At 43.9% G+C, this 144,179-nt stretch overlaps 1 protein-coding gene across 1 annotated transcript; it reads right to left on the reverse strand.

Moving 5' to 3' along the window:
- Positions 1–915: 915 nt before the first annotated feature.
- Positions 916–90,462, reverse strand: Ccdc3 (coiled-coil domain containing 3). Its single transcript, XM_041630805.1, has 3 exons — positions 89,967–90,462; positions 86,679–86,850; positions 916–3,273 (listed from the first exon to the last, which is right to left on the reverse strand). Exons 1-3 carry the CDS (start codon positions 90,338–90,340, stop codon positions 3,001–3,003), a joined length of 819 nt encoding a protein of 272 aa, XP_041486739.1. The 5' UTR covers positions 90,341–90,462; the 3' UTR covers positions 916–3,000.
- Between the last annotated feature and the right edge of the window lie 53,717 nt (positions 90,463–144,179).

The raw sequence follows: 144,179 nt of genomic DNA on the forward strand, positions 1-144,179 counted from the left end.
GAAGCTATGAGGGCTTGGTTAACCACCTGCACAGCTGTGCCCCTTGAGCCATTTATTTCTTGAAACCTTAGATACCTGTTGGAGAACAGGAATTGAGCTTTCTACTTTATAAAATTATGAAGACTATTAAATAAAATAATCTGTAAGAAAGAGTCTAATACATGCTGGGGTGCTTTAGTGTTTCTAGGGGAGAAATGTGTTTCTAGGGGTTGGGCTCTTGCTACACAGCCCCAATCTGGCCTCAAACTTAGGATTCTCCTGCTTCTGCCTCCCAACTGTAGGATTACAGGTGTGTGCCACCAGCGCAGTTAGGGTGCTTGATTTTTAGCAAAAAAAAAAAAAAAAAAAACCCTCATAGACTATGAATTGTTGTTGATTCTGCCATTTGATTGAAAGTCGATGTGATTTGAGTTTGTAATCTTTCTCTTCAAAGTTAGATAAGTCTTGTGCTCCAGATGCCAGGATTTCAATAACTTCTACCAGGTGGGGTCATACCGTGCAATATAGCCCAATGTTTCAAACAGTTTTCAAAAGGAGCAAACAGTACAGAAGATACAATGCCCTGAATGGGAATCCTCCAAAGACATTGACTCTCGGCACACTGTGGAGCTATGGAAGTCTCATTTCTACACTTGCTGACCTCCACACCTTGCCAGTGGGACATTCCTGGGGACTGTCGTTTAAAGATTCAAGAGTCTACCTGCTTCTTACTTAGTTTGTGATTTTGGAAAAGACGATTCATCTTCTGGTACCTTGAAGGGAAAGGAGACAGTAGCCTGCATTTCACGGAAGGTTCCAGAACAGACTGGAGAAAGGGTGTCATGTTCTGAGTTATGCTTGGAGCCATCCTTTTATGGAACATTAAACATTACACTCATATGAGTAACAGGTGGTGAGGGCTCTGGCAAGATGACAAGGTAGAAGATTATGGGACCTGAGGAAGTTTCCTTTAGCAAGACTTCGGTACATGTCTGAAGACATTGATTAATGATACCTCCTGTCCCAGGTGAGCGGCAGAGCAGGAGCACAGGTGTGCTGAGAGATGGGAACCCAAGGGGAGAGATACTCAGGTCACATCCATCAGGGGATGGCAGGCGCGCAGGCTTGTCCCAGGGTCACTCCCAGATGTCTCCCCCAAAGGCTCTAAATTATTTTTCCAGGCCGAAGCTGGAAATCCCAAAACCTCCCTGATTCAAAGACACGCTCATTGTCTCACTGCTGTTGCAACCACTGCGCATGTTTATTGGGAAAGCAGAACATAGCGCATCTTGGCTTCCACAGTTCACCGAGTCCTGGCTCTGTCATCTCTAAGCTTGCCATTCTCTTGGGAGGCAACAGAACCTCTTTATTTAAATGTCCCCAGGGAGAATTAACGAGAAGGCACACCTATGTAGCAAATTAGGAACAGTGCTGTTAAAGGGGCTGAGGGTGGAGGAAGATTGGTCCCAGAATAGAAGTTCCCATCATGCCCAGTCTAGCCAAGGGCACAATACTCATACAATACAAGGTACTTCTCACAGAAGTGCCTAGACTTCTGAAAAACACAAGGGTAGCAGTGTGACAGAATGGCCATTTTATCAGCCTTGTGAGACTGGAGTGGGCTTTGGGTGGTAGACACTAGAGAGACAAAGGATTCTCTCTATTGGTAGGACAACATGGGAGGACATTTGGTCTGGAGGGCCATCAGCAGGAGAGAAGAAGCAGCAGCCACTCAGCTGACTTCTGAATAGCACAGCTGAGACACGATCCGTCTTAAGTGGAAAGGGCAGTGAGCAAGCTCTTATTGAACTGCCTTGCAGCTCTTTCCAAAGAGAATGCTTTGTTAAAGAGTTGATTACAAGAAAGTGCACTGTTACACAAATATTTCTATCAGGGTGTGCACAGACCTTTTGAGGGGAACCTGGAGGAGACTATGTGTGTGTTTCTGGGATAGGGGTTTGGAGGTTGTGTAGAAGCTTGGGTTGGTATACCTAGACAACACCCTTTGGGATCCTGGGTGGGAAGACGGCCCTCACTGAATCCTACCAGGCAGGGAGATGCATTTGCAGAGCAGACAGTATCGGTGTGTTGGGGTAATTGACCTTGAACTCAAAGGCACGACAGGCTGAGAAAACCAAGTTAAGACTCTACAGTGTCAGAGCTAAATTCCAATTTGGGAACAAGAGTTGAAAACATCCTTACATGTCCATCAAAAGAGGCCTGGTTCAGACATACAGTAGGGCCGAGTGTTCAGCTCAATGCTAGAGACTTGTCTAACTCCCAGCGTCATGAAACATAGCGTGTCCACAAAAGCAATTACTCTTTAGACTAAAGCAGCCTGTGGGTATCATGTCAGCCCTGGAGGGCTGGGGTTGGAAAACTGATATAAGTTACCTTTACCAATTACCAGCCGCTCAGTTCCCTATTCAGTTCCCTTGCTTGTGATAAACTCATTAAGCCTTAACATGCGTCAGCTGTGAGGGAAATTCTGAATGGAGTTGGGGTCTCTGCACATTTGCATGTGGGCACCCTGCTTCTAAAACTGTGAACAAAAGCAGCAGGCCATTCTGGAAGGCTCTGTAAAACGGTGTCTCTTCAGAATGCAGGCTTGTGCCAGCTCTGATTGCCGAGACTCACACTGACTCTCTTCTGAAATAAAAAGAGTCCCGTGATATCTTCGTGTATGTTCTCTTCTAGAATGGTCTCTCCACAGTGAAGAGACACTCTTGAGACTGAGGGCCAGACTCAAGATGGCCCAGAATTGGGAGATCCTATTGCTTTAAGGTATTGTGCAGCACCAGGACAGAAAAAGGGCATGCCATACAATAAGGTCTGAAGCCGAGTGGCCAGTGAAGCCCAGCACCCAATGGGAAAGAAAGTAAGACTTGTCGTTTTACCCAGTTAGACTCTACCAAATGCCTAATGAGTATCTCCTATATTGTTTGAAATAAGTGCGTGTACGGAACCCACATTTATTCCCTCAGGGGAGAGGCAAGGCAGGCCTGCATCCTCCTGCACAGGCTACCCGTGCAGGTAGGGGGCGCGCGGGGGCTCCCGGCCCAGGGCATTGAGGTGCTGCTGGGCACCTGCGCTCCCCAGCTTCTCATTGAGTTTTTGATTGACCAGCTCCAGGTGGCGACTGTTCTTCCGCGCCTGCCTCAGAGACCTCTTGACCTTCTTCACCCGCTCACGAAGCTGTCTGTTGCGCTTCTCCAGGGTGGCCACCTTCTGCTGCAGCTTCTTGACGTGGTCCTCTTCCTCAAACAGGGCCTTTTGCACCGAGGAGCACATGAGCTGGGGGCAGAAACAGCGCAGAGGGAGAGGCAGATGAGTCTCTGAAGCGACAGCATGGGCAATGGCCTTCACCATGACCGTCTCCCTCCACCCAGGAGTCCCACCTGACCTCAAATACAAACAGAACCCCCACTTTCCTCTTTCTTATAAGATTTTTGCATTTAAAATATAGTCTAAGTATTTGTCACTGGCGGCAGGAAGGAATGAACTTCCTGTAACTCAGTAGGCCTATGCAAGGATATGAGGTAGTTCACAGGGGAGGAGCCATGATTGTTTCTTGAGCAAATGAACAGGTGCTTAACCTTGCTGGAACAGGTGCAGACAGTTTTACCTGCTGTCATTCAGAAACCGATAGAGTGCAGCAATGGGCTATACCTGCTGTATTGGGTACTCTGCACAATCCAGGGGTGGTCATACGCAAACACTGCGGCTCTGCGCAACTACTGTGCCACCTTACTTTATACAGAAGGAACTTCGGCATCTGCAGATTTGGGTATCTAAGGAAGGATCTCAGGACCAGTGTCCTTCACATGCTGTGTTCATCTAGCCCCAGCCACCTGCACTGGAGTACATCAGTACAGTTAAATGCAGTTTTAAGGCCAGCTGCCCTGGTTTCTCACCTTGCCTTTTCGGCTTCTAAATGCCCTCCCATCGGGCAAGCTTCTTGAACTCAGTGTAGTGGACTCTGCATTGCTCCACACTGGCTTTCGGACCGCAAGGTCTGTCCCCAGCTTCTCAGAGTGTTACAAGAGGACAGTCCTCCGTGGTCTTTGCTGGAACCTGCCCTGGTTTACCCCCCCTTTGCTGGGGCATTTGTAGTTAATAATGAGGCGTGACACAGGATTAAGAAATCCAGGGCCCCTCATCTTCTCTTGGAACATCTTTGAAGGAACATCTTAGCTTCACAGCGTCCCGTGAGCTAGACTAGGGCCCCAGGGAAGTTGGAATTACAGTTAGTTTCACCTTTCGCCTGGTCCTCTGTTCCCTGTTTCCCTCCTTCTCCCTGGGTATGCCTCTAATGCCAAGAGCATCCTCTAAAAATCGTGTCTCCTCTCCTCTCAAGCCACCCCCCCTTTCAGGAAGCCTGACCGGCCACATACAGTTTCCTCATGTGTAGCATAAGATTAACCACAGGGTGGGGGAAATTTAATAAGTTTTATCCAGACAGTTCTTAGACTCGTGCCTAGCACACAGTAAAAGTTCACTGTCAGTCAGTAGTCTATGGTCAGACCCACCTAGGCATCTCCACTTTGTGCACCGCAGGCCCGATCACAAACATGCTGGCTCCCGGTTCTTCCTCCAACACATTTTTCTCCTTTTCATCTCAAAGTCTGTGCCATGGTTTCTCTTCTGCTAGAGTGCCATTCTCCCTCAGCTCTCTCTGCACTTTTTTTTTCTTTTTCTTTTATTTTTTATTTATTTTTATTTATTTATTTATTTTGATTTTCGAGACAGGGTTTCTCCATAGCTTTTTGGTTCTTGTCCTGGAACTAGCTCTTCTAGACCAGGCTGGCCTTGAACTCACAGAGATTCGCCTGCCTCTGCCTCCCAAGTGCTGTGATTAAAGGCGTGCACCACCACCGCCCGGCTTGCACTTTTTTTTAAAGACAAATCTCGTGTAATGCAAGCTGACTTCAGACTTACACTGTAGCCCAGGCTAGCCTTGAGTTCCTAATCTGCTGCCTCAGTGCCTGAGTGCTGGGATGCTAAGCCCTTGCCACCACGCCCAGCTGTCTGACAACCTCACAAGCCTTCTGTGGGTTCACTTTCATGTTGCTACCTACACCATACTCTCCTGCAGTTATTCATACATGGGATAATGAGTTCAGTGCTCTTAGCAGATCCCAATACTTCAAGACCTAACTCAACACTGGCCTTTGGTATACTTGTTGCCTGGCCATTTTGGACATATATAAAAAAAGTAATTGAACCAGTGTTTCAAAATTGCTTGTCATTTAATAGTTTTTGGGCTCCTGAAATGTCATGGCTGCAGGGAGACCACATATGCAATACTGCCCTCTCCTGGACAAAATGAGAATGAGACAACACCCCCCTTCCCCCCCCCCCCCCCCCCCCCCGCGCACACGCGCGCACGCACACACACACACACACACACACATACATGCAAACACACTCAAAGGACAAAGTGGGTAGAGGACCCTCCTTGAGGAACTCATTATTTCTATCATGCATGTGTGAGTAAGTAAGATCTATGTATTTTAAAATTCCATATAGTAGCTAGAATAAGCACTTTCAATTCACTTTTTTTATAGCATGATCTAGGTATGTGTTATGGAAGATTCTTCTAGAACAGAATAAAAGAAGATAAAAAACATATACGAGAGAGAGAGAGAGAGAGAGAGCGCCAAGTCTTTCCGTTTAAATGGAATTCATTACTATGTACTTGACTATCATATCAAAAAGGAGTTGAAGGGATCAGGAGCATGAGCAACTGCCATGGACAAAGCTTTCCTAGATCACTAACATTCCTAGTCCACATCCCTGCCCAGAGGACAATAAACCCCTATTCTGAAGAATCCAAGGCAGGAAGAGTTACAACTGTAGCAAAAGAACACAGCCAGCTACAACGGCCTTGACAATGACCTGAAGAAGCCAAGATGAGACCAAGAGGCACCAAGATGTGTCAGGGGTTAGTGGTGTATCATGGCGATAGAGATAGCAAGGTTAAATGTGTTCGTTAGTGAGTGCATCACTGTGGTCCTCATGGCTTCTCCTTCCTCTGATAGGATCTAAGAAAGACAGCAAGGGACTCAAAGAACTTGTCCAGTGTCGCCGGTAGCAAAGCCATAATCCAAGACTACTATCACGCAGGTCTTTCCTCCTCGGTTAATATGCCAGGTGCATGGACACAATGCCATGAAATAATGGTATTATTTCATACATATAAAACCTAAAGTGGGCCTTCTGGATTCTGGCCATCAGCCCCCTACACACACACACACACACACACACACACACACACACACACAGAGAGAGAGAGACAGAGACAGAGACAGAGAGATTCTCCTCCCCCCCCTTAAAAAGTGAGAACCCCTAGAGGAGAGCTATGCTTTTCAGATACATGTTTCTTTAAGAAAATCCTGTTTGGGCAATGCTTTCCAAATGAAATCAATCTCTTAAAATTTGCTGGGGGCGGGGAAAAAAAAAGCCAAGCTACTCCATTTGTTCATTTAGCTTTGAGGTATTTTTCAGAAACCTGAGCTGCAGAGGAAAAATGCCAGGCTGGGCTGCAGCAGGTCCTGCACGTTCTCTTTGAAGAAATGAAAAGAAGGATCTTGGGGAAGAGGCCCGAAGCCAAAGATTCCCTAGCTCTTCCTTGTAGAACCCCTGCACTTCCCCCAGGCTAACCTGGGGAAACGACTCTGGCTTGGTGCCAAGCACCTCCACTTTGCCTGCAGCCAAGTTATATCTGGAAGTTTGTGGTGGAGGGGATCCCTGCTTCGGGGCAAATAGGCAAACTGCCAGGAGGTGGAGACTTCTTTCTTATGTTTATCAACTAGGCTTATCTTTTAAGATGTCATTTTCTAAAGCTAAAGAAGTAACAGAATGATTGTAGATCAGCTTTTGAAAAGATAAATAAGGGGACCGAGCCTGGGCAGATGGTTCAGCTGGCATAACTCAAACATGAAGACCTGCTTCAGTTCCCCAAGTAAAAACCTCACGGCAGACGTGCACACTTGTCACGGGAGAGCTAGACACAGGATTATCCCTGAGTCTTGTTAGCCACCTAGCCTAGTCTACTAGGCAAGCCCCGGGTCCCATAAGACTCAAAAGTGTGTGGGGCCAGCCAGATGACTCAGCAGATAAAGGCACCTGCCACCAAAAACCTGGCAACCTAAGTTTAATCTCCAGGACCCACATGGTGGAAGCAGAGAAGCGACTCCTGCAAACTGTACTCTGAACTCTCCATGTGTACTATGGGGTGAATACTGTATTTATACATTCATTATACAAATGTAAGAAATACATAACATATAGTAAGATGAAGAATAACTGAGGAAGGTACCTAATGTTGACCTCTGACCTCCACACACATGTGCACATGCCTCCCTCACACAAGCATGTATACATATATAGTCACACAAAGAAATAAAACAAGTGGAAAATTTAAATTATCCGTGATTGCATCCACTGCGGACGTTTTACTTTATGCATTTCTAGGGTTGGGTTTATGGGTATAGGTAGGTGCATAAAGATTTTAAACAATATTTGAATCATGTTGCCACTAGACTGGCTATTCTAATTTTTACCCTGAAATTTTATCATGAATATCATTCAGATGTTGGTCTGGATACGGTTTTCACTGAGTACCTCAATAGAAACCAGCGTAGGAAGCACTGCGAGGTCCCCAGTAACTACTCAAGGACCCTTTCTTCTTATAACCCCAGACTGAGGAGAGGGATAGCGGGATTGCTGCTGATAATCCTTGAGGCCATTTGGGTCACCCACCTCCACTGACAGGACAAACACAAGAGTATCCCTTTCTGTACCTTGGTTGGGTATCTTCCTATCTGATTGCCTCTCCCCCCAGGAAGCTTGGGTTCTGTGAGAAGGTTTCACTGTCGAGAGGTTAAGGAAGGGTATCCATGATACGGTTTAGAATCACCCATCGTTTCCAAACTTGTTCAGCTCAATTATACGCTTTCTTCTTCCCTCCCCTTTCCTCTCTTCCCCATCCTCCCCACTTTCTTTCTTCTCTCTTTCCCCCCCTCCTTCCCCCTCACCTCTTCATGTTTTCTCCCCAGAAAAAAAAAATTGCCATTCTGTATCTGAGCAGTGTGAGGGGTAGAAATTTTTCTGGGTTACTTGGCAGCACGCTGGTAAGCTTTGTGTCTGGCCAACCAAAAACAGTGTATTTGAGCATCACTATTTCATACTTGTGGGCATAACGAATGTGTCCTGCAAGTTCTTTTCTTCACAGCTGCTTTCAATTTAAACAACCACCTACAAGGACAAGACAACATGTACTTTCTGAAGTATAAAAAAACAAAAGAACTATCCACAAGTAACAAGACAAATAGCTTGCCTTTTTAACACCTCATTCATGTTCTTGGGATTTAAAATGAGAAGGAAGTGGAGGAGGATTAAAAAAAAATGGAGAGTAGTGGTAATCTAGCTATGACCTATCACAAAATCTGGCCCCACATCAATAAAGATTTATTGGAACACAGCTACAATTGTATGTTTGCATTTTATCAGTGGCATTTACTATGCTATAATGACAGAGTTGAGTAGTTGTCACAAAGACCTTATGATCCACAGGCTTAAGATGTTTACTATCTGGTTCTTCTTAAGGCTGGGCAACAGGGGACATCTGAAACCTGACCTCAGGAGGGACCCGAGACAGATGTAGGTGAAAATGTGATAGTTAACCACTGGATGGGGTAGGAGGGAAGGTGGTCTACAGCCAAGGCATGGGGGAAGGGCAAAGAACAGATGACCATCTGAATCAGAGCCTGCCAAGGACCTTGTATGCCCACACCTCATCTCTCACTCATTTTCATACTGCCTGAACACCGATGCAAGGTATCCGCAGTCTTTGTCAAAAGGATCACTTCATTCCATCCCAGCGGGTTGTGGTCAATTTTTAAAGTCCAGATGGAAAAGTAAACTTTATACAACTTGTAACTGTAGAAGGTCTAGAAACAGTGGACAGTAGAGGCCAGGATTGCTTCACCATGTGTGGTTCAGGGGCTCAGCTGCCTGTGCCCAAATACCCACAGGTTCTTTTTGGCTCTTCTGTAATTCAACTGGAAATTTAGCCTTGCTGTCAGATGTGTGTGGAGGCAGGCAGGGAAGTCACATTAACCCAAAGTGATCCCCAAGCTGTGTGAAACCAACAGCTACTGGGGAAACACCCAAACCTCGGAAGTGACAAGCAGAGCAGTTCTTATGAGGACTCTCTGGAGGGACAGCTTGAGATGCCAATGACAGCCCTTGACTTGGCAGTGGGTCCTTTGCTCCACCCAAAGTCTGTGTTAGGAGCCCAACAGAAGCAAAAGCAGATGCCCCAGACAAGCGGTGGCTGGAAGGTGAGGTACGTGGGGAAGAGGAAGGTGGCTAGGGGGTTAAATCGAAGGCCATAGGAAAGAGTTGCCATGTGAGTTCTCTCCCATTGGACAGAACTGATTAGAGTCCCAGGCTCCCCACTTGGCCTATGTGAGCTCATCCCAGGCCCCTTCCCCATTATGCTTAGCTAAGGAAGAGGCCATCAAGCATCCCTGATGAAAGGGAATTTATTTCACAGTGAGGCAAAACTGGAAGATTAGGGTAGCTAATATATCAAGTATTTGAGCTATGGCAGAGAGTAAACAGTACACTAAGCCTTTTTTATTCGTGCATAGTTGACCCTCACTGATTGAAAGCTCTGCTCAGCCACAGTAGGGTCTCTCAAACAAGCAGAACTTTGCACAGTATTTCTTACGCTTAGAAAAATCTCTCCTGACCCTCTCTCTCATCTTTGCACAATTGGTAATATTCTTTGTGTTCCCCAAGTCTTCTTTCAGAGTCACCCCCTTCATGAGGCCTTGCTGGTTCCTCCAGGCAGAGCCCACGTGTGTGCATTGTACCATTCTCTTCTGGTGCATCTGACTGTCCTAGGCTTTGAACCCTTGAGTATAAGATATTTGTATTCAGTACCTAGAATGCAGAGTACTTAATGACCAACGGAAGGAAAAGCTGCAAGTAGAAACAGAAATAAGTTCAAAGGTTTGAACATGAGCAACTAAGAAAATGATCTTTTGAGTGTCAAATGGATCTACCAACATCCCTGTGAGTCCCTGATTTCCAAGAATAAGTTCAGTTTTGACCACTTATTCTGATTATATCAGAATGGGCTTTTAGGAGTTCTGAAATTAGCGAATTTTCTTTTTCTGGTCCCTCCCTGTCTTACTTGACTGGATTATTTTGTACATCCTCATGTCAAATCCTACAGAAGCGGAGCATGTTGCAAATGAGAAAAGTGTTTCAGGGGGAGATGCCGAACTGCCTAAGACTCAATGTACCAGTTAGCTTCAGCCCGCAACTTGACATAACACAGGGTCTTCTGAAGGAGCCTTCCACTGCGGAACTAGCCAGATCATATTGTTCCCATGCCTTCCTCTTTGATACGATAGTTATTCACCATCTCTAGCTTTGTTCTATGACGAGAGTCAGCAACTTTCTACACATTCCCAGGGAGATGCACTATTTTCTCTCGGCTGTGATGTGAAGAGGACTGGTAAGTGTTGGGTCGTTGGATGCTGCTTCTGACCCCAGCTGCTTTTCTAGACCCAGCAGTAGAAGGAAGTGCTGAAATTACAGATTCTTGGGAAAGAAGGCCACTCAGCTCTTTCCACTGTGAGCGGAGAGGACGCTCCCACCTGAACTGAGAAAGGGGGTGTTTTACATTTTTAGTGGCTTTCCAGGAACTCACCCAAAAAAATTCAGCGTCACGGTAGATGGGACATGAATCTAGCTGCAGGAAGCCATTTGGATGATGGCCTTGAGTATCGGTAGTCTTCTCAGTGAAGTTTCAGAAAGACATCTTCCAGCTCTTACTGCCTCCTGAAATATCATAATCCTCCCTTAGCCAGTCATGTCAGCTAATCCTCTTCCCTTACAGAGGGTGCTCTACGCTACAGACTGGCTGATGCAGTGGACCCTTGAGAGGGAAAGTGTCATCCACGGACCTGGAGTCTCAGGTTGATCTGGTGTGTGTGTGTGCACGCATGTGTGTGTGTGTGCGTGTGTATGTGTGTGTGTGCATATGTGCATGCACGTAAAGCCTCTATAACACCTCATATTGTATGGGCGGAAGGGTCTGACGTAGCTTCTTCAAAACCACCAGATAACCTTGCTGCTATTGGAGTAAGATGGGCTTTCTTCATTCCTGCCCTGGTCCTTGGTGTACTGGCCCTGGATGACTAGGCTGCACTGAGCCACCAGTGCACTCTTTAAACTTTACATCCTGGACCACTGCTGGTGCCTAAAATGATGCTCATGCTCTGATGACCTCAAGACAGACACTCCTGATGCCAGGGTGTAACAGCAAGGCTAGGGAGGAAGTCAGGCTAAACTGCAGACCAAGTGTCTACGGCACCAGCTCCCCTGAGGAGCAGAATCACGGCTCCTGCTCCATTCCACTGACGCCATTCACCCACCCCACCTTTGATCTGACGCCAGTAGCTAGCATTCAGCCTCCAGCTCTTCCACTGAGTGAGGCAGCGGACTCTGCTTCTCCTCCCGTGGCTCCTGCATTTGCCTGGCATCCTCATGGCTGGCTGGAAACCCCAGAGCTCCTGCCACCCACCGTACTGGGGCATGTGATGGGAATGTATGAGCTGAGAGCCTGCTCGTGTTTACTTCTCAGAGAACAGTGACTTTGTCCACATGGCTACATCCAGGGCCAGACTCAGCTGAGATTGTTTATCTGGGAGAATTTATCAAATTTAGACACAAGTTTTTATGCTCCTGAATTAAGACAGGTGGCCCTGGACCTGAAAGGGGTGAAGACCTATGTATGCCTCCTTAGGTTGGAAAGAGCAGGCAGTGAGAATTGTAAAACTTTGCTTCAAATGTGGCTTGGATACTTGCTGACTTCCTGAGAGTTCTTCCTTTCCCCTTTCTTACCCCCACCTTCTCCTCCCCACTCCTTGTCCCTCTCCTTCCCTCCCTTCCTACTCCTTCTCCTACCTCTCTGTAGCATAGCATGCATTTGTGGCTATTTCCCCGTGTGCGGGCATATAGACAGCAGAGGTCAATATTGCTCTCCACCTTACATTTGAGACAGGCTCTCTCAGTGAACTGAAGTTCAGTGACTCAGCTGGGCTAGCTTCCAGCAAGTCTCAGAGATCCTCCTGTCTTCAGCCCCCCTGAATTCAGAGTGTGCACCAACACGCCAGGTTCTTAGAGCGCTAGGGTTCAAGCTTGGGTCCTTGTGCCTACATGACAATCAGTTTACCAATGGAGTTATTACCCAACCTTCCCCTGCCTTTCTTAAATCTGAGACTGTCTGGGGTGGGGGGAACAGAGCATCATGGGGAAGCCTTGGAGGTCACTTACACGTTGACGTGGCTGTGGTACCACATTGCCAGCCAGATTCAGTCAATAATTTTATGTCCCAGAATGAAATCTCAGTTGATAGTTTATTTGGTAAAAATGTGATTGGAAAAGTTACAAATAACGGATGACTCAGAGACAGCGATAAATACCGTTGCCAGTTCAGGGCTGTCTTTCCTGGCATGTGCTGAAGGCAATCTTTGAAAACTGGAAAGCTTTAATAACAGGGCAAAATTTCCATGTGGAAACCACTGGCTTAAGGGACTTTACCCAGTGCCCAGCTTTGGCCAGATTCTTTGACGTGTAAAAAGTGGATACTGTCTGTCAGAGAAAAGTGAAAATGTAAATAAGTTTTAAAACGCCTTTGTTAACCTTCTTCATATAAAATGCCAAGTTATTCCCTGTCCATCTTTAACAGCCACTGCTGTACCTTCCTTGCTGAGTAAAACGATCAGTTATCAAAGTATTGGAAATTGCTGGAAAACACGAGATGTAAGTGATTACACTATTCAGAGACAAGTCTCATTTCTTTTGATGTGTTTTTATATTTTAAACCTGGTTATAAATCAATTAGTATTGGTTGTTTTTTTTTTTTTTTTTGATTTTTCGAGACAAGGTTTCTATGTGGTTTTGGAGCCTGTCCTGGAACTAGCTCTTGTAGACCAGGCTGATCTCGAACTCACAGAGATCCGCCTGCCTCTGCCTCCCGAGTGCTGGGATTAAAGGCGTGTGCCACCACCGCCCGGCTCGGTTGTTTATTTTTTTTAAATGGTGTAGGGGTATAGCTCAATCATAAATGACTTGCCCAGCGTATGTAAGGCCTTGAGTTTGATCCCCAACATGCCAAAATTATGAATTTTTATTACCAAATAAGATCCTAAATATTTATGAATATTTGAAATATGTATATATTATATAATGGCTAAATTAAGTTATTAACATGCATGATCTCACATAATTTTAGTAATGACATTGGTACCAATTTTTTTCTTTAAAGATTTCTTCTGGTCGTTTTTATCTATGCATACTTGTGTGGGTATGTGGCCATGAGCCCAGGTGTCCATGAAGGCTATCAGTGTCAGAAGGACCTGGAGCTAGAGTCATGGGTGGTTGAGAACCTCCCAATGTGGATGCTGAGAACCAAACTTGGGTCCTCTGGAAGGGCAGTAGCCGCTCTCACTTAACTTCCAGCCCCACTTACAGCAAGTTTCAAACACATAATATACATTTGATATAGTATATATTTATAACTTACATAATAGGTATGGTATATTGATTAGGCATAACAATAGTGGTCATTAGGCCATTGAACTTTTATTCTTCCTATGTAACTGAAATTTTGTAGCCTTCAAGCAAATATCCCACCTTTCTCACCCTTGGCCTTTGGCACACACCATTTTAGTCTCTGCTTCCTTTATTTTATTATTTTATTTTATTTTATTTAGTTCAGGGTCTCTCCACAAAAGCCCTGGCTGTCCTGAGACTTACCATGTAGACCAGGCTCACTTTGAACTCACAGAGATTCACCCACTTCTGCCCCCCCCCCCGTGTGCTAAAATTAAAGACATGTGCCACCACGCCCAGTGCTATCGTTCTTTTTAGATTTTTGCATGTAAGTACGGTCACAGGCCTGTTTTATCTCACTTTACATACAGTCCTTCGACACTCAGCTCGACTTCATAGCTTGCTGATTGTAACTAATGTAGCAATGAGGATGGAGCACAGATTCTCACTAATACATTTATTCCATGCCCTTCACACTCACACCGTTTCACTTCAGATACACAGAAGTGAGCAGTAGTGAGATTACTGGAACCTATAATAGTTTTATTCCTGCCCCCCACTCTGGACCTTCCACACACTTTTCTACAACCTCAGTATTAATTTATAGCTAATTCTCGCTAAGGGCTCCTTTCCCCCGCCACTGTAGTACTTAATCTTCATTGTCAACTTGCCTTTAGAATTCTTTCGGAGAGTGACTTTGTCTGTGAAGGCATATCCAGGGAATATTAACTGTGAAAGGAAGACCCACACCACACACACACACACACACACACACACACACACACACACACACACTGAATAAGAACAGCACCGTCCCATGGGATGGAGGACCAGCCTAAAACACTGGAGCAAGCCAGATGAGTGATAGCATTCCCAGTTGTCTGATTCCTGATCCATCCCGACGTGAGCAAGTAGGCTTTCCCTCCTGCTCTCCCTAACCACCATGGCTCCCCACCACGGTGGATTGCACCCCAAACTATGAGCCAAAGTAAACTCTTTCACCCCTAACTTGCTTCCTGTTGGGTATTTGGTCATAATAATGAGAAAGTAACTAATAAACATATCCTTCTCCTTTTTTAAAAAATTATAGCCATTCTAAGAGGTGCAAGGTAATACGATCACAGTGGCTTTAATGAGCATTTCTCTAATGACTAGCGATGAGGAGAATTTTTTTTTTTTTTGAGAATGAGAGAGGTGCCTCAGCTCTTACCAACCTCTCCCTCATTCTCTCGGGATGGAATTTCCGTTCCTGTGGAAACAATTACTGGAATGTTGCTAAGGATTGCCTTGAATGTGCAGGTCATCTCAGGTAGTGGGAACATTTGAACAGCGTTCTCTCTTCTACTGCATGAACCTGTACCATCTTTAATTTCTTTTTTCAATGTTGTAAATAGAAGCGCTCTTTTACCTCTTTGGTAAATTTATTCCTCAGAATTTTATTATTTCTTGTAGCTCTTGTAAATGGGATTATTTTCTGTTTATTTTCAGGAAAGTTGGTGTATACTCTCCAATTTCACTGGATTTACCTATTAGTTCAAATAGACTTTTTTTGGTGTCTCCAGGCTTTGTATATCTAAAATATGGTCACAAACACAGACAATTTAACGTCTTCCTTTCCAGTGACTTTTATTTCTTCCGTTGCCTGACGGTTCTAGCTCTGACTTCAGTTCTATGCTGAATAGAAGTGGTGAGAATGACTTTTGTTCATCTTTATTGGTCTTGAAGGAAAAGCTTTGACCACTTCACCAATGAGTATTTGATGTTAGCTGTGGGTATGTTACACACACACACACACACACAGAGAGAGAGAGAGAGAGAGAGAGAGAGAGAGAGAGAGATGCGCACGCACACATGCATATGTGCACACACACATAATTTGTATGTAATGTGTTATAGCATCCAAAATAGTAGGTTTCCTTATATTATTTTCATACATACTTGTTTGGGATGACCCTTCTCTCTCCCACATGGTACATATATATGAAAATTGGAAGTCATGATCCTTATATATGAAAGAGAAGAGAGAATATGCTGTGTTTGTCTTTCTGAACCTGTGTTAACTGAATATATTTTCTAGTTTCATCCATTTTTCTGCATATTGCAGAGTTTTATTTTTCTTTATGTCCATTATCCATCTGTTGACGGACACCTAGGCTGATTCCATTGCCTTGCTGTAGTATGTGTCCTTTTTTGTGTTGGGATATGTTCTTTCTTTGTCTGATTTATCAAAAATTTTTATCATGAAAAGATACTAGATCTTGTCAACTTCTTTTCTGTACCAACTGAGATGACCACATGAGTTTTGCCGTTCCCTCTGTGAATGAGTTATGTCTCGTTTATAGGTTTGTATACGCTAAACCATGCTTGTGTCTCTGTGATAAATCACACTTGACCATGGTCAGTTTCTTCCTGAACATTTGCATATTCAAGAGCATTCAAGTTTGATTCTACATACTTATAATAGGTTAGAAATTACTCCTGGTCCATACCATTGTGGCCAGAAACAAATACTAAATATTATTTCAGTCTTCCAGAATAGTTCAATGTTTTGCCTAGCTTATTGGTCCTGCAGAATGTGCCATGAGTACTTACTGCTCTTAGGTAGAATGTTATATATATATATATATATTTCTGTTAGATCCCTTTGATCTCAAATGAAGTTAAAGTCTATTTCCCTATTGACTTTTGATGGAGGAAGGTCATTGGCTAATAAAGGAACTGCCTTGGCCCATTTTATTGGTTAGAAGATAGGTGGGAGGAGAAAACAGAACAGGATACTGGGAGGAAGAGGAAGTGAGCTCAGAGACTCAAAAGCTCTCCTCTAGGGAACAGACGCCTGAGAGAGACGCCATGCCCTGCTCCCGGGATGAAGCTCCGACCCAGGATGGACATAGGCTAGAATCTTCCCGGTAAGACCGATTCTCACAGATTATTAGAGATGGGTTGATAGGGATGTGAGAATTAGCCTGTAAGTGCTAGAGCTAAAGGGCCAAGCAGTGCTTAAAAGAATACAGTGTCTGTGTAATTATTTTGGGGCATAAGCTAGCCGAGCAGGCGGCCGGGGTGCTGGGGACGCAGCCCCACCGCCCCTATTTACTACAGACTTTCTGTGGTTGGTGGTGGTGGTGCTGGTAGGGGGGTTCCTAATTTACAGAATGGTTTGCTAGAGTTTGCTGAGATGCCTTAAAATGTGGAATTCTTTGTCAGGTAGTTCATATGTCCCCATCTCTTTAGAATCCATTAACTTGAGTTTTCTATTGTTCTTTTGTATTTTCATGCTTCCTGGTCTGTCTTGATTCTTGTAATCATTTATGGTATCTACACAATTATGGGAGTGGAGCATACTCCTGTCTTTGAATACTATTTTTGTCTGGCAAAGCCTTTCATCACTAGCCAGTCCAGAAATTCTAGGAAAGCTGATCATGTCTAGATCTACTAGGGTGACTCTGTTAATTAAATTAAGCCCTTTAGAGACAATCTGAAGCCTAAGTCCATATGACCTAAACTGCCCCTGTGGTAGCAGTAAGTCTAGGTCTGCCGAGGCCAGTGTGATACTGAGATAGAGGTCTAGTGTGCTGGACATAGCTGCAACCCAAGTACATAGAGGTGGACCTGTGTCCTATAACCATGGCAACTGTCATGGATCCTGAATCTTCATGGATAGACTTAGGGCTTCCATCCATAGGAATCAATCCGTGGAGCCTGCTGAAGTGTCTGGTACTTGAATCTGGGAAGTAGGCTTAGACTGTGGGATACTGCATCCACACCCATGGTTGACTTGCTACCTACAGCCTAAGTCCTTAAGGGATGGCCTAGCAAATTTGTTTGTTTGATTTGAGACTGGGTTTCTCTATATAAGCCAGTGTAACTCTGGCTGGCTTGGAACTCTTTGTAGAGCAGACTGGCTTTGAACTCAGAGATCCACCTGCCTCTGCCTTCCAAGTGCTAAGATCTAAGGCACCACCAAGCCTGGTGTGAAATTATATTTTGTACATGAGGAGTTGTTCAAATTGACGTTTTTATATGGGAGACAAATGCTAGTAAGTCATATTGTTCTATCTTATTTTTAAACTATTCACCTCTCTGACTCTCTTTCTCTGTGTGTGTGTGGGGGGGGTACCTATCATATGTCCGTCTTTATTTCTGTGTGTGGGGGGGTACCTATCATATGTTTGTCTCTGTGGGGGGTACCTATCATATGTTTGTCTTTCTTTCTATGGGTGTGGGGGGGTACCTATCATATGTCTTTCTTTCTGCGTGTGTGTGGGGGGGACCTATCACATGTCTGTCTCTCTTTCTGTGCGTGTATGGGGGGATACCTATCATATGTCTGTCTCTCTGTGTGGTGGGGGGTACCTATCATATGTCTGTCTCTCTTTCTGTGCGTGTGTGGGGGGATACCTATCATATGTCTGTCTCTCTGTGTGGTGGGGGGTACCTATCATATGTCTGTCTCTCTGTGTGTGAGGGGTACCTATCATATGTCTGTCTCTGTGTGTGGGGGGGTACCTATCATATGTCTGTCTCTCTTTCTGTGCGTGTGTGGGGGGATACCTATCATATGTCTGTCTCTCTGTGTGTGAGGGGTACCTATCATATGTCTGTCTCTCTGTGTGTAGGGGGGTACCTATCATATGTCTGTCTCTGTGTGTGTGGGGGGGGTACCTATCATATGTCTGTCTCTCTGTGTGTGGGGGGGTACCTATCACATGTCTGTCTCTCTTTCTGTGTGTGGGGGGGGAGGTACCTATCATATGTCTGTCTCTCTGTGTGGTGGGGGGTACCTATCATATGTCTGTCTCTCTGTGTTGAGGGGGTACCTATCACATGTCTGGCATTTGTCCTTGCCTCACACACTTTTTGAGGCAGAGTCTCTCCTATTTGTTTCAGCATTGTGCATTCCAGGCTACCTGGCCCATGAGTTTTTATGTTACTTCTAAGAACCCAAACTCAGATAATCAAGATTGGTGGCAATCACATTGTACACACCAAGCCCTCTCTCTCTCTCTCTCTCTCTCTCTCTCTCTCTCTCTCTATACACACACACACACACACACACACACACACACACACACACAGTGGTGTCTTATTTTGGGAGTGGTAACGCTGTTTTTTGAAGCTTGTGTGTGAACACATTATAACCCAATAGTTTGCATAGCCAAATGGCTACAATTATTTTATTTAAGATTAAGATTTCTTAATTTCCTTAACCATATTATCTACATTAGATTTGCAAGTTGTTTCTGCGTTCTTTATTGCTTTAAGTAGTATTAAGAAATTTAACCTACTACTTTTTTTCTTTATGACAATTATTTCTTTAAAAATGATATTTGAGGTTAGATGTGGTGGTGCACGCCTTTAATCCCAGCACTTGGGAGGCAGAGGCAGGCGGATCTCTGTGAGTTCCAGGCCAGTCTGGACTGCGTAATAAGATCCTGTCTCCAAAAATCCAAAAGTTGGTGAACCAATTAAAAAATAAAATTAGTATTTAAAGTGAAATTACTAGAAAGGAAGCACATTTTTCAAGTTTTGCCTTATGTTACCCAAGTATTTACAGCAAATGTCATTTTCATAACAGGTTTGAGTGGTATGTATTTATTTATCTAACTTGTGTACTGTTTATCCGGGTCCAGGATATGACATGAGTATGTAAGTAAACAGCAAACCAGTTATTTGCTTTTATTTTCTTCATTGCCTCCTTCTTTAGGATTTTCTCTTTAGTGTTCCTACTAAGACCTGGAGGGACCTACTTTGTCCCGTGTAACTGTGGGGTCATCTGCCAACACCATGTGGCTTTTATTAGTTATATAATATAACATATGATAGGAATTTCTGAAAGTTTTTTGGCCAAAAAAATACCTTAAATACAGAAGGATTCTATAAAGATCTTAAAATATAATATGAAAGTTATATGGTTCCACACATAATTTGAATGTATGAAAAACCACAGACTAATATTTGACTAGTACAAAGTTCTGATTGAAAATTTAGTTCAAAATATATGCACTCTCCACTCAGTCCCCCTGATCTCAATGTTGTCCTCCACATACTCTTGCCTCAGTCTCCCCCTTATCACCAGTTAGGGACTACAGGCATGACATTGTATGTTTCGTTGGGGTTTTACTCTTCTCATTATCTTATAGAAAATATGCACAGATGTTTATAGAAGCAATAATCAAAGACAATCCCTGCAAATTGGAAAAGGGAAAACTTTAATTCTCATCAATATGGGGACAGATAAATCATATGCATCAGTCTGCATGATACCTTGTGTAATTTAAGAGAGGAGGGAGAAAATAGCTCCAATGTGTCTTGCCAAGTGAAAAAAAAAAGCCCTTACCAACCTTCAGAATCATTCATGTAATATGCCATTCATAAAAATAAAATACACACATAGCTATATGGGGTGAGTGGGTGTTAGTGTCCGAAGAGGTATAGTAAGTTCTTTCATTTCAACACAACCATCTCAGTAGAGATCAGGACTTCGGGAGGAACTACTAAGAAGGAAGGGTCTTATGACTTAGTCTTGGAGCTAACAATACTGCGGTTTTACCTGTAAAGCTTACATGTTATTATACATGGTATGCTCATGCCAGCTTCACTAGCGTAAGTAGAAATGAGTGTATTTTCAGAGTTGTGGTCTTGTGAGGGGTACTATCCCTTGGGCTACACTTCTGTTGTATTCACCCAGATGCCTTAGAGCCTCTTGGTCCCTTTGTCCCTCTTGGTCACTCCTGCCTTGTGCCAGGGCGCTAGCATGAGGCAGCATTCAGAGGGACAAGTGCTATAACTAAGTCCTCACTGGCAGGGATAACAAACTTCGCAGTTGTCATCTTTGTTAGAAAAGCTATGCTCAAGTAAGAAAGGAGGCTTGGCCAGGAGTGGACAGCGGCTGGGTGTCTGGTCACGAATGAGGTCTAGGCTTCTAACCACAGGTCACAAATTCTAGCCAGCAGGTTAGGATGGGTCCAGAAAGGTATGTCTTATCAAGTGATAGGAGAGCATTTGATAAGCAGGATGAGACTTTGGATGTATTAATAGTATTGAGAACTGGCGAGATGAATCGGTGCTTAAGAGTGCATACGGCTCTCGCGAAGGATCCAAGTACAATTCCTAGCACCGCATTGGATGGCACACACTACCTGTAACACCAGCTCCAGGGTTTCTGACAACCTCTTCTGGACTCTTTAGAAACTTGTGTAAGCGTGCGCACACACGCACGTACACACACACACAAATTATCTTTAAAAACAACTAAACAAAAAACTGTATTAAACTGGGGCGGGAAGCTCCCCAGACTTGAGCTTTCTCTTCACAGCCTTTTAATGCCAGAGATGTAATTTAATAAACATCAACTATGCCCCACTGTATAAGGAGTTTGGGCAATAATTTTTATTAAATTTTGTCATCCAACCCTTATCGCAATTTGGGCCACACTTCCTCATTTTATAGGTTAGACAGATAAACTCTGAGAGCTTCTGTACATACAGAGTCTGTGATGGGAGATAGACCTCAGACTTGCAATCAGTCCATCTATCATAAAAGGTTGTGCCCTCATGCTCGTAAACTCCACAGTAAGCTGAGACTACTCAGGATAAGAAAAATAAGGAGATCTCATTTATAAACCAGAGGCTGGGAGGAGGGGCAGTCCTAGTGACCTCAGCGCTCCCTGGCTCTCAGCAGTGCACACAAACATTCTCCTTGGGAACCAACTCCCCTTCCAACTACTCTCCAGAAAAACACTCGCAAACTACACATTGCGGTCTTGGCCGGGGACATAGCGGCTTCACTCTCCCAACATCAAAACTGAAAACCACCCTTCCAGATGACTGACTTCCCCTCTGTTTGTATAATCCCACTTGCAAGCAGTCTGGGCATTCAATTTTAAATGAATTAAGGAGGCAACTTAAGTGTGGAAGGGTGTCAGTCAGGGCTTTTAAAAACTCAGAGTTAATGAACATCAAATTCCACTGCAGTCTGACTCAGGGTGACCTTTTGACTCGAAAATGTGTATGTCCTCTGAGCTGGAGCTGCCTCTGGTGTTGTGTTTCTGCCCCCAAGTTTGCCTGAGCAGGACAGAAGGGTCAGCTCCAGCCTTACATTCCTCTGAACTTGAACCAGGAAGCCTTGCCCACAGCCAGGCTCCACTGCCTAATGGGAAAGCCTGCGTTTACGTTTTTGTTGTTACTGTTGTGTTGATTTTTATCATGAGAAAGCATTCCTAACTGAAAGCTTATCTTCTTAAGCTACAGTGTTACATACACACACCCTGTTTGTACAGGCGACCTCTGGCACACTCTTCATCGTGCAAACCTTCACTGGTTTTGTGTAGTGAAGTAAGCAGGCCAGAGAGAGTGGGCTGCCTAAGCCATGCTTCCGTGTGCAATGCACGGCATTCAGGACGCTCATGCTGTCTCACGGCAGAGTTGCCGTCCACCTCCCAGACTTCAGCTTCCACTCTCCGGCTAGTCTCACGTCACACTAAGGACGCCTGGCACCTGCTCAACTTCTCCTTCCTTACAAGCTGACGTTTCCTTCCAGACTCGCTTTCTTACAGAAGTGCCAGGCTGTCTACTGGAATTCAATGTGGCCTCTGCCCATGGAGCAAGCACAGGCTCCCAAGTTGCTGCAGTTTTCCCAGGCTTCAGGCCTCCTTTGAGACTTGGGTGAGGTCTTCCTCCTCAGCAGGATCATGAGCTACCTACCCACACTGGCCAACAAGCCCCCTCCTACCTTTGGTTTCTTAGTGTCAGGATCCCATGCTGGGGCTAGAACTCACTTTGTACCCTTCCTAGCAGCCGCGTGTCCTTGGGCAGCTGACTTCCTAAAGCCTACTCTGTTTGCCACAGAACGGAGTCCCCAATAATCGTCACTGTGATTGTGAGAGCCAAACAAGTTGTGGGCTGCAGAGATGACTCAGTTGATAGAGCATTTGCCTCACCAGCATTCTGAATTAAGATCCCCAGAACCCAGGCAAAAAGCCAAGCAAGTTAGCACACAAGGGAGAGGGATATCTGGGGTTCACAGGCCAGTTAGCGAAGTTCAGAGGCGGAAGGCACCAGAGAACCCATACTGGACACTGTTTTGGGACCTCCACATTTACCCACACCCACATGTATACACAAATGAACATATACACACACATATGCACACACACATAGACACACAATGGTTTGCAAATCCCATTGCTCGGCATTCTGAAAGCTGTCCTGACCGGAGGCCCTCCCCGCCAGCACCTCTCTTTCTCGGTTTCTTTTCTCTCCAATGCCCTCTTCACCCTTCCCCAGCCCCTGTAAGCATTGCCTTTGGTGGGAAACGGGAATGTTTAAGTTATCCCACGATGCGGTACAAAGTTGGAGCCAGGCTCACTGCTGTCTGAATCCTAATGAGCTTCAGTGTCTCCCCTCTTCCCTGCGGCTGGCTCTGGCATAAAGTGCTGACTTCGCTGTCATGTCTCGCAGTTTGGAATGTGCAGGAGATGCTTCCCCAGATGCCAATTTACAGGATGGAAAGGCAGCCTGGGGCCTTCAGGACTTGGGAAAATAGTCTCTTATTCCAAGATTTGCCAAGTAATTGTAATTCAGTTTACAAACGTACAACAGCATCCTTTCCCTTCCCTCTCCACTTGAGTGAGATTTTTAAGAGAGAGAGAGAGAGAGAGAGAGAGAGAGAGAATCTCTTGATGAACTTGAAGACTAAATCCCTTACTTTTTGATGGGGACTCGGGTCATCTGCACACTCTGAAAGTCTTACAACACAGGAAAGCAACTGGGTAGACAAAACCAAACTGGGATAATCTTCCCTAGATGCCCCATGAGTTTACCATAAGGAAGTGTAATTTTCTAGAAGGGAAAAGTGTCTCCATGTGTTCCCTGCTTGGGGAACACAGGCCAGGGCCCTCACATGTTGCTGTGTCTGTCAGACGCCTTCAAAGGGAACTGACGATGTTCCTCACTTTGCTCTGTCTCTTCTGTGTCGTCACTTTGACCCAAGCGCCTAAATCACAGTCAGACCAAACTATCATCACATTCAAGCCTGTGTCTGCATCTTTATTCGGAGGTATCTTCTCAGCATATCTTCCTCACTACCATGAACCAAATGGTCCCCTCTCTAAGGCCAGTGTGATGCTACCTTCACATAGCCATTCCTTGGTCCCTTGATGACATATAACACACTGCCTCTAGCTTCCCCCACCACTACTCCACTCCATGGTTCATAGACCCTCCATTCTTGAATCTGTCCAACAGGGGGAAAATGAAAACCAACTGTGTTATATTTTGCTCTAGGCAGCATATGGGTTCCCTTTGGGATATGCACTGTAGTCCGTGGCATCTTGTTTCAGCCTCCATGCACACGAACAGTTCCATGGAGCAGCAGCTGTGTGTGATGGCCATCATTAGCACCTTCCCTCGGCATCTGAAACTTTCTGGATACTCAATGAACTTAGTTTGTGCTTTACAAGCCAGAGCTGCTATTCCAACCATACAGTCTTCAGATGGACATCACTGCCCCTGCTCTATCTCTACAAAAGTTGACGAAGCTACTTCAATTCAACAATCCTCCAGCTCCCTGCTCATTGCAGGGGATGTACTTGGCAATATATACCAGGAGAAAAAGAATTAGTGAACCACCAGGGTTGAACATTTATACACTCATTTTTATGCACTGAAAGACACACTTTTGATGCTTAGAATCACAATGTCCTTCATTTCTGCCTTAAACCCTGGTATCATTAGTATAAACTATATATATATGTCCAACCTTCTAGGTGAAGCCCTGAGATTTTAAAGCTTTGAGTTTCCTGGAAAGTTGTAAAGAAGGTAAAGAATGGGACCCTTCGCATTTCCGAGTCTGTTCTTACCCTGCCATATGGCATGGTTTAAGACCCACAGGGCACCGTGCTGGTATGTATGCCATTTCCCACTTTTGAGCAGCAATGAACTTGCTATATTCTTCTGTTATGTTTTGGGAAAGGCTATGCCCATGGGTTGAAGGAAAAATCCTAGAAAGCTCTGACGTGAAAACTCATTGCCAAAACAGAATTTATAACTGTGTTGCCAGGGCAACCAATCTGTCACATTTCACTTAGCCTAAGAATATCAAAGCCCTGGTGATTCTGAGAATAGCCCAAGTGGAGCAACCAGGTGCAGACTCTACAAGGGGCCTAGGTCCACACCCATTTGTCAGCTCCTGATCCACTGCCTGTCTGTGGATCTCTCCAAACCCCAGCTTCTCCTTTTGAATGTTGTTCTAAGAACATGGGCTTTCATACTCCAGCACCCGCACCACAGCTCCGCTTGGGCAAGAGCATGTATGCAGTGCTGCAGAATATGTGGGCATCTGGAGAATGGTGCAGGCTTTGAGAGACTAATGTAAGAGGAGTCTCTCTCTCACTGGACTTTTTCAGTGGTACTGGTACTGCTTCCACAGTGAGCAGTCCTTGGGTCATAACGGTGAAGCTAGTCGAAAGTTCTAGAAATATCTTTGAGCTGAGGAGAGGGACCACAGTCGCTATTCCTGAGTAAACATGACTTTGCAGGGCAGGGGGATTCTGAGTGAAGTACAAGGTACCAGAAGAATCTAGGGGAGACAGATATTTTAAAGAGGGATGGGAAACAAAGAACGTTAAAAAAACATCTAGTCAGCCACTCTCTGCTTTGCTTGTATTTACCAATGCCGGTCAAAAGCCATAATGAAGGGCCAGGGAGTAGCTCAGATGGAAAGTGCATGTCGTACGAGCATGCGGGCCTGAGTTTGGAGCCTTAACACTCCTGTAAAAAGCTAGGCATGGCAGCACAATTGCTTGTAATCCCAGCACTGGGGAGGTGGAGACCAGAGGATCTCTGGGGCTCAATGACCAGCCAGAGAAGCTGGCCTGGGGAGCTTCAGGCTCCAGCGGAAGACAGTGGCTCAAACACTAAGGTTAATCACTGGCCTCCACATACATGTGAACCCACATGCTTGCACAGATGCGCAGCCACACAAAAATGAAAGCAAACATAATGAAGATCTAATTTTCGCTCTTTATAGTCCGTGGCCCATTATTATGAACAATTTCAAACTCATTCAACACTGTGGGAATTAGCATGATGAACAAAACAGTTATCACACCCAAACAATACCTAGCTTGTGAAGAGGGTATTTTAAGATATTTAGAAGCAGAGACTTCACAAGATTCTATTGTTCATAGCAGATCTGAGATTTTCTCGGTCCTGTTTTCTACTTTGACCAAGAAAATTAGTCTCATGTTTATTATTTGCTTAGTGTGTGTGTGTGTGTGTGTGTGTGTGTGTGTAAATGAGTGTGTGCCCATGGTGCACATGTGGAGATTAGAAGACAACGTCCATTGCTTCCAGAATTGGTTCTGTCTTTAGACCACACGGGCCCCAGGAATCACACTCCGTACCCTTAGCCGCTGAGCTTCTTGCTGGCCCAAGTAACTCTTTACAAAAGTCTTGCAAGCGAGTAAAATGAACTTCTATAGTCACTGCTATTGTCTTCAGGAGCTCTCAGCAGTTTGCCTTCCTTGCTTTGTCTAACAACTGGCTTATTTTTTTTTTGCTATGGTATTTCCAAGGAAAGCCCAGCTTTCATCTGTAAATACTGGCTTATTTTTTTTTTGCTATGGTATTTCCAAGGAAAGCCCAGCTTTCATCTGTAAATACTTTACTATACATCTCTAGGTAATACATTTTTAAGACATAACCACCAGACTGCTATCACATTCAAATTAACAATCACTCAATATTAGCTAACACCCAAACAGTTGTTCCACAGATATTCTAATGCAGTTACATTTTGGTATCCCTGGCTCTGAACCAGTCCCCTATAGATGCTTGTGTCTACAGATATTCAAATCCCTTGTGTAAAATATTGGAGTATTTGCCTCTAATCTATATAAATCTTCGTGTGTCCACTCAGCCATCTCTACACCATTTACAATACGATGGTACGATGGAAGTGTTATGTGTTGTGATATAAATAGTGGTGATGTTATGGTTCCTTAATGCTGTAGGTTTTGTACTCGTGACAGCTGTGGCTGAGGACTTGGAAGGTTAGTCAGAGGGCAGGACACAGAATCATAAATATCACCCAAAGAGTCTGCCCATGTTCAGTCCAGCCTCGGTATTGTGAGTATTTCTGGCCTGTGCGGGGTGAATGCACAGGTGGTAACCCTGTCATCGTGCCATGGGTCCTACACATGGTTTATTGGCATCACGACTGATGCCAGGCCATGGCTTGCACTCACACCTCAGCACCTGAGTCTCCTTTTTCCTTTTTTAAAAATGCAACTGATTGCCAGGTAGTGGTGGCACATGCCTTTAATCTTAGCACTGCGAAGCAGAGGCAGGTGGATCTATGTGAGTTCAGGGGCAGCCTGCTGTACAGAGCAAGTTCTAGGACAGGCTCCAGAGCTACACAGATAAACCCTGTCTCAAAATAAAAGAAAAAAATGTGACTGACTACTTAAGAGAAGCTGGGTCTTTCATGCTACAAGACGGCAGAATAGGCTTATTGTTGACTCAGAAAGGATTTCCCCACACATGATTATAACCTGCACACAAGTAAAGAACAATAACTTGGAAGCTTAGGAATGAATTCCCCTAAAACACACTCTTTATTTCAAAAACACTCCAGAAGGATTCAAAATCACTTTGAAGGGATTGCATCTCACTTTCTAATAAATACATGGAACCTGTTCGGGCCAACTTGAACCGAATGGAACCCATGGGGCCTGTTAGAATCATCTGGAGCAGAAACTTCTTTTTTTTAATTTCAAGTGAAATTCAATCTACATGTCAAAAGCACTAATAGGATATGTAGGTTTTATCCATCCCAGACTGCAGGGCCCCATCCACAAAGCAAACTACAATGAAGAGGGACTTCAGAGCTCCTCTCTAGGTACCCAAGAGATGATCATTGCCAAGTCATAAGCAACTCACCTAAGTGTCTTTTGGAGGCAAGTTAGGGCATATGGGAGATGCCAAGAAATGCAGGTGTGTGTGTGTGCACAGGACTTCAGTGTGCTCAGACCCAGTCAAGTGGACGGCACAGCAGCATAGTCCAAACAAAGCTGAACGTAGACATGCTGCGGGCTTTGAGAAGGTACACATGACATCTGTGGCTGGGACGTGGATGCCTAGTCACATGGTATCACAGGGAAGAACTCTTGATAACAAACACAAACTCTGATCTCTCAGAGAGCTCAGAAAGCCAGCTATGGAAAGAAAAATGCTCACAGGGGCCCAGGCACAGGAGAGATTGCCATAAAGAACATGAGACACAGAGAAGCAAACAGGAAGTCCTTTTTCTATTAAGTCCTTCCAAAGCCTTGTTCTGAACTGTAGTTCTCGATGTCTTGATGTGTGCATCAGTGCATTCCTAGTCTGTTCTCTGTTGCTGTGATAAACACCACTCCTGAGAGCAGGTTGGGGTGGCTTACAGGTTACAGTCCAACACAGAGGGAAGTCAGGGTAGGAAACCAGAGCTAGGAACTGAAGCAGAGACTAGGGAGGGATTATGCTTATTGACTTGTTCTCAAGTTAATGTTCAGCCCAGGCCCATCTTCCTAGGGATGGTACATCCAAAGTAGCTTTGTCATCCATCACCTATGAAGAAAATGTCCCACAGACATGCACCCAGGCCAGCCTGATGTTCTTCTTCCAAGGTGTTCAAGTTGACAACCAAGATTAGACATGACATGAACTGAAGAAATGAACACAAACCAACTCATTGCTGGAGAGCCATCATGCCCCTTGGCAGAGCGGAGCTCGGCTATAAAAGTCACGACATCAGTAAGCTCCTTTCTATGACTCTGTGGAGATGACTATTTAATACCAGCATCTAAGTTGTCACATTCACCCAAGGTGACTAATGCATCAGCCTGACTGTGAGACCTTGCATGATAGGGTTTTGCAGAGGCCTCTGTTGAAGTAAGATATGAAGAGCCCAGGTCTTCTGCTCTCACTACAATCCCTCAGCAACTGTGACATGTTGGAGTGAGTCATTCTCGGTTGGCAAGAGGATCTTGCTCCATGAAAGACACACATACTCTTCCAGAATCCACAGTGTTGGGACAAGCAGATTTCCATCCCATGACCACTGCTGCGAAAGGGGTACTTGTGACCCCGGGGAGTAGAGCTCTGCCAGTCCCTGGAGGTGAAGATCAAAGCCCATTGGGACCATATGGCAGAAAGACAATACTGAAGGACAATGACAGATTTGGCTTTCTGCTGAATTTCACTTTTAATCCTGACATGTTAATGCCTGTATTCTGACAACCTGCCTCTGACTTTTCCTTGAGGTCAAAATGACCTTAAAGAGCCAAAGGCTGCTATCTCTGGGAGGCTGTGGGGTTTCTGCAACCCTCCTGGTGAAGCCCAAGTCCTGATGTTGACAAATGACAATGCTCACACAGACACCAGCTGGAGAACTGGGGAACAGAGTCCATTCCCTCTGCCATAGGTTTTCTGTTACTCTCAGGCACATGTTATCGATCCCCAGAGCGACCACCTTCACTCCCTAGAGCCAGTTTTTACGCCTTCTCTAGTGGTCCATAGGGTCCAAGTGGACTTAAGGTTGAGTCCATTTAAAATAACCCAACACTATTGGATCCTGAGAGATCCTGAACTTCTTGGTCATGCTTCTCATATTTAAATGTATGCAGCGATGCCAGTCTAATAGAATAAGGAGAATATTATATATAGAAATGTAAAGGTCAGGCCTTTGAAAATTGCAAAAGCCATGAAAGCAAAATAAGGGGCTGGTGCTATGGCTCTGCTGTGAAGAATACTTGCTGCTGTGACAAAGACCCAGGTGCGGTTCTCTGGACCCACATGGAGCTCACAACTACCAGCAACTACACCTACAGGGGATCTGACACACTCTGCCTTCTTCAGGCACACGCACGCGCACACACACACACGCACGCACACACCAACAGAAGATACATTCACAGACTCATACATACACCCATATATAAAATAAATTAGAAATGAGGAAATTGAAGGGGCTACAAGGAGACACCGTATTCTTGGGGGGAGGGGAGCACAAGAACAGAGAAAGGGGTTTCTAGTTTGAAGTAGACAGTGGAGAAAATGGAATCGGGGTCCCAGATTCCATTCCAGGTATCCCAGACCAAGTCTCATGCTCTCTAAGTAGCTGAAGATGATCTTGAACTTGTGATGCTCCTGCCTCTATCGCTCCAGTTTTTCGATATTGGGCATTCTATCACAATGCCCAGGACTAGGAATGGAACCCTGGGCTTCAACATACTACACAAGCGCTCGACCAACTGAGCTACATTCCCAACTCTGGAATTCCTGTGACCATCAGATGAATGAGCAGTTCACAAGCAGAATGTGGGCAATGACATTAATAGTTACCTTGCAGAGTGAAATGACAGTTCTCGAACAAATATAATAGGAGATAATTTCAGATTTTCCCAGTTTCCTAGTGCGGCAGAAGTAGAATATGACATCAGTCAGTCCTTACACTACACTCAGTTGCAGCCAATCCATTTTTACCACGTACATCTCTAATCATTTCAGAAAGGAGCTCAGGGCAAGAAATTATAAGGTTTCTCCGTGGAACAATGTAACACTCTTCAGTTTCTTTTCTGTTTGGTGGTAAGAAGTCATCGGCTTCCAATGGATCCGAGATCTCACAAGTCTCTCACACGACCTTTAACAGGTGAAGACATCTGACAGGACTGAGTCCAGTCACACAGTGTATCTAGGGAACACGCTGCCTAATTTCTGTTGAGGAACATTGTGAACTCTAGGAAACGCTCTTCCCTGATGACTGGCCTGGGAGTTCTCTGTCTGTTAACGCTCCTCTGCACTAGTAGTGGAGGTTTGCATTTGGGGATGGGATGGTGTGTTCAAGTGTGCAGCAGAAACCTCTGTTGTGCATTTGACAACTGCGGTGGCAGAGGGTGCTGCTGCTCCACTCACACTGTGTGCAAGAACAATGACTCTCAGTTGGTGGATTCTGTTCCCCAGCGGACATTTGACAGCGCCCAGAGATTACTCGTCATGTCTTGGGGATGATGTTCCTGCCATCGGAGGGTCGAGATCTCAGGTGCTGTTTACCTTCGCAAGTACCAGGCAGCCTCCCACGATAAACAATCTTTCATCCTGAGATTTTACTAGTTTTACTTTTCTTTTGAGCCAGAGTCACATGTTCGCCAGGCTAGTCTGGACTTTGCTTTGCAGCCAAGGCTGGCCTTGAATTCTGAATCCTCCTGCCTCCCCCCTTGCAATAGTGGGATTACAGTATCCACTACCACAGTGGGCTCATCTTTCTTGAGATATCAATAGCTCTAAGGGTGATAAACCCATTCTGAAACCACAGCTAGAGATCAAAACAAGGCTGAGAGAGGCATTGAGGATGATGCGTGCCTCAGTAACAGGCCTTGTGTAAGATGTGTCTGACTTAGGTTACTCATGGAAATGAGCAGAGATTGATTCAAAGCTCTGTTAAGTACACCACCTGGAGGGAGGATGATCTGCCCATCATTGCAGAAATAAAGAATCACATTGGCTTCTAGCTAACACAATGTACGAAAGCCACAGTGGAATGCGACTCAATCCCCGCCTAGCTTCATTGCCTCCTTAATAGATTCTGGAGGCTGAAAAACTCTATTGTCAAGATTTCCCTGCAGTGGATATATTGAAAAGGTTAGATTTAAAAGGCAAACAGTCTGGTGCAGATAAGCCAGCTGTTGCTCCTCCATGCAGCCGTGTTTGGCCTCCCAGCAGATGCTTTTTGACAAAGGTACTGGTTCCTTGAGTAGAACATGTCTGCAGCATTCAGAGAGTCCCTCTAGCAGTTTTATAAGAGTAAACTTCTCTATTTTCAACTCTTTTCTGCCTAAAATTCCTAGAATAACTTACCATTTCTTATAACAGACGGTGATAGACTCAACCAGGAGAGCCATAAATCCACAGTCTAAGAGTTAGATTGCACACAAGTGTTTTCTCTATGCAAAAGTCCTCATTCTGGATTTCTTACCACCTAAGGGATTTGTGGACAGTTTCCAGAGGCTATCTTATTGAGCTACTCTAGTTTTGAAAATATCAGTAAACTTTATTTTCTAGAGCTGATGTGGGAGGGTCTTCTTTTTGTCTTGATTTCATTGGCTAATAAAGAAACTACCTTGGCCCATTTGATAGGCCAGCCCTTAGGTGGGCAGAGTAGACAGAACAGAATGCTGGGAAGAAGGGAAGTGAGCCAGACACTATAGTGCTCCTCTCCAGGTCAGACGCCATGGATCCAGCCACCAGGTCAGACATGCTGAATCTTTCCCGGTAAGCCACCACCTTGTGGTGCTACATACATTAGTAGAAATGGGTTCATCAAGATATGAGAGTGAGCCAAGAAGAGGCTAGAACTAAAGGGCTAGGCAGTGTTTAAATTAATACAATTTGTGTGTTGTTATTTTGGGTGTAAAGCTAGCCGTGTGGGAGCCAGGCGGGATGAAAAACAGGCCTGCTCGCCCCTCCTTCTACATAGAGCAGCTTTGGGTTCATAGCAAAACTGAACAGAAGAAGTAAAGACAATTCTCTTATACGCCCTGTCTACACATACGCACACAGTCCCCTGTCATAGGTGTCCACTGGCACATCCTCACCCAACATCTGTAGCTCGTGTTTGGGCTCACTCTTGGTTTTGTATGTTGTGTGTCTTGGTAGATGTATAGGGATGGCTACCTACCATTGAGGATCATGTTGCCTGTTCATACGGACCTGAAAATCCTCCACCCTCCTGTTCATTCCTCCTCCCTTCTAATCCTGGAAACTAACAGCCTTTGGTCTTTTCTATAATGTCAAATAGGATGGCTCAGGTTTTAACAGTTATGAATTCACTACATCTACCTAAATGTTTCTTTTGCATGTATATAAGTTCTCAGCTTATTAGATAAGAAGGAGCATGTTGCCAGATCACCCGGCAAGAGTATGTTTATTTTTATAATTAAACAGCTGCCAAAGCAGTTGTATCATTCTGCATTCCCACTGACAGTGATTTTGATACCTTCACAGCTATCTATGGCAATGATCATCTTTGTATGGGTTTATTTGTCTCTAGTATGTTTCCTTGGTAAGTTTTATTTTCAGATTTTCTGTTTACTTTTAAATCATGTCATTTTCTTATTAATGTTTTGATGGTTGTATCTTCTAGATAATTCTTTTTTTCAGATATGTGGGTCACAAGTATTTCCTCCCAGTTCGTGGCTCACCTTGGTTTCCTGACATCTTTTGCAAGTAACTTATTTTCATTTTAAAGAAGCCCAGCTTATCTACTGTTCCTTTCACAAATCACATATCTGAGTATCTTTTATCTCCCTCTCTATTGCAGCAGCTAATCCTTTACTATTTTAAGGTATATTATGGTACAAAATAATGGGTTTCATTTTAGCTCAATACTGTGCCCTTTTATTTTGTCTCTGTGATGCCACCATGTTGGTCCTGTTTTCCCTCCCTTCAGTTTTTGTCTTATCTTTTAAAGGGTAGATTCCACAGATGAGATTAAACATGCTACTTGTGGTTATGAGCCTGACTTAATTCATTTAATGTGATGATCTGCTATTACATCCATGTTCCTGAAAAACGACGCAGTTACTGATGATAGATACACATACCATATATAATTCCAAAACGTAGCTGCTGTGGGAAACTGCTACAATAGATATGAATGTACAGCTGCTGAATGCTGCTTGAGTTCCTTCAGATGTACAGAATGGCATGGCTGCACCAGTTTACACTTCTCCTAGCAGTAAAGGTTCTTCCCTGTCACACAGTACTCCCACATGCTTGGGAGCACTTGCTGTTCTCTTGACTTCTTGGTGGGCATCATTTATTCTGACTGGGATAAGATGCAATTTTGATTTATAATTTATGTATTTGATGGCTAAGGACACTGAACATTTTCATACATTTATTGGCCGTATGTATTCTTTTAAATACTTGCCTGATTCCGTTACCTATTTATTGGATTATTTGGGGGCTGTGTGGCTTGTCTAGGAATGGCCCACATAGGCTCATATGTTTGAATGTTTGGTTATTAGGGAGCGGTGCTACTTGACAGGATTAGGAGGTGTGGCTTTGTTGGAGGAGGTGTGTCACTGGGGGTGGGCGTTGGGGTTTCAGAAGCCCAAGTCAGGCCCAGTCTCCTCTCCTCTTCTCTTCTCTCTCTCTCTCTCTCTCTCTCTCTCTCTCTCTCTCTCTCTCCAAATCCAAATTTGGAACTCTCAGTTACCTCTCCAGCACCATGTCTGCCTGCCATGATGACAATGGACTAAACCTCAGAACTGTAAGTCAGCCCTAATTAAATGCTTTCCTTTGTAAGAGTTGTCATGGTCATGGTGTCTCTTTACAGCAATAGAACCCCTAAGACACGAGAACTGGCGTTAAAGACATCCACCACCAGGTAAGGTCCTATGTGTTCCTTCCATTCTTTGTCCTATTTTGTCTTCTCTTCCATACTTCTGTGAGCTTAATCTGAGCATATCATATGATTTCATTGTCTTGTCTAACATATCAATTTTAAGTTTACAAGTGTGAGGACATCAGAACAAAATAATGCTCAGCCCCATCTCCTGTATTATTGCCATTATTAATTTCACTGTACATAACATATGTGTATGTGTGCAGGTCCTTAACTGAGCACAATAAGAACAGGATCAATGCTTTTATTCTACCTCCATTTACTAATTCTCTGATATGTGTCCTTTTTCCATCAAAATACAAGTTTCTTCCCTATGTATTCTGAGAAAGTCCATTTTTCCTTCATTTTGAAGGCTAATTCCACAAGGCAGAAAATTCTTACTTGGTTGTTTCTTTAATCTCCTAAACATTTCACCCCACCATCTTCTTCCTTGCTCCCATGTTGATAAGGATGTTCTTTTGTGAGGAGAGAGAAAGTCTGGCTAGCTTTAAGATACGCTATATGATTTTCTAAAATTTGGATATAATATGCCCAGGTGTTTTGGCATTCATCCGATCTGATGCTGCCCACACTTCCTGTGTCCATGGGTTGGTGGTTAGCTTAGGAAATTCTCTGTGGTAATTGCTCCAAATATTTCTCTGTACTCCTTCTGGTGTCCCCTTATTTATGATATACATTTTATAGTAGCTCATGAGGGCTGTGCTCCTCTATAACCTCCTGTCTCTTTGCTCCTTTCTTTGCATTGGAAGCATCTATTGTCTTCTTTTCTTACTTATGACCAGTCTTCCAATGAATCCATAAAAGGCATCCTGCATTTAGTGATCTTCATCTCTTTTGCTTTGAGACAGGTTTCATCGTCTGCCTCTACCCGAGCTGGAGCTCACAGCGCTCCCAGTTCATCCCGGGAACACTTCACCTACTTGATCCTACAGTTCATTTCAGACTCTTCAATGTTTCTACCCCCCTGTTTACACTCTCCATCTATCCTTATGTATCATCTGATTTTCCACTGAAGCATATTAATTATGGTTATTGAAAATTCCTGTCCTAAAGTCAACGTTCCTGCCATATCAGATTTCCATTGTGAAGCGTGTTTATCTTTTTCACTTCTACTATGTGAGGAAGGTTTTGCTGAAAAGCTGGCATAAGTAAAGAAAATGTGGCACTACCCAGGCCTTAGTAATGATGACAGCGGGTCAGGCAACACTTTATGAGAAGCAGTATTGGGCCTCCGTCTTTTAGAGAGCTTGGACCTTCACACATACTTCTTAGTGTCCCCTTCCCCGTAGATGAACCAGGACAGCTGGAGTGAGATGGAATTGGGTATTTTATGCAGAATATATGGAATATTATAGTCCAGACCAGTGGACCTTTCTTTTCTCCTAGGTTGGTTAGGCTCTGGTTACATAGATTTTCCTCACTGAAGACATCTGGCCCCTTTCAAAATGTTGCCTTTTCAGCTTGAGAGATGACTGAATGGTTGAGTTCTCACTGCTCTCCCAGAGGACCCAGGTTTGGTTCCAAGCATCCATGTTGAGAGGCTCATAACTGCCTGTAACTCCAAGTCCAGGGGACCAGACACCCTCTTCTGGCCTCAACATCCACCCACACAAATGTGGTGAACACACACACTTTACAGAAAAACAAAACAAGAGGGAACATATTCAATATACCTGTAAGAACATAGGATGATACCTTTTTTTTTTAACTCTCTGCATCAGAAATGCAAGGATCTTTATCTCAATATTCACTATGGGGACCTAATGGCAAACTCACAAAATCACTAGTGGAAAAAGTGCCCTGGAATTTTTGTCTCTCAGACTTTTGTGTTCTGAATCCATGGTATCTTTACCAGCAGAGTGCTGTCATTCTGATCCTAGTGCTGGCTTCTGTGGACATCTGTGCTCCAGTGAGCTATCTCTTTCTCCAACTGTGGATGCAAGAATTTGGCCTGTGACCTTCTCTGGTGGATCTTAGAAGAGTTCTTGAATTTAAGGCCTTTCCCCCTCAGTCCTTTATTTGTTATTTGATTAAAATTGTAACCTCTATGTAAAGATGAATTGTAACTAAGTGTGGGTTACATCCCTATTAATCTCTTAAGTTAAAGATGAGTTTAATGTATTTTGTAGACACATAAGAACGCTCACACAGTCTTAGGAGGCATTTTCTCAATTGTAATTCACTTTTCTCAGGTGACTTGAGATTCTGTCAAGTTGACATAAAACTAGCCAGCATGTAATCTATAATTCTGAGAAGGGGTCCATAGTTTCACCAGACTCTGAAAGAGCTCCAATGGAAAGAAAATGTTAAAAATCCAATGTGATAGGGATAGAGCATGATACCCACTTGATAGGGAGCCACTATGCTAAGAGAGAATTTTCCTCATCCAAATGGAAGACAACCTTTGTACCCTTGGATTGGGTCCTTTTCTGATATCCTTGCAACTTTGCCTCCAGGGTCCCATTAAGCTGTAGCATCAACAGTTCCTCATCCGTGGTCATTATTCACATGTTTGCTTCCTCTGCTGCCTATCCTTTTTCTTTCCTCCCATGCAAATGTTCTTGTACATTTTTATATTTTTACCCAGTCTCCCCAAATTCCTGGAACTCTGCGGTACACAAAGTGAGTCTCCGAACATCTTCAAACTTGTGTGGAGCATGCTCCTTCCATCTACCTCTTTGAGATATGCCTGGCTCTTTTCCAAGAACAAAACATTTCAGCCCATTGGGATTCAGGGCTGGGGGGAAGAGTTAGCAGTGTCCTCCGACAACAGCGTTTTTACTCAATTCCTCCTCCACCCACATAAGCCTGAGCTTTGGGACCTGGTCCATCTGCCTGCAGGACAAGCTGTAACTCTTCATTCTGTCACATACTGGCCTTCTGATTAGCAGCCCACACTTTTCAATGTGTGGCCCCACATTTTTCTCCCAAGCCTTTTCATCCTGCTGACCCTGACATAGCAACCATATGAATGGTGTACCCAAAGATCTCGTCTCCAGTGTCCTTCATCCACATCTTGCGTTAGGTCCTTTCTTCAGATAATACCAGTACTGTTTAAGATGGAATACTGCAGGCAATTAAACATTTTATCCATTCTGCCCATGGCCTTCTAGAGAAAGTGTGGTTTAGAATGAAGGTCTGGGGTTTTGATGCCAGAACACTTAGGTACAAAAATCCAAGCGCTGTCATGAATTAGCTAGAAAATCATGGATAGGTTTACTTGGTTGTTCTATGCCCCTAAATTTTAAGTCTCAACATTATCCTAAGAGTTATAGTTGAGCTGATATGTGCAAAGCATTCAGCATAGCGTCTGATCATAAAGCATTCGGTACTCCAGTGCCATCTTTCCAGATCCCTTATCCATCACTTTCGTTGCTGCATTAACCTTCGGATGATTCTAGTCTCCTGATAGTTTTTCTCTAGAAGTTTCTGTGTGTTCATGTCTTCACTTCCTTTTGTGTTCAGTCAAATTGTCTTTTATTGTGTTTGTTTGGAGAGTGAGTCAATGACATGATTTTAACTACTCTATCTTCTTGCCTTCTTGTCCTGCCAATACACCGGGCCACACCTAGCTGGAGATCTATCATCGGTCCTACCACTCAGGTGTCCATGGTTGACACTATACACTCCTTCTTCTGATGGTACCTCTGTCCAGCCATCCCTTTGCTTATCACAAGTCAATTCTTCCCATTCTTCACAACGGTGCTGTCTGTTCTTTAACACACACACACACACACCCATTACCATCTTTCTTCAGTCTTGCAAGATGACCTTGATACTGATATTATACAAAACTAACGAGGTTCCCAAGGACAAACTTCCAACTCCACTCCCTCTTCCTTGAACATATCTACAGCCAGTACCCTGCACTCGGATGGAAAAGAAGTCCCTCTTTTGAGTTAGGTAAATCCTTGCTCCTGTGCTTTAACTTAAATCCAACTTGAAGCTACATGAAACGGAAGCCCTATGTTTCACCACAGGTATTGTATTTAATATTTGTAGAGATGGTCGGGTTGACTTCGCCTAGATGTCAGCTGACCTGTATGAATAAAGTAGATACTCTGAGAAGGTCCTCCCATGAGAGGACCAAAGAGAAAAACGGCACAGTGGTCCTGATGAAGTCATCATAACATCTTAAAGGGTGGTGAAATCAAAGCCTCGTCAATCCTATTAGGAAAAAACAAACCACCCAAGCCTGCTGACGTACATCTTAATCCCAGCTCTAGAGTGGCTGAAGCAGGATACCTGCTGTGAGTTCAAAGCCAGTCTCAGATACACAGCGAGATCCCGATTTGTTTAAATCCTTTTTATAACCAAGTACCTACTAGAAATAATAATTTTTTGACTGGTTCTAAAAAATTTCCTAGACAAAAAATTGTTAAGTATTTATTCATCAGAGGGTTAGAGGACTTTAAAGGAGGCACAGCTGCCCAGATGGATGGATGGAATGCCCACTGCAGGGCCTTCACCATTTCTAATTTGACTCCTGTGCTGATAGTGGACCTGAATGCCTGAGACAGGCTGATTTTCCTGGCAAAGCACAGACAACTGATAGTGGAGATTTTAGAAAAGAAAATGGCTCTAAGTACCTCAGACTATTTCAGTTATGGAGTCCTACCCCTCCGCTCCTCACCCCTGCCAGCAATTCTCAGAAAGAAAAGGTATCTAGCAAAAGGATAGTTGAAATGGGTCTTTTTCCTCTATGCCTAGTTTGCCTTTCTTCCTGGGAATGTGGCGTTATTACTGGAAAATGCAATGCAGAGATGGCTATAATAGAAGGATCTGGAAGAATGTCAGTTTCATGACCCTGTGGGATCTAAGTAAAGATCACACAGTGGAAGAGCTTAGCTGTGGCACCAGTGAAATCCTAGGGATGGAAGAGCTGTCTACAGAAGCTGCCTTGGGGGTTCCGATGGCTCCCTAGTCAAAGGGAGATGAGGGTGGGTTTTATTAGAAAGTTGGATGCAGCATCTCATGCATCTGAACCCAAGACCTCAACTGTGAACTAGCTGCGTGACTGTCTAGTCTCAGTCTCAAAGAGCCTTGCCTTCGAGTGCAGCGAGATTCATTTCCTGTATTTGTTAGAAGGAATACGCTAAATAAGAAATAAAATAAAAGTGAGCTGTTTTCTCCTCTCCCTCACCTTCTGCCTATAAAGAGAAGTAGCAGGCTCTCTTGCTGAAGTAATTGGCCATAGTAATTACTAGGTCTTTAATTGCTTAAGGAAACTGAGCCCTCACTATTAAAGATCTAAGTTTTTCTATAACTAGAGTGTATTTATCTATGAACTCAGATTAAGTATTGTCTTACAGTGACCTCTGACCCTAAATTAATCAAACACCTAAAAGCATTCAGCATTTTGACAACCTCCCAAAATCAAACTCTAAATTAAAACCTTTTCACCTCATTGTTAGCTTGAGTTTCCCAATGGGCCTCTATAACCCTTAAATGATTATGTTCTCCCTTTTTCTAAGTGCACATGCCTATAATCTTAGCACTTGGGAGGTGGTAGCAGGAGAATCAGGAGTACAAGTTTATTCTTGGCTAAACAATGTTAGAGGCTAGGCTAGGGTACATCAGACTTTGTCTCCAAAAGCAAAATAAGGATGTTAAATTAATTAATCTTATCAAACATTAATAGTCAGTTTAGTGAACTTAATCATATGAGCCTGTTATTCATGTCCTCTGTTAACTGCATAAAATTTCTTGAATAACGCTAACACTCATGGTTTAGTTATTGTCTTATTAGAGTTTCAATTGCTGTGATAAAACACTACGACCAAAAGCAACTTACAGCCTACAGCTTGTAGTCTTATTATCTAGGGCAGCCAAGGCAGGAACTGCTGCACGGCAGCGGAATGATGCTTACCAGCTTGCTCAGCCTGCTTTTTTCTAATACCCAGGACCACCAGCCCAGGGGTAGCACTGCCAGTGGTGAGACAGACCCCCTACATCCATCAGGAAAATGTACCACAGCTTTGCCCGTAAGCCAATATGGTGGAGACATTTTCTCAGTTGAGGTCCCTTTTTCCAAATGGCCCTAGCTTGTGTCAAGTTGACATAAAACTAGCCAGTACAGTTATTATTTTTAAAATGTTGTTGTGCAAACAGTGAAATTTCCATTTCATTTGCATTATAATGGTTTTTCCAATCAACACAATTTTAAGCACCGTCTGTTACTCCAGCGCTTTTCTGACAGATACTGCACGCGACCATACAGCACATGTGTGATGTTCACAGGACGGGCTATTAAAAATGTGAGCTACTGAGAACCGGAAGACCAGACCGCTGGAGTGTTTCCAGAACTCTACTGAAAATTACCCGTACAACAAATGACTCAGAGCGTGCTATCCTAAGCCAGCTGATGATAAACCCACTCTATAACCAACCCCGTGCGTCTTATGGAGAGCAGCAAATTGACGCTTACCGTGGCATAAGTGCAGTGTTGAGCGTAGATGAAGCATAAAAGGCCACCAACTGATGACCACCAGCCTTTTCATGACATCAGACCTGGAGGTCAGGTCTCTAAGAAACCAGGGAAACATGGCCCTCCTACCAGAGTTCAAAGGGGCCCATACCAAATTCTTCTCAGCACCTACACTAATGCTTCAGGAAAACTCCAAATCGTGGGTGGGCCTCATTTCTCAAGGAAGCCCTGTCCAGATTCTCAGAAGTGTGCCTCCATTGGAGGCCTGAAGGTTAAGCTGAGCAGCAGGGAGATTCCCCGGGAGCAGGGAGGGAATCACTATTCCATGTCACCAAGATCATGACTTTTCTCACCTGAAACACTTGGTCTGCTCCCTTTTCATTGCACTGTATTTTTTGCTTATGTGTGGCACAGTTAAGATTGATAGTTAGCATTCAGTTGGGTTTCCTTAGAAGTTATGTTAAACCTAAATCTTAACCATGGGTCATGAGCACTGATGTTGCCACATAACTGACTGGGAAGCGTGAAAACTTTGGCAGGAGGCTTCTGAGAGCACAGTGAATCCCTGGGGGCTACTGGCCCATGTCACATTGTTGGACTTTGCTGCTGCCAGGCACATGTGACACTGTGCATGCTGTCATCACGGCATGAATGAACACCGCTAAAACACCTCGGCTCAGATTTGGAACTACTGTACAGTTTTAGGCACAATTAAACTTAGTATTTTTAATGTGCAAATTTTTCTATTCTTGTACTAGCATAAGGGTTTGATTCTGGGAAATAAAGACGTATGTTTTCCTGCAGACATTCCTTAGTATGTAAGGATCAAAGTAGTTTATCTGTAGTTTATATTATTTTTAGGATGTTTAAGTTTAAAAACTGCTACTTGGGTTTCACAAACAAAAACTGTTCACTGAAATCTGGCTCGAAATTAGGAAAAAATTCCCAGTGGTTTCTGAAATGGCCCCAAACATATTTCTGCAATTTTGTACTATACATTTTATATAAAGTGCTATTCTCGGCATTGAAGGTTGTAAAATCAAAAGATTGATCAACCCTGAAAATTATTGAAGATCTGTACATCCGGCAAGTACAACTGTCTTATTAGTATAAAAGTAGCTTTCATTTCTATCAAATGGTGAAATCTACATGCATGCCAAAGAGTTGGCAGTTGGTGCGTTATTTGTTTTGAGACAGGATCTCATTATATAGTTCTGGCTTGCCCTGAATTACTGGGATTAAATAATTGTTTTAAAAGAAATTTCTCTCTGGGTTTAAGAAGATGTTTTTGCCCATTTTTATATACCTATATACCCAGGGTCATAATAAGGAAATGCAAAAAGTCCTGCCACCAACAATGCCAGTGTGGTTCAAATCCCTCACCTGGCTCTCTTTACAGTCAGTCTTTCGATTTATAGACCAATTCTTTGCTTAAATATAACAGTAGCCAAACCTATCCTGAAGACTTTACAGTTAAATTGTGCTCCAAACAGATGAAGAAAACAACAGAAAAAGTAATTCAGCATCTGTAGACAAATTCATTCTCTTCAGTTTCTGCTATCAGTAGCCCCCGGCCACACAATAACTTGAAGAGTGAACACTGGGTAGATAGATACTAGTTTGGGCTGCCTTACTGGTGATTCCTAATGTCCCAAAGGAATTGTTTGCAGAGCCCATCTAGGACATACTTTTATCTATGCAAGATTTATCAGCCAACCATATGGATAAATGAGGGGGAAGAAGGTCAATATGGATGAAGGCTTTAATGTTATTAACCCTCCTAACAGCCCTTGGAGTAACCCCCTGCTGTGCCATCTCTTCTCACGTGTCTCCAGTGTTTGTACACAAGCACTCACTGGGCACCAAATGTTGCTAGAAAACACAAGAGAAGACTATCAGGTCATTCAGCTGACTTTGTATCATAGCTTTTAGAGTCTGTACTGAAATCAAACAAGTCCATTAGGATGGGGATAGAGAAGCCTTAATGGCCAAGATCTCAGTCAATCTCTCCAGACAGAGAAACATACCAAAAGACTTTTACAAGGCACTTAGGTAACAAACTATAGACTTTGGAAGTGTAAAAACTTAGTGACAAATAGGTTAGTTTTAGCCAATTACAGCCAGTCAACCAGTCACATGATGTCCAAATAAGCCAACTACCTAACAGCAGCCAATCGGGTGACTTCTCTACTTTGCTTCCTGTTCTGTTAAAGCTCACTGCTAACGTTACTGGTTGGAGGGTTGTCAACCTCCTCTGGTCCTGAGTGCTGCCCTAATCATGAGTCATTCCTTGCTCAGATCAACTTGTTTAATTTGTGTACAGTTTTTTTTTTAATAAGTGTTATACATCACCATGACCTCAAGACTCAAACTCCCTCTGTTACAGTAGAAGGATAAGGTTTTCCCTCTTCCATTCTGTCAGCCTTTTCCCCTCAGCATACGCACTGCTTGGACTGGATCAACTTACTTCATCTTATATTACCACAAAGCTCCACTTTCCAGTAGTCCATGTATTGCCATTACCCCACCACCACGTTCACCCCCTACCCTTCCTAATCCATTAGGATAAAGGATGTAAGGAAAAGAATATAAGCCACACAAAGAAAACAGATGGCACAGAAAGCTCAACAGGAACTCAAAGATAGAGACCATGTCTCTTACGTTGATTCGCCTCTGACTTCCACTTACAAAGCTTAAATTTTTATCAACCAGAAATTCTGCCTCTTGTCCACATTTCCAAAAGAAAAACAAGTCCTGTCTCCCATCTAGTTTCTGGTGTGCCTGCTGTAAAGTTAAAGACACGCCACTCTCCAGGTGTTGGGAAGGACTGTTTAGCTTGTGAAAGGGATTTGTCAAGTGTTTGGTAAACAGAATTTAGAATCGTCTCCAATATACAGACTGTATGATGCTCTTCCTCAAGTTTATGCTTGAGCTGGCAATGTTAGTTATCACCAGCTTGGACCTCTACAACAAACATTCTATGAACATCTGCCACTGGATGCTAGAAATTCATAGGGTGCTATGTCTGACTTCAGTATCCTACTCAGTAACATAGCACATCACTAGCCTTATCACCTATGGTATCCTATGTTCTGAAATAGCCATATATAATGTCCTGTATCCTACTCTATAACGTAGCACATCATTTAGCCTTATCACCTATGTATCTTATATTCTTAAATAAACTATATATAATGTCCATGTGAACAGCAGCCCCAATTTGTGATTCATCTTGTTATGAGAATGGCAAAGAACTCAGAACATGACTGAGCAGATTATTAAGACTCAAGTTTATGGAAAATAATTAATTACCTCTTGTAAGAAGAGTTAGGAGGAAAGTGCGGCTTGCATATATATAATATTGTTTTTGTGTTTTTTCAAACAGGATCTTGCAGTATAGAAAAGTCTGACCTTGAATCCAAAATTCTCCTGCCTCAGTTATCTGAGCCTGGACTACAGTCAGGTACCTCATGCCACCAAACCTAGCAATAATGCCTACATCTATAGGGTCTGTTCTACAGTCCAGGCATGCACTAGGACAGCTTCCTGACAGTACTGTAGTGAGCCTGCTATGATTGCTGCTGCGGTCACTACCTCCATTCACTAGATAAGGAAACACAGTATTAGAAGACAGACTTCAGCTGTTCCAGCTACAATTGGCAAATCTAGCATAGGAACCCATTTATTCTGGCTTCAGGGCCCAACTTTTGGTTACTACGCTATGCTAGTACTCTGGACTTGAGATAGACCAGGGCCTTACAAGCATGAGAGATTCCACAGAACAGATGTGCCCCATAGAGAAAAAGGCAATATATATGCATCACAGGGAGGGGCTATGCTCAATTCCAAAACACTTCTACTCTCAAGACTTCTAGAACAATGTGTCTTTACCACCATTGTAACATTGTCAGGTAGGATTTTGTCCTTCTTGGACCCTGAGTCTGATGCCTTAAGTTCCTGGAACACTGATCAACCAATGACCATGTGAGGCCCAAAAGGAGTGAAAATGTAAGCTCTTGCTCCTTCTGATTCTGACAGTGCTGGGGATTGAACCTAGGGCATCATGCATGTGAGGCAAGTGCTCTACCACCTTAAGTCTCTGCTCTGAAGTTATAGGGATATCTGGGGAGCATCTAACTGTGAATGGATCTTAGCTTCCAAGGAGTACAGCTGAGCTAAATAACTAAAAAGGCTAAATGCTTGCTCTTATGGGAAATGTTTAGCATGTAAATGGACCTTAGCTAAATAACTAAAAAGCCTAACACTGCTGCCTGTGATTCCGGAATGAGCTCTCCTGTTTCTCAGGGCAGTCTTAAGAGAGCATCCAGCACATGGCTGCCTAGAATAAAGACCTGCCTTGGATCAGGTGATCATGGATGTTATGGCCAGGGGATATAAAGAAGTGTCATGGACAACTTCTGCAAAGTGCTTCCTAAAAGGAAAGTGCAGGCTGGGGACATGGCCTGGGGAAGCATGAGGCCCTGGATTCAACACCAGCAAGGTAAGATGAGAACAAATAAAAGTGAGAAAAGACCAAAAACCATACTAGCATGTATGGGTCTCTTTGAGCATTCTGTCATCCAAAAATGAACTACCGCAAGAGTCTAGGGGGCAACCAGCTGGAGTGTGTGCTCAGAAGGAAGGCAGTTGGGTTCGTCCCGGTGTTCCCTTTTCAGTGTCTAGAATATTGCCTGTCAGAAAGTGGGTCCTCATAAAGTTTAAATAAATAACTGTGTAAAGAAATGAACCAGAAAAATCCTCACTTCAAAAAATAATTATTTCTTGAATTATTTAACAAAAAAGAATATATATTCTGGGAAATGCATTGTCAGACAATCTCATTGTGGTGTCAACATTATAGAGAAGGCTTACTCAAGGTTAGAGGAGTTGATGCAGGGGTCATGGAGGGGAGCTGCTTATTGGCTTGCTTCTCATGGCTTGAGCAGCCCACCTTCTCATAGAACCCAAGACCAGCAGCCCAGGGATGGCACCTCCCCCATTGATCACTAATTGAGAAAATGGCTTTCAACAGAATCTTATCGAGGCATTTCCTCAACTGAGGCTCCTTCCTCTGATGACCCTAACTTGTGTCAAGTTGACACACAAAAACAGTCAGTAGTAGTATAAACACTGGACAGATTGATGTGGGATTCCCCTCTGTATGCTCTGAACACCATTGGTTAATAAAGGACTGCTTTGGACCTTAGCTAGGTGGGGAAAACTAAACAGAATGCTGGGAGAAAGAAAAGCGGAGTCAGAGAGAAGTCATGGAGCCACCACCAGAGACAGAAATGCTGTAACCTTGCCAGTAGGCCACGAGCCTCGTGGTAAAATATAAAATAATGAAGATGGGTTAAATTAATATGTAAGAGTAAGCCAATAAGAAGCTAGAGCTAATGGGCCAAGCAGTGTTTTAATTAATTCAGTTTCTGTGTGATTATTTCAGGGCCAGGCGGTCAGGAAACACACTAGCGGCCTCCTTACAACAACAGGTCTAGGACATTGTCCCTCTCCAAGTCCCCTCATTCCCTTCTGCCATCACTTTCCTCTTCATTCTCACATTTCCAGTTTGTCTGTGAGTTTGAGACAGGGTTGTACATATCCCAGTCTGGCCTCAGACTCACTATGTAGCTGAGATTGGCCTTGAACTCCTGATTCTTTTGTCTCTATGTGCCAAACACTAGAATTCTAAAGAAATACAACTTAGATTCCTGTCTGTTAGTTTTAATATGAAATGTCCTGCTTGGGCTCATTTGTTAAAGGCTTGCTCTCTATTTGATAGCAATGGAGTTCTGGAAACTTTGGTAGGTGGGACCAACTTGAAGGAAAAAGACCATGTCGTGAGTGAGGGCTGTCCATGAGGATGTCGTGACCCTGGTGCCTTCTGTTATGTCCTCTGCTTCCTGTCCTCCATGAGGTTAACAGCTGTTCTTGGCCATATGCTCCCACCGCTGCCATAGGGTTAGGGCCAAGAGAGTCTGAACTAAACCCCCTAAAACCATAAACCAAAGTAATTAATTCAGCCCTTATGCTATGTCAGGAATTTTGTCACAGAAACAGGAAAAGGTGACTAACACACTCTCAGAAAATGTTCCTGCCCAAGAAAGATAGGTCACCTCTAGCTTCTCCACAGTATTATAGAACAGACTGATGGATGTAAGGTGTAGGCAAGTTCAAAAGGAGTGCTCACATTTGTGTGTTTGTAACCACATCCCAGACACGGTCACTTCATCCGTGCTTCAGGGATTTGAAGTCAACTGTCCTGCATTTTTGTCAAACCACCATCCCCGCAGTCAAAATAAAACAAAATAAAAATTAAAATAAATAAATAATAAAAATTAAAAAATCAAAATTCTTTCATAGCCCATCACTGACAGATTTCAGAATATGCCAGGTGATTGCTAAAACAGCTAAACATAAATTCTTTCTGCCACTTCTGTGGATCAGAGATATGGTTCAGATGAAAGTTAAAGACCTCTTCCAATCCTACAGGGAAAGGGGGTACACAGAACCCAGTTGTTAGCCCCAGGCTACTCCATGACACAGAACTTTGATTTTGTTTTCTCAGATGGAAATGGGGTGGGGTTAGACTAGAGAGAGAGCGAGAGGTCTTATACTTCTGAGAGGCCCTTCCCCACCTCCAAGATAAGAATGTGGTTCAAAACTGTTTGCTAAAACTGAACTGCTATTTCTTTTGCTTAGAGCAACCCCCGTGGGACTAGAGTTTCAGCACAGACTCACTGGCCTGGCTCCGGTCTCTTTGGAACCCTACTTGCCATGGCCAGGAAGTATGGGAAGTTCTACCTGGCCAGGCCTGGATTCCTGAGATACAATTAACCCAATGACAAAGAATGATCTAGAAAAAGAGTCAGAGTGAGGAAGGGTGCTCTAAGAAAGGTCAGGGTACCATGACCAACAACACAAGGTAGACAGAACGCAGTCAGCGTTCCTGAGTGAGGGAAAGAATTACACTGAGACCATAACCACTGGATGACTGCCACTGACGTCTTCGCTGGGCTCGAGAACGCCGTTCCTCCTTTCTCACCTCTGTTATTTCATAAGAGTAGGAATATGGGCTGGCAAGATGGCAAGGCTGGTAAAAGTACTTGCCATGCAAGCCTGGCAATCAGAGTTCAATCGCAAGAAGCCACAGAGGAAGAAGAGAACCAACTAGTGAAACTTAAGCTGCCTTCTGACCTTCACACAGGTGCCATGGTCCATGCAAAACACAATCTTTAAATGGTGTGGATACGCCTTAACATTCCTCAGAGCAGTGCCTGACTTAGAGCTGACCCCATGCTGATTACCAATTCTTGCAGACAGGGTCAATACCAGCCAAACACAACAGAGATGGAGCAAAGTCCAGAGATCATAAAGGACATCATAGTAACCTTGGACTTTTTGCAGCCTAGACTGGGATTTATAGTATCTTTTACAGTGGGTGAGAAATGAGGCAAGGGGTAGAGCAGATGTGCCTAGCAATGGGCAAGATGCCTGGAAAGACTCCCTTAGCAACCTGGGCTTCCTTGGAGGTGCTTGCAGAATACCTCCATCCAGAAATAGCTCTATACACAACTGTTTCAAGCATGAACTTGGAGCCTCACAGATACCAGCCCAGATGCAGCCTGATCCTGGGGGTGTGGAAAAGTTGTTCAACCCATACCAAGCTTCAGTTTCCTTATCTATGAGGAGAGAATGCTAGCAGCATGCATACCACAGGGGTCCCAAGAAGATCTCACATCTCAAGGCACCATTGCCTACTACCAGATAGGCGCTTCCCAAGTCTGTGCAAGGAAAGGGAAAAGCAGGTGATTGTCCAAGACCAGTTATTTTCTCAAATAAAACAAATAAAAATGGGACCCAAATAGTCTTAAAGTAAACAAGAAAAAAACTCCACCAGTCTTACTGTATTGTAGTCACAGTGTAGTGTTGCCCAGGTATTTACATAAATGTTCATCATGCATCTTAAAAGGATTGTGCACAGACACTTTTGAGTGTGTTTTTTTTTCTGTGCCTTATTCCATGTGGCATTGACCACTGGACAAATGGATCCTATTTCTATGTGTCTTCATCCTGGAGTGAGATCTGTTAAGATCGGTTTCCAAAGGAAGGCTTTGCAAGGAAGAGAAAGTCAACAGAGCTCAAGCCTGTCTGGGGGAATCAGAAAGGAATACCCATGCTTAAGTAATAGGATGAAAAAGGCAAGTTTCACCCACCACAATCCTCCCTTGTTGATTCAGGTTTGTGATAATCAACTCCTTCATGAAGCTTCCAAATAGCCTATTGCAATCTGAACTTCAAAGAAAACTCTGGAAATGTCAGGAAATTCCCTTTGAACCTTTCCCCAACGGGTAGGAGTGAGAAGAAATCTAAACCAAAGATAAAGAGATCAGTATTTATATGTGCATATGCCAAGTGCCAAAAAGAGAGATTGGTGCATGTTGAGTTTTATTAGGGTGGCTATAAATAAGACAACAACACTCGGAAAAGAATGCAAAGTCAGACTTGAGCAAGAGCAACAACAACAAATGCCAGAAAGCTCAAGAGCTGGCTCAGAGGTTAAGAGCACCTCAAGGACCCGAATTGAGTTCCCAGCACCCACATCAGGTGGTGGGTGGCTTCCAACGTCTATGAATTCCAATTCCAGGGGATCTGATACCCTCTCTTCTGGCCTCTGTGGCCTTCTGCACACCTCACAGACATCCACACAAGAAAGAGATCTTTGCAAGAGAAAGGAGGCCAAGAAGAATGAAAACAGAAGCTGCTGGGTTTGCTGCCAAAGAGAGAGTGTCACTATTTCTCCATTCCATCTTTGGTTTACCCCAACTGGGAGGATTTGATATCATAAATTCCACCCTTAAATGTGCAGTCTCCTGTTAGAGCAAGTCTTTAAAAAAAATACATGGAAATCAGGAATTCCCAGAAGTCTCTGGCTGATACATTCCTGTGAAGTGATTTTATGCTCAGAACTGCATTTTCCTCCTTTCTTTCAAGGACCTGAATACTACTCTGAATGCTACTGCTAGATTTTAAAATGCAACATGAAGTGGCCGGAACAAAAAAATATAAGTCCCAACTTATGCAAAAAAAAAAAAATCAGCTACAACAGGGACTCGCTTCAAGAGTCAGACAGCGAGGGAAAAACTCAAAATTCATTCAGGATTTACAGTGCAGTTTTCCTTGAGTGTCAGACACAGACTGAGAAGGTTATTTTTAGTCGAAGCTAAAAGCTTTTAAAAAGCCAACCTTCATCTTTTCCTTTTATGGCTGAGGCTGCTGCTACCCTTGTGTGGTTTCTGACAAGGGTTATGTGAGTACTTTACATGAAGACCTGGGGAGATGAGCGAACCTGTCTACAGCATGCCCTTTCCATCCCTTGGCGGACCTGTCCACAGTGCGCTATTTCCCACCCCTTCCTTCCCTAACCCAAAGTCCTAACTTTGTATTTGATGAATAAAATTCGGTTGCTTTAGAAATGGCCTCTGCAACAACCACCACTTTTAGCTAGTGGGAGAAAATTGCTGCGAGAAAGCAAACCCCTGGGTAGCCACTCCTTCTCTTTCTTTTCCGTGTATGCAGGTACACATACACGCATGCTTATGGAAGCCAGAGACCACTGCAGATGTCACTCCTCACGTGTCACCCCCTTGGGGGCTTTTCTAAGACTGGGTCTTTAGTAATCTGGAACTTGTCATGCAGGCTAGGCTGGCCGACTAGGCAGCCACCTGTCCCCACCTCCTCCCGGGCTGGGATTACAGGTGCATGCCACCTTGCTCAGATTTTTCACATGGGTTCTGGGGATCCAGTTCCAGTCTCTGTGCTTTCAAGGCAAGCACTTTGCCAACTGAGTCACCTTCACATCCTTCCCTTTAACTTAACTGGGAACTTGAGCGTGCTAGGCAAGAGTCACTTCCCTGACTTTTACTGGGCAGTCCCATTTCCTGTCTGTTTAGGAGGCTGATCTGGGTAGCCAGCTGCTCACTACATCCTTCCTATCTGACTACTGAGACAGACAGAAAACCAGGTTTTCTCCTTTTTTGACCTTTAACATCCATCTTTATTGCTCTTGTGTCCAATCAAATAGCCCTAACTATAATGTTGCCTTGGTATTGGCTACTGAGATTCACCACACCCATCCTTTAGTCATAATAATAAATAATAGCTAGTAACAGCACTTCCCAAGTCTTAAAAACTGTTGAAGAGTGATGTAGGCTAACTCATTGTCTTATGCTTTATGCCATCTACCCATCAAATGGTCCCGTGGGGCTTAATACGTAGTGACTGATCCAAAATTTATTCCACCCTCTTAAAGCTCTTACATGCAAATGGGCTATCCTTGCAGATGGGTCCTTATTGGTCTGAAAAAAGCAAGAAGGTTTTTTTAAGGTCAAAAAGACAGCATCTCTGACCAACAACAGATTTTTAGAAAGACTACAGTTTAGGAAAAGACAGGTTGTTCAGGGGCAGTTTTCACTTGCTGTTCTTCATAGAGGTCACAAAGAAGAGAGAATGTCTTTCTTCTTCGGGTCTTGTTGGTGTAGAGCCAATGCCTAGAACTGCTACGGCCCTTTTGCAACCACGAGGGAAGCTAGCTTGAAGACAAAACACCACAGGGAACACCAAGTCAAGTGGGGCAGCAGTTGATTGTCTCTCAAGGCCAGATTCGCCTAGACTTGGCACAGCTGGGACTTTTGTATTAAAGTGGTGATTCACTCCCCAGTTGTTCTAAATTAGCCGATCCCAGATCTCTCTACTTGCTGGCAAGAGCATCCTCAATAACACAATTAGCTCATCATTAAAGAAGAAAAAGACTTTTCATTTCAGTCTCTCCGGATTCCCTTCTTAGTCCTGCTGCAGCCTGCCTGTAGAAGCCCCTCCTCCTCCCAACCCATTTCCACCCCTGGCGACTTCCCTCTTGGTGCAGACCCAGGGTCCCCCTAGCTCTTTCCCCTCTCAGCCTTCCCATCTCCGTTCCTCTGTGTCATCGGCCGGTCCTACAGAAACATTTTCTTCCAGGGATGTCCAGTGACCATACTGGGCTGAGCCACAGATCAGCGCCCCACTCAACCCTCATCGGAGAAGCTTCTTCTTGCAGTAGATGGAGATCAACACAGAGACTCACCACTGGACAAGGTGCAGAGAAAGAGAGATGTTGGAGCACTCAGTCCTAAATGGGATGTCTCCATCAAACCCCTCCCCTTAATCTCAGCAGAACAGGAGGTGGAAAGATTGTAGGAGCCTGAGGTGAAGTGTCTTCCAGGCACCATAGGACTGATGCACATATGAACCCACAGGATGTGCAGGATGCACAGGGCCTGCCAAAGTTCAAGACTGGGTCCCAGCACTGAGAGGAGGAACTAGTCCCGCCCCTAACAAGGAAGCTATTGCAATTGACATCTGTTGGCAAAGGGAAAATCAGTTCTCTTCCATAGAGCATTCTGGGGCAGGCTCCACAGGAATAAGTGGCCAACACAAAATAAACAGTGATATTTTTGTAGACTTTTTGTTTCATTTTGTTTTGTTTTGGAATATTTCTGTCTTATTGGTCTTTTGCTTATTTGTTTTGATTCTCATGTGTAGGGGTTTGTTTTGTGGTTCTGTTTGTTTTAACAGAGAAAGAAAGAACAAAGTTACGTGGGTAGAAAAGCGGAAAACATTTGGAAGGTGTTCAGGAAGGGAATAACATGATCAAAATATACTGCATTATGATGCTAAATATTATATATTTGAAAATTTCAGAAAGAGGCCAAGTGTAGCTGTGCACACCTTTAACACCAGCACTCGAGAGGCAGAGTCAGGCAGATCTCTGAGTTTGAGGCTGCACAGAGAAACCCTGTCTTGAAAGAAAAATACCAAAAAAAAATTGCAGAAAGAATAGGTTTTAAATTTTGTCACCAGAAAAAAAAAGGAATGTGAGGGAACATGTATTAATTACTGATTTAGATATTTTAAATACATATATATATGAAGATAAGTTATAAACAATAAATACAAATTTTAGAAGTCAATTCAATTAAAAGGCCATCTATTAACAGACTACTAACCCAAACAATTCTAGAACACTTGGCCAAGTTATGGCTATCATTAAAACCATTGTGCACCTAAGGGTCCATCATTTACCTTGGGCATCTGTCTGCTTACAGGTAAAATGTCAAGGCCCACTACTATCTAAGCTACAGAGTTACAGGATTTTGAAGGGCAGAACTGAAGTTTTCCACACACTGTCTGATGTAGCGGTTCTCGACTGAAATTGCAATTCTCAGGAGACTGAAGCAAACACATCATGAATATGAGGTCAGCCTGGGCTTCAAAATGCTGTCCCCCAAAAAAATATAGGAGGGAAAAGTGGAGAAAGGGAGAGGTGAAGGCAGTAAACAGAAAGGAGAGAAGAGAGGGAGGACAACGGAGACAAAATTGCTGTCCTAATAGTATGTCTGGTACTAGCAACAACAGCCGCCCGAGCCATAGGGGAAGTCATAGGGTGGATGGAGGAGGCAGCAGCTCTACTGAAAGGTCACCCAATGGAAGAAGGTCTAAGCGATGGAAAAAGACCAGGGACCAGACAACACACCGACCTTAGTCCTGAAAGGTGACTATAGAAATGGTGCTGGTCCTGTGTGTTTAGAGAAACATGTGAGATTCAACTATGCTCAGCTATGGAGACCTCCAATATGACTAGGGCAGGGCAGTTCCCGGAACCACCGGGGGGGGGGGGGGGTTACTTCCTCTATATTAATGACAAGGAGTAAGTTCCCCTTTGCTCACTATACATGTTTCCCAATTTCTAGTCGGCTTGAACTTTCAGGGGACCCCGACCAAGGTCTCATATCCCTCAGGCCTATTACCCTCTAGTTCTACCCCCAAGTTGTATGTATGAGGTGGTACAGAAGGTTCTAGAGCACAGAATCCCTGTGACCGTGCGTGGGTAAATGAGAATGACAGCCTCCGTGGTGGGACAGACTAAGAAAGAAAATCAGAAAACCCCAGAAAGCAGGCAGCTTTTCAGATGGCCAAGTGTGATTAATAGTCCCTTAAGTGGTGGTAGATAAGGGGTGATGGACAGCGCATCACCCAAAACAGCTAAGCCACCACAGTGAAGAGGTCATCCCAGGCCAACAATGCAGCTCAGGAGAAGGAGCTTGCCGCCAAGCCTGATGAACTGAGTTCGATCCCCAGGATCCACATGGTAGAACGATCTCCACATGTATACCATGACATGCAACCCCATGCCCACCCCCCACACATTGCTAAATAAATAAATGTAAAAGACATATCTTTTTTTTTTTCTTTAAAGCTCATCCCATTAAGAACACAGAACCAAAGTCACAGCTTCCTGTCTGGAGTTTCCATTTGTAAGACGGGCTCTTTGTGAGCCCTGTCCAGCTGGTTGGCGTGTCCTGGGCGAGGCATAACTCACAGAGCAGAACGCAGGTCAGAGGTTTCCACTGCCCTGCTGGCAGGGACTGCCCACATCCCTCCCCTCCTGTTTTTCCTCTTTGAATGTGTTTTCACTGTTGTTATCTCGGGGAGCAGAAGGAGCCAACTGAAGGTAGGCTGACCTAGGTGGAATGTGACTATTTTCTCCACCTAAATTCAGCCTCACACCACCCCCAAAAGGCAGGGGCTGGATGAGGTGGCATGGAAAGAGAATTGCTCCCCAGTGGGAACAAGAGGTACTGGGTAGCTGAGGGTGTGGAGAATAGGTCTGGTGGGGTTCATGGCATGAGTCACGGTAGAGACTGAAGCTGAGCTCACATCCAGGAAAACCCAGACGAGGCTGTACCCCAGGCCAAAATGACACCCCATCCTTCTACAGAGAAAGAAGGGATGGGAGCTTCAAGTTCCAAATCTAGAACAGGGAATAAACAAAGTCATGTGCAACTCTTCTCCACGGCAGCCTAGCGAAGGTCATGCGTATGTCAGACACAACGCTTTGGTCCTGCCCCCCTCGTCCCAGATCTCCAGTACTTAAGGTCCAATGGGAACTCTCTCCCCTGCTGCTGAAACAACAGGGCTATTCTTAGGGAGTGAGAACTGATTTCTGCCTGGCCTGTGCCCCATTCAAAACATTAGTATCAAGGAGAGTGGGTGAGCAGGGTTCGGTGGATACAGCTCCATCGGGACTTTGCTCTGTATTTCTTGAACAACATAGGAAATGTGGGATGAGAAAGAAATAAGGATTCTTAGAAATCTTTAACTTTATGCGAGAAGAAGTTGCTTTGCTGTCCTGGAACAGCAAACAGAACCACAGTCAGATGCTATCACTCTATACCCACACATTGCATCTACCACATACGGGATCACTGCTGTGTACGGTGTCTTCTAACCTGTCCGCTATTGCAGCAAACACCACAGCACACATATACATATGCGTTGTTCTCATGGAGGAGTACATAATTTAAGATGAAAACCGTGCATTTAGCTTAGGATATAAAAGCAGACCACATGGGAAATCTGTGGCATAGTGAGGTTCATTACATTGTTCTTGAAAGGCAGGCTGAACTTAAACATGAAAAGTTCACAGTCATAAGTAATCCCCAGGCATGTTGTGAACTTAGTTGCAAAGCCTGGGGAAAGATCAGACTCTTTAGAGTCAAGAGATATTTTCAGAAAACTATCACCACAGCCAGAACCTCCCTGTGGGCTCTTCTACCTGCTGTGTATGTGTGTGGGGGGGGGGGGATCTCCTGATCAGTCCCTGTGAGTTTTTCTACATGCTGTTGGGGGGAAGGGGTGTCCCCTGATCAGAGTCCCTTTCTTCCTTTCCTAAGTTTACATTAGGCTTGTGATTTAGATCAAAACCCTCATCCTTTCTTCCCAAGGCCCCTGATCCAACAGCAGGTAATGGATACTCCTTCTAATAAATATTCTCCCAACAGTGTCTTCTCAACCTCTTTCCATCACAGAGAAATAAGGAAGGTGCCCTTATCATGCACTACACCCCACTCCTTACCCTTCCCAAAAGCACGCCTCAGACCTATGATGGAAACAGGCCCATGGTTCATCTCCAGGCTTGCCCCATCCCCAACTTCTAAATTGGCAGAACATTCTGGAGCTCTACTCAGCCCTACCTCTACCTGCCAGGCATTAATTCAGTTTCGTGAGTTTCAGAAGTGCTCCAGGAAAAGGGATTTTCAAAGGCAGAAACCAATCTACCCCTGTTGGTTTTCCAACTAAAGGAGGGGCAGGTGGATGAACATGAAGCCAGTCCTCTTATGGTCCCAGAACTAGTAAGCTCCCCTTCCCACAGACGGGCAAGCTTGCAGCAGAGGCTCTCAATTGTCTAGTGTCCAGCAGCCAGGAATAGAGTCCTACTGGTTTTTCTTATCCGGGAAACCCTTCCCATTCATTATCATGGAAGCTTGCCTCAGAAGCAGATACAGTAGCAATTAGTCATTTTTACAGAAAGGGCTTAATATGTACAACTTTTACCATCCGTCAGTCAACTTAGCAAGAATGAACTAACCCACTCCCATTTTTAGGTGTAAGATCTACTACTTTCAGTGAGCTGGAACTAGCCAGGCCACGGCTCTGGCCCCAAGGTATCCCCTCCCTCAGTCCACACCATCTTCAGGACAGCAGTGGCCAATTCCAACAGCTACATTTTTGTATTTTGCCTCTAACTTCTGTGACTCCTTGGATCAGAACCAAATGCTTGGGCAATGACAGTTGGTCCTGCTCATTACTGGAGCTCAGCACAGCAGCCCAGGTAGAGCAGGAAGCAACCTATGCATCTCTAGGAATCTGGTTTCTGCAGTATTCCCTGGAGTGGGTGGGTAGGTGGAGTGGGCGGGGGCAGCGACGGACACAGGGAAGGTCAGCCTGTGAGCAGATAGTCATAAGAACAGCAAGATGAACGAAAGCAGGTATTCAGGAGCTGGGTGGGAATTGAGTGGCCGCTCACGCGTCTACAGAGCATTTAGTGAGCACTTACTATGTGCAAGTCTCACGGGAAACAGTATGAAGAAAAGAATGTTCCCTTCTTTCAAAGGCCACAGCAGTAGGCCTAGATGGCTCTGCAGGTAAGGGAACTTGCTGCCAATCCCAATGTCCTGCGTTTGATCCAGAGCCCACATGGCGGAAGAAGAGAACTGAGTCCCACAAGTTGTGCTAATTTCCACACATATGTGTGTGCACACACACAAAGGAAATGTAATAAAGGCTTTGGCAAGGAGCACTGGGGTCATGGAGGAGAGTGTGGGCTGGCAAAGGAACGGGCTGCTATGGGGAGCGGGATGGTCCAGAATTCTAAGACACAGAATTCCATCACAGGAGGCTTAGCAAAGCAAAGCTCCACAGTCACCAAGGACAGCATCTTGGGCAGTGTGTTTTCTACATCTGGTCCCTGGGCTTGCTTTCATTCATAACATCACAACACAAACAGACAAAAACAGATACAAGGGCCTGCATAGAGTCCTGTCTCATATGCAAAATAATTCAATCCTCACTGAAAACCAGACTAGAGAGGAGGGGAAATGAATCGGTGAGACAAAAGGGATGCTTTAGGCAGAGGGACTGTTCTCAGAGACATAGTAATTGTAGATGCGTGCCATTCTGTATTTGCCCTCACACAAAACATCACACCAAACATGGACCTAATGTAAGGTAAGGAGCCTGAGTGATAATGATATGTGCAATTGTAGCTTAACAGATCCTTAAACCAACGTCACACCCGGTAGGTAGGGAAGCTGACAGTCAGGGAGGCTGGGCATATGTAAAGACAGGAGGTGTGTGGGAGTCGCCTGCATCTCTATTCCATTTCACAATACTATAATAAACAAAATCTAATTTTAGTGTGGGGTGTGTGTGTGCACAGGTGCTTAAGAGTGTGTGCAGGTGCTTACGGAGGCTAGAGGTCAATGCCTGATGTTTTCCTTAATTACTCTTGAGTTTTGTTTTGTTGGAAGGACACACACATGCACACACATGTGCACACGCACACATGCACATGCACACATGCACGTGCACACACACACACACACACACACACACACACACACCCCTGAACCTGAAACTCACCGGTTTGGCTAAACCGGTGAGTTTCAGGGATGTTCTTGTCTCTGCCTCCTCAGCAGTGGGTTGATAAGAACACACCACCACATCCAGCTTTACACATAGGTCGCAGAGTCCTTATTGGGTTCTGAAGGGAGCAGGCAGACACACCTTGGCCTAAACACTGCCAATTTGACTTCAGACTCCATTTTACCTGTATAGTGAAACAAAGTTCAGGTTCCCAAGCCCTACAGGAGCTGAGAACTTTCCAATGGCTGATCACCCTCCTCCCTGAACCATAGAAACAGTCGTTAGGCATCTCTAGTTCTCTAGAAACATGATGGCTATTTCTAACAAAGAAGGAACAAATGAATCTGATTGGTTGGACTGAAAGGTTTGCATTGTATGTTGGTTGACAATGATGGAACCCACCAGGAAGGTTCCTAATCTTTGATTCCTGATTGGTGAAAACTGTGGCTGTAACTTGGCAACAAATGTGGTTTTAGGCTTCTAGCCCCCACTTCTGACTGCTGACACTCTTCCTGGACGCTTGGGGCTGTCAGGAGAAACAAGCTCCCAAGTCCTTGTCCTGCAGCCACTTATGTGGTGAATTATTAAAATCTTTGGAACCCATAACTGTTGTCTAATTGTAACAGCTCTGTGGTCGGCACATCACTAAGCCCTTGACTGAGCCATCTCTTCAGTGCCAAATCTAAGTCCATGTCCCCTCCCTTTTTTGAAGCAATGTCTCACTAGCCTAGGCTGGCCACCAATAGCTATGTAGTTGAGGATGACCTTGAACCTCTGGACCTCCCAAGTGCTAGCTGTGGAGCACTGTTACCAGTTGTGCAGCCCTGGGGCTCAAACTCAGAGCTCGGTCATGCTAGGCAAGACCTCAACCAGCCCAGATACAGCCTCAGCCCCAAAGTTATTGTTTACAAAACCACTGATACCACTCAACCACAGAAGGAGTAAGCGGTGTGGGCTCTGAGTCAGCCCACTCACCTACACCCTGCCTCCACCAAAGTGTCTCCACAGTGCCATCACCCCTGTGCTCTGACCTGGACAAAGAATCTCTCACAGGCCACTGCACAATATGGCAGGCTTTTGAGCCCCCATGCCTACCACCAACTGGGTCCGCATTTTGAAGAGGCATCTGCTTCAAAATTCCAATTCTGCCCTCAGCAAGCTCTACCCCATTCTGCAATGGTAGGTAAGTGGTTCATAAGGCTACAAGGCAGGTCATTTGGGAGTCACCAAGCCCAAGACTCCTCTTTCTCTAGTGGGCAACCTCCTCTTCTCTGTGTCGATGTCTGGGTGGAGGTCTGAACAGAAATCTCACTTAGGTCTCAAAACTCAGAAAAGGGTTCATTCTTGTAGCCGAAAGCCGAAGTTAAGGCTCAGCAAAGCTGAAGAACATGAGTACATTTGCAGAGTTTATAACAAATGGGGCTAAGATGCCACCCCAGGTCTGTCCCAGTCATCCACCTTGAGAGAATAAGGAGATGTCACTTCTGAATACTGCCTTGGTGTCCCTGATGCTCACTGACACTGTCATACTAAAGCTCTCTTTATTATTTTGAGTGTGTGTGTGTGTGTGTGTGTGTGTGTGTGTGTGTATGTGTCTGTGTGCGTGTGGTGGGGTGAGCACACACATGCCACAGCATGTATGTGAAGGTCGGGTGACGACTTGTCAGAATACGTTCTCTCTTTCTACCATGTGTACCCTGGGAGTCTAATTCAGGTCCTCAGGCCATCTTGCCATCCATCCATACAGATCTTAAGAGCATAAACCTCTGCCGCTAAACCTAGGTGCTGGTTGTAGTACCGGCAACCAGAGCATCTAAAGCCACTTCTGTCAGCAAGTCCCTCCAGAGAGTACTACACCCCCGCAACAGAGAAATCCATTTGCAACATAGATTGTCTAGAGGCTAAAGAAATGACCTCCACAGAGGGCTTCAATTAATTAGTGTTTCTTATAACATAAACTCCAGGCTCCCCAGAGCCTCTCCAGGAAGACTCCACAACCAGTTTTTAAACACTGGACCATGTATTGCTGCCTCGACCAGCAGTGTAACTCTTTCATCATAAACAGACACACATTATATGTCTATTGTTCCTCAACAGAATTGGATGTAAAAAGATGAAAGTCTTGTTCGTTAGCCACTTCAGATAAATACTCACTGGGGTCATGCCTGGAATAAATGTGGGTTTAATCTTCTTCTGGAGCCACAGGACAGATGAACAGGTTAGGACCTAAGCTTCTGCGTAGTGGCGTCTGGATGGCGTCAACTATCTGGTTTGAGGAACCACATACATCATCCAGACAAAAGTCATCGCCAGCCTTTCGCCTAGAATGTATATCCCACTCTCATTTCAAGATGAAAGGTTCAAGATTTGAAAATTATGTCCGGGGAAGTAATGAATGTTTTTACTACTGCTCTTTAAAACACACCCAGAATTATTCTATACAATCAGCTGTGTGGCAGAGCCTTCGGTATGTAAGGACAAGGTACTAAAGGAACAGAAAGAAACCTGATCCGGCCAGGGACCGGTGTGTGTGTGTCTTAGTCAGTGTTCTATTGCTGTGAAGAGACACCATGACCATGGTGACTCTTATAAAAGAAAACATTTAACTGGGGCTGGCTTACAGCTTAGAGGTTTAGTCCGTTGTCATCATGGTGGGAAGCATGGCAGCATGGGCAGACAGTGCTGGATTAAAAATTTGAGAGTCCTACATCCAGATCCATACACAGCAGGCAGAGAGAAACACTGGGCCTGGCTTGAGCATTAAAAACCCCCAAAGCCCATGCCCCCCATTTCCTACAAGACCACCACTCCTAATCACTGCCAAGTAGCACCGCTCCCTAAAGACCAAGCCTCCAGTGTGTATGAGCCTGTGTGGGTCATTCCTAGTCAAACCAGACCAGGGGAGCAACATGCAGGGAGCAATAGATACTAGTGAGGAAAGAGAGAAAGTCAGTCCCCAGAAATGGAGAAAGCTGAGAGGGGGTCAGGCAACCCAGGGCCTGAGGGAGGGAAAGAAATAATGGAGGGAAGGAGGAAGGGAGAGAGAGGGGGAGAACCAAGAAGTCACTTGGTGCTGATCTCTGGGCCCACTACAGCCATTTTCCTGAAAATGGAACCCACACTTCTCTCCTCATCTCTCTCCAGCCCCAGGGCCAGGGTGGACAAAAACACTCAGAGCACATCTGCAGCCCCCATCTCATCTGGCACCGTTTCGGGGGTATTTTGGTTCCCCGTGGTTTCAGTTGCATGTCTGCACACAGTCAGGTACATATGTGTGCTTGTTCATAGAAGGGGTCAGAGAGGCAATGTGGGTATATCCTCACTCGCGTGCCATATCCCTTGGTTTTGTTTTATGAGAGAAGGTCTCTCACTGACCTGGGGCTCACACAGTAGGCTGGGCTAGCCGGCCTTTGGGCCCCAGAGACTCACCTGGCTCTGCCTCCCCAGCAATCAGCTGACAAATACGTCACACCACAATTGGCCTTCTCTTATGCGGCTCTTGGAGTTCAAACTCTGGTGATCCGGGTTGTGAGGGGAGCAGCTCGCCTACTGTGCCCTCTCCACGGTGACTTTAGATGTGACTATTTTGCTTGATTACAAAGCTATGGCAAAAAACAAACAACACCAAAAACCCTTGACACTATTGAAGCCCCATGTCAATCTCTGTATTACAGTCAACACAGATGGACCGCAGGCTAACCGTGTGGCTGTGGAGAGAGCCATCGTCTTGCATCCTACCTTTCTGGCTTCCTCAACCTTTCTTTGTCTCTCTTCTCACAAAATCCTTCTGTGATGTTGTATTACAGAGTTGGGACAGACAGCCTTCTATCCCTGGCAGACTTCATCCCACATCTGTGCAAAATTAACAGACTGGCCTCACAAGTTCCAGGTCATCCCTGGGGCCCTGAGGCCCTGGAACATCACTGCCAGCAGCATCTAGGCTTTGTTTAGCACCCCCCAGGGGGAGGCATGGCTCTGCAGGGTGTCACAGCTGATTTAACTAAAAGCAAGATGAGACACAGTCAGGGGATCAAAGCCTGGCAGCATCCCAGAGAGTCTGGCCAGCCAGAGCCAAGGCTGCCTGGGGGGACAGAAGGAGATCTCCCTGAGTACCAGGTTCACAGGCAGCATTTGTAACCACTGTAATTCAGCTACCTCAGAGATGTCCCTGCAGGCCTATGGTAAAAGCGATGTATGCTGGGAAAGCTGAAGCTAAGCCCTGGGTAAGATGGTGTCAGCTCAAAAAGCCTCCAAGGACGAAGGGGACCTGGAATAAAGATAAAACCAGGACCTTGAGCCAGAAAAGTGGCTCAGTGTCTTAAACACACTTAGCACCAGCAATGGAAGCCTGGAGACCCTAACTTTATCTTGAAACCCATAAGGTAGCAGGAGACATGACACCACAGAGTTGTCCTCTGACCTCCACTTACACAATAATAATACATACTTTTTAAAAAATTAAAGTAAGTTCTTGGGACTGAACAGATGGCTCTGTTTATGGTTAAGAATGAGGACTTCTCTTCCAGAGAACCAGAGTTGGGTTCCCAGCACCCACAGACTACTTCACTCATGCTACGGCCTGGAACTTCAGCTCAAAACACCTTCCTCTGGCCTCACTGGACACCTTTACTTGCGTGCGCGCATGCGCGCGCGCACACACACACACACACACACACACATATATGTGCATATGTGCTAGTTGGGTTTTGTCAACTTGACACAAACCTAGACATATCTTGGAAGAGGGAATCTCAATTAAGGAATTGCCTCCATCAGATTGGCAAGCCCAGGGGACATTTTCTTGACTGGTGATTGATGAGGGCCCTGCTCACTGTAGGTGATGCTACCCTTGGGCAGGTCATCCTGTACTGAAGAAGAAAACAGACAGGCTGGGCAAGTGATCGAGAGCAGCCCACTGGGCAGCATTCCTCGCGGAAGTCTCTACTTCAACCCCTGCCTTCAGGTGTCTGCCTTGACGACTACCTTTTCCTCACCATGTTGTTTCTGGTCGTGATGCTTTATCATAGCAATAGAATGCAAACTAAGATAGCATATAAATAAATAAATAAATAAATAAGTCCTTGTCCTATCTCCAGAAAAACTAGCTGAGCCAAGATGTCCCCAGGAGGGCTCAGATTTTTGACCTATTTTCTTCTTCCCAAACAGAGCAAAGATCAAGGATCATTTCTTATTTACAAACATAACCTTGAGCTATCCTCTGAGCCTTGCATTCTCCCTGTAGTCCCAGAGGAGACAATCGACACCTCCAGTGCTGGTGTCCATGTGGGGATGATGAGCACAGAGGGAGAACTGGATGAAATCAGACACTGAGGGAGACTTGGGAAGAGAGGCGGAACTTCTATTCCAAACCTGCAAGACTCAGGGACTGTTCCTGCCAACCCACCTTTGCTTCCACTGCCTTAGCACATTTCCACATGAGTCATTCCAGGGAGTGGTGCTCCAGGTGGGGGTACACGGGACCCTGGCTAGTGGAGTGCCTGTCTGAGGGCAAGTCCTCCATGGAGGACTACACTCATCTCGGATTCCCTTCCCTTCCATCAAACTATGTCATGCACAGAGGTTCTCAGAAAGCCTTGGGGGACTGGAGAGTCAACTTCATTATTCAGCAATAGAAAGAAAAGCAAAGGAAGAAATGGGGCCACGCAGGAGTGTCCTCCAGTCACCCAAGGTGGGAGTGTCTCCTGAGACTCCTTAGTGTGCACACAAGTGTCATAACCGAGGGCATCTCTAGACGTAGCTAGGGATAGCTGGCTCTATTTTTTTTCTTAACAAACCTCATTTTTCCCAAATTTATGACCTACTATTACCGATTTTGCTGATGGAAAAAACTGAGTCAGACAGGAATGCCAAAAGACACACAGATACACATAAATAAACATTTTAAATAAATCTTGCTAGGTGGGGTGGCATATGTCTTGAATCCCAGCAATCAGGAGGCTGGGGTAAGCAGATGTCTATGAGTTTGGGACCAGCCTGGTCTACATAGTGAGCTCCCAACCAGCCAAAGCTACATAGTAATATTAATAATAACAGTAATTAATAATAATTAACAATAATAAGTAATTCTTTAAAAAACTGTTTGACTATTCATAGCAGCTATATTCACAATAGCTGAAACTAGCAACTGCACAACTGTCCTTTAGTGTCACAGGTTAAACAAAAGTGGCACATTCACACCACGGAATGAGAAGCAACGAGAAGAAACCTAACAACTTGGATAAATCTCTAGGTTAGTGAAAGGCTGAGTGAACAAACACAAGGTCTCACAATATGTCGTGCTTGGCTAGAGTTATGCACCATCTGAAATAAACCTGTAGGCAGGAGGGATGGGGAGGTGACTCACAGGTCAGAATTCTTGCTCTGTATGTGTGAGACCTGAGTTCAAATCCCCAGAACGCGTGTCAAAATCCAGGTCTGATGCTGGGTGAAGGAGGGGGTATGGGTAGCATGCAGAGGTGTGTAGAAATAGATACTTCCACATTTTGGTGGTGATGGTGGAGCTATATGGGTGACACAATTATACACACACACACCTGTATAACTAGGAACATCTGGATAAGCTCCGTGGATGTGACCAATGTCATTACTAGGTTTGATACTGTATTACCGTGACACATGATACCTACAACAACAGATCATGTGTGATGGGTATGCAGAACCTACCTGTCTTTGAGACAGCCTCTGAATCTATACTTACTTTAAAAATAGTTTTTGAAGTAACTAGTGACAGCATTAGTCAGTACCTAGAAGTCATAGCTGTATTTCAATAAAACACTGAATGTCAAGGGAGGTGGGGTGAGGGTACCTATGTCCTGGGGTGCAGCTCGGTGGTAGAGGACTTCTGTAATATATGAGGCCCTGGGTTCCCTCGCCAGCACCTGGAAGAGCACTTGATGCTACAGATGAAGGAAGACCACTGGAGGCCTGTCCTTAGGGGCTGTATTTTGTCCCAGGCCTCAATCCCTGCTTCCTGTCCCCCATGAAGTCAGCTCCTTTGCCCCACTGCATGCCCCTGCATGCTGAAACCAGGGGCCCCAAGAAACCGTTCCTTCTTCAAATTCTCCCTCTCTGCTCTTTGTCATGGTGATTAAAAAAAAACAAAAACTGCCAAGCTGTTTTCATCCTGACAATTACCAAGGCCTTTTCTGGCTTTCTTTTCAGTCTAATTTTTGTATGGCTGGCCATGAGTCACTCAGATTTCAGTTTTATGTGTTTTTTTAAACATGTATTTGTGGTGGGGAAGGGGTGATAGGCGCATGCCACAACCTGTGTGGAGGTCAGAAGACAACTTGGGAGTTGCTCCTCTTCTACCATGCGGGTTCCAGGAACCAAAGGTTGGCAGCTAGCACCTTTACTCTCTATCGGCACTCAGGAGGCTGAGGCAAGAGGATGGAGACGGGTGTGAGGCCACCCTGGGCTACATGGTGAGCTCCAAGCCAGTCTGGGTTACAGAGTAAGACTCTGGCTTAAAAAGGCAAAAACCATGTGTCAGGTTAAAATCAAAAATAAAGAAAATAGAAACACCCTAAACAGAAGATAAGCAGATGGATGTACACATAAAAGCAAGAGTTTGTTGAAAGGATTTCAGATTTCATACTGAAAGAGAGCTTTGTATTTTAGAAAGAAAATTATTATTTTCTAAATGATACCAACATACGGTATAATTTTTTCACTATGTTGGCTCTTTTTAGGGTTTATTTTTATTGTGTGTGTGCATGTGTGTGTGAATGTGTGTGTGTATGTGTGAATGTGTGCCAGTGTGCATGTGTCTCTGTGCTACGTATACATATGCAGGTCCCAGAGCCCCCAGAAGAGGGCCTCAGGTCTCCTGCAGCCGGAGCTGTGAGTGACTGAATCAGACAGGTGCTGGGAGCCAAGCTTCAGTCCTCAGGAGCTGTGGTACTCTTAACCTCTGAGCCTCCTCTCTAGCCCCAGTACAGCGGGTTCCGAACACCGGTCAACAGCACGTGAGTCAACTATTTCCCACCTAGCCTAAATCAAGGCAGTCACTGATATGGGAGGTTCTTCTGTCTATGTGTTGCTTTCATTGGTTGAATAAAGAAACTGCCTTGGCCTTTTGATAGGGCATCACTTAGTTGGGCAGAGTAGACAGAACAGAATGCTGGGAAGAAGACAGGCAGACGCCATGGTTCTCCTGCCCAAGATGGACGCTGGTTAGACTTATGCCAGTAAGCCACAGTCAAGTGGTGATACACATTAAAGGAGATGGGTTAAACTAATATGTGAGTTAGTGAATAAGAGGCTAGAGGTAATGGGTCAGGCAGTGTTTAAATGAATACAGTTTCTGTGTGATAATTTCGGGTGTAAGCTAGCGGGGCGGCCAGGACAAACAAGGTGTCCGCTCCTTACTACAAGTCACAACAAATCCTGCTAATGAACTTCATATTCCCCACCACATTGTGACAGTAGGAAAGTGAGCCAGTTTCACTTCAAGTCCTAGATGAAAGAGTAAAAGTTGTTCATTTTTCTAAGGTCCTGAACACACATTTTTAATATCCTGTGTGAGGATACAGGACTTATACACAGTCCTTCTGATGCTCCTCAACGCCGTGTCTTCTAACAACCAAGGGCTCGCGTGATGAAGCTTGGAGTCAAGGTGGAGGGCGCTTTGTCATGAAGCTCTATTTTTACTTGACAGAAAGAGTGACAAACTCTATTCACTCTTGAAAGACATTTCCTTACAGAATGAATAAAGCAAGCCTGCCACTTCAAAGAAAACAACGACTGCATTTGCTGCAGCCAGTAACAACATTTGAGCGCTCCACCAGAGCTCAGAATTCTAAGACTACTGCCACTGTAAGCCAAAAGGCTTCCCAATACTTAGGACGTGCCAGATGAAACTGGATAATTAACAAATGACTTCTTAAATGATGTGATCAAGTATCTGTGAATCTGTACAAATCTGACCTAATACTTTCTGCATGTCATGTTACAAATTCGTATGTAGGGGCTGGGGATCTGTCTCAGTGAGTCACAGTGTTTGCTATACAAGCATAGAGCCTGAGTTTGAATCCATAGCACTCACTTAAAAATCTGAGTGTGCCCACACATGCATCTGTAACTCTACCACTGGGCTCATTAAGGCTTGCTGGCTGCCAACATGGTTCCAGATTTCATGAAAGACTTTGTCATTGCTCATTCTCTCCCTCATTCCGCTCTTCAACTGGACCTTGGGTGCTCAGTCCAGTGGCTCCAATGTGGGTCTTTGTCTCTGTTTCCATCTGTTGTTAGACGAAGGTTCTATGATGATATTTAAAATAATCATCAGTCTGACTACAGGGCAAGGCCAGTTCAGGTACCCTCTCTATTGCTTAGGGTCCTAGCTGGGGTCATCCCTGTGGATTCCTGGGAATTTTTCTAGAGCCAAGTTTCTTGTTAACCCCAAAATGGCTTCCTCAATCGAGATATTGAAGGAGGTAGTGGAGGGAGGGTGTGAGGAGGGAGTGGGAGGGAAGTGGGAGGGAAGTGGGAGGAGGGGAGGAACTGGGAATTTGGATTGGTATTTTTTAAAGTAATAAAATATAATAAGAATAAGAATAAGAATAAGAAGCAGAAGAAGAAGAAGAAGAAGAAGAAGAAGAAGAAGAAGAAGAAGAAGAAGAAGAAGAAGAAGAATGGTGTGTGACTCCCAAGTGCTGAGAAAAAAAAGATTTTGTCACAAGGGAATAAGGTAGTGAGTGGTAGAACAAGTACTTAGTATACTCCTCTGGCCTCCAGGTGCTCTAAAGGACATACTTATACACACACTCATACACATACACTCACACACACTCACACACAGACACACATGCATGGGACATAAGAGAAAGAGAACGAGGAGGGGTGGAAAGAAAGAAAGAGGAGAAGAAAAATATCCCAAACACAAGATAAAATGATGGATTTTCACACAAGTTTAGTAAATGTTCATTAAAAAGATCTCAGGTTTCTTAGGGAGTTTGCTGTGAGACTGTCTCCTAGAAATGTCAGAGCTATGCCCATAAAGTTTCACCAACCTGACTGTCCAAACATGAGCAGAACAAGGACAACAACAGACACACCAAAGTGGATGGAGAAAGCCCAGGAGGACTCAACCCAACACAAAGAACTACAGGCAACTTAGGAATGCGGAGAATAGGAGAAATAGCCTGCCCCAGGGAAGAGCACACCAACTGGTTATCCAATACCAAATGATCAGCCCTGAAAGCACACATACAAGTAACTTTGTATGAATTCAACATATAGACTATCTATGCAAATACATGTATGTATTTAATAACAATTAATGAACAAAAAAGTCATAAATTTGAAAGAGGGCAGGTGGGAAGATTTAGAGGAAAGAAAGGAAAGGGAGATATGATATATTATTGTATTATAATCTCACATTTTTCTTAAATGTAAATATATATTAAGTATATATTAAATATATAAATTAAAATATGTTAAATATATTTATAATTAAGAAAATTTTGAGATTATAATATAAAACATCACAAGAAAGAAAAAGAAAACATCTCAGATTTCATGTTGAAAAATAACTTAGGTAGACCAGCTGCCAGTGAACCTTTCCCATTCCCTTGGTTCATCAGGCAGAAAACTCCTACCCAGTCACAGGCCAAATCAGCCAGAAGACCAGGTAGGCTGCCAACCTGGAGATCTCATCCACAATCTCAATGATTCCTCTCTCCAACACTATCCTCAATCCCCCTCCTCTCCTTCTCCGCCAAATCCTAGCCCCCAACTCCAGAGACTCCCTGCTGGAATAGAGGCCATACTAGCCACCAGAACTGCTGGCAGGGTTCTTCCCATTGACCTCCACCACTCTCTCAGTGCCCCTACCCCTGCCACAACACTATCCCCAATCCGCCCTGTGTACTAGCCTCAACCTTGGACAGAGATTCCCTGCTGAATCAGAGGTCAGGCAAGCTGCCAGAACCCCAGGTAGGCTGCCCCCTCCTACACTCTCAGTACCCCCCATTATCCTTAATACGCCCTCCCCCTCCCCTCCTCCTTGCCATTTCCCAGCCCCCTACCCAGGCAAAGACCCCTTGGTGGACGAGAGACCAGAAATCCGGCCCCCAACTCAGATGGAGACCCCTGTTCAACCACAAGTCACACAGGCCAGAAGACCAGAGAAGAAACAAAACACTCAAACAACAAAGACAAACCCAGAAATTGCCTACAAACTCTTAGAAACTGAACAACTAAACTCTCTACTCAATGACTACTGAGTCAAGACAAAAATAAAGAGATAAAGACTTCCTAGAATTCAATAAAAATGAATGTACAATATAGCAAAACTTATGGGACACACTGAAAGTGGTGCCAAGAGAAAAGTTCATAGCAAGAAATTGGAGAGCTCTCATGCTAGCAACTTAACAGCACACCTGAAAACTCTAGAACAAAAAGAAGTAAGCACACCCAAGAGGAGTAGAGGCAGGAAATAATCAAACTGAGGGCTGAAATCAATGGAATAGAAACAAAGAGAATAATACAAAGAATCAATGAAACAAAAGTTGGTTCTTTGAGAAAAATCAACAAGATAGACAATCCCTTACCAAACTAACTAAAAGACAGAGAATATACAAATTAACAAACTCAGAAATGAAAAGGGAGACATAACAGAGACAGAAGAAATCCAAAGAATCATTAGGTCATATTTTAAAAACTTAAACTGTACCAAATTGGAAGATATAAAAGAAATGGAAAATTTTCTTGATAGATACCACTTACCAAAGTTGAATTAAGATCAGATCAACTTAAATGGACCTAAAATGCCTAAAGAAATAGAAGCAACCATTAAAAGTATCACAACCAAAAGAAGCCCAGGTCAAGATGGTTTTAACACAGAATTCTACCAGACTTTCAAAGAAAAATTAAGACAAATATTCCTCAAATTATCCCACAAAATAGAACCAGAAGAAGCACTGATAAATTCATTTTATGAGGATACAGTCATCCTGATACCCAAACCGCACAAAGATTCAACAAAGAGAATTACATACCAATTTCCCTTATGAACATAGATGCAAAAATATTCAACAAAATATTGGCAAACCAAATACAAGAACACATCAAAAAGATCATCCACCATGATCAAGTAGGTTTCATCACAGAGATGCATGGATGGTTCAACATATGAAAATCAATCAATGTAATCCATCATATAAACAAACTGAAAGAAAAAACCCAGGATCATCTCATTAGATGCAAAAAAAAAAAAAAACCTTTAACACACCTAATACCTCTTCATGATAAAAAGTCTTGGTGAGACTGGAGATACAAAGAACATACCTAAACATAATAAAGATAATTTACAACAAACTTATAGTCAAAATCAAATTAAATAGAAATTCAAAGCAATTCTACTAAAATCAGGACAAGACCAGGTTGACCACTCTCTCTGTTGTCTCTTCAATATAGTACTTAAAGTTTTCGCTAGAGCAATAAGACAACTGAAGAAGATCAAGAGGATACAAATTGGAAAGGAAGAAGTTCAAGTATCATTTTCTGCGGATAATGATAGTATACATAAACAACCCCCAAAATTCTACCAGGGAACTTCTACAACTGATAAACACCTTCCGTGAAGTGGCTGGATACTCAAAAACATCAGTAGCCCTCCTATATACAAATGACAAAATGACTTAAAATAAATTAGGGAAACAACACCCTTCTTAATAACCGTAAATAATATAAAGTATCTTGGGGTAACTCTAACCAAGCAAGTGAAAGACCTGTGTTACAATAACTTAAAGTCTTTGAGGAAAGAAATTGAAAAAGGTATCAGAAGATGGAAAAGTCATCCTGTTCATGGATCAGCAGAGTTAACATAGTAAAAATGGCCATCTTATCAAAAACAATCTACAGATTCAAGGCAATCTCATCAAAATTCCAACCAAGTTCTTTACAGACCTTGAAAAGACAAGATCTTCATTTGGAAAAAAACAAAAACAAAAATCCAGACTAGCTAAAAAAAAAAAAAAAAAAAAAAAAAAAAAAAAAATCCTGAAAAATAAAATAACTTCCAGAGGTATCACCATCCCTGATTTCAGGTTGCACTACAAAGCTGTAGTAATAAAAACCACATGGTATTGGCATAAAAACAGACACATTGATCAATGGAACAAATTGAAGGCCTAGACATAAATCTATATACCTATAGACACCTGATTTTTTTTATAAAGCCAAAATACACATTGTAAAAAGAAAGTGTCTTCAACAATGGTGCTGGTCTAATTGGCTGTCTACTTGTAGAAGAATGCAAATAGATCCATATCTATCACCCTGTATAAAACTCAAGTCCAATTTGAATCAAAGACCTCAACATAAAACCAGACACACTGAACCAAACAGAAGGGAAAGTAGGAAATAACATTGAACACACTGGCAAAGGAAACAACTTCCTGAACAGAACACCCATCGTGTAGGCACCAAGATCAACAATTCACAAACTGGGACCTCATGAAACTGAAAAGTTTCTTTCTGTAAAGCAAAGGACACCCTCAATAGGACAAAACAGCAGCCCATGGAATAGGAAAAGATTTTCACTAACTCCACATCCAATAGAGAACTAATATTCAAAAATATATAAACAACTCAAGAAACTAGTAATCAACAAACCAAATAATCCAATTAAAAATGGGGTACAGATCTAAACAGAGAATTCTCAATAGAGAAATCCCACAAGGCTGAGAAACATTTAAAGAAATGTTCACCATCCTTAGCCTCCAGGGAAATGTAAATCAGAATGCCTTTGAGGTTCCATCTTACACCTGTCAAAGCGGCTAAGATCAATAACAGTAGTGAAAGCTCATGCTGGAGAGGATGTAGAGCAACAGAAACACTTCCATTGCTGGTGGGAGTGCAAACTTGTACATCCACTATGGAAATCAAAGTGGCAGTTCCTCAGAAAATTGGGAATCAATCTACCTCAAGACCCACTCTTTGGCATATACCCAAAAGGTGCTCCATCCTACCACAAGCACCCTTGCTTGACTATGTTCATAGCAGTTTTATCCTTAATAGCCAGAACCTGGAAACAACCTAGATGTACCTTAACTGAAGAATAAATAAAGAAAATGTGATACATTTACACAATAGATTTATATTACTCAGCTGTTAAAAAGAAAAGGCATCATAAAATTAGCAGGCAGATGATCAAACTTGAAAAAAATCATTCTGAGTGAGGTAACCCAGACTGTGAAAGACAAACATGAAATGTACTCACTTATATGTGGACATTAGCTGTTAAGTAAATGATAGTCATACTACAACACACAGACCCAGAAAGGTTAAGTAATAAGGACGGCTCCGGAGGGGTGGGGACACATGGTTATCCCTAAGAAGGGGAAATGAAAAAGATTTTGTTGGTACACTGGAGGTGGGTGGGAATGGGATCATGAGGGATCAGGCAGGGGACTGAGGAATGGAGGGAGAGAGCATGGAAAGAGACAATGGAATTTGGGGGAGTATTGAAGGGTGATGTGAAAACCTAGTGTAGTGGAAACTTCCTGGAACCTAAGAAGGTGACCCTAGTAAGGACTAGTAGTAATGGGAGAATACAGAACATAGAGCCTGAAACAACCATCTTCTATAACTAGGCAGGCTTCTAGTACGGAGACTGGACACCAACCCAGCCACAAAATCTTTGATCTACAACTTGTCCTGTCTGCAAGATATGCTGGTGCAATGATGGTTCATAGCTTATAGGAGTGACCAGCCAGGTCTAACTTGAGGCCCAAGCCAGAAGAGGGAGCCCATACCTGACACAGCTTTGATGGCCAGAAACCAGAAACTCGATGGTGCAGAGACCTAGGCTAGAACCAAACACACAACTGGAAAATAAAATAAAAAGTCAATGAAATGATTCCTAATGATATTCTGCTATACTCATAGATCGATGCCTAGCCTAATCACCAGCAGAGAGACTTCCTCTAGCAGCAGATGGGGGTAGATGCAGAGACCACAGCCAAACATTAGGCAGAGCTTAGGGAACTTTGAGGAAGAGGAGAAGGAAGAACTGTAGGAGACGGAGGAGTCAGGGACAAAAGGAGAACATGGCCCACAGACTCAACTAAGCAGGGCTCTTAGGGACTCACAGAGACTGAGGTGGCAACCATGGAGTCAACATGGGTCTACAATAGGTCCTCTGCAAATATATTGCAATTATTTAGCTTGGGGGTTTTGGTAGAATTACTAACAGTGAGAGTTGAGGTATCTCTGACTCTTTTGCCTACTCTTGAGACCCTTATCCTCCTACTGGGTTCATCTAGCCTTGATATGAGAGTTTGTGCCTAGTCTTACTGTATCGTGTTATATTGTGTTCGACTGATATGCCTGGAAATCCTGCTCTTTTCTGAAGGGAAACAAAGAAGCAGTGGGTCTGGGAGAGGGAAGAGGGGGGAGGTTGAGGGGAGGGATGAGAGAAGGCAATAGGGATGTATTGTGTGGGAGAAGAATAAATTAAAAAGAAAATAATAATTTTAGTGTTTTGACCCTTGGCTTTGGACTGCTAACCTCTAGAATGTGAAAAATAAATTTCTCTTGTTTAACCTACCAGTACTTTGCTACAGCAAAACGGATATGGTGGTATGAAAGAAAATGGCACCCACAGGGAATGGCACTATTAGGAGGTGTGGCTTTGTTGGAGCAGGTGTAGCATTGTTAAAGAAAATGTGTCACTGTGGGGGCGGGCTTTGAGGTCTCATATGCTCAAGCTATACCCAGTACATAGACTCCTTCTGCTGCCTGCAGATCAAGATGTAGAACTCTCAGCGCCTTCTCCAGCACCGTGTCGGCCTGCACGCCATGTCCTGCCATGATGAAAATGGACTAAGCCTGTAAAACTGTAATCCAGCCCCAATTAAATGTTTTCCTTTGTAAGAGTTGACATGGTCATGGTGTTTCTTCACAGCAACAGAAACCCTAACTAAGCAGATGGACACGTGCATCTAACGAGGGGGAAATTGCCAGTTCTACCCAACTTTACCCAGAAAATTCAAGAGGAAGAAATACTTTCTAGCCATTTGGTGAGGCAATGCTACTCTTATATTCTTTATTAACTATAAAGAAGTAAATCTATAGCCCACATTTCTTAGGTAAATAACAGTAAAAACAAGTGAATGAATACAACTTAGTGAAGGTTAGCAAGCTTGAGGCCCTTGATTCTATCCCCAGTTTGTTCATATGTGCACACACACACACATACACACACACACACACACACACACACACACCAACAAAATGTTGGAGAATTGAATCAAGCAAGATATAAAAACCACAGTTTATTCATCAAATGTGTGCTTTGGCATTTACTTTATGACTTTGTGCTTTATCCTTTGCTAATGAGGACTTCCTGAGAGAAACTGTGGTGGTTTGAATGTGAATGGCCCCCACAATCTCATTTATTTGAATACTTCAACCCTGATTGGTGGAACTTTGGGGGAAGGATCAGGAGATATGACCTTCTTGGATGTTTGAAACTCCCATGCCATTCCCAGGTAGTGCTCTCTGCCTCGTGGTAGTGTCTCAAGATGTGATTTCTGGGTACTGCTCCAATGTCGTGCCTGCTGGCTCTCTGCCAGGCTCCCACCATGCTTGTCATGGGCTCATCCTCTGACCAACTGCAAGTCCCAAACAAACCCTTCCTTCTATAAGTTGCCTTAGTCATGGGTCTTATCACAGCACTAAGAAAGTCGCTAAGACAGAAACTTCCTTATGCCTGGGCCCCAGTAAAGGTCTTGGACCACAAGTACCTCACTATTCTTTCTGTCTTACCTAGTGGCTGAGTGCAGGCTTCCTGCACAGTTTCCCCTTCCCTTTGGCCCTGTGAGGTGATCTGTTCTCTTTTCTCTGGAAGGTTTAAGTAATAAACTGCATGTGACCCATCAGGCATCTTCTTTAGCTGCCTTCTCTACACTCACTTGACTGACACACTTGATTCTGACCTTTTTACTCAGCCAGGGATCTCCTCAGACATTGTTTATCAGTTACCTTCATGTCACCGTGATCAATACACCTGACTGAAACAGTCTAACAAAGGAAAGGTTGGCTGTGCCCACAGTTTCAAAGGGATTTCAGTCCATTATGGTGGGGAAGGAGTGGCAAAATGGCTCTGTCCACAGCAGTTCAAGTGTGAGGTGGTGGCTGTCCATCCCAGCAGACAGGAAGCAGGTAATACAGTGTGGGTGTAAACCTTCAAAAGGTCACCTAGTGACATACTTCTGCCAGCCAGGTCCCCTTTCTAAGGGCTCCATGGTCTCCACAGGAGAATAATAAGCTGGAGTCCAAGTATTAACAACATGGGTGGAAGACATATCAGATTAAAATCTCTTTTTATTTTTTTATTTAATTTTTTGGGTTTTGTTGTTGTTATTTTGTTTGTTTGTTTGTTTTTTCAAGACAGGTTTCTCTGTGTAGCTTTAGTGCCTGTCCTGAAGCTCTTGCTGAACTCAGAGAGATCTGCCTGACTCTGCCTTCCAAGTGCTGGGGTTAAAGGCAAGCACCACATCTGCCCAGCCAGATTCGCATCTTAATAAAGTTGCTATCATAGAAGGAATAAATCTAGCTGAGCGTGGTGGCACACACTTTTAATCCCAGCACTTCAGAGGTAGACAGGTGGATCTCTGAGTTTAAAACTAGCCTGGTCTACAGAGCAAGTTCCAGGGCAATCAGGACTACACAGAAAAACCCTGTTTCGGGGGTGGGGGGTAAGGGAATAAACTCAAGGCTCATCTTTCTCACCCGTATCTATCACGGCACCACAAGGCTCTTCCTCCCCGTATGCCCTGCTAGCACAGAATCTGTATGCACAGATTCATCTTTCTCTGAACTGCTGGTGCCCACTTTAACCTGAACGCCTTTTTACACACTCGCCCTTATCTCTAGTATCAGTTCCTTTGAGAAGGGGTTCTTTCCTCTCAAGCCCAGGGACATAAGGCCCGGTAGTTGCTTAATTTCTTAAATTGGAACAATTGTTTCCATTTAAAATTGTGCAATGATCACTTGATTGTGACATTTTGATCAATGTGATCTTTTGATTGTGTCCATTGCCAATTAAGACGTTATGACTTTGGATTTTGCTAAACATTGGAACTGTAGCATCCCACACAGTAGCTGCTTTGTGGGAGGTACCCAAATATTTGTTAAAGATGAGACATGTAAATTAGTTATGTATAATGATGTCAGCACCATTTGTAATGATGTATTAGGAACGACCCAAAAACCCAACAGCAGGAGACTTCATTAAAAATGACATATGATACATCCATACAATGGAATATTGTGCGGCTATTTAAGGCATTTTCAGAGTCATTGATATGGAAAGATCCTCGGAGTCTCTATGTGATAAAGCACAGCACAGCTGAGTGTACACAGCACCCTACCACTCTATCCAAGGCAGCCGTAAATAACATGGGTTAGACTGTATTTGCAGCATCAAAGCACTCACTGAATGTTTGTACAAGAAACTAATAGCTGTGCTGTTTGTCTGGGGGTAGGTAGGAACTGGGAATGAGCGTCAAAGAGGAACCTTTTCTACCCGTATCACTGTCTATTTTCAGATTTGGACTTACAAGAACATGTTATCTGCTTACAGTTCGGTTAACATACTCTTTCAATGTGCTCCTGCCCAGAAGTTAGTAAATGTTGATGAATGGAAGAAAATTCGCCTTTATCCATTCCCATCACCAACGTGTATCCTCTTTACTGTCCTCACCAATCAAGGGAGTTGGGTGGGGATTAGCAGACACCAATCCCAGCAGGCCTTAGGAGTTACAGTTCCCTGGGGAGTCACAGAAAACTTTTTTTAGTTGTATGTATATATATATATATATATATATATATATATATATATATATAGTGTGTGTGTGTGTGTGTATTTGGGAAGAAGGGGGAAACATGAGCACGGGTACCCATGAAGGCCAAAAGCAAGCACTGAACCCCTGGAGCTGGGGTTACAGGTGGCTGAGAGCTGCCTGACATGGATGCTGGAAAACTGAGCTCTGGTCCTCTGAAAGAGAGGTATGTGGTCTTCATCACTAAGCATCTATCTCTCCAGCCCCAGAAAGCTGGTTTGCTAATTTGTAAAAAATGACATGTTTGAAGACTTTGAAATGACTACAGCCATGACGAACCCCTGAACTGTCCTTTATAGTTTACAAAGTGCACAGACGTACACTCTAGTGTAGCAGCCTTAGTTTCTGTGGGTCTCATTTCCTTGATGAGCAAACTTCAGTTACAAGAAATGAAAGGACCTGCCCAGGGTCATTCCTCCTGACACAGCAGAGCCATTCAGATCCGAGGAGGAGTTGACATTACTTCTGAAGCAGCTGGAGGAAGACAGCTCCTTCCCAACTCCAAACAAGGAGAGGAGACCATGGCGGCAGCCTGACCTTCACAGGCTTTATTTTAATCCCATGACATTTTATGACACACTGAAGTAAGTGGGGTCAGGCTAGGTCTTGAGCCTAGGGGATAGTACTGGCAGAAGAGAGAAAATATCCAACTCCTGTTTTGACTGTTTTCTCCTGTCTCCCGAGCAGGAGAAAAAGGGAGAAAGGAAAAATGTTCTTGGCTGGAATGCAGAGGATCCTGCCAGTAAAGACTCTGGTTGCCAAAGACACCCCTCCCCCAGCCCCATTAACACCATGACACTAGTGGAGAGACACAGGACACTTGGTGACACTGCTGACGCCTTGGCAACTTTTGAAAGTAAAATTGTATTTCTATGAACTAAGGGGTGGGTGAGATATTTAAAGTGAAGTACTGGGAAGGAACCAGAGTGTGGGAGGGTTTTACTCCTAAGGATTGAGTTGGATGGCACCCTGGGTGTGTTGCACAAAAGCATCCCCGTGTAAGATTTTCCTACTGTCCCAGCCCTTAACCTCCAGATCACCTCCCCAAGTCAAATGATGCTCCAAGAAAAAGACCTATCCATGAAGAGAATGAAGTGTGTCCTTCATGAGTGGAGTCTAGGTTGCCTGTTCAGGCAACAAGAAAGCTCGGAGAACAGCAGCAACAACAACAAAAAGCATAAGAACTTGCTGCACATGTACAAGATTCATTCCCTAAGCCACTGTGAGAACAACAAAGTTCAGGGCCACCCACAACTTCCCTGGGAACACAGGAGGGAGGAACTAGTGAGTTCTCATTAACAAAAGCTTCTCCTCCCTCTGCCAGCACTCATTCCTACTTGGGGGAAAGGTGACTAAACAGCAATTTTGAGCCTTCCTTGGGTTGGGGAGAAACAGGTAAGTTTTCTGAGACCATAGGCATGCTTACCCTGGAAGGAAAAGATAGCTGGAGGCTTGCCTGCCCATAGAAAAAGGCAAGTGCTATAGCTTGTTTTCTTGTCTGTTTGATTTTGTTGTTTGCTTTGGTTTGTTTTTGAAGAAGGAAGGAACTGCCAGTAAGTCTTTCTGCAACTCTTTGTCCCATATACAACCATTGGAATCGCTCCACATTACAGAAAAGACTGCAAGCTTTACCATAAAATATTTTAAAGTAAATATAAAGTTAAATTTTGTGTGTATCTATGCGCGTGTGTGCGTGCGTGTGTGTGTGTGTGTGTGTGTGTGTGTGTGTGTGTGTGCTACAGTATGCTTATGGAGGTCTGAAGATGACAGTTGGGGGATATTTGTACACTGTGTGAAGATGTGTCACTGTGATTGGTTTTATAAAGAGCTAGGCAGGCAGAGGTTAGGTGGAACTTCTGGGGACAGAGAGGACTCTGGGAAAAAGAAAGGTGGAGTTGCCAGCCAGACACAGAGAGGAAACAAGAGGTAAAAATGGAAGAGAGGTAATGTCATGTGGCAGGACATAGATTAATATAAATAGGTTCATTTAAGTCATAAGAGCTAGTTAGGAATAAGCCTAAGCTATAGGTAGAGGTTTCATAATTAATAAGAAGTGTCAATGTCATTATTTGGGAGCTGGCTAGTGGGACATGGCCTCAGAGTCAGCCACCAATGCACCATATGCTAAGCAGACTTGCACAGCAGTAGCCTAGTAGTTTAATATCTAGCTCACATGGTCAGAGGAGGCTGCAGAATTGCAAAAAAAAAGAAAAAGGAAAAAGCCAGGTGCAGGCTGACATGACGTCTGAACAGGTTACAGTGTGTTTTAAAATGTGCCTAGGTGCTAAATAAAGAAAAAGAAAATGGGTATAGATAGTTATAGAAAAATTAGTTTAAAAATAATAAAGTCTTTTTAAAAACAATATAAAAATAAGCCACATAAAGATGAAAAATACACAGGGCATCTGGAAACTGTATGGTGTCTTGTTGACTTTGAACTTTTTTGAATTCTGATGATCCAACGACAGTTGCCAAGAAACAATGAATTATGAAAGGGATTGCTGAATTAAAGCAGCCTATATACTTTAAAGATTCTTGACTTCACAATGGAAGTTTGGAAATGTGTTGCACTGGGGGAAAGGTTGTGCTTTTGTTTCCAGAGGAAACAAAAAGTTATAGATTCCTCCAAAGTTAATAGAGAGCAGATTTTAGTGGGGGAGATCTCCTGAGGATCTTGGCTACAGATGTGAGGGGAAAAGTCAGGAAAGACTACAAGATAGGTAATGTGCCTGCTGATCCTTCTGCATGGGAACAGCTCTGAGACTGGATGAGACATGATAAATCTTGTTGGCTACAGAGTCCTCATGACTTATTACATGCCATCCTTTCATAGGGCATGAATAAAGGTTTGGTTATACAGTCCAAACAAACCTATAAAGTTGACAGATGTCTTTTTTCTGCTTAAATATAAAACAGAAAAATCATCTTTAGTTGGCTTGTACACACTACATATTCTATACTTGTGCTAATGCAGAGATATATGTTACCTTTAAAAGTTTTGTGTGTTTTCAGAACAAAAGGACCAGATACCAATGAAGATACCAATGAAGAAGCCCAGGTGATCCAGGCTCACAGAATACCTCTGTTGCAGTTTCCTCAAAATTCTTCATCAGAACAACTTCATAGCTGCTAGCTGAGATGGTCCAGCCTCACAGACTACTCCAACCAAGCTCTACACTTTCCTATCACACAAAGACTAAACAAAAAATAATAATACAGCTAGCTTTCCCAGAATTTGATCATTATTCCAATTTTCTCAGGGACCCCCTAAAGATGCTGTTGTTCCAAGACAACAGGAAATAATTTTAAGAACATGACACCCACATTCCCAAGAGGTGGGTTGGATAATTTTGGTTGTTCAGTGGGTTATGGATGTTTGTCATCATTTAGGAGAGTGGTTGCAAGTTGTTATTAGTCATAGTCAGGGAGAAAACTAAACAAAGGCTATTAAATTCAGGAATCTCATTATGAAAAGAGAAAGGGCAGATACAGAATGATGGGGTAAAGGGGTGGATTTTTGAGTCTACTTTTGAACAACCAGTAGTCTCAAATATTTTATGTTGGTATGGATTTTTATATATTAATATACATCAAAGAACCTCCATATGGAGTTTTCTTTCAATGTGGCAAAGTTAGTCATTTGGGCAAGAAACTGCCCTTGCCTCAACTGCAGACAGTTGCAGTCCAAACTGGACAAGCTGGACAAAAAAGGAGATAACTGCTGAACTTTGCTAAGACAAGGTAGGAAGTCCTTCAAAATTCCTGCATCACAGAAAAGTCTGTCAGATATTCTAGTCCTGTAGGTTAAAGATGGATGCCCCAACACTGCAGAGGAATCTTGGGTGACTGTCCAGGCATTCATCTGTCTTTGTGGTTTCTATAGTTTTGAAAGTTGTTTGCTCTGCACTTTCTATTTACACAGATAATAGTATATCCTTCTTGGGTCTCTAGTGGGGTTGAAGATGAGATAGTTATAGTTATTTTTCCTTGTTGCCAAATTCAGAAAAGAAACTCACAAAAGAGGTATAAAGTGTATAAGGTTGGGAAACATAAAAACTTAAATTGTTTATCCAAGAAAATGCTTTGAGTCTAAAAAGGTAGTTTTAGGATGGTAATACAAGTTAGGATAGAAAGTGAATTAAATATAAAACTTTTAACTCATCAAGATAAGATAGATAACAGAGAGTATTTTTTCCAAATTTTCCAAATACAAATAAACTGGACAGTGTGAATATAATTCTCACTTGATAATTGTTCTTATTGCATATAATTTTACTGTATTAGAGTTAAAACCTTTCTTTTTATTTTAACAAAAAGGGGAAAGTGTTGTGAGATATTTGTGCACTGTTAAAGATGTGTCACTGTGATTAGTTTAATGAAGAGTTAAATGACCAATATCTAGGCAGGAAGAGGTTAGGTAGGGCTTGTGGGGACAGAGAGAACAATGGGAAAAGAAAGGCAGAGTAATCCGCCAAACATGGAGATAAAACAAGAGGTACAAAATGGAAGAGAGGGAATGCCACATGGCAGAATGTAGATTAGTATAAATGGGTTAATTTAAGTTTTAAGAGCTAGTTAGGAACAAGCCTAAGTTATAGGCCAAGCTTTCATAATTAATAAGAAGTCTCTGTGTCACTGTTTGGGAGCTGGCTGGTGGGACAGAAAAAGACTCATTTCAGATGATCCTCAGATATCAGTTTTTCCCTCCCGCATTGTTTGAGACAGGGCCTATCTGCACTGAGCATGCCAGGCAAGCTAGCTGACTGAAGAGTCTGTAAGAATTCTGTTTCTGCCTCCCATTTCTCAGTAGGAGTGTGCTGGGATTGCAGATACCTGCCCTACTGCATCCAGCTTGTATGCAGGTTCTGGGGGTCCCAACTCAGGATATTAGGTTTGTGTAATATTGAGATGAGGTTATGTCCTTCTCTGTTACTCTATGTGGTATAAAACTGTGGTTTATCAATGTGTGGGTTGCCCTACGAGACTCCATTTTCAAGCAGATTTTTTTACTCTATTTTGAGAAAGTGTGACTGCAACCCCTGGTAACCCACAAACAGTACATCTGCCAAGTACCACCCATTCGAGTGACTGATAAATGACTGGAAGTAAAGGGGGAGCCACCCTATGCATTTATTGGAGTGAACTGAGAGTGTGGGGACATATGAGTATATCAAAATCCTATCAGGGAAACCAGACCTAAGAGCTTATTAGACAAACCAGATAAAACAAAAGTTATAGTAGAGCATAACTCCCATAAGGGGGTAGATGCCTAACATTTTGATTGTATGTTGTCACAACAACCTGTCGCCTGATGACTAACTAGTATGTACATGGAGGATCAACAAGCAGAGAACTCCCCAGCTGTCCCTGGAGCTTCAGCTCCACTAGGGTCCCCTCTGTTGACTCAGCTGCCTGCACCTCCACCCATGCGAACCCGAACCTGAAACAGCCATGTGGGTTTTTGTCAACTTGCCACAAATTCGAGTCATTTAGATAGAAAGAACCTTCGTTTAGAATATGCCATGAACAGATTGCCTACAGGCAGGTCTGTGAGGTATTCTCTTGATTCGTGATTGATGAAGAAGGGCCCAGGCCACCGTGGGGGAAAGCCACACTGGAGCAGGTGGTCTTGAGTAGTTAAAGAGATCAGGTTGAGTAAGCCACGGGGAGCACTGCAGTGAGCATCGTTCCTCCTCTGTGGCCTCTGCTGCAGTTCCTGCCTCCAGGTTCCTGCCTTGACTTCTCTTCTTAATGAACTGTGAGCTATAGGATGAAATATACACTTTCCTCTCCAAGTTGCTTTTGGTAGTGATCTTTACTGCAGCAATGTAAACCAAATTACAAATTAGGTTAATGCAGTTTCCTACTCTTGGACCTGGGTTCAGGTTGTTACAACTTAAGTGAACTCTGTAGCCTTGCTCTCCAACCCTGACTTCAGCCACCTCCCAACTGATCTGGCTTGCATTTCATCAATATAGACTCTTCCAACTTCTGAAACTTTTCGTACTCTCCTGCAGCCTCTTTAGCTTGTATCCTTTCTGTAAACTACATATGTGCATATATACTTATTGTGTGTGATGTGGGCGTTAATGAAGATCGGAATAAAAGAACCTACATTTATCTCAGCCAAATTACCAGGATAATCTTTCAAGTTGCTGTCATTGCAACCTCTGGGCCTTGAGAATGTATTGCTCCCAGTAAACTGTGACATTGTAGAAAGACACAAACATGTTCCTCAGTGCCTCTGGCTAGCATGCTCACAACAGGCAGCAAGTGCTTTTGCCCACACAGCCATCTCCCCAGCCCTAAGATTAAATATTAAAAGAATGAGCTGTTGGGGATGGTGGCACATGCTTTCAACTCCAGCACTTAGGAGGCTGATCTGGGAGGACTGAGAATTTGAGACTTCCTCGACTATAGGGCAAGTTAAAGATCAGTCAGAGGATCCACAACATGAGACCCTAGTACTCACACATATGCAGGTGCATACACACACATACACACACACGATAGATAGATAGATAGATAGATAGATAGATAGATAGATAGATAGATAGATAGATGATAGATAGAGGATGGATAGATAGATAGATAGATAGATAGATAGATAGATAGATAGATAGATAGATAGATAATCTGATGTGGTCCCTTTCAAAGAGGGTAGGGAGTGAAAATGGAATGAAGGAACGGGTCTGGGAAATTGAGAGTGCCCCAAATCAAACCTTTAAATTTACTACCCATCAGAACGGCATTCTGGGATGATTATCACCCCCCAACTTTAGATTTTTGAGACTTCATCCATGTGTCCAGCACCCCCACACTCCATTACCCAAGAGGCCAGGGTAACTAAAGAGAAAAAGCAGCATCCCCAAGATCAGCATCTGACCCACGGAAACAAGCCTGCTCCACACTGACATCACTCCCCATGGTCCTATTGTTCTCGTCTCCCCTTTTAATGCTGGAAACTGTAATTCCAAACAAATGTGAGCAAAGGACTAATAAGTTATGCAGCTGAAGAGGTTTAGGGCTAAGCCCCTTAAGCTGTTTTTGGAAGAGTATTTGATCTCTTGACATAAATCTAGTGCTATTGTGGGTTCTATACATATGCAAAGCTCCCACAAAATAAGCCGGAACTAAACTGATTACATTCCCGATCGACTAGGTGAAACTCAAGTTTGGGATTCTGAGGCTGTGATGTACTGCATCCAATGCAATGTGGAGAGAGAACAGTAAAGACAGGAAGAGAGAAGCAAGGGCTGGAGATGGCTCCATGGGTAAAAGAGCTTGTTCATATGCAGGAGGAACTGAGCTCGAATCTCCAATACCGGTGTAAGCAACTAAGCAGGGTCACGCAAATCCCTAACTCCCAGTGCTATGGAGGGCAGATATAGGAAGATCATCCAGGCTTGCTGGCTGCCAGTCTAATTCCAAGTTCAATGAGAGATGCTGTCTCAAGTGAATAATGCAGAGGACAAACAAAGCAAGACTTTCAAGCATACATACATGCACATACATGCACATACACTCGCGCACACACAGGCAAACAGGACTAGAGAGAGCTCAGTTGGTAAGGTGTTTATGAACATAGGAAGAACCAAATTCTATCCCCAAGAACCCACATAAAAAAGCCAGGCATGGTGGCACAGCCCTCTATCCCAGCACAGTAGAGGCAGAGATGGCAGGAACCTTTGGGGCTGGATGGCCAGCCGACCTAGCCTGCTGGGTGACATCCAGATCAATAATAGACCCTTGTCTGAAAATAAAAGAGCCCAGCAGATGGTACCCACAGTGGTTTCAATGAGAATGATTCCCCACTGGGTCACGTGTTTGAATACTTGGTTCCCAGCTGGTGGGAATGGTCTAAAGGATCAAGAGGTGTGGTTTTGTTGGAGGAAGTATATCACAGGGGTAGGCTTGGAGGGTTCAAAAGACTGGCACCATTTCCAGTTCTCTCCGTCTCCTGCTTTCGTATCAAGATAACCATCAGTTGTTCTTCCTTTGTCTCTAACCATGCCTTTGTCTCTAACCCTCTGGAACTGGAAGCTCAATTAAATGCTTTCTTTTGTAAATTGCTTCAGTAATGGTGTGTCAACATAGCAAGAGAAAACTAACACTGGGCATAAGGAACAAACCAGAAGTCTTCTGGCCTTCATGTATCTGCATATGCAAATGCATCAGTACACACATGTATCTGCACACACAAGCAGGGAAGAGGGGAAGAGAAGGAAATGAAGCAAATTCTCAGTACAGTGCTGTAACAGAACATAGGGCAAAGTCTCAGAAAGTGGGGAAGACAGGTCAGGAGACCCTAGACTGCCATCAGCAGGATAGATCTCAGACAGGAAGCTCTTGACAATAGGAACAAGTGGATGAATAACTTTTGTCTGGACAACCTTGCCTTTCACAGCAACAGCTTCTCTGTGAGAGTAAGAGAAAGGTTCTGGGGGCCAGGGCCCTGGGACTAAAGACGATGATGTTTATAGAACAAGGCAGCTACCTTAGACTAAGTCACCACAAAGACAAATAACACCTCTCAAACCCTCTACACACAAAGAGAAAGGAAGGAGCCACCAAATACAACCAGGGTGATTCTTTAAACCATAAAATAGGGTCACTGCTTGATTTGACATCCACATCAGACCTGTCTCTGGAAGTCGGTCACTTAAACTTCAAATCTATTTTGGATAGAGGGTGATGGGACCAGCAGCACACAGGCCTGATCTGACTTAATCTTTCTATCTTATCTGCATCATTGTGGTACTGCCATTGTTTGGGGAAAGTGATAAGCCCTAAAATGTCCCCCTAACAGGCATTTAGCTCAGATTGGAAGATTTCTTTATATTTCCATACTCAAAGTAATCTTAACCTTTACTACAGCCACTTGGTCTACCCTATAAGTCTTAAAGGGAATATCGCTTTTAAAATCACGGAGTTTAAAACTTATGGGGGCTGGAGAGGTGGCTCAGCAAGGAAGAGCTCTTGCTGCTCTTCCAGAGGACCTGGGTTTGATCCCAAGGGCCAACATGGCAGCTCACAACCATCCATAACTCCAGATCCTGAAGATCAACAACCTCTTCCAACCTCCCCAGGCACAAAGCTTGAGTGTGATGTACATACATACACGCAGGCCAAAAAATCCACACACATAAAATAAATCCAAAAGAAAAATTTAAGCATGGAATGTTAGCTCTGGGAGAAATCTCTTATTTCTTTTCCTTTTCTTCCAAGACAATTCTTTAGAGCAGTGGTTCTCAACTTTGTATGTATGTATGACTGTAATGGTCTGTTCTGTCCCTTTAAGACAAGCCACACCCACTTCCCCCTCCATCTGCAGAGGCAAGCTGATCTTCAGCTTCCAGCCTGAGTCCCTTCTCTTTTCTGCCTCTCCCCTCAAGAGGCAGCTTCTGCCTCGCTCCATTTTCCTTACTTCTCCCCTTCGCCCCCCCATCTCTCTCTGTGTTTCTCCCTACTCTTTCCCCCTTTTTGCCTTACCTCTTCTCTCCTTCCCTTGCATAACCCACTAAATAAATATCCAGCCTCACTCTGCATGGTGTGCCCATCCACATCTCTGTCTCTCGCCTGCTGTATGGCTCCTTGCAGGGGACCAGCCACCTTCAGAGACCTGTGGCGTGGTCTCATGGTGTGCCCATCTGTCTGTCTCTCCTCGTGGGACTTGCTGCCTCTTGTGGTCTACTGCAGCCACTTGGGAACTGCACTGTCCCTGCCTAGGACTGGCTGCTATCGGGACCTGCTGCCTGCCCCCACTCAGGGACCTGCAGTGTGATCTCATGGCCTGCTGCCCGCTGCAGCCACTGGGGAACCTGCAACATTTTACTTAATCCATTACAGTGACCCTTTAATATAGTTCCTCATACTGGATATCTGATATGAGACCCCCAAAGGGGTCGTGACCCACAGGTTGACAACCATTGCCTTAGAGCAGCATAGCTTACAGGCATTGAACACTTACTCTTGAGCACTATGCCAAGAGATTTGCATATTTAAATCAAATGAGTGCAATATGGGTGTGACTTCTGTCTCCCTTTTGCAGAAGGAGAACCTGAGACACATGTACCTCCTTCCCATCTTGCTCCTACTTTGTGAAGAACTCCTTATCAACACACTAAACCCCAGGCATCCAAGCCTAGGAGCACCATTCTCTCTCGGCCGTGAGGGAGATGAAGGTTGCATAATTTGGAGAGGACTCTCAACACCATTGGTCATGACATTCCTAGAAGATATGGCTACACTCCTGTTTTGTTGCGGCACAGGCTCCAGCCTGCTCTTACCCTGTTGTCTTCCTGGATCTCCCAGTCACTCGAGGTCATCAGCTGCTGCCCTTGGGAGCAATTAGCAAACTGGAAGAGGCTGGAAAACATCCTTCTGTTTTCTTGTGTGTCTGGGAAGATGGCATCTTGGAAATTGACTCCATGAGGCAAGAGATTGTAATTTTCATCCATCCTAAGGGGGTGGGGTCAAAGCAGAGAGACAAGGGAGGTTATTGGAGGTGGGTCAGCTTCAGTACAGTTTGCAAAGGACAGAGATGATCTTGCTAATTTTCATCATGAAATCTGCAATGGTTCCAAGGAAGAGACCCCACAGTTAGCACTTCTGTTTTCCACTTCTCATTACTTGAGTCTAACCTTAAGGTCTTCTTAAGCACAGAGTCTAGACAGAGGGGAAGGAAGAGATGCGCATTCATGTTTGCGTCTATTTCCCAAGTCCCCCAGGACTTTCCTTCTCCTGGTGAGAGAGCAGCCAGTTGTAATGTGACCTGGATTCAAGTCTCACTGTTAAAGTCAAGTCTCAAAGTTTCTTCTTTAAGTACCATCGTCTTCCAGTCTGCTACAAGAAGATTATAATAGAGCCTACTTTCCTGGTATTACCATGGGGGCTGCACTGGAAAAATGTAAACAGGGCTGGAAATGTGGCTCAGTGGGTAAGGGCACTTCCTGGTCAAGAGTGAGGACCCAAAACTGAATTCCTAGCACCCACACAAAAAGATAATCATGGCTATTCCTGCCAGTAACATCAGCACTGGATGGCAGGGACAGGCAGCTCCTGAGAACCTACTACCCCAGCCTAGCCCAAACAGTGAGCTCCCAGGTCAATAAGAGACCCTGACTCAAGGCAATAAAGTGGAGGGCGATAGAGGAAGACAGCAACATCTTCCTCTGATCTCTGCATGTTCACACACTCCTATGCATGTACCACATACACATATACACTCATCCAACACACACAAATAGAATGAAGCACTTGGCACAGAGTGCATGCGAGTATACAAATAGCAGTCAATGTTTTTACATGCTCTGGTATAAAGTGCTTGCTAGAAATAGAAATCAGGGCTGGGGAGATAGTTCAGGGGTTAAGAGAACTGGCTGCTCTTCCAGAGGTCCCGAGTTCAATTCCCAGCACCCACATGCAGCTCACAACCATCTGTAATGAGATCTTGTGCCCTCTTCTGGCATGTAGGCATATATGCAAAACACTCATATATAAAAGATAAATAAATAAATAAATAAATAAATAAATAAATAAAGCAAACTTAACTAAAAAAGGAAATAAAATTTAAAAAAAAAAGAAAGAAAGAAATAGAAATCGGGGGGTGGGGGGAGTGAGAATTTTAACCCAAGCGTTCCAGTTTGAATTTGGAATGTTCCCCCTTCTCTCAGTTTCATGTGCTCAACCTTGGTACCCAACTAGGGTGGGAGGCTGCAGAAGTTTCCAAAGGAAATAAGTCACTGGGAGGATGGATGCCTTTGGATCTACATCCTACCACAGCCCCTTCCTGTATTCCTTCTCTGCTTCCTGTTTGCCGTGAGGTGAACAGCCTTCGCCCATGCACCACCACAGCCATCTGCCCGAGTGTACAGAACCACACAGGAAAGGAATGAGCCCTCTGAGATGAGCTGAAACAAACGCTCCATTCCTTCCCATTTGCCAGGCGTAGTGAGTGAGCAAGAGACGGGGGGAGAAGCCAGAACAACTGAGGAGGGGTGCGTTGTATGACGTTATTAGCCTACTTCAAGGCAAGAGAGACCTAGGAAAAGACAACCTGTCACAGCATCATGTGACTGCTGGTCTGTCTTAACTTTCTGTAATTATGTAATCACAAAAGATGACAACATTGGCTGACCACTGCACAGTCACTGGACCACTTTGTGATTTAAAAAGAAAAAAGAGGCAAAAAATCCAACATTGTCTAGTCAGTTCTTAAGCTTTTTATCCAGTGGAAAATAAAGCACTGTCAAGTTGTGGTATAGTTGGGCTCTCAGTGTTTTCCCTAAATAAAAACATGAAAAGACTGAGTTGGATTTCTGGATCAAGAAAGGCGCTCACACAGCCCTAGCTGACTTTATTGAGAAACTATACTTTCCAGACAATTAAAAAAAAAATCAACCTAATCTGGCTAAGCTCCTCAAGCCAACACAAAGCAGAACACCCATTCTAAACTTAGCCTGCCTTCAATATGGAAAGCACATGTGCCGAGCTTCAGGACATCCCTCTGCGGAACTTACTGTTTTCTTTCTCAGAGACTCCAAAACGAATCATTCCCTGGAGCCTTGGTGCTGTTTTACAGTTGGCGAAACTGCAACGATCGCTGATCATACAGCTTTGGATTGAGTCCCCAACTGTTCAAAAACCTGGCTAAGATTCTATGCCCGTGTCTCTCGCCATTGTTCTATACCCATCTTAACTGATTTATAACCATGAACTTGAGGAGCCACCTGTTGTTTTCTACCTGCGATTTAGGTAGAATTCGGTAGTCAATGAAAATGAACTGAATTTGGGGATATACATTTCCTGCTGATTTTAGGCCAACCTCCGTGGAACTTCACAAGATTGATATTGTTTACAAGGGACCACCTGCCTGGTGTCCCTCTGCTCTCTTCAAAGCAGTGACCTGAAGTTTTTACCTTTCCCCTAAAGCCCTGCTAATGTGAACTACCTGGCAGGCGGTACGCGAGAGGAACAAGGCAGCAAGGCTGCCTTCTGGCACTGAAGTGGGTAGAAAAGAGAGAGAGGATGCATATTAAACAACAGGACTTTCCCGGGAGCTTCAGGTGCTCCCATTAGTATCTGCGTCTCTCTCTCAGCCAGATGGGAATTGCTGGAGGGGAATGGCGTGAGAGCTGGACTTTGAGAGAAGTGTTTGGCTCAAAACTCACACTTGAGAAGTTCAAAGCCAGAATCCCAATAACTGATTCCAAAGGCCAACTTCCTTAATACATCAAATGGACGGTTGGAAAGCACTTTTAGAGCTGCGTGTGGTAGCATGAGCCGGTAAATCCCAGCACTCAGAAGCTGAGGCAGGAAGATCACGGGGGTTAAAAAAAAAAACAAACCCATCTCATAAACAAGGCCACTTCAACCTTTTTGCCCTTAGCACCCTTCTGTGGACAGGACTCCAAAATCGTCTCTGAATCTCATCCTCAGCCAAGGGTGGTCAGGATCTTCAGAGGACACAGCAAGAGAGAATGCAAATAGTCTAAGGTATGTTCTACTTTGGCAAAAAAGAGGGCCCCGGGCGCTCCTGACCTGCTGCAGGTAGCCCGCAGAGGGGCCAGGCTCACCTGACAAAGAAGAAATAGGAGTAGTCCTGGACCACCGTGTGGGAGTGACAGGAGAAGTAGCCCAGACCTGTAAGATTGAGCCGGGAGCCGGCGGGCACCTCCAGCATACTGCCCCACGCCTGGTCACACAGCATCTCCACCTCGGCGAAATAGAAGAGCCCTCCCTCTCCAGCTTGGTACTGCCACGGCAGGTAGTTGTAGAGGCCGGGCACCTCAGGGTGCAGCGCCAGCACCTTGGCATACACGATGGTCTCGGCCAGCTCTGCTCGGCACCCCTCGCTCAGAGGTCGCCACTCCGACGGCAGCTGGCAGGCGCGCGCGGGCGCCGGGCGGGCGGCGAGGCAGAGCACGGCGAGCAGCAGCGGGAGCGGCATGCCGGCGGCTACGCTCTAGCCCGGGCGCATGGCCCGCTCGGGGAGCCCGCAGCGCCTGCCCGCCCCCGGGAACTACGGCCTGGGCGCTCGGCTGTGCGAGCTCCGAGGAGCTGGTTGCTCTGTGGCCAGATCACCATGTCCCGGCCTTCGCCCCTCCACGCTTAAGAAGGGTCGCGAGGACGCGACGGGACGGGCGGGGACTGGGGCGTGGACGGCGGCAGGGGCGGGGAGTCTGCTCTGCAACCCGGCCTTGCAGGGCTCCCGGAGGAGGGTACCGACCCAGGCGTCCTGAAACTCCCGAGTGGCAGCGGGACAAGTTAACTGAGTCTTGACCACAAGACCCAGTTGGCTTGTAGTGCACCTCTATAGGCTAGATCAGAGCTTGCCCGACATAAATTGCTGTTCCTTATGCAAGTGTCCCAAGCTCTCATTTTACACGATGGGGTCCTCTGGGTTAAGTCTTTACGTTTTCTCTGCAAGTAATATAGAATCAAAGTACAAAGAAACCAAACCTGATTTTGCCTTTCCCTAACTTCATGTGGATAATATCGCCTCCTCTCTTCTCTTTCTCTTCCCCTCCCTTTCTCTCCTCCCTTCTCCCCCTCATCTCCCCAGATCCTCTCTCTCCTCCACTCCCTCCTCTTCTCCCCTCTACTCCCTTGCCCCCTCATCCTTCTCTATCACACACACACACACACACACACACACACACACTGATTCTTCTGTAATAATGATATTCAAAGAGTCCCCATAAAGATTTGAAAAACCATTGTTCCAGGATTTTTTTTAAGTTGACTGATTTATACACCCCCAGATTCTGAAAGTTCTACACTTGGTAAGCAAATCAATAAATTAAAATCAGCATTTCCCTAGTTAACGGGTAGAATGGAGACCAAAACCCTCAAAGGCTCTCACCCTCCATTGCCATTACTATTCTTAGTGTAATAAGAATAAATCCCAAGAGGGCCAAGGGTGTAGCTCAGTTAGAAGGGTGCTTCCTGGGCATGAATCATGTCCTGGGTTTGAGTTCCCAGCACCCCATCAGCTGGACATGGAGACACACCCAGTAGTTGGAGGTGAAAACAGGAGGATCAGGAGTTCAGGGCTTTCAGGAGGCTTCATAGGGAAATTGAATCTAGCACGGGCTGAAGAAACTGTCTCAAAAAAGAAAAGAAAGAAAGAAAGAAAGAGAACCCATTTGTAAATATATTGGCCATATAATCATTTTATGGATGTTACCCATATATCATTATATCTAATGCATTTGAAGAACAGGTTTATAAGCAAAGTTGCCATGAAATGGAGGACTGTCTGTAGCATCCCATTTGGGGCTTTGCAGGTTTGGAAGCAGGAACCTAGCTGAACTATTCAAGGACCTAGAGAGAAGCAAGTTCCCAAGAAAATCTAGAAGAGAATCTACAGTGTGGGAATGAAAACTTAAAGGCTGGACCTCACCTTGCCAGATCTTCCAGGGAGTCCTGAAACTTTGGTTGGATGGTTCCTTTTGTGAAGCTTTGAGATGGTTGCAGGTTTTGACAGGCAGCTCTTGCAAACAAACCCAACCCATGCAGAAGCGACTTAAAAAGAAGAAACCTGGGGGAGGATTTGGGGCATTTTAGGACAATGAAAGGAACTCCAGGCATCATTATCCAGTCGAAGGACTTGAAGAGCTCAGGTAACATGAGGGTCACACTAGCTCAAACTCTTGCCAGTGAGCCAATCAGGGTTGATTTCCACAAACCTTGTGGAAGCCCCAAAGCAGAAGAAAGAAAGAGGCCCCTCACAGGCTGTGAATGTTCACGTGTCAAGTATTCAGCCTAGGACCTCAACCAGTATCCATTTTGGGGTGGGGAGGGATCTTGCTATGTAGCCCTCGACTGCCTTCGGGCAAGAATTTCAAGTGTGCGCCACTAGGCTCAGTGAGACCTCAACAAATTCTGCAAAAAAAATCTTAATAGTCAAAGCAAATCCAGAGGACAGCCGTGCCAAGAGCATAGATGATAAATGACCCTCTGCAGTTACCTGCCATGGGAAATACCAGGCTTTCACACAATGAGTGGGGAAGTGACGTCATGCCTACCATCAGAGGCTGCTTATCAGCGCAGCCCCATTGTCTCCCACTGGACATTTAAATTATGAACTTTGACAGGGTTACTGTATGAACCTGCTCTGATGTCATTAGTGAAATACCACAGGCTGGAGGCTTACCCAGTCGAGATTTATTTCCCGTAGCCCTGGAGACTAAAAGTTCAGTGTCCAGATGCCAAGACCTTTGTCCCTGAGGTATTTCCAAACATAGTCACACAGAGGGGCAGGACAGAGCTTTGGTACATGAATGGGGAGTGGGGAAGGATACACATAGAGTAGACAAAGCAGCTGTTCAGCAGGTGTCCTGCATGTTTGCTTGAGAAAGAAGAAGAGCATGGCATAACTTATATTCCTGGCAAACAGGGCAAGCATTGTCAGATCCCAGTGGTAAGAGTCGCAAACTATGAGCCAAAGACTTTGTACAGGGTTTGCATGTTTTATCTTGATACAATTGCCACACAACATTCCAGAATAGATATTACTATTGTTGTCCTTGTTCTTAAAAATCTTTGTGTGTATGTGATTGTATGTGTGTTGTGTGTTTGTGTGCATGGGTGCATGGGTGCTCTCCTGCACATTTGGTGTGTGATTATGAGCACACAAGTGCCATGACGCCCATGTGGAGGTCATAGGAGAGCTTTGGGTGCCAGTCTTCACCTTCCACCTTGTATGAGACAGGATCTCTTCACTGTCGGCCACTGTGTCCACCAGGCTAGCCGGCCCATGAGCTCCCAGGATTCTCCGGTCTCCACGTCCCATCTCCCATAGGGATTCCAGGTTTTATGTGGGCTCTGGGGATCCAGACTCAGGTGCACACATTTGCACAGCAGGACTTTACTCGCTGAGCCATCTCCCTAGACCTGTTGTCTTTTTATAGATAAGGACATTAAGATACAGGGAGGTTAACTGACTTACCAAATACACAGGAGTTAGAAGCGACTGAGCCAGGAGTCAAACCCGTGAACCAGTTTCCTGAGGTCTACTCACTTAAAGTCAACACTAGAATAGGGGCAAAAATAGATGGTGATTTCAAGGCACAAGTGGCCCTTTCCTTAGCATCTCTGTCAAGTACATGGTTTCTGCTGGAGTTTGCAGATGGACCGTGCCCCACAAGCTCATGTGTGGACTGCTTTGTCCCCAGCTGGCTGTGCCATTTGGGGAGGTCATAGGAACATTAAGACCTCACTGGAGAAAGTGGATCTGGTGGAGGGGGGGCACGTCCCTTGGGGATGTATTTCATTCCAGGCCCATTCCTATATCCCTCTCTCTATTTCCTGTACACCATGAGACAAACAACCCTTCCATCAAATCCTCTACCACGATATTGTTCTGCCTCACCATGGACTGTAAGCTGCAATCTCAAAAACCGTGAGCAAAGCAATTCTTCCTGCAAGCTGCTTTTCTCAGGGCTTTGGACACAGCTACTCAGAAACACTAACAGAGTATGTAAGAACTGAACATCACTTCCAGAAAGGATTTGGTGAGCGTTGACACCGGCCTGATGCTAACACAGTTCAGTCCTGAAGCCCCATTCTAGTTTAGTCCTATGTTATAACTTATGCAGACATCATAATCTAAAGGTTTAAATTCATATTCCAGTGCCCCCGGGGCCTGGCTAGAAAAAAATTGTCTGCTTTTCCTAACCTTAAAGCCTTTTTTTTTCCATTTAGACAAGTCAGTAAATAAACAGCTGAAGGCCTGGCTATTTCCTCTCTTCTCGTAGAAGCTTGACAGAATCAAAGCTCTTCCATTATTCCCTGAAACGCGTTTTCCTGAAACCCTTTCCAGAGGTCCTTCTTGTGGATTCTCCAGGCAGGTCAGTTTTTTCTCCTCTATGGCATCTGGCAGAGAGCCTCACTCATTTGGGTTTTTCTTCCTGGTGCGGCTGCTGCTATGGCCCCTGGTGACCTGCTTATCTTTAGAGAACAAGACCGTGAAATACGCAAAGGTCAAAATAGTTACAAAGAAACAAAAAAATCCATGAAGTATTGGGTTGATAGTGAAGCAAGCCACTTCTGCCCGTTGGTTCCAAACCCATCAACTATGACAGTGAGGCCAAAGTGACGCTCCACCAAATCAGGGCCTTGGCTGCCAACTGACCCTAGAAGTGAGGCTTTCTTAGTCCGTCACACCTTTCAGAATTTGCCGGGGTGCTTCCAGGTAATGGCACACATGGTAAGACCAGTTGATTTTGTGACAATGGGCCCATTGCTGTGACAGGAGATAGAGGACTCACTGGTCAAAACTGGTACTTTGGGAAATGCCATAACAGACAGGGTGTTGTGGGAGGCTGTTGATGTTGCTGCAGGCAGAAACATGGACAGGGAAAGCAAATTCATATCCAGAAAGTACCTAATCTACTGAGAACTAATCTCTGCTCCTTCTAAGATGGAAAAAGTTCAGTATAACCAACCAGGTGGCTGACTGGCTCCCCAGGTGAATGATGCATTATCACCGAGTGGGTATTGGTCTCCTTTTGATGCATTAAGCTCTCAAAAGTAGTTCACTAGGCCAGACTTTTTGAGGGGAGTAATGAACCAATAAATACCCTACCTCCTTTCCACAAGGCTACTCTGTTCATGTGCTCATGAGCAAGCACTAGGTAAACTAAACGACACCTATAGAGGATGGGTTTGCACATCTAATTACTAAGATTCCATTTTTATTGTTTTTATTGAGCTATATATTTTTCTCTACTCCCCTCCCATCCTTTCCCCTCCCCTTCTACCCTCTCCCATGGTCCCCATGCTCCCAATTGCCTTTTCTACTTCTCACGTAGATTAGATGCATGTATGTCTCTCTTAGGGTCCTCTTTGTTGTCTAGGTTCCCTAGGATTGTGAATTGTAAGCTGGTTTTTCTTTGCTTTATATCTAAAAGCCACTTATGAGTGAGTACATATTACATTTGTCTTTCTGGGTTACTTCACTCAGTATGATGTTTTCTAGATCCATCCATTTGCTTGCAAATTTCAAGATATTATTTTTTCTGCTGTGTAGTACTCCATTGTGTAAATATACCACATTTTCCTTATCCATTCTTTGGTCAAGGGGCATTTAGATTGTTTCCAGGTTCTGGCTATGACAAACAATATGCTATGAACATAGTTGAGCACATGTCCTTGTGGTATGATTGAGCATACCAAAAGTGGTATTGCTCGGTCTTGGTGTAGGTTGTTTCCTAATTTTCTGAGAAATTGCCATACTGATATACAAAGGGGTTGTACCAGCTTGCATTCCCACCAGCAATGCAGGAATGTTCTCTTTACCCCACATCCTCTCCAACATCAGTGTTTTTTATCTTGGCCATTCTTACAGGTGTAAGATGGAATCTCAGAGTTGTTTTGATTTGCATTTCTCTGATGACTAAGGATGTTGAACATTTCCTTAAGTGTTTTTCAGCCATTTCAGATTCCTCTGTTAAGAGTTCTCTGTTTAGGTCTGTTACCCATTTTTTTTTGTATTATCTGTCCTTTTGATTACCAATTTCTTGAGTTCTTTGCATATTTTGGATTGTGATTGTGAAAACTCAACAATCATATCAGGAGAACAAAGTAGACATTTAGTCAAGAGCTTAACATAGTGTATACAAGAATTCCAACTGTCATCATTCGGGGAGTGGTAAATAAATTGTTATACACTTGCATGTTTGAATAGCATGTCACATTTTCTAAACATTCTAAAAAACTGATGATGTAAGATACCCCTCCATGTGCTGTGAATATGTCTTATTACCATTGATTAATAAAGAAGCTGCTTTACCTATGGCAGATCAGAATATAGCTAGGCAGGAAAACTAAACTGAATGCAGGGAGAAAGAAGGCTGAGTCAGGGAGATGCCATGTAGCTGCCAAAAGAGAAGGATGCCAGAACCTTAACAGTAAGCCACAGCCTCATGGCTGTACACAGATAATTAGAAATAGGTTAATCTCAGATGTAAGAGCTAGCTAGAAATACGCCGGAGTCATCAGCCAAACAGTGTTGTAACTAATACAGTTTCTGTGTGATTTTTGGGGTCTAGGTGGCCCAGAAACAAAAGCACAGCTTCATTTACAGCATGCACAGTATCTGTGAAAGAAGAGTATGATAATCTGGGGGCACATAGGAGACTGGAATGTTCTCTGCCATAATCTTGGTGATAGTTACATGGTTATTAATTTTGTTTCATAAATAAATTTCTGTATATTTTCTTCACATAGATACAATAAAAGATCTTTAAAAGCCATAGGCTCTTTGTCACACTGGATTATAGTCAATAGATCTATCTGGCAAGTAGATTTAGGTCTGTCACCTTCTCAGATAGGTGAGGGGCCAAGTTCAGAAGGGTTACATCATTGCTCTCCAGAAGTTCTCACATGACAAAACTCAGTGCTCTGGTGTAAGCACTGCCCTGGGTCCCCCCAGGTAGTGATAGAGAAACTAAAGCCATTACAATAGTCAATGAGATCGGCATGGCCCATGAGCAGAACAGTATGTGCGTATCACTTCTGGAACAAACACAAGAGCCCTGCAACTGTACTTCTGCCCCCATGGCTCAGTAAAGGAAAAAACCCACAACTAGTAAAGAATGAAGCTAAAATTTGTTTTGTTCTCTGTGTATGTGGATATGTGTATATGCATGTATGTACGATTACACATGCATGTGTGCTTGTGTGTATGCATGTGGATGCCAGAGGACAATCTCAACTGTCAGGCACCGTGTGTGTGTGTGTGTGTGTGTGTGTGTGTGTGTGTGTTAGGATTTCTCACCCCTTATATGTGTGTGTGTGGTGTGCTAAGATTTCTTGCCCTTTGTGTGTGTATGTATGTTAGGATTTCTTGCCGTGTGTGTGTGTGTGTGTGTGTGTGTGTGTGTGTGTGTGTGTGAGTGTGTTTGTGTTAGTAGTTCCTGGCCTGGAACTCACCTAACAGCCTAGGCTTGCAAGCTGGGATCTACCTGCCCCAACGTTGGCCCTGAGATTCCAAGTGTGCACTGCCACATCCAGCCTTTTATATTTCACATGGGAACTCAGGTCCTCACGCTTGAGAGGCGAGCACTTTACCGACTGACTCTCTCTCCAGTCCCATAGCTGCAACTGTGGTCTTTGTCCATAGAGCAAACTCAGCGGCACTGTATGCCAGTCATTAGAGAGACAATGATGACGTAATGACCCATCCTGCACCTCTGCTACTATCTAAATACAGGGCAGAGCCATATACTTTCCTTGGTAGCAACCAAGCTGTCTACTTTCCAAATCCCCTGAGTAAGAATTATCCTACTTGACCTAAGTTCAGAACCTTCTTTTCTGTTTTTCTGATGTCTTAATCTGTGTACAGACTGGTGACTCATTGAGCCTAAACAGAGAAAAACAAGCAAAAATGGGGGCCATTCTTCCTATTTCATTGTATCATATTTCCTAGCCCTGCAGGGCATTTCTGGAAGGGTCCCTGTATGCAGTGTAAACCTCGACTCATTCTTCCTTCTGGTATCCTTCAGAGGCAGGAAGCCAGAGTTATTTCACAGATAAAGAAGCTGGAATCCCCAGAGGTCCAGTGCCTGCCTGGGTCACATAACTATAGGCAGTGGGGATGCTGGGAACGGGGCTTGAGGTTAGGACTCCCTGCCTGAGGTCTCCCAGCTCCCAAATGGGGCCTCCTTCCTAAGAGGTAACTTCATATGTGAATCTTCCAATGGAGTCTTGTTCTCCAGAAGGAATGTTATGGGAATGCAGAGCAACTCATGCATATTTCTTCCCCTGCATATTATTAATACATCTTCAGGAGACCGTTCTGTGCATATCATGACTTTCTGTTGTCGTTACAAATTCATCTAATGACTAAATTTACAAATAAATCTAATGACTGTCCGCTGCTGAGTCCACAAGTCTATACTTTCAAGAGAGGATCGCAACAACGACAAAAGTATCCGGATAACATAATCTTTTATTTTTCCTTTTTTGGGGGGGAAGGGGGGAACTAATGATTGAGCCTGCAAACTTACACATGCCAGACAAGCACTGTACCCATGAATTAAGCTCCAGCTAAAACCACCAAAAATCTTTGCTATTTAAGCATTTGCATTTCATACAAAAAAAAATGATCAAGGTTTGGGCTTGACAAGTACCTGTTTGCTGTTCTATCGGCCACTGTCAGCACTTTGAAGCTTGTTCTCACCAGTCAGGGCAACAATATTGTCAAAGCCTTTTCACAATGGCAAATGGAAACAAGAATGGCTGGGCTTTCCAGGCTGCAGGATGAAGTTCTGAGAATGCCTGCTATCATTTTGGGCCCATCAAATCAAACTGCTAACATCTCCTTGTTCAATTTTTTACATATCAAATGGAAATAGTTGGCACAGGCTGAGCACTCTGACCCTCCCGTTCATCATTCAACATTTTTATTTCAAACAAATAACTTTTAGTTTTTATCTCTCAACTTGTAGATGCAGGGCTTGGTTCCAGGCCCTGGAGATACAATTAAGAATAATGCAGAGATACTTTCCTCATTAGTCAAACTGGTATGGCTAAAAATAGGCTGTGAAACCACAGCCTTTACTTGGTAGGGAATGTCTTGAAAAACGGGTCAACAGCCTCTGATAATGCAGTCATTGAAAGGCTTGCACAGTGGGACAGAGGGAACGCGTGGGCACTGCTAATGGGAAGGTAACCCAGTCACCACTGTGGAAACCAATACAGAGTCTCCTAGGGGGAAAAACTAAAATAAATCTACCCATATGACCGAGGTTACTACTCTTGGATACTTAATGTGAGGGTCTCCAAATCAATGTATCACAGAGATGCTTGCACATTAGTGCTTACTACAGTGCTGTTCAAAGTAGCTAAGTTATGGAACCAGCGTAGGTACCTATCAACAGAGATCTGGATAACAAAAATGTGGGATCCATAGATAGATAGGTAGGTAGTAGATGCATTGATAGAAAGATAGATAGATAGATAGATAGATAGATAGATAGATAGATGGAAGATAGATGATAGATAGATAGATAATAGATAGATAGATAGATAGATAGATAGATAGATAGATAGATAGATAGATAGAGAAGATAGAGAGAGACAGACAGACAGACAGACAGATATGGAAGATAGATGATAGATAGACAGATATGGTAGAATTTTTCAACCTCAAAGAAGAACAAAGTTGTATCATTTTTAGGAAAATGGTTATAACTGGAGACCATCATGTTGAGTAAATTAAGTTATTATCAAAAGGGCAAATATCACGTTTTCTCCCATTTGCAGTTACTGGATTTTGTGCGGACACACGTAACCATATGTATATATGACATGAAAGTAGAAGAGAGGCAAAACAGTCCAGGACTGGTAAGGGGAATATGGGGAAGAGGTTTGAAGTAAACGATACACTTGTATTAAAATGTCCTTCTATAGCCCAGTATCATATACAATGAGTATATGCCAATAAAAAGAATTTCAGAGGAAATAATAGTTTAAAAGATAATTGATTACTGCTATCTCAATCTTAACCAGAAAATCTTCTCTCTAAAGTAGGCAGCAGTTAATGCAGAGAGTCATAAGTAGTCAAACATTGAGAATATGTGGCTTTTGGGTGCTCAATCCTAAATGGGGCATTTATATCAACCCCTCCCCAGACTTAGGGACTATTATGAGAAAGGAGGCAGAAAAAAAAACTGTAAGAAGCTGGCGAGAAGAACCTGGAAACAACCTAGATGCCCTTCAATGGAAGAATGGATGAAGAAAGTATGGAATATATACATATTAGAGTACTACTCAGCAGTAAAAAACAAGGACTTCTTGAATTTTGCATACAAATGGATGGAAATAGAAAACACTGTCCTGAGTGAGGTAAGCCAGACCCAAAAAGAGGAACATGGGATATACTCACTCACATTTGGTTTCTAGCCATAAATAAAGGACATCGAGCCTATAATTCACGATCCTAGAGAAGCTAAATAAGAAGGTGAACCCAAAGAAAAACATATAGGCATCCTCCTGAATATTAACCTTCATCAGGCGATGAAAGGAGACAGAGACAGAGACCCACATTGGAGCACCGGACTGAAGTCTCAAGGTCCAAATCAGGAGCAGAAGGAGAGAGAGCACAAGCAAGGAACTCAGGACCGCGAGGGGTGCACCCACACACTGAGACAATGGGGATGTTCTATCGGGAACTCACCAAGGCCAGCTGGCCTGGGTCTGAAAAAGCATGGGATAAAACCGGACTTGCTGAACATAGCAGACAATGAGGACTACTGAGAACTCAAGAACAATGGCAATGGGTTTTGATCCTACTCCACGTACTGGCTTTGTGGGAACCTAGGCAGTTTGGATGCTCACCTTACTAGACCTGGATGGAGGTGGGTGGTCCTTGGACTTCCCACAGGTCAGGGAACCCTGATTGCTCTTCGGGCTGATGAGGGAGGGGGACTTGATGGGGAAGGGGGGAAATGGGAGGTGGTGGCGGGGAGGAGGCAGAAATCTTTAATAAATAAATAAATTAAAAAATTTAAAAAAAAAAAAGAAGCTGGCGAGAAGTGCCATGAAGTGCTGTCTTCCGCACATGGTGGAGCCAACACAGTCATGAACTCAGTGCAGTTATAGCTACCTGTACATGACACAGTCAACCAGACTAGTCAGGGTTCCTCCAGCAGGCAGCACCAGCGGGGTAACAAAACGAGGCAAAGGAAAGGGGCAGAAAGCCTGTTGCAGTGGCACAAACCTTTATCCAGCACTCAGGAAGCAGAAGCAAGAAGTAGTTCTCTGAGTTTGAGGCCAGCCTTGTCTACATAGTGGACATAATGAGATGCTGCCTTTGAAAAAAAACAATGCCCACATAACTGACAAAGCTAAGGACAACCAGCGCTTGGGAGGCAGAGGCAGGCGGATCTCTGTGAGTTCGAGTCCAGCCTGGTCTACAAGAGCTAGTTCCAGGACAGGAACCAAAAAGCTACGGAGAAACCCTGTCTCGAAAATAAAAAAAATAAAAAAAATAAATAAATAAAAGCTAAGGGCAAGCAGGCAAGGGTTGCAACTGGGTCTCTGGGAAGGGGACTTCCCTAGTATGTTAGAGCATAAACAAACCCACAAGCCCAGAGGAAGGTAGGTCTCATTAACCTTTCCACATCCTGGTTCTTGCAATGGAATGAAAAGGGAAGTTAAAGTTCCAGAGGGCTGGAGAGAGGAGCACGTGCTTATCACAGAGCCGCTCTGCCCTAGCCAGACAAGTTGTCAACAAGGTCTCTTTCCCATAGGAAGTAGAGTCTCCTGGGGGAGCTGACAGAGGCCAAGGCCAGAGGAAGAGAGAGGTGACTTTCTCAAAGGGGGACAGTCTTCCTTCTTGAGGGAAGAGTCCCCCAGCTGGGCCCACTCAGCCAACTGTAGATACACAAACTATGCATGAATAACAGTGTGAACCCCTGACAGCCGCCCGACATCTCAGCATCCGTGTCTCTCTGTTCAGGGAGTGGGTAATGCTGGCAGCATTGAGTAGCATGCAGAAACTTTCCAAAGACTGAGCAAAGAGGCAAAACCTCCACCAACTGCTTCCCTGGTTTGGGGGGTTTTTGTTTGTTTGTTTTAGGGTTTTTGTTTTGTTTTGTTTTGCCAGCTGCACAGAGAACTGCGGAAAAGCTTAACTGAGGAAGTAGGTCATGCCATAGGAAGGGTCACCCAAAATTATCAGTTTAGTAGGATATAAGGAATTCAAAGAAATGACTAGGAAATCTATTAATTAAGTAATTAAAAGGGCTGCTGAAAAGTCACGCTCAACAAGACAAAACAGCAAACTACAGAATGGAAAAAGATTTTCACCAATCCCACATCGGACAGAGGTCTGATCTCCAAAATATACAAAGAACTCAAGAAATTGGTTATCAAAAGAACAAATAATCCAATAAAAAAAAATGCCGTGCAGACCTAAACAAAGAACTCTTAACAGAGGAATCTAAAATGGCTGAAAGACACTTAAGGAAATGTTCGACATCCTCAGCCATAAGAGAAATGCGAATCAAAACAATTCTGAGATTTCATCTCACACCTGTAAGAATGGCCAAGATCAGAAACACTGATGACAGATTGATTATGCTGGAGAGGTTGTGGGGTAAAGGGAGCACTCCTCCATTGCTGGTACAAACTTGTATAGCTGCTTTGGATATCAGTATGGCTATTTCTCAGAAAATTAGGAAACATCCTACCTCAAGACCCAGCAATACCACTTTTAGGTATATACCCAAAGGATGCTCAATCGTACCACAAGGACATGTGCTCAACTATGTTCATAGCAGCATTATTTGTACTAGCCAGAACCTGGAAACAACCTAAATGCCCCTCAACTGAAGAATGGGTAAGGAAAATGTGGTACATTTACACAATGGATTACTACACAGTGGAAAAAATAATGACATCTTAAAATTTGCAGGCAAATGGATGAATCTAGAAAACATCATATTGAGTGAGGTAACCCAGACCCAGAAAGACAAATATAATATGTACTCACTCATAAGTGAGTTAAAGCAAAGAAAAACCAGCCTACAGTTCACAACCCCAGAGACCCTAGACAACAAAGAGGACCCTAAGAGGGACATACATGGATTTAATCTACATGGGAAGTAGAAAAAGACAAGATCTCCTGCGTAAATTGGGAGCATAGGGATCATGGACAAGGGTAGAAGGGGAGAGGGGAAGGGAAGGGAGGGGAGCAGAGAAAAATATATAACTCAATAAAAACAGTAAAAATGGGCTGCTGAGATGGCTCAGCTGGTAAAGGGGCTTGCCACTAAGCCTGACTCCATGAGTTCAGTCCCTCGAACCCACATGATAAAAGAAGAGAACTAACTCTGAAAGTTGTCTACTGACTTCTACATATATGCTGTGGCACATGTACACCAACAACGCCCCCTACACACACACACACACACACACACACACACTGTAAAAAGTAAATTAAACAATGAAATGAATAGTAAGTGAATAAGAACGTTGGGTGTTCCTATGTTTAATGCATTAAAAGGGTTAATAAAGATTTCGCTGGAACATAAATAAAACTAAACAGTGCTTTTCCTTTCTTTTTTTAAAAAGTCCAACTAGTTCATTCATCACAAAGCCCCAGTGGGGTCGTAATTAAAGTACTGCTTTTTTCTAAGTGACTTTTCTTTTTTATTCTGCATTTATTCTGGCCTCTGGGTCCGTACTTAAATGGCAATGGCGTCACGTGACAAGAATTCCTGTAACTTCTACACTTATAGGAAATTGATTTGTAGAAGACTATCTAATTTTTGCAAAAATGTTATTACTTAGATTGACTTCTTCACAAATACAGCTAGGCATAGCCGCACATGCCTTTAATCCCAACACTGCAAACACAGATGCAGGCAGATCTCTGTAAATTCAAGGCCAGCCTGGTCTACATAGTTTATTCCAGGCAAGGCTGGGCTACACTGTTAGAGCAGGTAAAACATCCATGTGCATAACATAAAAATGAATTAATTTTTTTAAGTAGACTTGCTTTCTTGTTCCCTTAAAATTAACCAATTCCAAGGACCATCTTTTTACACTTTGTAAATTAATTTATACTTTGCGAATGAATCTCTTTTGTGGGGGCAGAGAGCTAAGCATGCTACTGAGCTTCACCACCACTTTGCCCTGAGCTCCCCATCTTCACACTAAGGCTTTTCTCAAGGCCTAGGTCGTTTCTGGAAGTTAACCCCCTCTTCCTTACAGTATCAGACTTGGAGGGAGCTTGGTTTCCTAGAATCTTACAGCTTTGTTTGTTTGTTTGTTTGTTTGTTTTGGTTTTGTGACCCACTGGGCTCCACCAAGACCTCCCTCATCGAAACTCACCAGTGGCTACATCACTAAAGAGGGTGCTTTCCCCTCCCCCAGCAGACCTGGATTGCCGTTAGCTCCCCTGGGCAGGCCTGGACCCCATGAGCTCCTCAACCATCAATGACTGAGCTAAGAGTCTTAGCTCTGACCCAAGCTTACTTCTCTCAGCTGCTTTTCTTCACTTGAGGCTAAAGCAATTGTGTCAAGGGCTTGGTTATTTTATGCTTGGTTTCTTCCTTTCCAGAGGATAGAATGAGAAAAATCCAATAGTCTGCCCTTGGGGTTCCTGCCTCGGCTCTCTCTGGGAGCAGGGGTCTCCCACCTCCCACCTGCACAGGGTAACTTCTTTGCTGTAAGACTGGTGTGGCAGAGGCATGGAAGTAGCTGTGGGGCTTGCTGTTGTCTCTCTGTCCTAGGGTTGGTTTGGTTTGGGGTCATTTCCGTTATTCTGTTTCTGAGAGTTGTTTTTGTTTTGGAACGATGTCTCATGTGCCCAGTTGTCTTCAAATTCACTGTGTATCTGAAGATTACCTTGAACTTCCTATCCTCCTGTCTCCACTTTTCCATGTGCTCAGATTACAGGGGTGCACTTCCAGACCCAGTTTTACGTAGAACTGGGGATTGAAACCAGGGCTTCTCACAAGCTAGGCAAGTGCTCTACCAAATACAGCCCCCACCCCTCTTGCTGCTCTTCCATGTGCATGCGCCCCACTCTTCTTCCCCCTCCTCCCGAAAGGCATGAAACTGACTCCTTGGTGCCTACCCAAGACATCACCAACAGACAGGCTCACTGTGCCTGGAAAATGCAGGCGGGACATCCTCCCTCCAGCCTGACCCTACAGACTTCTCAGAGTCCTCTTCTCTCTCTTTTCACCCTTGACAAACCTATAGTGACATGCTGAAACAGGCCAGGACCAGATCTAAGAATTCAGACATCTCTCACGCTCCCTCCTTCAAATTTATAGCTGAAGGAGTTGGTACCAAGATTTAAATTCAGGGTGAAAAACAGGAAGTCTGTCTCTCTTAGACTAAGACCCTAAGTCACTTGCTCCAACCCAGCTCTTGCTGGAAAGCCTGGCACCAGCTGGTGTTGCTCATCAGAAACCAAGTAGTGCAATTCAGGTCTGTCTGTTCAGAAACGGACCACTTCTAAATTAATCCACTACTCACCCTCTCAGAGGCATCTCAACGATGCTGCAGCAGATAATAAAGTCACCTGCAGAGAAGCCTAATGCGGCAAGAGACTTCAGGTACGTGGAAAGATGCAAGGGTTTGTGATGTTGACACAGGTGATGCCATAGAAGTGTGTGGAATATATACCAAAACCTGAAGAAGTAAGGACACACTTGGCTGGATAATTGACAAGAAGAGCAACAAGAATACAGAAAGCAGCTCCAGTATCTTAGGGCTCACAAAGCACAGAGGAAAAATTCAATAAAATCCTTAAATACTTAAAAAAAAAAAAAAAGACAGCCTTGTTAGAACTGGAGAGAGGGCCTAGCAGTTAAGAGCACTTACTGTTCCACCAGAGGACCCAGATTCGATTCCCAGTACCCACATAACAGCTCATCATCTTATAGAACTCCAGTTTGGGGTCTCTGACGCCCTCTTCTGGCCTCTGATCACTGCATACTCATGATGTATATACATTCACGCAGGCAAACACTCATACACATAAAATAAATTTAAAGAAGAAAAAGACTAGCCTGGGCCATCAAGATGGTTCAGCAAGTCAAGGTGTTCGCTACCAAGTCTGACGACGTAAGTTTGTCACACACGGTGTTAGAACAGAGCAACCACCAGCAGGCTGTCCTCCAGCCTCCACACGGGCCCCACTTAGCGCGCGCACACACACACACACACACACACACGATGGATGAATAAAATGTAGTCAAACTTTTAAAAAGCCTTTTGTGTTTATATCTGAACATTTAGAGTCGACATAAAACATTTTATCCTGATGGCACATACCCACTCACACATATACACTTTCTCTTTCTCACACACATACAAACAAAAATAAATATATAATCTTTTTACAATATTTAAGACCCATCCTGTTTAGAAGAGGTGGAAATTGGGGTAAATGCCCTTAAGTTCCTTACAAGACTTTCGTCCAAGAGGATCTTTGATACAGTCCTTAAGTCTTCATTATATCTTAACAGAGATTTTGACACTGGAGCTATATTTTGCTCACAGCCTCCTGACCTATCTACTGATAGGTCAATCAATTAGTCAATCTACTATTTGTGGTGTTGGTGACTGAATTCCAGACCTTGTGAATGTTTGCCAAGTGCGCTACCACTGAGACACGGCCCAGCCCAGACGTACTCTGACCAGAGTCATTTATCTTGTTTGTTTGCTTATTTTTGGTTTTGTTTGCTTGCATTTTGGGTGGTGGTGGTAGTGGTTTTTGTTGTTGTTGTTGTTGTTGTTGTTGTTGTTGTTGTTATTGAGAAAGGGTCCTACTGTGTAGCTCTAGTTGGCCCGGAACTTTATATGTAGACCAGGCTGCCCTCCAACTCACAGAGCTCTGCCTGCCTCTGACATCCAAGTGCTGGGATTAAAAGAGCATGCCACCACAATGACCTCCAAGTCATTTCTTATTTTGCAAATATTTTCTTAAAGACCGAGCACTTTAGCTCCTTCTTAGTTCTAAATTCTCGTTGAAATGTAAACAGTTCTGACTTCAGCTTACCTATTTCTTCTGTATTTTTCTAACACATTCCCCATCCTTCTGGGAGATCTCCTGCAACAGCACCACGTTCATTGAAGTTCCTTTTCCCGTGTTAGCTAAGGGACAGTTGTGCACACTGTGCTAATGCATAGCTTTGGCTTTTTCTCCAGCTGCCAGTGGTAATCTCCTCATTGCTTCCTAAAACAGTCACTTCCTGTTTCCCAAACCTATTTCTCTACCACACACAAAGCCAATGCTGTTCTATGGGAGGATGCTACCCTTAGTTCCATTTCTATTGCTGCAGGAGCCTTGTTTGATAGCTCATAACAATTAATTGCTTCCTATATCCCCGTCAATAGGTTGTGGTGCTTCTCATACTGCTGACTTAAAGCTGGGATATCTAGGCTGTCCCAAATGGGCTCACACGCATGACTAGACATTAAGGTTTGCTGATAAAGCAGTTCTCGGTTCTCCAAGTAGGATTCTCTACATGGTTTTCTGAGCTTTCTCATAACATGGAAGACAGACTCCCTAACGAACCATTCTGAGTCAGGCATGGAGGCATGCATCTGTAATCACAGCACTTGGGACACTAAAGGAAAGAGATCTTGAATTCAAGGCCAGCCTGGAACACATAGTGATACTATATTGAATGAGAACAAAAAGGAGGAAAAGGGAGAGAAGTTAAAGACAAAATGAAGAGGAGGAACCTGGGTGTGGTAGCACACTCCTTTGATCCCCGTACTCAGAAAACAGGTAGAACTTCTCTAGAATCAAAGCCAGCCTAGTCCACATAGTGAGTTCCAGGTCAGTCAGGACTATACAGTCAGACCTGTCTCAAACAACAGCAAAAAGACAATGAGGAGGAGGAGAAGGCTGAGTGTGAGGGGAAAGGGGAAAGAGGTGAAAGAGAAAAGCATTGCCAGAAGAGAAGTCTCAGTGTGCAAGGACTCAGCAAGCCTGCGCACGCCTCATTCAAGTTCACGTTCTCCTGTCTATGTCACCGCAGGGCCAAGGCCAGGGTGAAAATGTGAAAGAACCCCCAGGCGCAAATCCCAAGGAGTATGGACTACCAGAGGCTTCCATGTCCTTTAGATAAGGCCTGATTGTTTTGATTGGATAAATGACCTAGACTACAACTGTCATGGGGCTGGAGAGACAGCTCAGCAGCTGACCAGTTCCCAGCTTCAGTGCTCAGCAGCCGACCAGTTCCCAGCTTCAGTGCTCAGCAGCCGACCAGTTCCCAGAGTGCTTGTTGCCCAGTTCCCAGCATCTTAGAGCTACCTGTCACTCCAGGGCTAGAGGATCCACCGTGGTCTTCTGGTTTCTGTAGGCATCCACATACCAGAGGATCTATACACAAACACACATGTACACAAAAATAGAAATAAATGAAAGACTTTGTTCACAGTTAAGACAAGTAATAAATTCTTTTTTTTTTCATTTTGGCTTCCAGAAACTATACCTATCAACTGTGTCTTTGTTTGACATGTGGATCTCACACTGAGCAGATTTCAAGTGAGCGGTCTTTTCCTAGTACCAATTATCTTGAGGCCCGAGGAGACCCGGAGCTCTCTTTCCACTCTGAGTCTTGCTGTCAGGTCAAGAGCCCTTTGCAGTGGAGGAATGAGTCATGAACCAGTTTGGGCTCGGTTAGTGACTGGAAATAACACCATCATAATAACACCGAGCCCCAACCCATCTTGATGACTGCTGCATTTCGTTTTTGTCTCCTCTTAATCTTCAAGAAGAATTAAGGTCACTCTCTGACTAGCTCTGTAACTAGACAAGGACAATTAGGTGTGTCTTAAAGTTATATACAATAGCACTTTTCTTGTCAAGCCTTAATAACCTACAGCTTTTACAAATTGTTTTTTTGCCAAAGTTGCTACAGAAATTAATTCCGAAGGCCTGTAGTCTTTACCCAGAACATTTTGAACAAAAGTATGGTTTTCAGATAGAGTTTAATTTTTTTTCTCTGCCACAAGTGTTAGAATACCATGCAGTTTGTGCCATAGTTGGATACCTGGGATGTGTGTTTTCTCAATAGCAAGGGGCGGGGGATAAATATGAACCGACTAAGTTCTCTAAAATTGAGGGAACACTTTACATTCTGGTCTAATCCTTGATGAAACTGCGGGTAATACATTTGAAGAGATTTAAAATGGAGCCAAGAAGCTGTGCACTGACCATTCTGTGTACCCCGTGCCCCGCCCGGAGGCTCCGTATAATCTCTTAATACTCACTGTAACCTGAGCTTTTCCCCCCACTCTAGCAGGAATCTGACAGTCTTGTTCATTAAACTCTATCATGAAAATGCATCCAGAGAGCCAAGGTTTGCAGCAGTGCTGTTTGGGGTCCCCCTCCAGGGTGTCGTTCCCTACTCTCCCATTTCCTCTTTGTGAACAGAGCTCTCATTTTCCCAGACCTGAAATTTCCTTCCCACTCACAAATCTCCATCAGCAATTAAGCAAAGGATTCCTCCTCCTCGGGGCTCTACCATTTCCCCTTGGTTTCCATGGCAATCTGGGCAATTTATAAGGAAGTGGCAAAGGCTTCTTTGGTGTTAGCTGTACTTCTGGCAGACTCAGAAAGGACACCGCTGGAAGACAGTGACCAGTGACTAGTGCAGCGTGGAGCTGGAGAACAGCAGTAGCAGAGGCGGGGACGGGGGCGGACCAGGGACGACCTTAGGAGAAGGCTCAGTGTCTATGCTCATCTACTCCTCTGCCAGTAGACATTTCCCAGAAGCCAACATACACTTCCTGAGGCCATCCCTCCGCAGCAAACTCTTCCAATAAGCAGGCTCTGTCACATTCTGAAGAGGCTAATCAGAGCCAGACTCGGCCATCTGGAAGAGATTTCATTTGTCACGGTTTATCAGGATTTTCTACACAACTTTAACCTTGTGGCATCTTCCATTGTGCCCCTTTCTCTGTATCCTCTCGATGCCTTAAGACAGTAAGACACTAATCATTCATTCATGGATAGTGAGCATCCCGGCATTCGCCAGCATCATTTATATAGCATCAGCCTGGTAGGTAGTTTCCCCATCTGAGCTCTTGTATTCACCACAGCCACCAAAGGAGCTGTTATTGGCCACACTTTATTGACAAGGAGCTAAGTGTCCCCATGCCAGCAGGTCAGGGATAATCGAGGACAGAGTCTAGTCTGAGCATTTGGGGGTTGAGCAATCTACTGCAGCTTGCAGTTCGCTTGCCCTCTTCCCAAACACTCCAATCCCAAGGAAGCCTGTTTCCACGTGCTTCAGGAATGTTTCCTTTCACCCAGATCAGTTAGAGAAATGACCCAGAGGAGATCTATAAAATTCAGCCTGAAGTCTCGGAGACAGCTTAATTGGTAAAGAGCTTGCCTTGCGAGCACGGAGAACTGCATTGAACCCAAGAGTCCATGCGTTTTGCTGCTTTATAAGCCAGAGACAGGTATGGTGGCACATACTTGTAATCCTGAACTGGGAAAGCAAGACCAGGGGATCCCTGGGACTCACCTACCAAGCAGCCTAGTCTAGTTTAATGAGAGACATTGTCTCAAAAAGAAGGTGGGGCCAGTAAGATGGGGAAAGGCACTTGCCTCCAACCCTGATGACCTAAATGACCTAAATCCAATCTCCAGACTCCCCTGACCTCTACACATGTGTGCTGTGGCATGTGCACATTCCTACTGTGCAACCCGCCCCCCCCCCACAAACACACTAAACATAAATTAGAAAACTGGTAATCTAACTGTGTAATAACAAAGGGTAAATGCACCTAAGGATGACACCTGAGGCTGTCAAAGAAAGACTAAAAACAAGAGTTGTAATTTCAGGGTGCCTGGCTAGAGGGCGCTGTTGTCTCTGGAACTCAGGTAGCAGTGTTCCAGAAGCTTGGGCAGAAGTGACCTCTTCCGAGTCTGCTGTAATTTTCTGCTGTCTTTGCTCTCATATGTCTTACATTATTTTTTTTCTACTAACTTCCTGAAAGCAACACAAAGAAACTCTGTGCTTTGGTGTCATGATGATGACAGGTCTTAAAGCTCAGCATTTATATAACAGGTATCAGGTCACAAACCTAAAGAAAGAACTAAGTCTCAACTTGATTCTGAACTCTAACATCCTTCAGAAACACTCTACCATACCTCCCACCCTCTGTGAACCGCTCACGGCTTTCTGTGGCTCCACCTAGCCCTTTTAGCAAAATCCACGAGCCAATTAAAGTCAGGAACCACACCGTGCTTATACATGCTCCACAGAACCAAGCTGTTCTGCTTGGTTGATTTGTGTTAGAAAAAAAAAATCATATTACCCCAAGTTATTTTTTCTAATGTCAAGAAGATCCAGGATTTATGGGCACCATTCATATACAATTCATGGTTCCTTGACCTAAAGGGTCCTGGGGTTGGTGCCACTCGGAAGGACATTGCAGAAAACTGACCTGTACCAACGTTTAGAAGAACAAACAAGCATGTTGCTTGTTTGCAGGAAGATGGATTGGATTGGAGATCTTCATGCTAAGCAAAATAGGTCAGACTCAGAAAGACATGTTTGAGGTCAGGATGGATTGCACAGTGAGATCCTGTCTGAGGTGGGGGGAAGAAGGCCCTGAATATAGGCAGACCATTTTCCTCTACTGGAAAAAGCTGGGAAGAGCTGGGGTGTCTAATAACACAAAAAAGTAGTTGTTCGCCACCAGTATAATAAAAAGGGGGGAACATGGAGCAAATAATTGCTTTGGCAATAAGAGATATTGTAAATCTCCCCTTCCCCCCATGTGTGCCTGTGTGCGTGTGTGTGGTGTAGTCTACAGAAAGCAAAGACCTAATGTGCTCTGAGTACATTTATCACAATCTATTTTCCATGCTTTAAAACTAAAGCATATAGCTGCCTTCGGTGATAATTTTTTAAATAAAAAATTTCCAAATTCCCAAATACAGAGTACAGCAAACCTTGAGAGGCCAACTATCCAGCTCCATAACTACCACCTTTACCCCACCTGTTTCGTTGACACTCACACTTCCCATGTTGGGATGTTTTAAAGCAGTGGGGTCTCGAGTCATTTTACCATGAAATACTTCCTCAGGCATCTCAAAAGAAGGAACTACCTTATTATTTAACCACGGTGACATCAAGACACTAACAGAATTAATCATCTGATAGTCAATGCTTCTGAAACATTCTCCAGATACCTAAAATAATATTTTGCCATAGGTTTATTGGAAACATTTATATGCCATTAGTATGTCTCTCACATCTTCTTTATTTTTCTTTCAGTCTAGAATTACTGGAACATTCCATTCCCCCTTCCTTTCCTTGTTACTAGGTAGTTAAAGATACTGAATCTGTTTATTGTTTGTTGTTGTTCGGATTTTTGCTTTTATTGTTTAGGGAACAAGATTTCACCCTATAGCCCAGACTACCTTGAAGCTCACTATGAAATTCTGGCTTCCCTCAAACTCATAATCCTCCTGCCTCAGCCACCCAAGTATTAGGATTAGAGATATGTGCCACCCCAGCTAATTCTGGGTCTGCTGATCTTGAAGAACTTGGCTGCCATAGGCTGCTTGGTTTTTGTTCTTTGTTTGGGTAGTGATATGGATAATATTTTTTAAATGTGTAGTCATGTTATTATATTATAATCCAGTTGCTTTCTATTGCTGTGATTAAACACCATGAGCAAAAGCTACTTGGGGAGGAAAGGGTTTATTTGGCTTACAAGTTACGGCCAAGGCACGAAAGAACGCTACTTACTGGCTTGCTCAGCTGTTTCCTTAGACACCACAGGACCACCTGCCTAGGGATGCCACCATTCACATGGTCTGGGCCCCCACATCAATCGTCAATCAAAAAAATGTTCAGATACATGACCACAGGTAGTTTCTCTTTGGAGGCTCCCTTTTCCTAATGACTCCAGTTTGTATCAAATTGGAAAAAAAAAAAAGAGCACAGTCACACTGCAAAGCCCACCTGAAGCTGACACCCTCACCAACCAGATTTTCAGAGCAGTGCCCTCGAACTCATAGAACTCTGTTTGGTCTCAACTGAGAAAGCAGAGAGAGGACAGTCCAAGTGTGCACACTGCCCTGTCCTCCTCTGCATCCACAGAGGAGGGATGCAGGAAGGACTCAGCCCTAAGAAGCTTCTCTGCAGGGGAGTTGCAGGCAGAGGTCCAAGAAGCTCTGGAGAGCCCAGATAGGAGGCTCAGCAAAGAAGAGAGGGCCAGGGCTGCAGCAGAGCTCCGCTGGTAAAGAACAAAAGCTGATTGTTGAAGGGGGAAGAAAATCAAAATCAATTTACGGTTCCAGAAGAGGAAACTCCTATCAGAGACACATCGGACTTGTCGAGGCTTAACTGCAGAGGTTTACACCTTCTCCTCAGAAAGGCATGAAGCAAAAAACAGCCTGAGGTGCTCCCAGGCCCTGGCTCCTTGGTCCCCAGCCCCATTCCTTTCTGTGTTTACAGACAGAGAGCCCAGGATCTGTAGATTAGAAGCAATAATGAGGATGGTGTTTACGCATTACCATGTTCCAGGCAGCTCAGAGTCTTGGCAGGCAGTTCTGCTGGCACGGCCTGTACTCTTAGAGGGAGAGATCGTGGCTGGCAGGAGTCTCATTCTATACCAATGAGCCCAGTGGCCCCTATCTACACCTACACTGCCGAACGGCACACCTGATCCAGATCATTACTTTAACTCCTGCTACCTTCTAGATTTCTTCCCTTCCCTTTCTTCACCTCCCTTCGTTTCTCTTGCGAGGTCTCCTATGTGACCCAGGTTGGCCTCATGATCTTCCTGCCTATTCCCCTCTGCCTGGAAAGCTGGGAATACCAGGCACACACCATCCATCACTTTGGACTACTTTTGGAAATCCAGCTTTCTACCTCAATTCAGAAGACCCCTGTCCTAGTTGTTTTCCATTGCCATGGTAACGTCAAAACCAAAACCAACCTGGGGAGGAAAGGGTTTATTTCATCTTACAACTTACAGTTTAGCAAGAAGGAAATTACTGGCAGGGACTGAAGCAGAGACCACAGAGGGATGCTTCTTACTGGCTTGTTCCCCATTGTTTGCTCATCCTGCTTTCTTATAGACCCAGGACCTCCTGCCCCGGAGTAGTACCAGCAGCAGTGGTCTGGGCCCTTCCATATTTATTATCAATGAAGAAAGTGCCCCCATAGACTTGTCTATAGGCAATCTGATGAAAGCGTTCTCTCAACTGAGGTTCCCTCTTCCTAGACGACTCTGGGTTGTGCCAGGCTGACAGGAAGCTAACTATGCAAGACAAACCCAAACACGAAGCAGTCACTGGAGCAGTTGAAAGTGTAACTCCAAGGAAGGCCACTTGGAGAAATACATGAGATTACTGCTCAAAACCAGTGGGTACCTGTTGCAGTTCTGAAAAGCGAACGTCTGCTTGGCACACAAAGAGAATACCCATGCCCAGAAGCTTCCAGAAGGAGCACAGCTGTATTGTTCCAGCCATCCCTAATCCACCTTTTAAAAAACTGTGTATCCAGGATTGGAGATGCAGCTCAATTAGCAGAATACTTGCCTAGTGTGCATAAACCCTTTGGTTCTATTTTTGGAATTGCATAGTAGGATGTACTTGGGAGGGTACACTTTAAGGCCAGCACTTGAATAGCAGAGGCAGAAGGACTGAACTTCAAGATGTCATTACTACATCCATACTAAGTTCAAGTTCATCTTAGAGTTCATGACCTGTCCAAAAGAAAAGAAAGAAGGAAGAAAAGGAGGATGGGCTAGAGGGAGGGAAGGAGGGACTTAGGGAAGGGGGGGAAAGAGAGTGAAGAAACAAATGAAGGAAAGAGCCTGGCAGTTGTTACACACATCTTTAATGTCAGCACTCAGGAGGCAGAGGCAAGCAGAACTCTGTGAGTTCGAGGCCAACCTGGTCTACAGAGCTAGTTCCAGGACAGTTAGGGCTATACAAAAAAAAAAAAAAAAACCCTGTTTTGGAAAAGCAAACCAAAAACAACAAAAACAAAAGGAGGATGAGGAAGAAGAAGAGAAGGAGAAGGCAGGACATCTCAAATTTGGCATGGTAGCTTACCTATAATCCTAACACTTGAGAAGATGAGGCAGGAGGTTTAATATGAGTTCAAGGCCAGCTTAAACTACAGAGTGAGACTTTCTCCAAAACAAAGAAAAAATAGTACTTTCAGGTGGGTTGTACTTTAAGAATAGATCATCTACATTTATATTGATAGTGCCTTGAGTTATCAACAAATATAAATAATTCAGGATTTTTTTAGTATCTTTTGTCTAGAACTTTAAGGCATTTTACAGATATTGGCTATGTACAATTAAATTTTCTGCTTTCCAGATGGATAGGAGCAGTCAGACTTCGGGGTGAAATTCCGACTTCATTGCCAATTTTCTTAATGGCTTTGGGCAAGTGACTCCTCCTCCCTGGCTCTGTTTCCCCACTGTGTGTACACAACTGTCAGCCACAAGTTTTAGGACCATCCTCCCCATCCCATAAGTATCTTCCAGACAGGTGGATTTCAGTTGTCAAGGTAACTGTAGCAAACAGATTGCTGATAAATGGTAGCGAGAATGAGTATGCTATTTGTCATGCACAGAAAAGCTTCTCGCTGACTGAGTGCCAGTAGCCTCAGCGATTGTTGACATTGGCAAAAGCCCCATAGCAGCTTCCCTGCTTGACAGTCGAGGGATGTCATTGTCTTCAAGTCCTGGCAAAGCAAGATGAAGTTCACAGTTCAGGCTGTCTGGCCTATGGGTGATGGATATAATGAGGGCTTTTCAGAACCAGATGAACAGAGAGAAATAGGACACAATGAACCATCTGCCAGCTTTTCAGGATGACCAGATATTGCTTAGTTTCCTCCCGTCCACCATGTCAACTTAGATTTGTCTTTAAATGCCATGTAGGATTAACTGTGGCTCCATTTTGGTTTGCAGTGCCATAACTTTGCAGTGGTGGAAAACTGGCATTTTGATCTTCTCCCAGGCTACATTTTGCACCCCAATACTGTTGTGGTAACAATTCTGTATTCTGTCTATTATGTTTCAAATAAACGCTGATTGGCCAGTAGCCAGGCAGGAAGTATAGGCGGGACAATCAGACAGGAAGTAGAGGCAGGGCAATGAGGACAGGAATAATCTGGGAAGAAGGAAGCTCTTTCCCCAGTCCTGTCCAGACACTGGAAAAGCAGGATGTGACCTGCCCCACTGAAAAAGGTACTGAGCCATGTGGCTGACATAGACAAGAATAATGGGCTAATATAGGTTATAAGGGTTAACAAGAAGCCTGAGCTAATGGGTCAATAAGTTTATAACTTATGGAGACCTCTGTGTGATTTGGGACTTGCCAGCTGCGGGGTACTAGGCGGGAAAGAAACCCCAACAAGCAGACCCACATTTTACACAATATTCTTACTGTGCATGGCGGCAGTAGCACACCAGACCCAAGGCTCCATAGAAACCTAAGTGGGATCAGCTGATGCCGCCTAATGTATTGTATTGCTAAGCCATACTGTCTAGTAAGTTGTATTATGATCTGAACACTTGGTCCCTAGTGGAGATAGTGAGTCACTGGCTGTGGGCCTTAGGGTTTGATAGCCTGGCCTGGCCTATTTCCTGTTCACTGTTCCTGAGTGTGGATGCAATGTGACTAACCAGCCCCCTCCTGCTGCTGTTACCATACCTTCCCCACAGCCATGGATGGTACTCCTCTGGAACTGTGAACCAAAACAAATTCTGTCTCTCTTAAGTCGCTTTAGTCAGGTTTTGTTGTTGTTTTGTTCTGTTTCATTTTGTTTTATGAGACAGGATTTCTCTGTGTAACAATAGTCTTAGCTAGCCTGGAACTCACTTTCTGACCAGGCTGGCCTCAAACTCACAAAGATCCACCTGCCTCTGCCTCCTGAGTGCTGGGAGTACAGGCGTGTGCTGCCACACAGATAGTCAGAGTATTTTAACACAGCATGAGAAATGAAGACACTTCGGGCATAGTAAATACAACTTTAGCTTAGGATACTTCCCACCAATGATGGGTTCCTTCAGACATTAAACCATCATAACACAAGGATTACATATCTTTATAACACTCTCTACTTATGATAACATGTTCATCACCCCAAAATAGATTCTGGTACATGTAAGTGGGTCTCAGCTATAAACAGAGGCTGGCCCAGCTATATGTGTAAGATTGGAAGTAAATAACAAGAGGTTATTCCAGCCATTGAGGGCACATGAGGTAAATTCTGGGCCACTAAGCTTCTGGCCATCTTCAAACCCAAACATCAGGTGTAGGTGGAGGCTGCTTGTTCATTTCCTGGCCACCCAGACCCGAAATAATCACTCAGAAACAATATTAATTAAGTCACTGTTTGGCCAATCACTTCAGTGTATTGTTAGCTGGCTTTTATATCTTAAATTAACCCATTTCTACTAATATGTATATTGTCATGAGGTCGTGGCTTACCAGGCAAAGTTCTGGGGTCTGTCTCCTCCAGCAGCTACATGGTGTCTCCCTGACTCCACCTACTTCCTTCCAGCATTAAGTTTAGTTTTCCTGCCTAGCTCTGTTCTGCCTTATCACAGGCCAAAGTAGCTTCTTTATTCATTAACCAATAAAAGCAACTCATGCACAGAAGGACTTCCCATATAAATCAGGTGGTCTCTAAGGGTGACTTGGCATTGCATACACTGCTGCTGTCGTTTCTATCGCATTATTTCCTGTGAGTACTAACTGTATGGAACTTACTTACTATGAACCTTATCTACGGATTTATTCCCCTAAAGCTTATAGGATCCATCTTCTTTAGAAGTCCCAATTGACTTTATAATGATCTCAAGGACCTGCTCTCAAATGATATGCTCGCCTCACACTTGGGAACAAAGATCAAAACCCAGACCGAGGAATTATTTTTCCAACTTGTGTGCTTTGAAGTCTTTAAAAACTTAAAAATTTTCAAAATGTAAAACACAAATTGTAAAGTCAAGTTGCTTGGCCATGAATAGTTGTTCATCCGAACACTTTAAACTGAGTTAAAACAGAATTTTCAAAAGTTATTCTTAGATTAAGGCTTGTTCAGCATGCATGAGACCCTGGGTTCCATCCTTAGTCACATACACACACATAAACACGGGCACACACGTGATCACACACACATGGGCACACAAACACACACACACACATGGGCACACACACACGGGTACACAAACACACACACATAAACACGGGCACACACGTGGTCACACACACATGGTCACACACACATGGGTACACACACACACAGGCACACAAACACACACACACGGGCACACACACATGGGCACACAAACACACAGAGAGAGACACATACACACGGGCACACACACATGGGCACACAAACACACACACAGAGACACACACACATGGGCACACCCATCCCAGAAGACATCAGGTGTCTTCATTGCCAGCCTTATTTCCTGGAGACAGGCTCCCTCGCTGAACTTGAAGCTCACTGGTTCCACTGAGCTGGCTAGCAAATTACCTTCAAAGATCTGCCTTCTCCATCCCGCAGCAATAGGGTTATGGACGCACATGACCACATCTGTTTTTAAATGGGTAGCGAGGATCTAAGCTTGGGTCCTCACACTTGTGCAGCAAGCACTCTTACCCACTGAGCCATCTCCCCAGCCTGGCACAAAGGCCTTGTCTAGTTAAATACTAATACTAAAAATTAATGCAAGATGAATGGTATTTTGACATCTGAACAAGTCTTAATCCTAGTACAATTGACTACACAGACTAAAACGCCACTCACGGCAGAGCCTTCACATTTTTATGTGACTGTTTATTTATCTTTCCCTCTCTTGGCTCCACAGAATGATATCTTGTTCCACATTAAGTATCCATGTATGTTTATTTCCCCTTCACTGTCTGGGAGTCTATTCCAAGTGTCTGGCAGAAAACCTTGATAGAGGATTGCAGAGAGTGGTCTGGCTATCAAACAAAGAGACTAGGAACACCCGTCACCATCCCACAGGCTGGCTAGGTGTTGAGTGGGCCACCCAGACTAGGAGACACTAGTTGGTTTCCTTAGGCTTTGAACTATAGTAGATTATTCCTTGGAAGCAAGGCAATGCTGTGGTTGCAGTGGAGTTTGAACACTAGTGACCTGGATCTGAACATTAGCTTGGTCATTTCTTGGCAAATCACATGCATTCCCTGAGTTCCAACTTTTTTTTCATCGGTCGCAGCAGGTTGAGGTGATAAACGCACCCAGTAAAAACTGCAGTTTACAAGTCATTGCTAAAGGTGGTACATAGATTAATGCTTGGGAACCAGGACTGACTTGGAGTTTTCTACTAAAGCTTTCTAAGGTTTGATGCAGGAAGTGTGGAGCCCAGTATCCTATCCTCAGAATAGTTTCCAGGATGTGGTATGTTCAAATCAATAATACACTGCTATAACAAAACGCCTGAGACTGAGTACCTTATAATGCATAGAGATGTGTTGGTTTGTAGTTCTAGAGACTACAAAGTCCCGGGTCAAGGGGCTACCACCCCAGGGATGACTCACTGGCTTGTTAAATCATCCTATGGCAGCAAGGCAAAGAGTGGGTGGGAGTGAGAAGGGAGTTAGCACTTTCTTAGGTACATTTACAGCCTGATATTTCTCATTAAGTCTCACCTCCGTGTATTGTTGCACTGGGGGGCTGAAGTTTCTAACACATGTTTTAGGGGGGGCACAGTCAAACCAGAAAATTGTTCCAGGCCTCAGTCCAAAGGGATGATTATCAAATATGAAAGACATATTTTAAAAAAAGCCCAATGCCCAATTTGGATCAAACCTTGCAAACCTGACAGCCCTCTACTATTTTATGTCTTCGCATTTTGATTCTCCTTGTGTGCTGTTAGAGGCATACACCTTCAACTTCTTGTTTGGTTTCCTCTCAAAACAACGTTTTAAAATTATATGGCTTTGCTCATTCTTTTATGTTAATAACTAAAATATTTCTCCATAACTTTACTTGGTTACCAAGGAGATAGCTTCTGGTGAGCTGGAAACACATAATATTTAAAAATAAAACTCTCTAGGCTGGGATGATAGCCACATAAGCATGAGGACTTGAGTTCAGATCTCCCCAGAACCACATAAAATGCCAAGAGTGGTCACCTGGGATCCTCCAGCTGGGGGCGCAGAGGAAAGAGAATACCTGGGCCATGGTAGCCAGCTTATCTTTTGCAGTTGGTAAGCTTTGAGTTCCTGGAAAGGTCCTCCCTCAAAAGCTACAGTGAAGAGCAATGGAGGAAGACACCTGCTTTGACCTCTGACCCCTACATTCATGCACACACTCATTCACTACATGCACAAAATCTAAAAAAAGAAAAATTAATTAACTAATGCAAATATAATTTCTCAAATGTTTCCTGTAAAAGTCAGGTGTGATGGTGCATGATTGGGAGATAGAAGCAGGAGGCTCAGGAGTTCAAGGTCACCCTCAATTATGCAGTTCAAAGGTAGCCTAGGCTATATCATGATATACTGTCTCAAATTAAGTAAATAAATAAAGATCTCCTGTGGGCATTAAATGCCATATCAACTTGATGTTAGACAAAAGTCATTTATATAGAGAGACACAAGCTCATCTTTAATAGGCCAAAATTTATTTCATTTACTTGATTTTTCCCTTCCTTTTTATTGCTGTTGTTACGCTTTGTTTTGTTTTTTGAGACGGGGTTTCTCTGTGTAGCCCTTGCTGCTTGCTGCCCTGGAATTCATTATGTAAACTAGGCTGGCGTCAGACTCACAGAGCTCTGCCTGCCTTTCACTCCAAGGTGCTGGGATGAAAGGTGTGCGCCACTCTAAAATACTTTTATTGGTCTCCTATAAGTAGCAATAAAAATATGAACATAAATTGAATTAATTTTTAATTTCCTATGATCTTTGGGGTTGAAGGTGGTGAAGAAATATTTCTGGGCTGAATTGTTATGAGTTACTATTAATAAGCAATTTCTCAAGACAACATAAATACATAATTTTATAAGTAATTATTAAATATAAAATGTAGACTCTTACTGGAGAAAAACACTCTCCCTAAGACCTCATCCCAAAATAGACTGCTCTTTCATGACCTTATCCCTACTTTGCAATTATTGTTGTCATCACTGCCACAAGTACTATGAGACCCTCTTCATGGAACAAACAAATTATAACAGCAAGGATCCCAGCATCAAAGCACTAATTACTCAAGCCACTTCTGATGAGGTGATCTATCATCAAAATTACTTAATGATCGAATTCACTAGCAACTCAATTAAGCCTTTTCTCAATTTTCATGAAAGTAAAGAATCAGAAATCTCTTGGGTTACAAAAAGATTTATTACTCCATCAGTAGATCATTCATTTTCTTTATTTGAAAAAAAAAATGGTTTTGGTCTGGCTTCCCAGAGGGCTAGTCCCCTGGGGTGATGCTGGGTTGTGATTTGAGGAAAGGAGAGGGATGTCTATGGCTAAGGCATTGTGTCTATGAAATGGTTATTAAAAGAGGAGATTAGAAAGGAGAGCCCTGAGCTCAGCCTTACAGCTCCTACCATCCAGGGCTCAGAAGAACTGTTTGAGGAAAGAGTAAAATTTTAAAAACGTAGAAGGTCACCAAACATCCCCAAGGAACCAAGAACCCAAACTGGAAGTCCCTTGCCTTGGAATCTATGCTCAGAGCTGAGTCTCTGTGGAGTGCATGACTGGACAGCCGGAGCTGTGACATCTCCAAAGGGCATTCTCCAGGTCACACTATGGCCATCACAGTACCCTCTCAAATGCCAGAGAATCTCAGCATGAGGAACTCTCAAACCCAAGGGATTAGGAGTACACTCTATTATTTTCCTTTATTCTAAAGGATCACAATAAATCTACATGTTTAAGGCTGAACATACAGCTTAGCTTTGCTTTGTGTAAATGTCAAATGACCTCAATCCCCTCCTCTACTTCCCATGAAGAATGTCTAGTTCCACTTAGAGGGACAGGGTAGTCTGCTGTGACGCTCCAGGCCAAGTCTCTTGTGCCTTGCATGTAGGGCTATTCGTGGCAAGTGTGGCTGTCTCTCATTTCCCAGAGGAACTAAGACCTGAGTGAGTTGGTCCCCTGGTCTTCACTCTGAGGACAGTTACATTCCCGGAGAGCACTCCTTTCTGCTCTGGCTTCCCTGCTCCCACGCCCTGTTGGAAGCGCTAACAGATAAGGAGAGTCCCTGAACAACCATGAACATAAAGATGCTTCCTAAGTGTTTCTATTAATTCATGAGTGCAGGATCAACATGGTGTTTCCCTAGCTATCCTTGAGAGTTTCCTTGCCATTCACCAGTATAATGGAATTTGAAATATATATGTATATGAAATGTGTGTGTGAGAGAGAGAGAGAGAGAGAGAGAGAGAGAGAGAGAGAGAGAAAGAGAGTAAGAGAGAGATTGCATCTAAGGGTATATGCCTGTCTTTCATTATACCCAGAGCTATGAGTTTTTTTAAAACCATGTGGTTTGAATTTTCCATTTTTCATTGCAAAACTCAAAGAGTTGTCTGCATAATAACGAAGATGGGCATACAAATTTCAAACGCCACAGCTGGGGAGCAAGGCCCCCTAAGTTGTTTACTGCGTGGGAATGAGGGGCAAATCTCCTGAGTGTGATCTGATCACAGACATCTTAGGCATTCTATGATTTCTCTAATCCTCAAGAGATATGCAAAAATAAGCCCCGGCAGACAATAGTTCAGTAGGTAATGTGCTTGCTGTACAAGTGTGTGGACTTGAGTTGGATCATCAAATCTTACATTCAATAAACCCTCGTTGTGGGGTCTTAACACCTGAAATCCCAGAGTTGAGTCCTAGGGGATTGCTGGCTAGCCTACTGGGCCAGCTCCAGGTCAGTGGAGAGACCCTGTCTCAAGAAAACAAGGTGAATGGCATCTGAAGAACAACACCCAAGATTAACCCATAGTCTCCATACCCATATATATACACCTACATGTATAACACATGGCACACACCAATGCACACACACGCACATGCACACACATGCACATATGCTCCCATTTTCCTTTCCCATTATAAAAGTTAGACTATAAGTTAGAAGTTAGCCAGTTGTCTATGCATTCTTCATGTACATTTTGGTTAGCGAAGAAATGAAATTAGAATCTCTATCCATGGCTGGTATTTAGAATTCACACAAATCCGTTGGTACCTGTTGTGGAAAAGTTGGGGAGAGAGTCTACAGGGGTCTTTTTTTTTTCTTTGCGTACAGGAAGCTTGAAGCATTGCTGCTTGTGCCTCTCTTTCCCCCTATTCAGAGCAATAGAATTGACAGAGCCAAAGGCCCCTCTGTGAGAACGTCTATCCTCACCTGTGAAGCTAGAAAATAACTAATGAGTATTTATAAACCTCCCTGAGCCAACGCAGGCGAATGAGAGCAGTTGGAAGAATTAAGATAAAGAATCAAATATAGCTTTTAAAACAAAACAAAATAAAAAAAAAACAGTTGAGATGTCTTGGAGAATGTTTTGTAAATGCTTTTATAGGGAAAATAGGATGCAACACCGTCCTTACAGTTGAAGAGGGAATTTAGCAGCTGAAATGTAACAGGGCCAAGCCCTTAGCACCAGGTCATGTAGAAAGCAGCCCAAAGCTATCCCACAGACACAGCAGAGCGGCAGCCTGAACGCTATCCCACAGACACTGCAGAGCGGCAGCCTGAACGCTATCCCACAGACACGGCAGTGTATCAGCCTGAACGCTATCCCACAAACACCGCAGAGCATCTGTTGGGAGAGCAGATGCATTAAAGCCCTGATTAGAAGCTATCCCAGGTGTGAAGAGCAGCTAGCTGCAGCTGATTTCCCAGCATGCCTCTACTGATTGATTCCCTGGGAGAAAGAAGCTACACTTTTCTCCCCCTTGCTCTCTAAGGAGGAAGTAAGAGTTGGGAAAAGCAGCAGGCAAGGCAAGCATGGCTCATGGGTATTTCTGATCCAAACACGAAATATTGCATATATCTGTCCTGGGGATTCCCTGGGGATGCCTCTGCAAGCCTGAGTAAGGAAAATGTGTGGTGTTCACCTGGGTTGGAGGTGCAGGGCGCCTCCTTTGTCATGGCCATAGGAACAAATCTGCAGATTTCTATTCTCCAGCCTGTGAATGCGGCTGGGATGACAGAAGTCTTAAGGATGCACAGCAGAGGGAAGGACTCCCTGACTCCCACTCCTGTTAATCTGTAAAGCTGTCAGGCTGCAGGAGATCAGCTGTGGGCCAGTGGTTTTCAACCTGGGTCGCAACCACAGAAAGACACGTTTCTGATAGTCTTAGGAACCCCCAACCGTAAATTTATTTTCGTCGCTACTTCATAACTGTAATTTTGCTACTGCGTGGTGTCTCAGACCTAAAACCATATATTTTCTGATGGTTCAGACCCACAGGTTGAGAACCACTGCTGTAGGGGAAGGGTGCTGTGCTTACATGTTTAAGTGGGCTACATATATGGAAGAACTGGGGTCGTGACTGGGCTTTAAGAACAGTGACCACCAGGGGAAATCCATCAAGAGGAAATCTCAATGCTAAATATCTATGTCCCAAATACAAGAGCACCCACATATGTAAAAGAAACACTTCTAAAGCTTAAATCACACATTAAACCACACACACTAATAGTGGGAGACTTCAACACTCCACTCTCACCACTGGACAGGTCAGTCAGAAAGAAAATTAATAGAGAAATAAGGGAACTAACAGATGTTATGACTCAAATGAACTTAACAGACATCTATAAAACATTCCATCCTAAATGCCCCTCGACTAAAGAATGGATAAGGAAAATGTGGTACATTTACACAATGGAGTACTACATGGCAGAAAAAAATAATGACATCTTGAAATTTGCAAGCAAATGGACGGATCTAGAAAACTTAATATTGAGTGAGATAACCCAGAAAGACAAATGTAATATGTACTCACTCATAAGTGGCTATTAGACATAAATCAAAGAAAACCAGCTTACAATTCACAATACCAGAGAACCTAGACAACAATGAGAATCCTAAGAGAGACATACATGGATCTAATGTACATGGGAAATAGAAAAAGACAAGATCTCCTGAGTAAACTGGGAGCAGGGGGACCATGGGAGAGGGTAGAAAGGGAAGGGAGATGAAGGGAGGGGAGTGGAGAGAAATATATAACTCAATAAAAACAAAACAAAACATAAAAAGAACAATGACCACAATAACCAATAAATCTGGCCACACTAGAATCAAATTCAGACATGTCCAGCCTGTGGTCCATGGGCCACATGCGTCCCAGATGCTACGAATGTGGGCCGTCACGTTTGTAGATAACAGTATTGTATTGCAATGTGAAAAGGTTAGACAGTACTGGAAAATGTTAGGGTTTCTTCAAGTTACTATTCCGATTCTGCCCTAAATGAGATCCAAGTCTTTCTCCTGTTTTCCTTTTCTGTTTATTCTAGCCACATCTTGCACATTAGCTGGCTTGCTATAAAGAAGAAGAAACACATCTCACCCAGCAAAGACTTTTCAGGGGCTATTTGACATCCGTGTACCCTTGGGCCCTGTGTGGTATTAAAAGTGGCTGGAGGGGAGGTGAAGGATGTTGCTCAGCTGGTAGAATGCTTGCCTAGAATTTATTACCCAACACCACACAGGCCATCGGTGATGGTGCATGCCTGTAATGCCAGCACTGGGGACTTAAAGGTAGGAGGATCAATAATTTAAGATCATCCTTGTCTACGCGGTAAGATCAAGGTCAGACTAGCTTACATGAGATCCTGCCTAAAATCAAATAAAAAGCAGGCAGGGGGAACAGCTGGCTGCGGCAGAAAGAGCCAAGCACTTGTGGCTGGTGGGCCATTGTGCACAGTTCCCAGGTCAACCCTCAGTTGTAGTAGAAGGCTGCGTGTTCATTTCCAGGCCGCCCAGGTTCCCGAAATAACCACACAGAAACTATATTATTTAAATCACTGCTTGATCGATCACTATAGCATACTCCTATCAAGCTCTTACATATTAAATTAACCCATTTCTATTATTTTATATTTTACCATGAGGCTCATGGCCTACTGGCAAGGTTCCAACTGGCAGCTCACATCTTTTCCCTCTGGTGGCTACATGGCATCACTTTGACTCCACCTTCTTTCTCCCAGCATTCAGTTTAGTTTTCCCCGCCTAGCTCTCTTCTGCCCTGCTATAAGCTGAACGCAGTTTCTTTATTAACCAATGGTATTCACAGCATACACCTCCCCTTTTCTGTTTAAATAAAAAGGAAGGGTTTAACCTTAACATAGTAAAATTAAAACTAATAACAAGACATATAAGAAAACGGGTATCAAGCAAGAATTACAGTTACAATATTTATATCTACTTTATCTTTTATCATAACTAAGGAAAACTATAATTATAACTATCTCTTCTTCAACTCTATCAAAGACTCCAGAAGGTTATAATATTACCTAAGTAATAGGAAGTTCATCATAAGCAACTTCCAAAACTCTAGAATTGATAGAGACCTCTCACTGCCTGGACAGTCACCCAAAGGTCTTTTGAAACATTGGAGCATCCATCTTCAGCCTACAGGCCCATACTATCAGCAGATTTTTCCATGAAGCAGGAAATTTCAAAGACAGTTCTGCCTATATTGGCAGTTTGTCAGTCACTTTCTTCTGTGTCCTGCAGAATGTCTGGTACACTCGTTCATGAAGCAGGAACCCTGAAGGACTGTCTTACCATTTTAGGTAACTTCAGCACTCATTTTTCTCTGGGTCCATGTCCAGTTTATGCAGCATACCATTAAGCATTACAAGCAAGAGCAGTTTCTTGCCGAAATGGCTAACAAACTCCATAAGGAGCCTTTTTGATGCCCCTCTTCCTCTTGAAGTAATTTGTGCTGCCAGGAGCAAATGTGTCCATAGTCATAAAAAGTCCTAAGTTATTAAAACATTTTAAATGCCATATTCTGACGGTTTCTGAAAGATTTGAAGAATGCCTATCTATCTGAAATATATCTCTGTACATCTAGAAAACCTAACTAACATGTCTATAAACTTGATTATTATAGATGACTCTCTATTAACCTATATTTCTTAATTATACATTACAGTTTTTAAATGAGCTGCACAAACACAATACCTTAATCAAGAACAGAAATATATATATAACAAAATTGACCTTAAGTTTGTATCAATAAATCAAGATCCATACCAATGCAAAGTATTCATATCTATAGCACTCAGTCTCAATTCTCTTGCTTCTAAAATGATATGCTCACCTTACAAAACCATTGAGCACCTCTGACATAATGTTTTAAAGTACAGGGCCCCTGATATCTCCATAGCAGCTCTCACTGTGTTATTCTTCCTTCACATCAGAGAAACAGTCTTTTTGGGGGTGGGGACACTGGTCCTGAAGCCTCTTTGTGGGGTGAGGCTGAGATAACGACAGGAGGGAGGTTGTTGGGCAGAGTGAGCCCACAGGGAGGCATGGCATGAGTGTCCCAGACTTAGAAGGAAAGGGAAAAGGCAAGGAGGATAGCAGATTGGCCATGAACCTGAAAGGGTCACTTCTCAATGGGAAAAGAAACTGGCCTCGGGGTTAAACAGTTTTTCCTAGACCAGCTAAAGTAGAATGTTCTGGAATCAATCATCTGTGATACCCAGCAGGGAATAGGATGGGACTCTCGTCTATGGATGCCTCCTGCCAAGCATGTATACGGAGCTGTTCACCTAAGCTTGAGAGGGGACCTCAGAGAGAGCCTGAGCCTGAGCCTGCAGACAGCTGGAGCAAATAGTCCTCAATTCTCATCTATTGCTTCCCTGTCTAGATGTTGGTCATCTGTGATCTGTCTATGTGTTACAAACTGCCTTGGCTTTTTGATAGGGCAGAATTTAGATAGGTGGAGTAGACCGAACAGAATGCTGGGAGAAAGAAAGCAGAGTCAGGCAGACGCTATGGCTCTCCTCTCCAAGACAGATGCTGGTTAGACTTATGCCGGTAAGCCACAGTCAAGTGGCAATACACATTAATGGAGATGGGTTAATCTAATATGTGAGAGTTAGCCAATAAGAGGCTAGAACTAATGTATTAATTAATACACATCTCCTTGTGATTGTTTCGGGCATAAGCTAGCCGGGTGGCCGGGATGACAAGCAGCCCGCCGCTCCCATCACAACAAGATGTGCCTTTCTTTGTTCTGGTGGTGGTCCTAGGGAATGAATCCCAAGGACCCAAGTATACCCTGTACCTCTGAACTACACCCTTAGTACTGTGTATGTTTATTCATGACTTGCTTGTATGTACTGATAATATGCTAAGTGCAGTTTGGATTTAAAAACACACGAGATCTGGTGCATGGCATTGTGCCTATAGTTAACACTGTATTCTGTACTTAGAAATTTCTTGAGAATTTGCTGGACATGGTTGACCATGCCTGAAATCTCAGCACTTGGGATGCTGAAGCAGGAGGATTACAAATTTGAAGCCAGTCAGATACTGCTGAAAGAAAGAGAGAGAGAGAGAGAGAGAGAGAGAGAGAGAGAGAATTAAGAGTAGGAAGAGCTACAGCTTCTTATTAAAGAAAATGAAACACAAATGAAAGTTGAATTTTTTTTCCCTTTAGCCTCAAGTTCAGGTATTCCTGATTTTCTAAATGGGATATGGGGATAGAGAAAAGACTTTTTCCTCAGACCTCAAAAGGATAACAAAACTTGAGGTTTTATTAGCATATTCAGGTTCATGATAGAGCACTTGCCTAGCAAGCTGTAGGCCCCGGGTTCAGTTCCCACTGTGTGTGCTGGGCTGGGGGGATTAAAGGGCAAGCAAACTCATTCTCTTTCTCTAACATGAGACATCTGAAAATAGCACAAGTCTTGTCATGGTTTTGCCGTTGTATTTTTTAATCTGATGTCAACTACTTATCCCAAGCTAGTTGTTTTATGCAGTTGTTTTTCCTTCAATAAAGCTGGGCCAACCACATCTTTTAAACCAGTAAATAATGTTATCAAAATAAGCACAGTCTTTGAAACCTCACAAAAATTTCTATTTTACAATTTGCCCTGAATATCAAGGCTACAAGAATAACATTTCATGTATTCAAATGGTTTACAGCTGTACTCTTTCCCCTACCCTGAAAAGAAAAGGAAAACAAAATCGCATATGCTTGGTTAAGGGCTAAGTCATCTAAGGAGCCAAAAAGAAAATAGCCAGATTGTTAACATTTGTGTATTATAACTACAACTTTGACAGTCACTCTGTCATTGGCTGGGGTTGTTCGGACGCAGGGGGAGTGCGCGAGGGCTGTTGGAGCTGATCAGCAAACCAGTGTTGCCCTTCCTGATATCACTGTCAACTCCCATTGTGCACTGCCCCAGAAGTACTGTGTGTGTGTGTGTTTTCAAAATCCCAGTAAACTCACCTCTGCCTGTAGAGAATGTAAAACCTGCTCTCTGTGGTGGCTTGGATGAGAACGGCCTCCATTGGCTCCTATGTTTGAAGACTTGGTCCCTACTTGATGGAACTGTTTAGAAAGGATTAAGAGGTGTGGCCTTGTTGGAGGAGGTGTGTCTCTGAGAGGGAGCTTTGAGGTTTCTGAATCCTCTTATCATCCCCTCTGTGTGTTCTCCTTCCTCTCTCTCTGCCTTCTACTTTCTGATCAGATTGTGGGCTCTCAGCTGTTCCTTCTCCCATGCCTGTGCTCTACCATCAGACTCTAACCCTCTGAAACCGTAAGCCCAATTAAACACTTTTTAAAAAAGATTTATTTATTTATTATGTATACAGTGTTCTGCCTGCATGTGTGCCTACAGGTCAGAAGAGGGCACCAAATCTCATCTAAAGATGGTTGTGAGCCACCATGTGGTTGCTGGGAATTGAACTCAGGCCCTCTGGAAGAGCTCTTAACCTCTGAGCCATCTCTCCAGCCCCCTAAACACTTTCTTCTCTAAGTTTCTTTGGTTTTGGTGTTTTGCCACAGCAGGAGAAAATTAATACACTTTTGTTTTCTTCAGTCACTGAATACTTCATGAACAAGGGACATAATCACACCCCCAAAGGGAGAACAATCATCTCGCTTAAATGTCCTTGTTGGTCATCCCCAGGATCTGTTCAATAAAGAGGAGCTGGTGGCTGTATGGGTAGGACAATTAAAGTTTGGAAATGGAAACTGTTGGCAATCATTGGTTTACAGAATAATATATGAATAACTCATATATTAAAGCTCTTTGCAAAAGCCAGAAGTTATCAAAATGTGATGCTTACCACTTCTCCAAGTGAGAGATGTTGATTAGCCTGAAGGACACTTGGGATTCATTTGTCACTTGCAAACCTAAAATGAAAGCTGCCTCTCTTGGTCCAAGTGCAACATGGGCGGGCATGAAGATCACGCGGCTCACGGTGTTGTTTGCATCAGGCGGTTTAGAGCACTTGCAGATGAGACAGAGCTGTACTGCAGAGGGCTGCAGAGTTATCTGCACAACCTTGGATGCTCCACTTACCCCTTCCTTCTCTCCTGCCTGCCTTCCTGCATGCTCTCCAGCCTCCTGGAAGGAGTTCTCTTCCTTCTCTGTAACCCCTCAGGCTTTGAATCAAGCAATATTCATCTTGTGTGTGTTGTGTGAGCATGCATATGATATGTTCACACATGCTTGTAGTCGCCAGAGTTCAACATCTGGCATCTTCCTCAATCACTAACCACCACCTTTTTCTTTTCCTTTTTTTTTTTTTTGTTTTGTTTTGTTTTGAAACAGAATCTCGTTGAGCCTGGAGCTCATTCCCTGACCAAGCAAGATGGTCAGCAAGCCTCAGGGATCCTCCTGTCTCCGAGCAAGAATTGAAGGTGTGCATACTTCATGCCCAGCTTTTCATCTGGGTCTGCATTTTGACTCACTGAGCCATCTCCCCAGTCCCCGGCTCAGAAACCCTTCTTCTGTCTTCTGTGTCTGCCACTGACAATTCCAGGAACAAGCTATTTGTTTTCCTTTCTTTTTTTTTTTAATTGACTTATTTATTTTTATTTTATGTGCATTGGTGTTTGGCCTGCACGTATCTTTGTGAAGGTGTGGTATCCCCTGGAAGTAGTTACAGGCAGTTGCAGGCTGCCATGTGGGTGCTGGGATTGAACCCAGGTCCTCTGGAAGAATAGTCACTCTTAACCACTGAACCATCTCTCCAGCCTGTTTTTTTTTTTCCTTTTAAGATTCATTTTATTTTTAATTGCGTATGTATGTCTGTATTTGTGGGGGTGATATGTGCGTGTGAGTACAGGTGCCTACCAAGACCAGAAGAGGGTGTTAGATCCCCTGGAGCTGGCGTTACAGAAGCTTGAGAATCACCTGTGGTGGGTTCTGGGCACTGAATTCAGGTCCTCGTGAAGAGCAGGAAGCCCTTTGCCATCCACCTTCTTCAGCCTTGCTTTGATTTCCATGACTACCTTGATGATCTTTGAGACTTCCTGGCCTAGCTGCCTCGGTCATAAGGGAATTCAGGAGTCTCCCATTGGATGATTCTCCTCTCTGCCCTACTGTCCGGATCTGATCCCCTGCCTCGCCCTTGAGCCATTTACATCATGTTTAAAGTACTCACTGACTATCCTGTTTCAGTAATCTATTATCACAAGATAACCACATAAAAACATTCAGTGGCTTTTTTGAGACAAGACCTCATGTAGCCCACTGGCCTTGAATTTAATATGCAGCTGAGGGTGAACCTGAACTCCTGATCCTTCTGCCTCCCAGTTTTGAGGTTACTTGCATCTGCCGCCTGACTCATACAATGCCGGGGAACAAACCCAGAGCCTCTTGCATACGAGGCAAGCTCTCACCAACCGAGCCACAAGCACAGCCCTGTTTCATCACTTCCTATGGGTTAATTGGCTTTATCTCACAATTTCTTTGGGATCGTGGTCATAGACTTTGCTGAATTCTACCGAGAGTTCGGCTGGGCAGAACACCCATGGAGACATCACTCAGACGACAAACAGCTGGTGCTGGCCTTCGCGTGGGCCTCTGAGTTCTCCCCACCATGACCTCCCTCCTCCACAAACTGGGCTTTTTCAGGATGTGGCAGCTGGGCTCCAAGAGAGCAGAAGCTGGTAGACATGGGATTCTGGTAATGCTGCCTCTGCCCCATTCTGTCGATCAATGCAAGTTGTGAGAACACCCCAGCTCCAAGGGAGGGAAATGGAACCCACCTGTCAGTGGAGAAACTTGTAGAGCGAAGACAGAAATAGTTGAGCCATGTGTGGTAGTTTAGACCCGTAATCCAGCATTGGGAGACTGAGACACAGGGACTGACAGAGTTTGAGGCCAACTTGGCTCTATAGTGAGTTACAGGCCAACATGGGTGCCAGAGTGAGACCCTTTCTCAAACAAACAAACAAAAAGGTAATTTCCCATTGTGATAGTTACTGCATTTCTGTTTTTGTTGAAGGATTTACTCTATTCCAAAATGCTTGCCAGCTTATTGACTTTCCTAATATAAACAAACTTGACTATATGACTCTCTCTCTCCCCCCCCCCCCCCCGCCCCGCGCGCATGTGTGTGCGTGTGTGTCTTTATCCTAGGCTAACTTGCATTCTCCTTGTCAGCCTTGCCTCCTGCCTTCTAATTTTCAAATGGATCTGTAGATCCAGCCCTGCTAAGCAACTTTAAAATCTACACTGACGGGGGTGGGGGGGGGTGGAGAGATAGGCAGCTAAGCAGAAGAACACTTTCTCCGCATGCACCAGGCCTGGCTCCAGCACTGCAAAATAAATAAATAAATAAAAATTAAACTTCTCTTAAAAAGGAAATGACTGCGTTATATAGGCACTTGTCTAGCACATGTGACTCCCTAGATAACAAGTTCAAGGCCGTTCTGGGCTACGGAGGCCCCTTTGAGAGAGAGAGAGAGAGAGAGAGAGAGAGAGAGAGAGAGAGAGACCTGTAATCTGCTCAGAGGCAAGGGGTCTGGAGTTAAGGCCAACCTGGACTATGCAGACAACTGCTGTCTTGGAAAACAAACAAAACCTTTAAAAATCGCTTGACGGAATGGCCTCTCCTGTGTGGAGTCCGATGTAGAATTCCCTGTTGCGTAAAGGTAGGTGTTTCCTAAGAATGTCTCCAACAGGTTCGCCCTGGGGAAGCTATGGGGGTTTTATCAGCTAAGGTTTGTATTCTTTAGGGTTGAGTAATTACTGTAACAAACCTTACATTTTCAGCCTAACATGTTGGACTTTAATTCTTGGGCCTCTGACAACACAGCGAATATCCAAGTCAATGAGGGCACTAGGCTCCAGGTGGCTCAAGAACTCAGGGTAGCGGCATCTCCACCCTCCTCAGTCTTTGATCCCCAAGGCTTACAGAGGAAAAATAAACTGGGAATTTGTTGTTGTTTCTGAGGGGTTGTTTTAAGGCCAAGTCTAGAAATTGCACGTCACTTCTTTATGCATTTCATGGCCACAGCTTGTTCATGTGACCAAGTCTAATAACCCTGAAATATGCTCTATCTCTGGACCTAGGAAACAGAGGAAGTTCCATGATGACCCAGCAGCCTGTGCCACCATAAACTGCACACTGTGCCTGATGCAGACAACTCAGAATCTCCAGAACAGTCAGCCCCGGGAAGAGCCTGGTGAGGGTATAGATGACTGAGGCTGTTTAGGTTTGTGCACGGCGCCATCTGCTGCTCAGAGAAAGGAACAGGCTGGGGGTTGCGCTGGGCCTGGGGATTAGAGGAATCAGAAGGTGGTGTGGTTGGTACTCTCAAATCTTACTGATGTAACCACAGACATGCATACAGCATACAGCTGTTTGATGTTGTTGTTGTTGTTTGATGATGATGATGATGATGATGATGATGATGATGATGATGATGATGATGCTCTTTTGACAGGCACCAGCTGTTCTGATTAGTTTTTGTCAATCTCACACAAGCTAGAGTTATTTAGAAAGAGGAACCTCAACTGAGAAAATGCCTTCATCAGATTGCCTGTAGACTACTCTATGGGAGCATTTTCTTGATTAATTGATTGATGCAGACAGGCCCAGGCCACAGAAGTGGTGCCATCCCTGGGCAGGTGGTCCTGGACAGTAAAAGAAAGCGGCTAAACAAGCCATAGGGAGCAAGCCAGTAAGTAACAGTCCTCCAGTTACAGCAGGGTCTGCCTCCAGGTTTCTGTCCACTAGAGTTCCTGCCCTGATTTCTCTCAATAATGGGCTGTTCCCTGGGTGTATGGGGTAAAGTAAATGCTTATCATAGCAATAGAAACTCTAAGACACCAAAAAATGCCACAAGCATAGCAGACCGGAGTTGTTTTGTTTTCATTTATCTTTATGTGAAATTAAACTAGAAAGCAAACATGGGGATGAGAATCAAGAGGACTATGTGAAGATTCATATATATGAACAGAACTACATTATTTCATTAGATACTGGGATGCTTGACTAGCCCTAGTACGCCTCAATTTTAGGGTGAGGGGACAGGATGATTTTTCCAGCTGAGAATTGTAAACAAATTGTATATAACGCATTTCAACACAGCAGGCTGAAGTCAAATGCACTTTCTGAATCCCTCTGGCAATGTGCTTTGTTGATTTTTATTTGGTTTCTATTCTTTTTTAAATCCAAATACCCATGACTTCCATATCTAAAACATCTGCCACTTAAAAAATTCTGCATATGCATGCACACACAAATTAGAGAGCTAGGACTTGCTAACGAATTGCAAGTTGGTGGTGAGGGGAGAGAGTTACTGGCGTAGGTAATAAAGTCCTATAATTAATCATAATCAGTAGTCAATCAACTATTGAGTATCAGCTGTGAGTTAAGAGAATGCTAATTTCTGTATATGTTTTATATCAATTTATATGTGCTAAATAAACATTTATGCTCTGACAAACAACATTCATTATTGTGATACTATTAGGAGACAGAGCCTCTGGCTTTAAAGATGAGAAGGGGGTCAGTGTGGAATCCTCCTGAATGGGATTAGCGTCTCAGTGAGAGAGGCTCCGAGGCGCTCTTGGCTCTTCACCATGTGAAGGCAGAGTAAGAAGGCACCATCAACTCATCAAGGTGCCAAAGACTTGATCCTGGGCTCCTCAGCCTGCAGAATTGAGAGAGATAAGTTATTATTATTTATAAGCCATCCAGTCTATGGTATTTTGTTACAAATTCCCAAAGAAAGACATCCATTTTCACACCCTCTCTGAAGAGAACGGAGACATGGGAAGCAATTAGAAGTGGGAAGGAAAGGAAAATGTGTCAGGCAAGTAACCGACCGTCAAAGCTGGGTGCTATGCTCTGGTCCTAGTGAGCGGGCATACGGTTGGAACATAACATTTCCCAGTGTGTACTGACAACCTTAGCTGAGCCTTTCTCTATTCTTTCCTCTGCTCATTTCTTCTGCCATCTGGGCATTGACATCAAGATAGCTTTGGAAGCCAAATATTAAAGGTGACAGGTCCTTCTTTAGTGATGGCCTTTGACTTAAAAAATGTAAATACATTTTTGGTATGTGTGTATGTGTTTTTACATATACATGAGCCAACGTGTAGGAGTAGATCCTTCCTTCCATCATGGGGGTCCTGGCATCAAACTCAAGTTGTCTGGCTGGGTGGCAAGTGTCTTTTATCCAGGCAGCCATCTCACTAGCCAAACCTTTGACTTTTAAAGTAGATCTGTACCTCAATTTACCCCCTTACCTCCGGGCACCTACTGTGAGAGCCAAAGTTACGTTCTAAGTTTTAGTTACTATACCTTAGGGATCCATGAAACAAAAATGTCTTTGATCTACAAGTCCTTTCCCCAAGGACAGACAGTTCCTGAAATGCTGGAGGCTGTTGTTTATGGGAGATAATAAGCCACGTGTTTTCACTCCCCTGAACAAGCTTGTATGGCCCATCTACAGTGATGGGCTTGATCACATGTGGGCAGGAGGTACACAGGCAAGAAATATGTCAGGATGTATGCTTGCCTCTGATTGGACCTGACAGGAAATGTAGTGGCTTATGGGTTTTCCTTCTTAAGCCCTTGCAAAGCTAGATTTGGGGCCATTTTTCTGGGACCAGATATAGACCTGGCCAGAGCCCAATCACCTGATCAGTATTTAATTAAAACTTGCTTCAAATTTGACTTTAAGTTTTGGTAGGTAATGGTCTTATTCTTAAACAATGGGATTAACATTTTCCGGAAGCCCCAGTGGGATCCAGACCTCCCACTTAAATTCTAAAGCTGGACTTTCACCCTGGAACTCCAGGACTGAGGGGTGGCATCAGGAGGCACGTGCTTGGAGACTTTGCAAGGCTCCAAGGCTGCCTTAAGTTCATGGACTATTGGAATGGACTGCGTGCCAATGCTGAAATGTAGCAGGCATCTACAGAGGCCACCTGGTGAGTCATAGTCTGGTTCTGTTTCGCGAGGTCCCTACCAGGAACATGGATGGGGTTCAGTGGCATTCTCCCATCTAAGGTATATAGCAAGACAATGCCCACCCACCCATTTCTGGTTCTGGTTGGAAAGTTTTTTGTCTGTCTATGTTTTCTAGTGTGTCTGTAAACCATTGAGCAGAGAAAGAAATGAATTAATATTTTTGCTGTGTACCAGATGCCAATCACCACATGCCTGCTTCTATGACTGAGGCTCAGAATTTATCTTTGAGCTTTCCGGTCACTGCATTCGGGTTAGCAGGAGTTCAGGTGTCTTTTTGGTATAGATAACATTAAAGTTTTTTTATGCTGTTTTATTTTATTGGAAAGCTGACTCTAGAGTTGAGTTGTGGCTCTCCCCTCTCTAGACCCAAGCATATTTAAAAGTTTTCTCTACTATCCTGTATCCATAGAGTTCTGACACAGTGAAAAGGAAAAGAAAGCAAACAGAACAGCCAAAAACATGGACTTGGTTGTTGTGAGCATTCTGTACCTCAAGATATTTAAGTTAATTTTGTTGGATACGGATGAAAATCTGTAAAATCTGCAGAAAAGTTAATGTAAAACTAGTAACACTGAAGCCAGGAGGTGGTAGCAAACACCTTTAATCCCAGCACTCGAGAGGCAGAGGCAGGAAGATCTCTGTGAGTTCAAGGACAGCCTGATCTAAAAGAGCTAGTTCTAGTACAACTAGAGCTATTACACAAAGCAACCCTGTCTCTCAAAAAACCAAAAAGAAAAAAAGAAAAAAAACTGCTAACAGTGGGAGCTATCAGCTAAAATATCTAAAAAAATCTATGCATAGGTAATCTTAAAAGAACCATATGGCATGATTCTATATTGGGATTAAGCGACACATAGCATACCACCATCTTTAGTCAGTCAAATGGCTGGTTGCCATCTTTGCCAGGAATGGAGAACATGGTGTAGTGATATTTTGTTTATGTTTTAACAAATAAAGCTTACCTGAAAATCAGAGTGCAGAGCTAAGCCACTAGAGGTCAGGGAGTGGTGGCACACACCTTTAACTCCAGAACTCAGGATCTCTGTTAGTTCAAGGCCACCCTGAGCTGTACAGGATTAAATATATCTAAAAGAGAAACAGAGCTCACACAAAGGTGATCCGGCACTTATCACATGCCTTTAATCTCAGGACTATGTAAGTGGAGACAGGAGTAATATGGCTGGGTGGAGAGAAGAGTATAAGGTGGAAGGAGACAGGAGCACAGTGCAGTCTGAAGATTTGGGAGAGACAGATGGAGTCTGGAGATGCAGTCCGAGGACAGGATCGCCCCTTCAGTCTGAGCATTGGTAGAGGTAAAAGAACCCTCTGGTGACTGGCCACTTTGCTTCACTATCACTACAATGTGGATGTCATGTGACTCCACCATCTTTAGGCAGCCACGTGGCTAGCAGTCATCTTTGCTAGGGTTGGGGATAGATATCATGTGAGTTTACCACAATCTTGATTAAAGGTGACCACATGGAGTGGGCATACCAAGGAGGCATCAACAGGGTTCCAAGATATTTTGAATTAGGATGATTTTTTTTGTATAATTGCTGTCCTGAAAACAAGGTTTATGAAAAATAGGATTAAAAACAATGCTTATTTAATAAGTTATTTAAACTGAACCTTTATACATTCATATGCAAGAATGTACCTTGTGCTGGCACCAAACTCTGTAACGTGGGACCCAGGTGGCATTGGTGTAAAGACATGAAGGGATCCTGGGAATAGCTGAGACTTGCCGGTGTGTGACAGGGCTATCGTTCCTATAGAGAGCCCAGTCGCAATGGCGGACCCTAGCAGTTTTGAAAATGCTGGCGGTAATGGTTTAAGTAAAATGGTGCAGTTCCCAAGCCCAGGGTTCCACGTGTCCTCAGCTGGCCTGCCCACCAGCAGAAGGGAACATGTAGAGAGCCTGGCCTAATCACAGAGCACCAATGTGATGGTTTAAGTAAAATGGTGACGTTTCCCCAAGGAACCAGTAGGGGCAGCCAAGTCCCAAGCAGGGAACCACACAAGATCTCTGTGGGTCCCAGGAGGGTGGGAGGCGGTGGGTGAGAGACCTCAGTGGGTCAACAAGGGCAAGTGGACCCACGAGGAGCTGCAGTGGGTGAGAAACAAGGACGGATAGGCACATCATGCAGAGTGAGTATTTATTTAGTGGGTTATGGAAGAAAAGTAAAGGGGGAGAGAGGGAGAGAGTCAGACAGAGACAGGGGGAGAGAGGAGAGAAGTCTAGGCAGCAGCCACCTCTCCTGGAGAGGGATGGGGCAGAGAGAGAGCTTGCAGGCTAGAAGAGGGAGAAAGATCCCCTTGCCTTAGCAGAAGGGAGGGGAATGGGCAGGGCTTATCTCTTAAAGGGACAGGACAGACCATTAAACTGGTACCACCGTGATAGTCGCCAGAAGAACCAGCCACAGTGAAATGGAGTAGGCTGGAATCTAGAAAGCAGGCTATGTATATGCTGCTGAGGGTGGGACCAAAGAGATGATCCTAGAGTAAACCCAAAGGATTGTGTATGAATCCCAGATAGTGAGCTTTGGATTGTTTACATTATTAACGCTTCATTTTACCTTATGTGGTTGTGCCCTGTGCCTTCCCTATTGAAGTAAAATAAGGTACTTTATTTTTTATATTGCAGGAGTACACAATTGAGAGATCTTAAACTTTTTTAAGAAGAAATTTTGGAGTATTACAGAATTTAAATTTTAAAAACTGTATTTTTTTAAAGAACAGCTTTTAAAATATTTAAATTCATAAGGCTATGGAACATTTCAAGTTTATAAAATATTTTGTATTATGAATATTTAAACTTAAAAATCAATAAAAAGGCTAAAAATTAAGGCCACAGCTATACACACCAAATACTAAACACCAGAAACTGTGATGTTCATAACTTAGGATGCAACAAGACAATAACCTAAGCAGTCTGGCAGAGAACTTGGAGCACCTTCTCAATCTACACGTCTTGACTTTTGGGCGTTGAAAGTCTTTTTACAGGGGTAGCCTAAGACCACCTGCATATTGGATGTTTGTACTGTGATTCACAACAGTGGCAAAATTGCAGTTGTAAAATAGCAGCAGGAATGATTTTCTGATTGGGAGTTGGGGGTCATCACAACATGGGAAATTGTGTTATAGGGTCAAAGCATTTGGGAAGGTTGAGGACCATTGGCTTAGAGAATGTTTCTCCTAAGGTCTATTCATGCTTGAGAATATATGTCTATCGTCTTGCCTTTGCTAACTTTGCTAAGCCTTAGCTATTTTGATAAACTGAGTCACATAACAAATCGTTATATTCTGTAATGGATCAAGAAACCTCCTAGTCTCTCTGTGGACTGTTTATGAGTTGAAAGTTTTATTTTGATACTAAAATGAGTTTCAGTTGAAAAACTGTTATTTTTACAGCTCAAACTTAAAAGAGATAAAGCTATAAAGTCCTTTCCCAAAGGTCAGATATTTGGACAAAATCCTCCATTCCCTCAGGAGTTTGAAGAAAGTTCCTGCTTGCAAAAAAAAAGGAAGTCATTCTCCTTATCTCTGGCAAAAGGAACTTGAGGGCCTTCCATTAACACGTCACTATAGTACCAATTAGCTTATCAAGGGCAATGCTAGCCTCTGGGTTCCCTCAATCCTGCTCATAAACCCTACTCCAGGAAGTCCTAGTCCTATGAAAACTAATAACTTGTTGTAAACTATTAAGAATAATTAAGAAATACAGGTTAATGGTCAGTCACCTCATAAATGATTAAATTTCTTAATGTGTTCAAAACTATATTTATAGTTATGCTAAGCACTAATGTAATTAATTACAGGAAAAGGCTTTCTTTAGTCTAATGTGCTGTGAGGTATTTGATTACACTGTATAAAGATATATTACAGAGATGGGTTTAATAAAAGGTAAATGGTCAAAAGTTAGGCAGGCGGTATAGCTGGTGTAATGGTCTGTTCTGTCTCTTTAAGAGTCAAACTCCCCAAGCCGGGGCGGTGGTGGCACACGCCTTTAATCCCAGCACTGGGATGCAGAGGCAGGCGGATCTCTGGGAGTTGGAGACCAGCCTGGTTTACAAGAGCTAGTTCCGGGACGGGCACCAAAGCTACAGAGAAACTCTATCTCGAAAAAAAAAAAAAGATTCAAGCTCCCCAACTCCCCACCACCACTTCCACTGAGGCAAGTGGACCTTCCTTCCTCTTCCATCCTACAGTCTTGAGAATCCGCTGTCCCAATTCCTTAACCTGTTGTGCCTAAACTCCTGCCTTTTTATTATAAAAAAAAATTAGATGGGAATGTAATGGTCTGTCCTGTCCCTTTAAAAGACAAGCCCCACCACACCCCCTCTGCCAAGGTAAGCATATCTTCCTCTTCCAGCCTGCGAGCTCTTTCTCTGTCCATCTTTCTTTGGAAGAGGTGACTGTGGCCTCCTCTCTTCTCTCCCCCCCCCCACTCCTTTTCCCTTCCCTTCCACCATAACCCACTAAATAAACTATACCTACTTTCTCTGCATGGTGTTGTCTATCTATCTCTTACCTGCCATGGCTCCTTGTGGGACCCGGCTGCCCCTTGTGGCTCACTGCACCTCTCAGGGAACCACAGTGTTTTATATAAACTATTACATTGGTGCTCTGAGACTTAGCCAGGCTCTCTCCACATTCCCTCCTGCCAGCTGAGGATACGTGGAACCCTGGGCTCGGGAACCAGGTTTGTTCACAATAGCCCATCCATGTTCTATCTGCCTGAGTGCCAACCTCTATGCACACTAGTGGCTTTGGTGGTGAGTTTTCCCCTTCCAGTCAGCTTAACTATTTCTTGGAATCCAAGGAATTGACTGTTGAGCTCCCAGCAATCCTCTGGTGTTCCTAAAAATGGGGGGATTGCCCCCAACCACAACCTTCATGGTTGCAGTTGAGCCCTTCACTGACATTCATCTCTGGTTGCTTCCCATAGCTAAAAATGTGAGCAGGGTAACCAGGTTAGTCCTCCCTTGCGAGCACTGGCACACACTGAATGGTACATTCACTTTGGGACATGGGGTCCCTCAGATATTTTGGGGTTTTTTCTTTCTCTTTTCTTCTTTTCTTTTGGACCACTCGTAAGTGGTCCCGGCTGTGAGAGACCATCCAGGATGGCCTCTAGCCTCTGACTTCCTAGTCACCTGGACCAGTGCCCGTTGGCTTCATTAACACCTGCTTGTAGAGAGAAGATGTTCTTCTATAGGCCTTGTGGTGTTCATTTGCTATTTTTGCAGGTTTTTACATTTTCAGCTATGGAATATAGACCTTCAAACTATCAGCCACCCACATGTAAATGCTCTGCCAGTGTCCCACAAGCTCCACTTTTACTTTCGCTGGGCAGCCCCTTCCCTACCTGTCTGAAAATATTCCTTTTCTCTCCCTCCCATTCCTTCTATTCTACCCCTGCCACCGGTACCACTGGTCTCACAGAAACCAGCAAGATTAGCCACATCCGCAGCTTGTGGCATGGTGGTTCAGTGACATGGCAGCTCACGGTACTGAGTAAGTTTCCTCTCTACTTCATGTATGAAAGAATGTGTGAATGGTGTGGCCACACAGAGGTAATTCTGTTTTAAATGTATGTCCTACAAGCTCTCTATGTCTCTCTTGTTATTATATTCAAAACCCTGATACCCAAACCACACAAAGATTCAGCCAAGAGAAAATTACAGACCAATCTCCTTCATGAACATTGATGCAAAAATATTCAATAAAAGCCAGGCGGTGGTAGCGCACGCCTTTAAACCCAGCACTCGGGAGGCAGAGGCAGGCGGATTTCTGTGAGTTCGAGGCCAGCCTGGTCTAGAAGAGCTAGTTCCAGGACAGGAACCAAAAAAGCTACGGAGAAACCCTGTCTCAAAAATAAAAAAAAAAATACTCAATAAAATACTGGCAAACCGAATCCAAGAACACATCCAAAAAAAAAAATCATCCACCATGATCAAGTTGGCTTCATCACAGAGATGCAGAGATGGTTCAACATATGAAAATCTGTCAATGTAAGCCACTATATAAATAAACTGAAAGAAAAAAACATATGATCATGTCATCAGATGCTGGAAAAGCATTTGACAACATCCAACACCCCTTCAAGATAAAGGTCTTGGAGACATCAGGGATGCAAGGAATGTATCTAAACATAATAAAAGCAATATACAGCAAGCCAACAACAAACATCAAATTAAATGGAAAGAAACTCAAAACAATTCCACTAAAATCTGTTACGGGAGGTCCTCCCACTCCTCCAGCCTATCGCCGCTGAGATACCAGCCCATTGGGGCGTGGTCTCTCTCCCTTTAAAAAAGCAACCACTTCCCTCTCCTCTCTTTCTTCACTTCCTGCTCCGCCGGCGACTAGACTCCCTTCCTGGTTGCGCAGAGGGCTGACGGTGATCTGTAAGTTTTTTCCCCTTTAAATAAATACCACCCTATTAATCATAATTCCAAACTGGTGTGGCATTGTTTATGACTTACGCCTTCAGTTGGCACCCAACGTTTGGTTTTAGAACCTCTCCTTTCCCCGCTCGGCTGCCGGCCGCGAGTTCGGCTTGGCGGGAGCCTTCCCTTCCTCAGCCGCCGCCGGCAGCCTTGGCCTCCCCACGTGGATTTAAACTCCACAGGCCTGTGTAGTCTCTGCCCGCGTGGTTTGCTCTTTTCTGGGTCGTTTTTAAATCTCCCTTGCAAGCACAGCTCTTAAGTGGCGCGAACCAGAGCACGCGGTTGCTGAAAGCTGCAACCGCTCAGGGTAACTCTGTCACTGGAGGCATAAGTGGCTTCCAGGTTGCTCTTCTCTACCACTGGATTCTGGGTTTCTGGTTCTGTCTCTGGAATTGATTTAATTACATTTACTTTGTTGAGCAACTTACATTTTCCAGTTTTTAACAAATACTAGGCGGACTCTGAAACAGGACTCTGTTTTCGTCGTGACTTGGCAACAGCGCCACCTGCTGGATAATAGGTAATATGGCAGTTTTCGTTTCCAACGCGAATTTTACTGTTCTGGTTACCAATACAATGGGTTATATCATGCAAGGTTTATATGACTATGGGGATAACTTAATTTACTGGTTACTAGGTTTCAGTATTCTTTTGAATATTCTATCATTTAGGAAGATCATGGCACTCCTAAGAACCATACAATCTTTACTAGAAACTCATGCAGGTCAGGAGATTCAGGATTCAAAAGAGACAATAATAAAGACAATAATAAAAAGACTTGAAATGATTGAAGAAATGATTGGAGCTGGTGAACAGAGTAATAAGGCACAAGGACAGGATACAATGCCAACACCAGCTATTAGAACTGGCTTACCCAAGGTTTTAGCGGCATACCCTTATACTTAATTCTGACAAAGTGTCAACTTCTAAAGGCTCAAAGGGAGTCAGAGAAGCTAGATGGACGCCAATAGCAATGAATGATCTAAAAGAAATTAAGCAAGCTATTGTTAATTTTGGCTTGCACTCTGCATATGTAAAGGAAATGATAAGGACTTGGGCTTCTAATGCTAGAGCTACCCCCAATGATTTCCATCAGTTAGTGTCTGCAGTTTTAGATAATGGACCTTCCTTGATGTTTGGAATTTATTTCAGAGAATAATCCAAACATATGGAACAGCAAGGAAGAGCAAAAGGTGTTGCGGTTTCCCAAGATCAAATTCTTGGTGCAGGAGAATATGCTGATCCACAGGTCCAAGCTCTTTATGATGATGAAGTACTGTGTCTATGTCACCAAGCAGCTTTAAATGCTTGGAATAGGACACAAGATCCAGCAAAAAGGGTTGAATCATATACTAGAATTAGGCAGGGACCAAGAGAACCCTTTATTGACTTTTTGCAAAG

This window comes from Microtus oregoni, unplaced genomic scaffold, assembly GCF_018167655.1.
Source record: "Microtus oregoni isolate MIOR12 unplaced genomic scaffold, Mior012 000035F_ref0000213, whole genome shotgun sequence".
Taxonomy (NCBI): domain Eukaryota; kingdom Metazoa; phylum Chordata; class Mammalia; order Rodentia; family Cricetidae; genus Microtus; species Microtus oregoni.

What these genes read in the sequence shown, in the direction of transcription:
- Ccdc3 (XM_041630805.1), bottom strand. Translation starts at nt 90,340, where the DNA reads ATGCCGCTCCCGCTGCTGCTCGCCGTGCTCTGCCTCGCCGCCCGCCCG. An exon ending in TCCTATTTCTTCTTTGTCAG is followed by an intron (nt 86,851 to 89,966) that starts GTGAGCCTGGCC and finishes CCACCCCCTTAG; the next exon opens with GATGGATGAAAATTACAATC. An exon ending in AGATCCAGGAAGACAACAGG is followed by an intron (nt 3,274 to 86,678) that starts GTAAGAGCAGGC and finishes TTCTGCCCCCAG; the next exon opens with CTCATGTGCTCCTCGGTGCA.